The sequence below is a fragment of the Sprattus sprattus genome (genome assembly GCF_963457725.1).
Source record: "Sprattus sprattus genome assembly, chromosome: 2".
Classification (NCBI taxonomy): domain Eukaryota; kingdom Metazoa; phylum Chordata; class Actinopteri; order Clupeiformes; family Clupeidae; genus Sprattus; species Sprattus sprattus.
In genome coordinates this window covers 60,098,704-60,242,882 of record NC_137921.1, presented here as the reverse complement: position 1 = coordinate 60,242,882, position 144,179 = coordinate 60,098,704, and the positions used below count along the sequence as shown (strand labels likewise).

Sequence of the window (144,179 nt, the reverse complement as noted above, 5' to 3'; positions counted from 1 at the left end):
GTGGGTGTTGAACCCTCTCACCGGGAAAAGTGTGGGTGTTAAAACACCCACATCCCCCACGGGTGCGACGCGCCTGTAGACTGCTGACAGTCAATATGCTAATAAGAGCATTTCACACCTCTGTCAGCGGGAGGTGAGAATGCTAAACACATCGGCCCCCCTCCCCTCGCAGGTTCCTTCCCGGGAAATTCCGTTCGTATGCGGCAGACGGATATTTCGGGGGAATGTCCGCGATCAGCCAGGAATGGTGATCATTCACGGCTGTATCACAGCGTATACGGGCCCGATAATCTTGCTTTTCGTGCAGTGTGCATTTCTCATGGTCTGTCATTTGTAAATCTACAATTTGCGTGTGAAGTGTTGAATCTGCATTTGTGGATCGCCCAATACACATGTGCAATCCTTCTTCCTATGACGTAATTTTGAGACATTCTTTTTCGGTCTTTTGCGATCCACACACAAATGGCTTTCTAATCCTCAAATACAAGCCTCCCCCCCTCCTTTTCGACAGTGCCAACCTATCCGGTAGCCTTGATGGTTGTACGCCAGCGCGTTCAAGGATTTTGCTGCCTTTAGGCCGCTATCAGATTCTTAAAGCTATGGCTGGACAAGGATCGCCTCCTGATGGTGTGCCTTCGACAGTAAGTAAAAATCGCTTGAAAATTCTTTACTCGCTTAACAATGAGATAGTAAGCCAGCTAGCTAGCTAATAAAATGTGTAACTTTGCTAAGAGAAGTGATTGCAATTGCTGTATTTGTGATTGTGAGTGATTGTAATTACATTACCTTACTACTTTGGTTCTTGTTAATTAGCTAGCTACTGTTAGCTGTACCAAACATTAACAATGGAGCTAGCTAACTAACTAGCCTTCAACAGTGAAATGATAGGCCGCAGTGTTGTTCGCTATAAAATAATAATTCCATATCTCTTCGTAACAACATTTTGAATGGGAATTTGTACCATATTTTAAATAACAGAACATGGTGGAGAACATGGCTCAGGCTTTGTTGACTGCTCTGACTAGGGCAGCCAATACTTCTTATAGCCTTCCTCCATCTCTACAACCCGGCATCCTCCCAAACTCTACAACTAACGTTGTCTGTCAGACCCCCACCATGACTTCAAGCGTAAACCAGTCATTAAAGAGGTAAGACTGAAGATGGCAAACTTTAAGACAATATGGCTATCCAGTGGGAAACAATTACATTTCTGTTATGAATAAAAATGAGAGTTCCATTATTCTTGTAAATGCTATCTTGTTTGTCTCCTATTGTGGGCATGTTTTTGTCTAAAACAGAGAAGAGAGGAAAAGGACGGTTTTCAAGCTCTGCCCGGTCTGTTCCTGCCAAAAACATTGACCTCTTAATAAATGTTATGGCAGGACCCACCAATCGGACCCCCACGGGTTCTAAGGAGCTCGAGCTAGCCCAGACAGGGCTAGGTAAACGAATGGTGTCAGTGCCAGAGGACAGCAAACATGAAGAGGTGACAAGACAGTATGAAGAAGTTAGAAGGCAGCAGTCTGACTTAAGAGGAGAAAATGGCGGTGTGAGTAGAAAACGCTACTGGCCTCACAATGGGTGAACCAATTACTCTCCAAAATATATCTGATATGATGCAGCAAATGAAGCTTGACATGATTTCACCCATTGACTCTAAAATGGATTCACTTTGAACCTGTCTGAAGAAAATAGATGACTCCCTTAATATGCTAGGAGATCAGGTCAATGAGATTCAACAGAGAGTAAGTGCAAACGAAGATAACATAATTGGTGAAACGTGTAAAGGTGTTGGAAAAGGAAAACACCGACCTTAAGACATGGACTGAAGACGCTGAGAACCGAAGCAGACGCACCAATCTACAATTCGTCGGCATACCTGAGAAGGCTGAGGCCAAAGACATCCACGGCTTCATGAGTCGTCTGATCCCAGAGCTTCTAGATGAAGCAAATTTCTCAGTTCCCCCTATGATTGAACGCTGCCATCGTACTGGGATTTTGAGCAATGTTAAATCCAAGGGTCCCAGGCCAATCTTGGTTTCAGTACTTTCAAGACAAGCTGAAGATAATGAAACTAGCCAGGGATAAGAAGGACCCCCTTATGCAGGGTTGCCAGGTCTGTGTGACAAAACCAGCCCAATGGCCAATACAACCAGCCCAAAAACCAGCCCAATATTAGAACTCAATAGGGATGCACCGATACCGATACCAGTATTGGGTCGATTCTTCGTTGATATACTCATACTCGTTTTGAATTACCGATACCCAAGTGTTGCGTCTGAACGCGTGTGCTTTCTTCTCCTCTACTGTCTATTCCTGGCAGGTGTGAGAGCGCCGAAGTTGCATAGAGGCAGAGAGCGGTATTGCAGACAGATAGAGATTTTAGAAAATATAGCTGGCAACATATTGAAAAAAAGAACTGAACTAGTTTTTTTTTTTGTAGCTGTGAACTAAGTTAAACATTTTGAATTATGAACTTTGAACTGAACTAGTTCATTTAAAAAATTGTGAACTATGAACTGAACTAGTTCATGTAGAAAGTGAACTTTCCCAACAATGCTGATAACACTTAACAGTATTTCACTACATCAAACTGGTCGCGCTATGCGGACACAAAATGTGATTTGTTGTCCTACCTGACCTACCACTCTCTGCCCTACGAGTAAGTAGCTTATTTGCCGTCTTGTTTTGTCGTGTGTTGCACTTGCTTGATGTTTGACTGTGTTAGGAAAGTTTGACATAGTGTGAAAGTAGGTATATGTCAACAGATTTTGCTAAATGTAGCCGTTAGCATCTCGTTACTATTAGCAATTGCGTTGTGCTGCTTTAACGGCGATTTGGGCAAAAATGATGACGACAGGAGTAAGGCACAGTGTAAGATCTGCACTGCTTCGGTGTTAAGCACACAAAGTTCACTCATGCCAGTGGCGCAAGAGACCAAAGCAACCAATCTTTACTGACAACCTTCAAAAGAAAAAAACGCGCACGCACACAGACAGAGAGAGAGAAGGGGAGGAAGAGAGACAGACTTATAGTGCCACATAGGTGATTGTTTGTGTACTTGAGCCGGAGACTCTTTGATCCTTTTGTAACTGAACTGTGCTCATGTGCTTATCCAGGAATAGTTCTGTTCACTTTTTGTTAAGCAGACTGTGTTGTTAACTATGCAGCAAATTGAATTGCTTTTATCTGGTTATATTTACATTTTGTCTAATGTGATGATATTGACTCTTTTTCAGAAAACTCTGTTCATTTTTGGCTTGGGATAGCCTTCTGTTAATGTTGTACTATAGGCTTGACATAATCTGCAGAACCAAATCTAGGACGTACCGGTATCGGTACTCTGTATCGGCAAGTACACCAATAAAAATACTCGTATCGGTTAGTAAAAAAGTGGTATCGGTGCATCCGTGGAGAGACCACACAGAGTTAAGGTTAATATCAAAATGTAGTTTATTTAAGTAAGAAAATCTAAAACTTGCAAAGGTCAGTCAATGGGAGGCAAGAAAAAGTAAAGATCTATGTGGTGCAGATCAGCATAGTGTATGTGTAGTGGTAAAATGGATAGAAGAGGGGGCTGAGGAAAAGGTGTGTCAGCCAACCCCAATAGCTGCAGGCCCTGAGCAAGCAGAGAAGACCAGAGGGACCGAACATCAGGAACTCTTTTTAAATGTCCCCGCCAATCAGCTGCCATCTAGAGACGTTGGCCAGATCAGATGGCTTTATCTTGGCTTTCTCCCTACCTGGACGACATGAATGTACTGTTTTTACTTCATATGCATGTACTGTAATTAATGCAATACCTTATTTCAACTGAAACACCTTATCATGTTGTTTCACTATATTGTAATCATTAGGGGTGGGGGATCGATTATTCGATTTTTCTCGATTCTCTCTAAAACGATTCTCTCTCGATTCAGACAAGTTCATAATCGATTTTGTAATTAAAAAAAATAATAATTACACATCCATTTGCAACAATCGATGCAGCTTGCATTTCAACATAAAATGGATGTGTTCAAAAATTATAATAATAATAATTACAAAATCGATTTAAAATCGAATCGTTGACCTCTGAATCGGAATCGAATCGAATCGTGAGGTGCCAAGAGATTCCCACCCCTAGTAATCATATACTTATAGTTCATACTAGGGATGGGCATAATTAATCAACGATCGATTAGCCTAATTGATCATTAAGAATTTTGTTCAAAGACATTCTTTTTTCATCGATAAAACTAATGGATGTTCTGTTGCGGTTTGTGAGACATGCAAGGAATGCAATGAATTTCGCTATGTTGCAGCAATTTAACAATCAGGCCTACTCTGTTACCTGGGGTTTCGTGTATTTCAGAAGTTCAGACAGACAGCGAGACGGTGAGGCAGCGACGAGTTGTGCCTCAGATCAGATTGCACAATCACTCACAAACTGGGTTAAGGGTGCACATGTGTAGAACTGATTTAGTCTTGTTGATCTGAGATACTAACATTCTGGTATAGTAAGGAAGGAAGGACAGTTTGAAGTTCGAGTTTGAGATCGCAATGAGGAAACACGGTGTGCATTTTAATATAGCCAATAAATAGTGAATTGTAATAAAAAATTATTAATGATTAATCAAAAATGGATCGTTAATTCTCCAGACGATCGATTAAGACAATATAATGGAATGCCCATCCCTAGTTCATACATGTGTAAATAGGCTATGTATTTCCTGAATTTAAATAATTTCAGCTTACCTGTTTGACTTGTAGAAGGTGCCTTACAGTAAACAAATAAATACAAAAAAAGAGAAACTCCTTGAAATGGAACTATTTACAACGTCCAATGTTTAGACGCTTTGAGATCCCTGGCCCTCTTGGTCCTTGTCAAAGATGTCTGAATTGAACAATGCCAGCATCTCTCTGGTTGGCTCGAACTGGTGGCAGCAGATTCTATGCCTCTGCATGAAGGCCCGAATGCGAAGAATGTTCTCCAGAAGGCTGTCTTTCATCCGATTACGCAATTTGGTCTTGATCAAATTCATTTCTGAAAAATGTGTGTTCCACAGCTGCGTTACTGAACGGCAATGTCAGAAGTGAGAGGGCAAATGATCCAAGCTCAGCAAAGTCCTTGTCACCGGCAGCATCCATGTGATTTTTCACCTCAATCCAAAACTGTTCGGTTTTGCAGTCTTCTGTGTTCTCCCACTGAAGCGGGTCCAGCACTCTCCACTGTTGATCAAGCTTGTCGAGGTTTCCTGTGTACAGGTGGAGAAATGACAGAGATGCAAGCTGGGGTTTTTTCACAACACTGAGCACCGTAGATGGACTCAAAGCCCATAGAGACTGGAGTTGCTGCATGTTGTTAGACAGACGTTGTTTCATTTGCCTCGCAAATTCAAGCAGGTATTCTTTGTAACGTAGTTTGAGGTTCTCTACTGCTGGTGCTTGTAAATTTGCTTTCTCCAGCTCCATCTGGAAACAAATTCCATAATCAACAGTGGAAAGAGGCAGCTGGTTGGTTTCAATGGCCCCTCCAAAGGCCGCGATCTCTGTCCACCTTGAGCTGTCCAGGACCACGGTGCTGATTGTTGTGACTCTTCGTAGCAGGCTCAGATAGAACGTGATGAGTTTGTGGAAAAGCCTGCTTGGATTTGTGTTTTCCATCTGAAACATCTTTTTCACTCGGTTTGCCTCCTGGACGATGGGCTGAAGGAACAGTAAGTACAGTTTGTTGACTGGATCTGAGTACATCTGAAACACAATCTCCGCACTGTAGCATCGGTCCTTGTGTTTTGCCAACTGGAAGTGCATTCTGAGCTCTTCGTATTGGTCGAGCACCCGATTCAGGCATGCACTGACAGCTAGCCACCTTGTGTCTGAAAGTTGGAGGATTTTTAGTGGAGCTTCTCCAACGTTAGTAGTTTCGTAGAGTCGCTGGTAGTTTTGCTGGCGGAGAGTGCTGTGTGAAAACCAGGCATAAGTTTGCGAAATCTGATACTCCACATTTCTCGGCAACACACGCATTGCATATGAGAGCAAAGTTGGATTGAGTGTCAAACACATTTCACAAACACAACGTTGGGGTTGTGCTCTCGAAATTAAGTGAGCAGCGAATGGTTCTTGACACACATAGTGTTGCATCCGTCGGTTGCGAGCCCGATGCATCGTTTTGGACACAGCTTGCATTCTTGCAAGAAATTCAGCAATGCTTCTGTTATTGCATTGGCATCTCCGCCGTCTACATTTTTGATGCCAACAAAAGTAGACACAATGCGCTGCTGTGCTTGGCTGTAATACCTTATTACAATAGCAAGCTGTTTTTGCATGCCCACGTCGGTACTTTCATCGATAATTAAAGAATAAAGTTCTTCCCCTATATCCTTTAGAAGCTGGTGCTGCATGTCTGGGCCGATTACATGTTTTTCTAGTGTAGAGCATTTTGTCCTGTGCAATTTAATGTCCTTTTGTGCAATTTGACCAACAAGCTCTCCCAGGTGATCCACGGTCAAAATGCTTGAATGGCAAGCAATGTGCGCTGCCATTCTAAGCTTGGCTAACTTTACAGAGTGGCCAACTTTCACTGTGGTTATGCCACTGTCAAATAATGTGCGAACTCGATTATTACAGAACGGAGCAGCATTTCTTGCGTGTTTCTCAGTTTTGCTGTGGTTTTCGAGATCACTGTGATGAGCACGAATCTCGCTTCTGCAGTAGCGACAAAATGCTTTGGAATCATCCCCAGCCACACGTTCTATCCATGCCTTTATTCCTTTTTCACTTTCCTATTCTTTTGTATACTTCTTCCCGTATTTAGCCCACTTACCAGGTGGCATGTTTCTACCAGGGGTTGCTAGCTAGCTACACTCACTACCAGACAGACCAGAGTTGAGATCGAGCCGCTGGTGTGGGACTCGTCACTCGTGGGAGACTGAGAGCATGGTGCTTGTGTGTATGTGGGCGTGTACCATGTCGTGTCGCCACCAGGTCTGTGTGACAAAACCAGCCCAATGGCCAGTCAAGTCAAACAGCATTGCCAAATGTATTGTAATATCTACAAAGTAACACCAAATGTTTAGAATGCCAGCATTAAAAGCATTTTCCCCTAAACAGTTATTTCACCTAGGTCCTAAATGGCCTTGTGTACTTAGATACAGAATATTATTGTTAAGTCCACATGGCTCAAAGATAACATCATTGAGAGACCACACAGAATTAAGGTTAATATCAAAATGAACTTTATTTGAGTAACAAAATGAAATGAAACAACGTTTCAAAAGGCAAATGAAACAAGTCTGCCTAACAACATGCAACAACTCCAGTCTCTTAGGGCATTGAGTCCATCTACGATGCTCAGTGTTCAGAAAAAACCCCAGCTTGCATCTCTGTCATTTCTCCACCTGTACACAAGAAACCTCGACAAGCTTGATCAACAGTGGAGAGTGCTGGACACGCTTCAGTGGGAGAATACAGAAGACTGCAAAACCGAACAGTTCTGGATTGAAGTGAAGTATCACATGGATGCTGCCGGTGACAAGGACTTTGCTGAGCTTGGATCGTTTGCCCTCTCACTTCTGGCATTGCCATTCAGTAACGCAGCTGTGGAACGCACATTCTCTCTGTGTCCAAAACGATGCATCGGGCTAGCAAGTGAACCGACGGATGCAAAACTATGTGCGGCAAGAACCATTCGCTGCTCACTAAATTTCGAGGGCACAACCCCAACGTCGTGTTTGTGAAATGTCTGTCTGTGTCACTCGATCCAGCTGTGCTCCTTATATCCAATGCGTGTGTTGCCGAGAAATGTGGAGTATCGGATTTCTCAAACTTATGCTTGGTTTTCACACAGCACTCTCCGCCAGCAAAACTACTTCATTCAGATCCACTCAACAAACTGTATTTACTGTTCCTTCAGCCCATTGTCCAGGAGGCAAACCGAGTGAACAAGATGTGGGAAACACATATCCAAGTAGGCTTTTCCACGAACTCATCACGTTGTATCTGAGCCTGCCCTGCTACGAAGAGTCACAATAATCAGCACCGTGGTCTTCCTGTCTTCATTAGCTTTCACGTAATCGAGCAGTGAGTCTCGTGGCACAGACTGACAGCTCATCCACATTGTTGCGTTGGAATGCGTTGATTCAACGGAAGGCGGTGGAGGAGTGTGGCGCGTAGGGTTCTGTTGATACCGGAGACGTTATAGTGAGATTGACAGGTCAACAAACCAATAACGTCACTAGCAAGCTGTGAGTAATAGCATGCTATCATTAGATAGGGTGCTCAGACACCTCGCAAATCCTATGATAAGTATTTTTCAGTTACAATAAAGTTTTTTTTTACATTGTACAGTGTCTATTTCTCGGTAACTTTAAAAAAAATCGAACCCAAAAAAAGTCAAACAACCAACTTGTAGGTACAAATACGACCATCTACGGAGTTTTGCAGCCATCTTTTTTTTTGGAGTTTGCCACTCTGTAGACGTGAGCATATACGGGATATGATTGGCCAGCGCCTGTGCTGTCAGTTATGCATGAAAGGCAATATGATTGGCTGACGCACACATTGCCTCTTGAAAAGTTCAACATGATTCAACTCTTGCCGCAAGCAAAGAATGAAACGCAACGCATGCGAACCAAACAGAGCCACAATTCAGTTCGGCAAAGGATGACGTCACCCCTTTCAAAGTGAATGGGGATGCGTTAACCCTGACGCATCAACGCAAACCAGCGGACAACCAATTTAACCCGCGGGGACACTTCAAAAGTAGCCCAATTCCGCGGTTGAACCACGGACCTGGCAACACTGCCCTTATATACAATGCTAGGGCTGGGAACCAGGAGGGCTCCTTGTAGGCCGCAAGGTGAAGCACGAAAAGTCCTGTCGAAAATGAATCCCGCTCCACTCACTGGCATCTACACAAGACAGACAGAGTACACATCCAAAGTGAGCTAGTGTCTTATAACAACAGGATAGCAGTATTTCCAGTTCCATCAGAGTAATAGCCCTACATCCTGTAGGGGCTCCCTCTTCGCTAGAAGCAAAGTTCCTTTTCCCTTGAGCAACGAAGTCATAAAATACAAAAATAAAATAAAATAAATGTCTTAAATTTAGAAAGGAAAAAAACTCCTTCTCGCGTGGACAGTTGAAATACCATATCAAAATAACCTACCACAGAAAGGTTGTGTGAGTCAATCAGTCACGTTAGGGTAGTGCTTACTGCCGTTGGAATTCACTGAGCTTCCCCCGGACTCGTTCGGCAAGGTCTCCTTCTCTATTCCAGTGCACGCCCGTGTGAGATTCTGTTCTCACTCCACAACATTCGTCTGTGGCAGGTCCACTGAGTAGCCCCTCTTGATCATGTCCTTCGCTGCTTTCGTTGCATTGTTGTAGAGACAGGCTCCGTTATCCCAGTAAATCTTCATTTTAGCAGGGTATGGTGTCTGGAAGTGAATTTGTTTCTCTTTGAGGATTTTCCTGATGTCTTTGTATTCTTTCAGTCTGTTGTTTACCTCGGCAGGGAAGTCGTGTGCGAACATCACCATTTTACCGTCATAAGTAATTTTCTTTGACCAGGCAGTTTTAAGTATCTTGTCCTAAATATCAAATCTCTGGAAGTTAACCAGAATGGACCTGGAGACGGCATCATCTTTCGGCTTAGGGCTTATTTTTTTATATCCTTTCTGAATTCATTCTTAAAATCCAGTAAATCCTGTTTAAGTTCACATTTCAACTCTTGTAGGTTCTTACTCAGGTTTTGAATAGCTTTCGCAGTGGTAAGCTCTTCTTCAATAGGATCCACTCTCTCCATTGTAGCATTGTTTTCCGTCGTATTTTTCCTCTCTCTAGTATCTTTGTCGGTTTTAGATTTCCCCTAAACTTTCTTGCCTTTATTCCCACTCATACTTAATTATTATATTGTCTTACATGTATAATAGTATCGTCTTTAAGTGGGTTTTTCTTTCACATTATCAGGAGAGATATTCGGTCTATGGCGCCATCTTTAACGTTCGCCCGGAAGTCCTTCGCTTTATTGTGTGTTTGGATTGCCTCAGTACACTCCTTGGTCCACCATGGTACAATCTTCCTCCTACCTCTCCCTTGGGATCTTGGTACTGCAGCTGACATCAGATTAACTCCTTGCCATGTCATTGACCTTTCCTATGATCTACCTGGCCCACCCTGGTTTCACAAACTTCATTAAACAATTCCCAGTCTGCCTCTTTCCAATGCCACTTCCCTGGACACCAATTCTCCTCTTTATTTTGCAAATTAAAGGGAAGTGATCACTTTCTATAGCGTAATTCTCCAATATGTCCCACTCACTTAACCCAGCTAATGTCCTGGATACACACGTGAGATCCAGAGCTGATAGTGCTCCTGTTCTAACATTCACTCTGGTGCCTCGCCCATCATTTAGGCATATAAGTGTCTCATTGTCCATGAACTCCTCTACAACTTCACCATTCCTATTTGTGGCATCACAACCGCACAGTCAGAGAGTTACAGTATGTGCATTGAAATCCCCACACCACTCTTTTACCCTCTCTTTACAACTCTTTCCAGATACTCCACTGTTAGGTCATTACAGGGATTGTAGAAATTAACTATTATGACACTATCCCCTCTTGTCAACGGAACCGGAACTAAAAACTGTAAGTGAGGGACTTACCATGTCTCCTGTATACATACAATGTCAGGTAAAACAGGTAGGTCATATACAAATGTCTTAAATTCCTGCCCATTCACCACTAGGCTTCTAGCATTCCACTGTAATATGGTTAATGGGGTTCCTGTCATCCTTCAGACTGTGATGGTTCAACATTTACTTTGGATAGCTTTTTCATCACCTCTTTCACAGGCACACTAGCCATGTCCAAATGTGTCTTTGCAGCTTGCATTATTATCTTGATGCGATCTGTCCGTGTAGTTGCTTGGGCAGAGCCGTTAATAATCTTAATTATAAAAACTAGAAAACCTATCTTATCTACTTGCATTGTATCCTACAGTGGGGCAAAAAAGTAATTAGTCAACCACCAATTGTGCAAGGCCTGTAATTTCCATCATAGGTATACCTCAACTATGAGAGACAAAATGAGAAAAAAAAAAAATCCAGAAAATCACATTGTCTGACTGCTTTCTTGGTTACAAGCTATACCTGTGTTTTTGGATTTTTGCCTGCTGTTCGGACTGTTTCCCATTAAATGATGTCCCTGCCTAGGTCCTGAGAGTAGCAGCCTGTGGACGTCAGTCCAGCTCCCGTGCTGCACAGTACTAGCACAAGCTGCCAGTACATTTTTGGATGCTAGTTTTAAGCACTTTGGATTTCAACTGCGCAAGGGGCGTTTCTGCGTAAAATCCGAGTATAAAACATCCTTTAGGGAACCATAAACCAAAACGAGTCCCTCTATGCAACTGCACGGCCAGCCGCAGCTGCAGTAGTAAGAGTATATATTGGCCTTTACTTTAAGTGACGACATCAAAGTATAATTAGCATTCTGGCCTCTCAACAGCATAGCTCCTGTCAGAGATATTTTTCGTGTGTACGAAAACTTAGGCCTGCCTTTGTATCCTGCAGGGTTGACTTTTGCAATGCTCTCCTCACTGGCCTACCAAAAAGGTCTATAACACAGCGACAGCTTATTCAGAAACTGCAGCTTACTAACAGCTTATTCAAAAACTAAGAAAAGAGAGCACAATACTCCAACTCTCAGGTCTTTGCACTATTAGCACAATTAGATAAATAATTTAATTCAAAGTATTACTTATTGTCTATAAGTCACTAAAAGGTCAAGGCCCCTAAATATATCTCTGAACAGTTTGCTGAATTTAAACCCGGTAGGTTTCTTAGATCTGCAGCTGGTCATCTAGTGGTGCCCAGAGGTGAAACTAACTATGGTGAGATGGCATGTAGCCGTTATGCTTCCCACTGCTGGAGCCAGCTCCCCATGGAGGTCTCCCCATATTGTAATCTGTTTTGAAAAGAAGCTTGAAACAGCCTTATTTTCCACTGCCTTTAATTAATCAGTTTACTGTGGAGTGAGTTTATAAAGTTATTGCTTTATAGCATTAGGATTTTTTTTTTTTTTTTAATTTTTACAACACTTGCACTTTGGTTTTTACACTTTGGTAGTTGTCTTTGTAATGCTGTTTATTTTATATTTCCTATTTCCAAAGTTTAAATTCTCTTCAGCTTTAATAGTAAAGCATATTGTGCTATATAAAAAAACTTTGACTTGAACTATAAAGTGCCCAATTACTGATGATGAAAACCCATCACTCTTATTTCACTCTTATGTTTACTGCATTAAATCTGGGGGAAGTGGACATCTGCTTTAGGCCAGGCCTTGAGAGAAGAAGGGACGAGACGGAGAATGTGAGGTAGAAAACCAAGAGAGAGATATTTACATTAGCTGTATTTACATTGGCTATGGATAAGGAGAATTATGTGGGAATGGGAGTTTATTTCTATTCTCCTTTAGATGCATGCATAATTACAGTCAGCTTCAGAATCATAACAGCCCACAGAGATATCTCTTTCATGTGGTGTATATGACCTTATTACTGCCAAAGAGATGTAACCCAGGGTGCCAATAAATATTTATGCGCCTGCAGGAGGCAAAAATGGCTAGATTCATTATTTTATTTACAAATGGACAACAGTTTTAGAGCCTGTAGTGTGAACCATAATAGATGTACATGGCCTAGAGTCACAACCCTCATTTTCTCACTCTTTAAGTCAAATTAGGATGTTTACCATTTTGACTGTTTAAAAATACTGTTTACTTGAAGTTCTCTCACAAAGTTTTTCTAATCTTCACTGAATTTGAGTTACATCTCAGGACAAGATGACAATTTAATTTTTGATATTCAAAAGCATCAGTCCTAACACAGATGATTATTTTGATGACCAAAGGAATGAAATGGTATCAGACTAAACATCACATTTAACAGAGGCTCCATGAATGCAGCTAGTCATGCCTAATGCCACTTTTGTCATGTGCAGTCATGAGTATCATATTTCATATCAAATGTCACTCCTCAATGCCTCAGTGTCTGTGCTGCTCTACACAATGTGATTTAAACCACCAATGGATGCTAAATATATATATAAATTAATACCTCCCCCTGTTACCATGTCTTAATAGGCAGGTGAGACTGTATGTTGTGGCTAATGAACAGAGGATGCAGGGAGATTAATCAATCAGCCAAAGGATGAGGAGCACCAATCCTCAGTCTGCGATGGAACATTGTGGGAAACATTGGGCAAGGCTTATATCTGAGCCCTCTCCTCTCCTCTTCTGTCCTCTCCTATTGCTGAGTTCCCTCAGCTCTAAATCCAGCAATAAAAATATCATTTTTCCATCATTTTATACACAGTATGTAATTTTTGATGTGTATAAAACATCAACAACCATGTTTAATCTCTCCTAAAGGTCTACGCAACCCCCTGTGGATAGATAGATAGATAGATTTATAGATGGATACTTTATTAATCCAGAGGGAAATTTAGGTAATCCAGTAGCGTATACACTTATGCAATTGTGAAACGCACAGACATATACATAAATCACTAACACATAGGGAGAACATGTTCACAAGGAGTGGGGTGTTTACAGATACAGGAATGGATCTGACTCTATGTTATAGTGTGCATTGATTGTGACAGTGCTGATGTCCATGAGGAAAGTGTTCTTGTGCTGCAAGTGTGGATAGTGCAAAGAGAAAGTGTTCATGTGCTTGTGTGGATAGTGCAAAGATAGAGTTCTTGTGCTTGTTGTGTGTGGATAGTGCAAAGAGATATAAATAGTAAAGTCTGTGCAAGGGGCTAGTATAGCCAGTAAAAGGATGGACAGTGGGGTGGAATATAATGAGATGAGAAGAGAAGGGGAGTTCAGACTGAGGTAGACTCATGCAGAGAAGTCCACCCCCCCCCCCCCCCCCCCCCCCCCCCTTCTGCGTGGATAGTCAGCAACCTACTTCTCTCCGCCACTGTTGTGAGGCAGTCCAGTTCGGTGCCAACAACAGCTCCTGCCCTTCTCACCAGCCTGTCTAGTCGCATTCCCGCATCCCTCTTCTTTATGCTGGCTCTCCAGCACACCACAGCATAAAAGAGGACGCTGGCAACGACAGACTGGTAAATCATGTGCAGGAGTTTGTGGCAGACATTGATGGACCTGAAACTCCCCATGTAAATGAGCTTTCCAGTGATATACTAAGATATGTATTATTATAACGTCCACTTTCATTTATAGTAGGATATAAAGCACATCTCTGCATATCCATGGTTTTGACTTATTAAAGACTTTTTAAATGAATTTAAGTAACTATAGTACTAAAATGTATTTTTCCTGTTTCTAAGATTAAGTGGTGTTTGAGTTATTTTGTTTGGCAAATGCGCCCATGCACGTTGTTATGTTATGTGTGATAATAATAATTATAATGATTATTATCATTCCCTGTGCTATTTTGGAAGGCTTTGGGCTTAGGGGTATAGGAAGGCTGTCTCTTTATCTGCACAGTGAGTCACAGATCTATATTGATTTATTAAGAGGACATAAATAGATAGCCTTCCAGAGCTCTTGCTGTATTTTAAGAAGCTTTCTTTGTAATCCTTTTTAATAATTTCAAACCATTTAGTACTTCAGAATATACATTTTGCAATTTATTAGATCTCTAAGCAGTTATAGAGCTGGCAAAAAGGGGAGGAGGTTTTTTCTGATTGTAAAATGCATTACTAGACTAATTGTACTAGTACAGTCATTGGCAAAGCTACAAATGATTTGGATTGAAAATGACGCTGATTTGCCACTGGGTTAAATGGATGAATTATATTTCAACCACAGTCACATATCTTTGTACATTTCTTCACAAATGTTTACTTATTGCCAGCCTTATTTCAAATCCCTCTTCAAATATATCTGTCATTGACTGACTGAGAGATAACAGATCATCTTTTTTTCAGTTAGTTATTCCAACATTTATGAGTTTGGACAACGCATGTCATTTAATTTGTGCAGTCAAGTATAACTAACTCAGAGGAGATATTTTTGTCATGATGAGAACGTACTGAAGCACAACAATAATGCCCTTTGATAGGAGGAGTATATAGGAGAGCGAGACATGTAACTCTGCTGCATGAATGGCTCAGAATAATCTCATGAATTTTCCCCTATAAAATGATTATCTTAAGCAAGCAGACATCCTATCCATTTGTCTTTCAAGTCATAATATGAATATTGTACAATTAAGAATGGGGCATGAACATTCAGCACCACCCTCTGATCCAAATTAATTAATTTGGCAACTCTGGCTTGCAAGAAGTAGTTGGGTTTAGTCAGCTCCAAGGCACACTCATGATGGGGTTGGCTCAACATGCACCATCACTTTGTAACGTTGTAATAGTTCTAGGCTGCCGAAGATGTCCCTCATTTCATGCTGTGTAACATTGCTTCTTATTCCTCTTCCTCTACCTCATCTCTCTGATACGTATATGACTGGCACATAGGAGAAGGTGAGGATGGGTGTTATCTTGTCTTATAAAAGTCTGCCTACTTCCTTTTCAAGAGATTTTTTAGATTTTCTTGTCCCAGCTCACTTTCAAAAGACACAGTGCTTATATGCATGAGTTATGTTTAGTTATGGTTGGCTGACATGGTTCAAGCAGATTTTAGTTAGGATAGCAAGGGTGGCAGGGCCCAACTGGCTGGTGACAGCCACAACACACGTCACATGCTGTACATGGGACCCGTAAAAGCCCTCCTTCACAGAACAACATGCACTGTCTGTAGCCCAGTCCTGCTTTACACAACAACATGGCCAGCAAGAAGAGGTGAAGAATGTTGTGACAGGTGACAGGTTTTTGAGACAATTATTCATGACTATGGGATGCACTAAAGAGGAATGTCTTTAGTATCGATTTGAATATGGAAAGGGTGTTTTGTATGCGAATCAAGTAGGAGGTCTTGGTTGATAATTACACCAAGGTTTTTGATACTAGTTTTGGATGTTATTGAGATGCCATCAAGTGTGGGTAGATGGCTAGACAGTGTCATTCTCAATTGTTTAGGGCCTACAAGCAAAACCTCAGTGTTCTGAGTTAAGGAGCAGGAAGTTGTTTGCCATCCAAGATATTACATCTTGTAGGCAGGCTTCTATCTTATCATCTTGTCGTCAGTATACCAATGGAAGGTAATGCCATATTTCCTTATGACAGCACCTAAGGCATTGCGCCGTATTGTGGAGAACAGCAGAAGCCCTAGTAATCTAGTAAGCACATTTCACACTCATGTCTGCGGTCATGCAGGAGGTTGTCCCTTGTAAACTAAATGAAATGGTATCCAAGCACATTGTAAGACATTCACATATGACCTGCAAATTAACTTTAAATTAAAAAACATATGCCTATCAGCTGTTACATAGCTTTTCTTACTTAAAGCAACATTATGTAACAATTTGACCTGATAACAACAGCTTCAACATAATTTTGGTGGTATACTGATTTGTAATGCTGATTAGATTATTAGATATACATTAGACATCATTATTGTCAGCAGTCTACTTCGGTTAGGTAATGTGGTCTGTGTGATATCTCATATCGTCAGTAATATCTACACATGGTCACCGCTAGCCTCGTGTTACACAAATTAATACCTTTATGTCCAATCTCTCCCAGTGATCTAATGCTCAGCTAAACAGGCTTTTTTTATGGGGTGCCAAGTGCAACAAACCTGTGGTTTTGGGAAGAGAGCTCATCTTCACAGACTTAACACTGGGTCAGTCTCAGCAACACTTATAAATCTGGCTGAGCAGTCGGGAGAGACATTTTCAGTCAGGAATGGCATTCTAAAAAAAAAACTTCCAGAAGGTGTCGCAACCACTGTCTGCACATCGGTACGCTGAGTTCTTACCAAGTTTGTTCATAATGTAAGAGGGCCAGTGTGAAGTGAACCAAACCGTGTGAGTTAAAGTGAGAGGGCTACTGTGAAGTTTGCAGAACTGTGTGTAAAAGTGTCCTGCAATGAAATTAAGATGGAATCTTTTGAATCAGGCCTACAAAAACACATAGCTTTATCAAACATAATAAAAACAGTATAAATCAAAGACTTCCTAAACACAATCATGGGTCAACTTGGCTACATATTGGATGGATATAAAATTGTCCTTAACTTCACAAGAGTCTTCATGACTTAACAAGCGTCTCCTTGACTTAACAATAGTCTCCTTAACTTCACAAGAGTCTCCTTAACTTAACAAGAGTCTCCTTAACTTAACAAGAGTCTCCTTAACTTCACAAGAGTCTCCTTGACTTAACAATAGTCTCCTTAACTTCACAAGAGTCTCCTTAACTTCACAAGAGTCTCCTTAACTTCACAAGAGTCTTGCTCAGATTTGCTCTTGTTTGCACCCACTCAGATCTAAGTTTGAGGCAGCTCCGGTCAATCTTGTGTGCTTACATGGTGTAGTGCGAAAGTAACCAAAAGCCTACCATTAAGTGACAAAGCATTGCAAATTTAGATTTGGGGAAAGAGAATGTGTAAAAGGATTTAAACAATGAACTGTAGGTGGGCATTTTTAACCTTAAGTAACTGTAAGTGGGCATTTTAGGTATATATTCTAATACCAGCTTATTTGACGATGGCTCACAAAAGAGTTCTCGAATGCAGAATGGGAACTCAACTCCTACACACCGGGAATATTCAATTATAAAGTCCCAATGAAAACAAACAGTAAGTAGCTTCTGCTAAATGTGTTTTTAAAGAAGATAACTGAACAGGATATTATGATAATTGGACAGTTATTTCCAACAGTCGCTTTTGAGTGCAAAATAGGACCCTTAGACTTAAGAGTAACAGCAAGTTCCATTTCACTATATTGACTCATGTTGTGACAGACTGTATGTAATGCAAGTAGCAAGTCTTGTACAGTGGATAACTACACAATTTAATAACAAATATAATTCTAGGGGCCATGTCACACCGACAAATTAGATTATACTTGAGATAAAATTATACAGCTGGCACCAATGCCTCAGTAAATCTAGACATCAGTAATGTTGGTTAAGTATAATGCTACTTGTGCTACTTTTGGGAAATTGACTTGCTGATATTGTTGACAATACCAATAAAATAATGTTGAAATTTGGTGGTTTTCCTCAATTGTGTCATGTTGTGTTTCTAAACTGAGCTAAACTGAAAATAAAGATGACAATGGGGAAAAATCTTGGAGACGTTTATTGATTAACATAAAATGATGTGAACTAAAAAATATGCTAAGTAGACTAATTATGTGCTCTGTGCTCACGTCTAAATGTTTTCATATGAAGCCTATATACAACCACTACATTCTTTAAGAACAAAATAGATAAAGGCTTTTTTCTCTTTACAACACTTAATCGACAACTAACAGGATTTAGAAGCCTGAAGGTATCCACTCCTCTAGATGGAATTTAGAGGGGGAGCGACAATAACAGGGGATGCTTATTCAGCAATTCTATGAGATATTTCCTCTTGGGTGCTGTGGAGCACTGAGAAGCAGCAGGGTTGACTGATATAGGTTGTAGCCTGCCAAAATGTCTCACCATAATCAGTCAGAAGAACAAGACACATTAAACGTAATAATTATTTTAAATAATCGGTACTACCTTAAAATACAAGCAGTGTGACTAGGGTTATTAATAAGCCCACTCAAAGATCCAGTTGCTAGATTAAGATTAGAGTAATTTGATAAAGCTGGCTTTACAAAATTCTCATGCATGAAAATACTCTATACAGCGAATCTAACTAGTAAAAAATAGAGGAGGGTTAACAATGGACAGGCAAAAAAAACAAGAGGATAAAAGCAGGTCAAGCAAAGAAACAAATATTAATATACCAAGTAGTATAATTTGATTATATTATAGAAAATCAAATGCCATTGCACATCTCTGTTCATTTTCAAACTGAGGTGTGTGCACTCTACTAAACAGCATATGTCTAAGCAGCACAGAGAAGGCTCTGAGATGTCAGGGTGTGGAGTGGTTTGTCGCGGTGCTCCTCTGGGCTAACACAACGTAACCTTTCTAAGGGTGAGTGGTTGACCTTTGCTTGAGCTATCCAGTGTACCAGGGAGTTGATATTGCAGTCACACATCCAAGGGTTATCATGGAGATAAACTTCCTTCAGACCTGATAAAAAACCAGAATGCAGTTAGTGTTGAATTTGTTTACTCATTGCTGCAATATACTGTCAACAGAATTTCTGCTTTGAAGACGTGCACTTACCCTGCAGATTGGCCAGCAGGTTACCATCAATAGTATGCATCTTATTCCCACTCAGAGCCACCTGCACAAGCTTAGGTGTGTGTCTGAACACATCCGCCGGCAGCATCTCTATCTCATTGTTCCTCAGGTAGAACTCCTGCAGGTTGTGCAGGCCTTCAAATGTGGAGGACGTGAGCGTTGTGAGCCGATTGTTATCCAGAACTAGCATCTCCAGCCCGATTAAGGGCTTGAAAGCTCCGGCAGGAATGTTCTTCAGACTGTTATTGTCTAGGTTAAGGAAAAGTAACTCTTGGAGGCCAACAAAAGCTTTGCGAGAAATTTTCTGAATCTTATTTAAAGCCAAGTCCAGAACCTTGAGGGCAATTAATGGCTTGAACCCATTGGGGGGGAGAGTCGTTAGAGAGTTAAGAGGAAGGTCCAGATCTGATAGGTTTCTCATCCCAGTGAACATGTCTGCTTTGATGGTGGTTATCTGATTCTGTCCCAAAAGAAGGAAGCGTAAACTGAGGAGGTCTTTGAAACCTTTTGATGGTAATTTGCTGATCTGGTTTCCATACAAGTTGAGAAGCATCAATTTCCTCCCACCAGTAAAAGCTTGAGGATGTATCGATTTGATCACGTTGCGTTCAAGGTTTACACTTTCAATTTTTGGAATCGCACTAATAATGTTTGGATGAATTTCTTCCAATAAATTTTCCCCTTTGGAATAAATAAAACAAAACCTGACATTTAACTTGCACCAAATCTATGTGAATAAAATATTGTATTAAGGCAAATAATGGGCTACAATAAAGACTATTAGCCCAATGAATGGATGTGATTTAATTTATGGATATAGTCAATGTTCAATGCTGTATAAGACCCATATCTTACCCATTTTCAAAATCCATGTGTCCGTAGGGAGATTGGAGGGGACAGAAGTAAATCCTCTCTTGTGGCAGTTGACTTCAGTCCTTTCAGCGCTAGCCTTCTGAGTGCACTTACAGTTATCAGGACAGCTTTGGGATGTACTCACTCCCAAGAGAACCAAAACTGACAGCCATCTGAAGAGATCCATTTCCCCTAGGGAAGAAATACAATCCAGAACAGGGAGATGTGATATTAATCGAACTGAACAATCATTGGTGGCTTTGAAATGTAACCAGACAGAAATTAACATTAGAATTAGAGAACAATTTTGACATTTATTTCTAGCTAAGGAATAAATGCTATTTGATAGGATCTCTTTTCTTGCTCTGACCCTAGTGTTTCAGACCTTTGATTTCCCTCTCTGGGTCTGATCTGTTGACTGTTCTCTCCTCTTGGAACTATCATCCTCCTGACGCTGGGTATTTTATCCAAAAACTCTATCAAGCAACACGCACCTGTAATGTCACAGTGTCTAGAGAGAAATAGCAGAGATCCATGAAACTGGAGTTTGTCTGCCAAAAAGGAGAAGAAATGACAGCATAGTGTGAGAGAGAGTGACCTACGAAAGAGACAGCTGATTAAGGATGTTAATATTATGGAGACTGTTTGTTGACTTAGTCTCCACCTTTAACACCCTGTCCTTGTAGAGACACAATTACTATCAGTCTGTTAATGCTGGTTACTCACACTGGCAATTTTGTATGGATACATGTGCCAGACAGACAAAAGTGAGCTACCAAATCAATGGAAAAACACCAGGATGTAAGGCTTAAGCGTGTCTGAACTTTATGGGACAGAAGATTGCATTGGAGTGGGAAATATTGTGAAAAATTAAAAGATGAATCTGACACCATGAAGTTATTAAATGACCTCCAATATGACCAAGTAGTATATAAACTAGTATAGTGGCACAGTAATGGCATGGCACACAAGGAGTTAAATGGATAGGTCATCAGTTTATTAGTACAGTAAAGGGTAAGCTTTAATGTTACAAGTATCAACCAATGTTAAGTGTAAACCAAATGGATAAGTACTAGGGATAATAATTTAATGAACAGGTTGAATGCCAATTAAACCAAATAAACTTCAACGACCAAAGGACCCTCAATAAACCATGAATGCATAAAATGTTAGGAAATAAATCCCAACCTCAATGAGTGATAAGAAAAAGAGATGAGATGGGGAAAGATAAAGGTGAAATAAAGAGAGAGGGAACGAAAGAGAGTATGCGTTTCAGAGCAAAAGAGTTATCGAGAAAGAGTTAGAGAGCGAGAGAGCCATTAAAATCACACACCTCCCTTCATTGCTCCTGAAGCACAGTGGCTGGGATTGTTTCTGGCTCAGTGTGCGGCACTTTATTTATTTCCCATTTACAGAGCCAGGACTGCTAGAGGACTGAGGAGCAATTAGCTAAATTTGACAAAAAGTGTATGGGTTTCAACTCACGAATTTCGACTTTCAATTAGCCAACATATAGGCTATGTTCAGACTGCAGGCAAATCTGATGTGTTTCTTAAATCAGACCTTTTGAGAGACTGTCAACACTGTTATTTGCAAGTAATCAGATTGGATTTGTGTGTCCTTACATCACCAACCTATCCGCATGGGTTGCTGTGGTCATGATGTAGGCTTTAGAAAATACGATAGATTCCTTCCAGCTTTGCCTGTACGGAAGACTCCCAAAAAGTGCTAGCAGTCTATTGATTTCGGCATCTGTGCACAGACTTTCAGTTTCTATGTTGTCTAGGGATAGGAATTCCTAAGATTTTAGCGATTCCGATTCCATTTTCGATTCTGTTTATCGTTTCAAATCTTTATCGATTCTCTTATCAATTATCATTGGGCCAGGAAAAAAAAAAAGAATACAAATGGGTTTATTAACATATATTTTCTTTAATATATTATTCTCTGAATAGATGATGCACAGCATACACATGTATGTATGTATAAATTTACATATTTTAAATAACCAAACCTCAAAGAGGAAATGGAGATTATTCATGAAGTGAAAGCTGGTTTACACAATGAAACAATGGTACTAACCCAAGGGTCTTGAGGAGTTTACTTTTGATATTCACAGATAAATTGCTAACGTTGATGTTGCTTGGTCGAGATTCATTTACGTTATCATCACTCCGTAGGGCATTGAAAACGTGACATTCCTGCAGTTATTGCATGCTGTGTGAACAAATGTTTCTGCATATTAGAATTTGACGATTTGCAAGCATTACAAGTGGCCCTGTGATCATCTTTTCAATTGTGCTCTCAGAAATGATAGAAGTAATGAATCAATCAATGTCAATTATTTGGCGCTTTTTTTCAATCAATGTAGGTTCTGTGGCACAATGCTCATAGCAGCATGAATTCCGGAACTCCAGTCACTCTAGATTTAACATTGTTGTGTGTTGCACTGCCAGTAACACAAAACACACTTGAAATCCAATTTGTGCAGCCAGAGTGTCAAGACTGAGATGCATCTGTGGAAATTACAACCAGCTCCACACCTGCACAAATGATTTTATGTTTTTATTGCTGTCTGCAAAAAAGACATCATGTCAATTGTTTTTTTGCACAATCTGGATATGACAAAAATTGGATTTGGGCTGGCATTCTGAAGAAGCCATAATAGGCAGGAACGTGATTAAATATTTCAACCAGTACCTCAGGCAAACAATGTGACATGGGTTTTCACCAGGGGCACCTGCAGGATTCTCGTTAATGGTAGGCCAAGAAAGAGAAATCATCGGTTTACATAAAAAAGAGGGACAGTATAGGACAGTGTGGCAAAGACTGCAAAGACTGAAATCTGTTCAATGGAATATTATCTTATTATATTACCTATACTTTTTGGTAGTTTAATGGGCTGCTCCTGCCGAAATATGATTTGGCTCTCATTTTGTTGTAGTTTTGAGATAATAAACTAAATTGTAATTCTTTTTCATTTAGATCAGGGGTTTTCAACTGGTTTTGTCCCATGAGTAGAAAGTAATGTGTGGCCCACTGATGTGCCTGCACGTGTGTGCATGTTTGTAACCGCCGCCGCCTCGCCCCCTCCTCCCACTTAAATATGTAAAATGATCAGGGTACGTCGCTAGCCGCTGCCACGCCCCCTCCCCCTGCACAGATATTATATGTGAAACTATCAGGATACATCGCTAGCCATCACCACGCCCCCTCCCCCAAAGCGAATTTATAAAAATAAAAAAAATTCAATGGTGAACTTATCAACATGTCGCGGACCCCCTGCAATGCCGTTGTGGACCACAAGGGGGACACGAACACCTGGTTGAAAACCCTTGATTTAGATCACTCAGATAACAGGTAGCTAACTTGCTTGCACTGACCCAGTAATGGAGGGCTAGACACATGGATTTAAACACATTTTTAAAGAAAAACATAAACATTGATCAGATAAATAGGCTTGCTGAAACAAATATGTTTCTTGGTCACTAGTTAATTATGCGCGGCTATTTGGTTTAACATGCTCTCGTTAATATAATAAAACTCAGCCTAACTAAGAATGAGAGACTGACTCTTCGGGCTGCGTCAAACTCCCTTCAAAAATCTGCACATCTATTTCACAGTGGGTTCCTCAGGTATGTCTTTAACTGTAAGCACCTTAGATTTAAGTCTCATAAATTACCTTTCCGACTAAGCACTCGAGACAGGCATCATCATATATTCAGCTGTTTTGTAAACAACTTTTTTAATCTATTTATCAGTCTTTTGGTGGAGGTTCACATTAGTCAAACTTTGAAAGTTGCAGATGGGAATGTGTGCTGAAGTCAAACGAAGTAATTAATGCATTACTGTTTTTGCAGCATTATTTAATAATTGTGGCTGAATTAATCCTTTTCCCCCAGTATAGTACAACCTTAGACCTTTGTGAACCCAACAAATCGCACAGTCAAAAGTCATTAGCCAGTGGGATTGGATGGGACAGTTGTCCATTTGTTGTCCAAATATCTTAATGTTTCCATATCTGTGTGTGTGTGTGTGTGTGTGTGTGTGTGTGTGTGTGTGTGTGTGTGTGTGTGTGTGTGTGTGTGTGTGTAAACATACTACAGAACAGCCATACTGCCTCTCAGAGGGCCAGACAGGAGCAGGAAGAGAAGCGACCAATGTCTTGGTAACCTTTCACCTTTCCTCTTTTAGCCATAGACATCTATAGATGTCTATGTTTGTCTTCATGTTCTGATGCATGACCACCAGTAAGATATTTTTCTGAACCCTTCTGACAGTGTGTAGTTTGTAGTGGCATCTAGTGGTGTGGTTGTTGAATTGCAACCAGCTAAATAAATACCTTTCTCTTTACAAGAGTGTGTGAGTATCTGTGAGGGCCATCAAATGCAACCCAATAAGCGATCTTGAGCCAGTGCATTTGGTTTGTCCGTTGCTACTGTAGAAACATGGCAGTGCAATTATAAATAAACATTGCCTGTGTATGCTAGAAAACTGATTCCTATTTTACACTACGTAATAGGCCTAGTATTAAAAATCACTACACATCTGGTGTAGGAGAGGGACTCTGTCCTCAACCATTTACCCAGCTGCTTGGTAACAGAAAAACAACCTTGAATTAGCTCAAAAAATCCAAGAAAAAATGATCAACAGACTCAACCAGCCTTTGGGTTTAAAAAACAATCCACCATTATTTAGAGTGCACATTTGGGTTTCCAGCCTGAATATTAATTTCCCTGCTAACGTGAGCACAATAATTTGCTCATTCTATTAATAATATTAACTTTATGAGTATAAATCCTCTATATTTTGTTAGAACATTATATTTGTATGCAGGATTACTCTTACTTTAATATCCCACTCTCTGCACCCTGCAACCTGGATGTATGCCTGATGTTCACCCGCCCCATGTATGTTAGTATAATGTGTGTTTGAAGTACTTGCTTGATTCTGTATTGAATGATCTGCCTTCCTCTTATTTTTCTTTTATGCTTAATATAATAATGAGATTGCAAATACAGACATGCTACAGGTGATCCGCACTTAAAAAAAAAAAAAAAACTTTAGGCAGACAAAAATGTACTTTTTAAGTTAAGACACTGGTTATTATAATGAAATCTTCAACTTTTTAAGTTAAACTAAAATTAGAATCTACAATAAATTCGTCTGTCAGACATGCAAATTATGTTCGACTGATCAACTGGTATATTTTAAAAGCTCATTACAAGCGTCTTGCAGCCATATCAACCAGCGAAATCGAAAGAATTTACTCCGGACTATTATGGTTCATTTGACATGCTTTCAACAGTTCTTTGGGCTCAAATCCTGGTCGAGACTGATATGAGGCCCCGGTCTGTTTCGCCTCTTGAATGAATCATCCTAATTGCTAAAATTGCTGTGCTTTGTGAATCATATTTGTATTGCATTGTTTCGTGTATGATCTAATATGTTTTCTTCGTCAGACCTGGTCTATTTTAAAAGTAAAAGTTTTAAAGTATCTCTGTAATGATTGCATTGAATAAATAGAACGAATGTCGGACCTCTATCCACCGCCATCATCTCCTTAATCTAGACGTAGCCATCGACTTCATCTTGATTCTAGGCATAAATGGAGCCCTATCTAAAATATTTGTTTTTACTGTATTTGGGTCTAAGCTGTGGATGAGACAAGGCCTCGAATAATGTGACGTCCAATCGCTGCTTCGTTCAAATCCTCCCTTGACCAATCAGGAAAAAATATGAATTCAAAATGAGCATTCTCCTAGCCAATCAATGAGCTTCGCGCCATCACAGAACCTGGTATGTCGTTCACAAGGAGGAACGTTAGTTGTGTTTCAGAGTAACTTATTTAACTTAAATCTGTCTTGTAACGTACGTTTTGTCCCCTGCTTAAGGAATCAATTTAATATTGTACATCAGGTAAGCATGCTACAGTTGTTTTGTTTAGCGAAAAGATGTAATTGTCCAAACTGTAAATATCGCTCTTGGAAAAGTTGAAGTAACGGTAGCCTAACAGATATCCTGCAGTGTTGGGCGCCAAGCTAACATTTATGATTTAACCACGAGCAGCACATACATGTTGGGTATGATTCATTCGTTCCAGTAAAGGAGTTGGACTTATCTGCAATTTTGTGTTTGCTGTGTTAAGTTAGTTAGGATACCGAAGTTGGTAACATGACAACATAACGGAGTCAGTGTTCTGTAGAGTTATTCTAAGTTCATACCAGGCAACTGCAACGTTAACGGCGTGATGTTTTGACTAATTAAGGTTGCACCGAAGAATATGTGATTTTAAGCAGTGTGGATAACTGTATAGGGTAATGTTTACTATTGTCAACGATTTGTTTGGCTTTGAATATTTTCCTTGCAGGGTTTTGTGTCAGCTTTTTTGCTGTGTATGAGATGGTGACGTTACGTTTACGATACCATCAGTTCGCTATCGCTAGCTAAGCTTAATGCCGTGCGTCATTTGTCTTGTCTCAGCCAAATTGCTTGCTAACTGGCTAACGTTAGCATCCTGGGGAGCTAAAGCTAACATACTGTTGTGTCCTCATTGTTCAATTAACTTGCCAGTTTGTAAGGGTGAACACACAACTTAACGTTAACTAGCTATTAAACTTCAACTCTAGGTAAACGTTAAGGTTACATATCATGGGTAACAATCAAATCGCTAATATTAGCCAACGTACGTAGCTAGAAACCGTTTGGTTGTTTGAGTAACGTTAATATTACTAGCATATTAACGTTATTGTACAAATCGTATGTGCTCCTCTGCTTGCCAATTGTGTAAACGTTAGAACAGAGCCCAGTGTAGGTATCTAGATAACGTCCTTGTTAATTATTGAGGTTCTACATTTGAATATATGACGTTTTCCCTCCATTTCCTTTTTGACGCTGTTAAAGGAGAAATATCGAAACTACAACAATGTTAACAGCTGTAAAGCTAACCATCTAACGTTAGGTATACAGTATGCTAGATACATTGTTTTGGATAGCGAAGGGATGTTCCCATGATTTGTATAAGGGTAACTTTAGCTAGCAAGGCAACGATAACGTTGGTTTGACATTTGTCAAGTTAGCACTGAACTCACTAAATTGTCCTTAAACGACCCCGTGTCTAGCCTCAGGGCTTTAGTGTAGGCCAAAACGTGTGCGTCCGCGCAACACCGCTGCATATGCCCACTCTTGTTTCCAAAGTACCTGTATATAAGTTCTGCTGTTGTGGACCTCTGTTTTGGCAAACGCTTAACCACAGGGTTTTAAATAATTAATTAAATTAATTTTGACTTCGTGTGAATCTGCAGCAAAGACAATTTTTTTTGTTTATTTGTTTTTTTATTTTATTGTTCTGTAGATTACATTTAACTCCTATCTAAATAGTGATAGCTATCTACCTGAAAATATGTTGCCGTTAATCTAATCAGCTATGATTTGCTAAGGCATGAAATAAATAAAAGACTACTTTTATCACAGGTCTCCAGGAGTGTTATTCCCAGGGAGCAAACATACTAATGAAAATGTCCATTGTTACTGTCTATCTGCTAAATGGATAAAAAAAACATACATTCGGTTTGAACTAGGTTTAGGGCCAGTGCTTTAAAACTGGCATGCCCACGGGCAGTCAATGCACCCAAGTCCAGACAGTGGTTAGTGGACAGTCCGCTTGGACCATCCTGGTGATGAAATTTGCGTAATGCGCCATGCATGGACATAAATGTCTGTGTTCTTGGGAGCATACTTTCCCCTTTAGTGCAATTAAGTATTTATCTAATTAAGCAGTACCAGTTCATAATCGGTCAGAACCAAAGTAATGATAAGCTCCTGGACAAACAGTGCTGCTCATCAGTATTCATATAATGTTTATTCATTCGAACATAGCTGGCATTTTGACGGTTGGTGCTAGATCGATCAACGAGAGGGATGCTGTGGTTCATGTGACGAAAGCATTCCCATTCTATCGTGTTTATTAATGTTATTTTGTCTGAGCAGTGCTTGTCTCTAAAATATAACTAGCTTAATAGATTGAACACCTATTCTGATATGGCCAGTAGCCAAACTTAAGTCTTCTAGTTAAACTTTGGCGTCCATATAAAATAAGGTAGGCTGTCTACCATATCTGTGTAATATTTTTAAATAGCTATAATAATATTTTATAACCATAAAATGACATAAATGTGCATTAGTGTCTTCTATCCCACGTTGTCCACAGCATCATGCTTAGCTAGATAGAATGTTTCAAATGCCTCAGTCACCAGCTTCTTTTGTTTGCTGCTTTGATTGTATTGTTTTGACTGTTCTAATGCATTGGTCAATGATACCTTTCAGGACCTCGTGAGATATAGATAAGTGTGTGGTTGTAGTGCCAACCTCATTGGTTCACAGGTTACTTCAAAGCAATCAAACCTTCAAAGCACTTTGAGTTGTATTACAGCTGATTCAAAAATTGGTACATTGGTGGAAACTTTCCAGATGTATGAATTTATCTTCTTGTCCACAACACCACTCACTCTCGGCAAGCAGTGTGTTTTTTTTAACTGCATTATAATAACCAGTGTCAGCAGATGAGGCTGTCCACTTATTGTCCTAATTTAACCAAATGAGACTAGGTTACTCCATTGCATGAACATCAGTAGTCTGTATGGGAATAGGCTAATGCCTCTCATAATTATGCACAAACTATGTACAATCACAAGCCTATGCACGAACAAATTAAATGTGCAGGCACAATTGGATTAAAGAACAGATGGGAGTCAAGTCATTTTCTCTAGGGGTAGGGGTTTTTCTCTTGAGGGCCCAATTCCCATTTCCTAAATAACCATATTGGCATTATGAGAGAATAGGAGCCAATGTGTGAGTTAAGACATCATAAACTACTACGATATGAGAGGAACTGTATGAGTACATTTAAAGATTTCTATCACATGAGGACATTTGCGTGTTGTAGACAATAATTTTGTTAGCGTAGGGTACGATTTTAGCCTAACATACTTAGTGGCGTAATGATGAGTAGTAATGTATCACATGTTCACAAAATCTTGCATTTCAGTGTGCATAAGATAGGGTTTCATGGCCAGTTAGGAGTATTTTTTTATTTTTTTTGCTGTGTGAATGTTTTAGCCCTTGTTAACTGTATGCCTACTAATACAAAAGCTCTATGATGCCTTTGGATGGTTATGGAGTGTTGTCAAAAGTTATGTAATGTGTAGGGCCAATAGTTTTCCGCGAAAACGGAAAACGGACGGAATACGCGGAATGGACCATCTGAAACGGAATGGACCACTGAAAACGGAATTGCAACTTTTCAAACGGAAACATAATTTTGTGCATCAAAATCGCCCAAAACCCCCTGTATTTTACCCTGTAAGACTGAATTTCTTTCAAATAAACACAACAAAGATCGCAACAATGAACAAACATTAATTAAAGAACAAAAGCAGTCAGAAAATGTCACGTCTGCGCTGAACTCTGCTCCGGCCACGCCCCCCTTTTCAACGGTAGTCACGCACTCACGTTCATTTGCTCAGCTTCCCAATCGCATTTAAAACTAAAAATGTTAAGTCTTCTGTTGTGTTGATGGCTGTCAAACAACAATCTAAGAAGGGCACGTATTATTCACTGAGTTACCAAGCAGTCTAATTTATGGGGACTAATTAGCACTGCACTGAATTACATTACCATAATAACAATAACACAACTAATATTACTAGATACATATAATAGTGGACATTACACTAGGCAACATGGATCTCATTCATATCTCATCCAGTCGAAATCTTAACAGGATTGAACCCATCTTTATTACAGCGTATCAACATAAGAACAGAACATAGCTAAATCTCCGCTTAGCATCATGCTAATCACTACTAATAGCACGAGCAGGTAGCCCAAAATGTGGTATTTAATACACGATATATCACAGAAGCAACTTCATGAAAACCCTTACTTTCATTAAGTATGCACATAATGCCTCACATACAGGTCGAACAATGATGATTTACGCATTGGAAATGTATAAGGCACAGTATGGTCAACTACTTAGCGACAAACTGAACTTGAGGGTGCTGCACACGCACGCTAACAGCGTTGCTAGGCAACATCACTATCAACAGAGTTTTTCATACGGTTAACGTGCGGAAAGGCATTATACGGCTGTTTTTTTTTTTTTGACGCGGAATCACGGAATTACCAAAAACGTGACACGGAATTTGCTTTTTTTTGACGCGGAAAACTATTGGCCCTAAATGTGTAGATGCAAATGGTATAGAGATTTCTGTAAAGTAGTGTGCTGTTCTCCTGAAGACATTCCCTTGGCTTAGACTTTTGTCTTGGCTTTGTGTTGATGGGTGCTTGGGAGTAGTGATGCACCGTGTACCATTACTAGAAAGGTAACGCTGTACCCTTACGTTAAAAACGATACTATTTTTAGGTACATTAAAATAGCACGCAATCAGAGCCCACTCACTGTTCTGCTCCCTGTCAGGCTGCCTGCATGCATTTACTGCAAGGGTGGGGCTGCCCAGCTCTCACACATGCAACAGGCAGCCCTCACTCACAGCGAGTGATCACATGGCCTCATTCGATGAGCTCTTGCCGACTGTCCTCGGCTGATTGAAAAAAAAAAAAAAAAGATGCCAGATGTGAGATCTTGAAGTACTTTGGATACGAAGCAGACTGGGAAGAAAAGCCTATCGACACACAGAGACCCGTCTGTAAAACATGCTTTAAAGTCACTCAGGCAAAGGGAGGCAACACTTCAAATATGGCTTAGTACTAGGGTTGGGTACCGAGAACCGGTTCCAATATGGCACCGGTTCCTATACAACCGGTACCTACCCGGACCGAAATGTCACGCAGATTTCGGTGCTGCATTGGCCTGTAAATAGTTTTTAATAAAATATGAGCACTTAATGCACAAAGGAACAATGTGGCACTGTTCTGGTAGCACTTGACAGAATATTAATAAGCACGCTAAAGTTGATAAAGGCACCGGAGGACGAAGTCATGTTACTGTAGGTTTATTTCAGCGTGGAGACCCCTTCTCAGCTGCTGCTTCGAGAAAGGCCTATCTGATAGCAGAATGTGTTGGCATTTAAACATTTCAGTCAGGTAGAATACAAAGAAGAGGGGAGGGCCACACCCTTTAGGTGACAGGAAGGGGGGAGACAGTGAGGGGTTCACCTATGGGGGCAGGGGGGGGGGTGATACCAAGTTACAGTTTTAGAGGGGGGAGGGGGGTCACATGTCATTTGCTTAGGGAGAGACAGACAGAGTACACATCCAAAGTGAGTTGCAGATACAAAATAAGGAGTTAGTGTCTTACTACAACAGAATAGCAATGTTTCCAGTTCCATCACACTCATGAAAGTGAAGTTTGGGATAGAGATGCACCGATTGCAAAATTCTTGGCCGATACCGATTTCAGGTTTTTAAGGAGGTCTGACCTGCCAAAACCGGTTTTTCCGATAGCGATTTTCTAAGAAATAATTATAATCATATAATAGACACCATATTTGTTTGGCTTGAGTACCCTTCTCCCAGACAACATTTTGCTTATATAACTGCAATTAAAACCACAACTAGTGGTAGGCTATATGCTATCATACCTCCCCTTTTCAAGAATAAAACATCACAAATAAGAAATAGAGTGAGAGTTTCAACATTGTCTCCTGAGCAGATTTATTTTGAACACTGACATTCAGTCCAGTTTACAGGTCAATAACTAGGATAAAACTAAAATAAATACAAACAAAAGATAAACTGCACTATTATGTACTGAAAATAAACTGGTTCTCAAAGTAAATTGCACATTTTAGGCCTTTGACCTCTCTAAATAAAAAAGTGCATCATAATATGGGATAAAAAAAAAAAAAAATCAATACAAACAGGTAGTTTAAGGTTGTGATCAAAGTACTCCATTCCACTCCCAATGCAATCACTTAACCATCAACGGCAGGTTCTTCTTCACAAACAGAAGCATCTCTGCCTTCTCACCAGAAAGCCTGTTTCTTTTCTCATCTATGACATTACTAGCCAAGCTAAACAAGCGCTCACTATCGACGCTTGTACATGGAGCAGAGAGGTAGGCTTGGGCAAGCGGGGCAAGTGCAGGGTAGTGTGTTTTGTTTTCATGGCAGCGTTTTTTACATCCTAACGTTAACGTTACTCGGCTACTCTCAGCAGCTAGACAGACGTTCATTGTGAAAATAGCGATCTTTTTCTAACAATCATATTCTACTCAACTGTAAGGAATATTATTCTGCATAATGATCGGCTAAATATCCCGATGTGTTTCACATTTTTTAATCGTTATTTGTAAAGATATCCATAGATTTGTAAACTTCTTTTTCTGCACTGGCAGCCATACATACATGTGTAGCATTCCATATGGGACTAGTGGCAACGGGATTTCTGTTAGGGGAGTTGCCATGGTAATGGGTTGACTTGTGGTTGTTCTGAGCACGAGTGAAATACGCTTTTATTAAACGGAGAGCTTCTTATCCTAAGAGATATTTTCTCAGTGTGAGTTCTTTCTTCTGCTATGTTTTGGTTGGGGGGAGTGCAGTGTAATGCCATTTTGCTTAGTTTATATTAATTTACGTAACGTGGACGTTCCTTTTTGATGGGGGGGACGAATGTAGCATTCCACGAGTGAAACACGCTTTTATTAAACGGGGAGCTACTTATCCAAAGAGATATTTTCTCAGTGTGAGTTTTTGAGAGAGCCCTAACACGGACGCTACACATGTCTTAGGCGTTGATCCTCCACGGCTTATTTGTGACTTGCAAGCATTACAAACAGCGTGTTTTGGGTCGTCCTGGCACACAGTGAAATAAGTCCAAATCAGCGACATGTTTTCTTCCCGAGTCTTGCTAGTTTTGAGCTGTTTTGCTCTGGGCGCCTTGAGCTGCTACGCACCGCGCATGCGGGTCAGTTTGAACGGCCGAAAACCGAAAATTACGACAGTGACCGGCAGGTCACCGATTGTGGCCGATTGGATATAAAACCGGCTTTTTTAATCGGCGGCCGATTGATCGGTGCATCTCTAGTTTGGGAACTGATTTGATGACCCTAGTAACACCACTTGCTTGATCCAAACTGTGTTGTTTATCTAATGTTCAGAAGAGTTTGCTTTTAAGTGTAGTGTGGCTGACAGATTCATGATGGTGTGTAACATTACATGATGGTATGTAAACAAGACTTTACATTTTTTGAAGATTGGTTCTTTTTCTGACTAGGACAGAAACAAGCTTAAAAGTGAGGTTTGCAGTTTACATCCCAATGCCTTCCAAAGCCAATCAGATTACACCCCTCCCCGCCGTGCTTCTAAAGCAACATTTTGATTCGCTTAAATTGTTTATGGCTTGTCTGAGCCACTGTGTACACAGTCCTGACGTGGTCAATGGGGAAACAAACACCATTTTTTTCGTTTGTTGTTTTGGGTGCACACACCGAATTAACAGCTGGAAGACTGTGACGAGAATTTAGCTGTCTTTGACAAAAAGTGTATTAGAGTCATGGTGGACTAGAATCGTGGACTGCACTTTAAATGTCTCACTGCAGTCGTTGCAGTGAAAATTGTTCTCTAAAATAACATTCAAAGTCTCTCTGCAGAGCCATCAATTGACCTCACTGGAGTCCCTTGTGCATAATATTGTTTAAACAGACAAAAGTGTAGAGGGGACCCACTGATAGAGCACAGCTCGTTAGGTCTGTCAGCACTTTGGTCAGGAGCCTAGCTCATCACAGTTTCGCTGACATCACAGACTCTTTGTGTCCAATGGGTCCAAGGCCATTGTCACTACTTTTAGACCAATAAACCTAGAAACCTAGTACCTCTAATTTCTGTTATGTACTTGGGCGTGAAGTTAGACCTATCTGCTCAGTCACTCTAATGCATTTCTACAGGAGTAGATAATTGCTGGCTTGACTGTGCCTTTTATAAGCTTGTATTTTTTTTTCATATTCTAATGGTACAGGACATATTTCTCTTGCCAACAGTTTGAGGATGCCAAGCAAGATCCAGAGTGGGGACACTGTGATGGGCCGTTGGCCTGGCAGTACTCTCTACTATGAGGTGAAAGTGCTGAGCTATGACGCAGATACCGAGCTGTACACCGTCATTTACAAGGATGGCACAGAGTTGGAGCTGAAGGACAGTGATATCAAGGTATAATGGACACTTTTTGTCAGGTCATGATCTACTGTGAGGATCAAGAAAAGATGTGTATTGATTTTCTCTATCCTGTTCTGTGCAGAACCACACCGCATTCCGCCAGGTATCAGGGCGTTCTCGTTCTCGCTCTCGCTCACCCTCACGCCGTCGTAGCCGTTCCCGCTCGCCGGCTAGAACTTCACGCCGCTCCTCATCTCGCACCTCTTCTCGCATCAGTGAAGGAAGAAAGGACAAATTGAAGGAGGTGTTGGAAGTCCGGCTCACCCCTGTGGTAAGATCTGCAAGGCATTGAGGCATGAATAATGGCACACAGGGCCATGTTTACATATTGTGTGCTTTTATTCTAAGTTGCATAGATGAGATCTTCAAACCCTGCTTCAACATTTAGTAATCACTTTGATATGAATAGGGAAACCAAATGAATCTGCCCAAGCAACTACTATGTAGCCACACAGGTTGGAATTCTAAGGTTGATGCAATTCTTATGTCAGTTCTGCAAGGCCAGGTCTCTTTCTTTTCCCATCATTACTAGTGTTTTCATTATTATTACCACTGTGAGGCTGTTGGTTTGGTTGACTCCCACATGATAAATTATGGTTACTACAGTGCCATACAAGTTTTTGTGCGCATTCTTGTTGTTTCACATCATGGTGGAAATGCAAGTAGATGATTCAGAAATGGTTCTTATGGGCAAATCATGAGAATTGTGGATCACCCATTGATCCTACATTGCCAGCTGAAACACTACCTGGCCTTTCACAAGTCTTTTTAGTGATTTTTACTTTTATGTTTACTTGAATTTTAAAGGTTCTTCATATGCCTTTAAAGAATACAGATCATATTTGCTTTTATTAGCCTGGTAGTACCTTGAGATTCTTCATCATGAATGCATTTGTCTTTCAAAAGAGCTCAAGGTATTTGGAATGTGCTTTCATTAACAAACAATGATGATGCTGACACAGTTTCCCAGACCATAACATGCTTGTGTAGTCCAGGCAAAGTACATATTCAATAAGTGTGGAGCTCATGTGCATATTCAAATTATTTCAAAAGAAACTTGTAATACAAAAAAAGTTATTGTCATGTATACTTTTACCATGTAAAGTTTTATTGTGGTAGGAGCAAAGAAAAAATTAAGCCTATTTGGGTGTATTTTGGGCATATTCGATTAGTGTATAGCTAATTTGCATATTACAATTCATTTTAAAAGAAACTTGTAATACAAAATGTTTGGACTATGTGGCCTTATAGTCAAAGTTATGGAACAATTGTGGCCGTATTTTCCCCCATATGTTTTCTGACCAGCTCATCATTTGCTCAGTGTTGCTTTCGAAGTTGAAGATGCCTAGTTTTAAACCTGTTGTATATACTGTGGCTGTTATATTGACATTACGAAAATACTAAATATCTGGCTACCTCCAGTTTATTACTACCTAGAAAAATTACGATTTTATTTTGAATGAATGATTTCCCTTATCTTCATAACCTTTTATTTCATAATTTTTACTTCCCTTCACCTTGTGTCCATATGCAATCCTTTCAGGTGCTTTCACCAACTGAAAATAACAGCAACAACAAGCATGAACAGAAACAGGAAACCATTGAGGTGAGCTTACAGGTTTGGCAGAAACAGTGCTATATACAGAGCCTTGCAAAATTGAACTATTTACTAATAAACAAACATACAATAATTAAACAAATATATATTTACTGCTTGCATAAGTTATCCACCCCCTTTAGTTTTTTATGTTCTAAATTTAGACGGATGATAAACAATTCACAAATGATTCAGAGATGTCACTAATGTGTCCATCATTGGATGAATATAGGGCTGTAACGATACACCTACCTCACGATTCGATTCGTATCACGATTCTTGACCCACGGTTCGATACACCCCACGATATTATAATTATTATTATTATTTTTTATTTTATTTCACATTAGAATAAGTATGAGCTATAAAAAAATGAAGAAACAATTTATAACCAAATATTGAGGTTTTTATTACTCAAAGCAATGCTGTTGAAAAACATTCAACAAACTTCTGAAAAAGTAGGCTTGAACATAGCCTAAAAATATGAGGGAAACAACACATAAATAACCAAATAACTTAAACTATGATGGCAGTGTATGGCCAAATGTGACAGACCCTAACTGCCACGTATTTTATGAACAGGGCCCAGGCTTATCAAATGAATGAATATCGAGGAGGCAAGAGTTTAGCAAAATAAAACGTTTTATTTCTGTAGTTTAATAAATATCTGGTCACTGGTATTTAATGACATGACAAAAACAGTTCTCACACACGCACACCCTCATACACTGCCATCAGTTACTCACGATTACCCGTGATATACAGGCTACTGGCAACAGTAACACACCCACCAAAAAGAGCTATAAGATCTGGAATAACCCATCTCACGCACACGAACCAGAGCAATCAAACGTGTTACAATGTTTCAGAACACTACACACATTAGTGAATAGCCGCCACACTACTAAACCACGTATTATGGTATGCACTTCCACTCAATGCGCACACTTGGGAACCACTACAAACTGAACGTTAGGGTTACACAGTAACCCCGTACATCACAAGATGGCCGTTAAGTAACGAAAGCACACACACACATTCATACAAACAAAATACAGAAAGATCCAAAGAAAGTAACATAAAGTACTGGTGGCTCTCTCACAGCCTATTAACTCAAAACTATTTAAGTACGGGAAAACAGTGGTCAAAACACGACGCAGTCGCAGTGTACGTCTTTCTTCTGAGGGAGCGTTAGACTACCCGCAACCAAAACTCCGGAGAGGGAGAGACAGCAACGGAGCAATTAACGCACACACTTCTATTCTCCGTGCAGAGCAGTCCTCCAGCGACAAACAATCCGGCAACCACGCGCCAACAATTCAAATGGCCGATTCAAATGTCATCTGAGGTAGCCATTGCGCACAGCACACGTGTAGGCTTACTAGCGAACCAAACTTTTTGTATCACGTGACCGCTGAGGGCATGTCTCGGTTCTGCCTCCTCGCATCGCGATGCAGGTTCGTGGCCCAGAGTGTCGCGATTTCTCGGTTCGATCCAATATCGTTACAGCCCTAGATGAATAGCAATTCTAATTCTCTTATCTGCAATTTAATTTATGGCTCCAATAAAGAGATATTCTTACCTGAACTAATTAAACTCTTGCTACCAGTAGTTTTTGAAAATAATATAAAAGATACCCACACCAACAATGCCACTCATTTCGTATGTAATGTGTGGTTTGAGAGGGAGTGAGACAGCTCGTATAGCCTTGGACCACATGTGTTTACTTGGCTTCAAGTGCTTAAAGATGGACATTAGTAGTATAATAATAACTCCATTCCACAGTAAATAAAAAATGGCTTTGCATGGGGACTTATTGGGAAGTGATCAAAACATAGATGCTCATATTTTATTTCAGAAATGATTCACCAAGTTGTCAGTACTGTTTGTAATGGAAGCTATATGCAGGCTATAATTGTATTGATTCCTTAATAAAGATTAACAAATTGGAGCAGGATCAGCACAGATTCATTCATATTTTCTGCAAACTCTCCCAGGCTTAACAGTGTAATGCCAGCTTCCTAGATTAGTAGCATTAGTTACTGTTATGACTTAAATCACTTAGAACAGTAAGATCTGTATACATTTGGTCAAGAATTGGGAAAAATCACTGCAGAACAATGGGCAAAACAGGTACATATTTACCACAATAGTATTGCAGTGAAATGATTTCCTACAATATATTTATTTAAAGGACTACATTTATGCAAGCAGTTAATTTAGTTTTTTGCTTTTTAATCATGTTTATTAATACATGTATACAAATTACTTGTTTTTTTGCATTTGGAAATGTACTAGAGCATAGATATTTACAATAAAAAGAAAAGGTGAGTCGATCATTAAATTGAGACATCGTGAGTGCATGTTGTTTTTTCCATTTTTGATGGTGCCTCTTTGTACAAAGACTAAGCTGACGGGGACAAAGCCAGCAGGCCCTCCCGTGATCATGTGTCTCAATGCGTGTTGTGTGGTCCACTCTAGAAAGCTGACCTTCCAAAACACCCAAAAATGTAGTATGTGTTCGCATGTGTTATCGTCAAAGATAAACCTGCTCCATTCCTCCACATTCACTCATCTCAGACACTACCCTCAGTCCTTAAATGTGTTCAGTATCCCATCATTTTGTAAACTTTTAGTTATTAAAGTTGTTCCTACTGTCCGTCTCTCAAAAGCCAAAGGTGGAGCCGGAGCAGCGGAGCCGTTACAATCTGCGTCGACGGAAGGATGGTGAACCCAAACCAGCTGAAGAGGTGAAGGAGGAGAAGGAACCTACATCATCGCCATGTCCAACGTTAAAGACCACTGAGCTGGAGTTTGGTGGCAGGATTGGTAGGATTGTGTGAATGCAAGCCTACACATAGGAAGCAAATGCTTCAAATATGCATTTGATTTATTTTAAATCCTTATTTCCTCAACTTTATTAATAATTATGTTATAAACTTTAAGAGTTATAAAGTAGTATAGTTTCACATGTCTTGTTAAGTGTAAAGTCTTAATATACTTTCTTTTTTTTTATACTTTCTTTTTAAAGAAACAAAGATACAATGAGACATACATATATACATACAAACATTTAATATACTTTCTATTACAATCAAAACATTTTAAATATTTTTTTTTCTTTCCTTTCCCATTCTGTTGTTCCTTGAAGGCACGTTCATCATGCTGCTGTTCCTGCCATCTGTTGTGCTGCATCTCCTCCTCCAAGTGTCCCAGGAAGATGGCAGCCTCCTGACACTCCCTGCCAGCCTGCCTACTGCTGAGGCTCTTTGGGACTGGCAAGTGTTTGGCCTGGTCCTACTCTGGCTGTGTTTTCAGGCTTTGCTGTGTATGCTGCCATTGGGAAAGGTAATATAGACACACATGACTAACTGCATGGCTGCAAAGGATTCTCTTTCTCAGATGAAGTAAATGTCTTGTATTCAGAAATGTTGAGGGCTGTAATATAGTGCCCCCCATGCAAAATATCCTGTCTGCTTAATCCCAACAGATTTATTGAAATCAGGCATCACCCTTTAACTCTTACAACTTTAATAACAAACTTTTTTTTTTTTTAAGTCCTGCTTTCACTTTTGACTAAAAATAGCCACAGCTATGTGGTCTGCCATCTAATTCCCTTTTTGTCAAATTCAGTGAGTTGTTCCCTGGATTGTGGACTTTACCTTAGTTAAATTCTTGAGAGTAAACACACTCTTGTGTTCAAATTATCCACCATTCTGTGCAATGATGGTTTAAAGCATATGTTCAGTGTAGCGTCCATGTTAACTTATCACAAAAATAATAGTTTGTCGTGACTAGAGTATGTTCCCTCTTTTCCAACTTGCATGCATGGGTAAAACATGTAACCAAATGATGTACCTACAGGTTGTGGATGGAATGCCCTTGAAGACTGGAAAGAAATTGAAATATAGGATTAATGGTATGCTTCTAACGTGTTTTCTATTAAAGAGAGTGGCGTTTGAAGTGTATTTCAATCTGCTCATTGAGTTGCTGCTGATATCTTTTGTGCATCTACTCGCAGGCTTCCTTGCACTGCTCATCAGTGCGGTGGCTGTCGGCGTGGCACTGCACCAGGAGGTGGACCTCACTTACATCCATACTCATTTCCTGCAGTTCTTTTCATCAGCAGTGGTGCTATCTGTTCTACTGAGTGTGTACCTCTACACTCGCTCATACCACCTCTCCGAGGAAGAGCAGGCTCCCAGTGGGAACTCGGGTGAGTGCAATTCAGAAATAGAAATTCATTTTTTTCTGTATTGATCAATGAAAGGATTTGCATGTAATGTAGGGATGCAAATTATCGATTAATTCATTAATCATTAGTTGATAATCTTATCGATCGACTTTCGATTAATTGATAAGCGGCGTTTTTCACCTGAGTTTCAGTGTTTCAATAGGGCCTTTACAAATATCAGCTAAATAGTTGAGTTATTATATTACATTACATTCTGATAATTCTATTCTATTCTATTCTATTATACATTCCTCAAGTAATTATGCATTAGGATAAGAAAGCAGAAAAGTTTTTTTTATGGTATAACAAAATACATTCTTTAATTTAAAACAAAGAAATAAATTATGGACTGGCTCAGTTCTTGCATTTGAAACAGACATAAAAAAAAAGAATAGAAGAAATTAAATAGAGAGCCAAACAGAATATTATTGAGCCTATAGATTATGAAGAAACTGCATCTAGGCTATTACAAGCTAAATAGCCGACACAACTCTCTGAAGTTTAACTCGCGCTCACGGTAGTGAGGGATAGAGTAGTTACATTCTTAATGGCAAGCCATCAGGCAAAGGTAAGCTAGCCCGCTAACGAGCTAGGTATATAATATCATTAAGCCTGAGTGAGCTAGTCCGCTATCAAGCTAAATAGCCAACTCAACTCTTACTTACTTACTCTCATGAGCCAAACTCGCGGGCACACGTTAGCACGGGAGTAGACAGAGATATTCATAGCAAGGTGAGCTAGCCCGCTAACGAGCTAGGTAGCTAACTCTATGAAGTCTCAGTGAGCTAGCCCGCTAACAAACTAATAGCTAACCTCGCGGCAGTAAGCGAGAGAAGGTATAATACAGTGTAGCTGTGATTTTAGGTTGATCAGGTGAACTGGTGGTGCCATGCAGGACAGAAGCATGCACGGTGTTCAAATGATAACTGAGTGAGCTAGTGGAACTATTGTATTTCAATACCGCATTAAACAGAGAACATTTGACTTCTTTGCCTGAATTAACAATGTTGAAGTGGTCCCACACCGCACTTCTTTTCGCTCGCTTCATTTTGTTTTCAACCGGTCTCTCGCGCTAGCGCCCTCTAGCGATTAATCGTGATTAATACATTTTGATCGAGCAACCTCTAAATCGACAATTAATCTAAAGTCGATTAATCATTTGCATCCCTAATGTAATGGTAGCCTTCCAAAACCTCAAGCTGTAGTAGCGGTGGCTGTCTGCTAATTCAAAAGTCAATTAGACGTACAGGTGCCTAGTTTGCCTTTACTATGTTATTTTAACATACAAACAACAACCTGTAATGGATGGATCGCCTGACATCTTCTCATCGTTGAGGAGTAAATAAGATAATTTCTGCACATTTTTTTATGGTTTCACTATACATTTCACTACCTACGGTTCATTCATGGCCAACACTAAAAAAGGCACTTGGGTCAACAATTGTATGCACTTGAAATATTATTATTATTCATTTTGATTTAATTTGAGAGCAACACAACCATAACAACTCATTAAAAAGCCTACTTTTTTCTGCTACTTGCAGTGTGCAACTGGGTATGAAGGAATGTAATAAACAGCCAAGAAATTACGTGCACAAATAAATGACATAAACATAAAACAGGGATGGAGTGGATAAAGATTCAAATATATAATCTTAAAGATAAAAAATTAGAATACATAAAATTCATAACAAGATAAAATAAAACTGCAGAGATATAGTTTATCTATCCCCCTAATATCATGATGAAAATCCAAGTAAAATAAATTGACAAAAATGCGGCACCAAGGTCGTAGCTAGTTAAAGGCTAAGGTGGATAGATATGTTTTTAGCTTTCTTTGAAAAAATAAATGTGTTGCGAGCTGGCTTCTCTGATATTTACAGGCAGCGTGTTCCATAGCTTTGAGGCGTAATTGACAGGCTGCGTCCCCGATTTTCTTACGGCAGTTGCTGGGAACCTACAATAAACCAGCATTACATAATCACAGTGTTCTTGAAGGCAAGCATTGACAAGATAGTTTGCGATGTAACTTGGTCCTAGCCCATTAAGGGCTTTGTATATATTGCAAAGGACCTATAAAATCAATTCTAAATGTCACCGGAAGCCAGTGCAGAGCAGCTAAAACTGGACTATTGTGCTCTCCTCTTGGTCCTGGTTAATAGCCGAGCTGCAAGGTTCAGCTGCAAAATGGTCTTTAAAAATAAATAAAAAAGACTGTGTAATAACACTAGCAACTTCAACCAGGCTAATCTTAAACTAGTTATCTACTAGTTCATCATGACTAGCATACCTTATAACCATAACTGAAATAACTGGACTATGCAATAAGTGGTTGATAAACTCTCTTACCTGACCTCTACGTTATATGGTCCACTGAAAGTTCTCGTCATTAAGATTTACTGTGTTTGGTTGGTCACTGATGAAGTGTGCATAGCAAGCTTGTTTCAGCTACGTTTTTTGAACACAGCAGTTGGGTTCTGTTATTTGTAGGCTGATATGTCTATGGATAATACCAAAAACATTAGTCATAAAGTAACTTGTGTTATACTTATTGAGCTGAGTGGAGAGCAGCAAGCTGCATTTTTAAAGTCATCACGCTACAAAGCCAGTGATTAGAGTACAGTAGATACTGGGACTGTGAGGTGTTGCTTATTTTGAAGTTTGAAGTTTCTGCGATTGGTCCCTTAGGATATCTAATTCATGACTTCTTCATGGGCCGGGAGCTGAACCCACGCATCAGAAGCTTCGATGTGAAATTCTTCTGTGAAATGCGTCCAGGTTTAATTGGTTGGGTGAGTGTGTCTTTAGGTCTGTTATTTTGATTTGAATGGCTCCCTCAAAGCTAGACCCTTGTTTCTTAGTTTTTACACTGCATTTGAAAAGTGTCTTTAAAATGCAATCAGACTTAATGGGAATAACACTTTTTTTCACCAGCTTCTTATCAATTTCTCCATGCTGCTTGCTGAGATGAAAGTCCAGAAGCTGGACAACCCCTCCCCTGCCATGTTGCTGGTGACCATCTTCCAATTCCTCTGGGTGGCAGATGGACTTTGGCATGAGGTGAAGTAGTTTTCTTTTAAGGTTTAAACAAGATTTGAACACAATGTTGTACACACTGGTATTTACATTAATCTAAAAAAAAAAAAAAGGGAAAAAAAGCAGTGTTGAGTACAGCTCAAAATCATGTAGGTGAATGGTGTACAAAGGTGTCGGAATCAAATCAATTAATGCCTGCTACAGTTGATTTTGAAGATTACCCATGAAAGGCTGCCATCTAACGGTTAATTTGAACTATAACCAAGCGGTATCAGCAACTCATTTTCTACATGCAAACTGTTTTTTATCTCTGGCTCTCTTAATAGTCATTCCCCTTTTACAAATTTACCTTAGCTTACACATACAAGTAGACTCAATTTTCTTTTTTTGCACAACAAATAATCAGCTTTCACTACAGAAGGCCTATGATATAGTCAAAACTGCTAAATACAGCTAACGTTAATGATAGTCAGCTCTATTGGATCAAAGCAGCTCATAACCATGAAAAGTGATTACTGGCATTATCCGTAATGGAGGTTTGCTCAAAAAGTAAACCGGGGCAAATCTGGCATATTGTGCTTCCAATGAAGGTAACATATTGTATATTTATCTGCTTAATAGATAAATTGTGACTGAGCAGTGATGTTTTGTGATGAGCATATGGATATTTTCCTTGTCTGAGAATATCTCGCCATGCCTATTTCCCAAATCCACAAGTTGTATTTGTCGCTGGAGTTCATGACCCTGTCCAGGTGGAATATGCAGTTTCTTCTGTGATTCAGCACACAGGGTCCTTTAGTGGATGGAGACTTTAGTTACCTTTAGTAAAAAACTGAATTAAGTATGATGAGCATCACTGAGCCATAAACCAAACAGGTGCCAGGTCATTGAAGTATTCAGGTTATGATCAAACACATCAGATCAGATGCTAATGCTAGGTCTGAAGCAGGAGGGATTCACACTTAGACTAGCTATTACGTGTTGCTGTGTAGTGATGACAGCTAGGATCACAAGTGGGCCCTAGTTGTTATCTGGTTAAGGTTTGAAGCTGTAACAGACTTTCATTTACCTTTTGATTTACCTCTTGAATTTCAGGAAAAACTTCTGACTACTATGGATATAGTTCATGATGGCTTTGGGTTCATGCTGGCTTTTGGAGACCTGGTGTGGGTCCCTTTCACTTTTACCTGCCAAGCACACTATTTGGTCAATCACCCAAGCGAGCTCTCTACATTGTTAATTGCAGTCATTATCACTATCAAAGGTGAGTAAAGACAAAAATACTTAGTTTCAGAGTAACTGGCAGGTTTGCATTAAGTAACTAACTTTTTAATAGTATGTTATAGTATGTAAACTAATTGTTTTTCATTACAATTTGTTCTGACCCAAAGGAATTGGATACTTTGTATTTCGCAAAGCGAACTCCCAGAAAAATAACTTCAGAAAAAACCCATCTGATCCATCACATTCCCGTAAGTGAAGCAATTTGAAATATTTTTGTACATGTGTATGGTGTAATTGAATATGTCTAAGATATTTTTTTTCTTCTGCAGATCTGAAGACCATCTCCACTGCCACTGGAAAGAGCCTCATTGTGTCTGGATTGTGGGGCTTTGTCCGCCATCCCAACTACTTGGGTGACCTACTCATGGGCCTTGCTTGGTCTCTCCCGTGTGGTAAGTGACATGCCACGTTAAATCACCTAGAGCCGTACAGGTCATGTAGTGGATTTAAATTAAATCTCTGCTTTGAAAACTCCCCATCGAAAAGTGTCTGCATTCAAAATGTTAATCAGTCCTATTAATTATATTGTCCTTCCATACAAATCACAAAATCCAAAGTGACGCATTTTGACCCTATATTTTCTCAAAGGGATTAATGGTCTTGGTTTCAAACAAAGTACCAGTAACTTATATACACATATTTAAATGTAAAGAAGAATGTGCTCTTATGTCGTGTTTGGCAAATCATTTTCGGATGAAAATGGGCAATTCACAAAGGTCCTGAATCACCTTTCGTGCTGAATTGATTTGGGCATTGTATCTAATGTTACTTTGTGTGTAGATGGTGACTATGTAGAATGAGTCTGAAACTGTGGTTGGGATTGGGTTCTGCTTTTTAACCTGGTTCTGAATGCAGTTAAGCTCTGTCTGATTTTGACTGAATCTCAAGATTAATTTGAGGGTCCTTCATGTTATCGATAAAAGTTAAACAAAGAAAAAAGTTACCTTTAGTTATGGTAGTTTGTTTTGCTGTTTGGTGTTGACTTTTAATGTTTTTTTGTAGGGTTTGTGCATGTTGCGCCACACTTCTATCTTATTTATCTGGTCCTCCTGCTGATACACCGCGACTCCCGAGATGAACATCAGTGCAGGAAGAAGTATGGCTCTGCGTGGGATGAGTACTGCAAAGCAGTACCTTACCGCTTCTTCCCCCGGATCTACTGAGCCCCACTGCCTCACTCCATCCACGGAATTGGAACAAGAATCTTTCATGTTGAGACTGTTTTAAATGGGATCAAATATTTTAGTTTGTTTTTCAAATAAGTACAATTAAGGTTGGCATTTTAATGCTAAAGTAAACTGGATTGTGATACTTTTTACTTTTTGTTTATTTAGAAAAAGATCCGTTTTGTGGTGTACATTCCTGTACATAGATCTGTTTTCAAGTTTGCATGATAACCAGCAACATTGCTTGTCTTACAAAGTTATTCATTTGTGTTACCTTAAGTATTAAATCATCAGTCTCAGCTTGATATTTAACATTTTATTTTGAAAGGTATATTTTGGTATCAATGTGTATCTTGTATTAAGAGATATGAATCCTCTTATGTACAGTAAAACAGATGTTTTCTCTCAGGACTTCAACGTTGAAAGAAAAAAATATCTTCATGGTTGTGTATATTTTTATAATAGATTTGTTGTGTAGTTTGGATTTGTAGTATATTTTTATCCAAATGTTGTATTTTGTAATTTGGCTACTCAAATGAATTGTAATTTTCTTAAATGTGAATGCTTTTTTTTCCTGAATAAAATGTAAATATAGATTATCATGGTGAGATAGATTTTGAGATTTTTTTTTCATAATGTCTGTTGTAGTTGTAGATTGAAGGTGTTTTTTAGGGTTTGTTTTGAACAGAATAGAAGTTATTTCCACAGATCGTTTCATTGATCGCAGTTAAATTTTGGCACCTGTGTTTTTTGTATTTATTTAATTTTTTTTGCATTGGTCTTTCAGATATGTTGATGTTTTCACAGTTTAAATTTGAGAAGAATAAATATAAATAAGGATGTCTGTTTTTCTATTTTCATTTAGTAATATAGTACGTATAGAAATCTTCTAACATTTGGACATTTTGCATACAAACTGTCGTAAAAGTTCAACACCAGATGTCGTGCAGATTTATTAGCAAATGAGAGGCGGTCATTATTTTGAAAGTAACTTGACTTTAAAGATTCTTCTGCAGCAGCTTAGTATATGCTGAAGCAAAATTTGCAGCAAAACTTCAGTCACCGATTTATGACTTAAAATAGGGCCATCAACCTGTTTGGTACATTTTAGATCTTTCCAGGGGTCTGCGTACCAATGTAGTCACATCCTTAACCTTATAGTTAGACGTGCAACATAGTAGGAACTCAATGCAACCAGCTGCCATTCAATTTTAATTAGTGTTGTTGACGATTCACAGTGACGAGACATGTGCCTGTTCCACGGCAACTAGGCGGGGTGAAAATTGGCTTATAGGTCTATTGTATGCAATACTGAGCAACGAAGAAATGTATCATGTATTTACCATCTTATGTTTCTATGTATTGTGTACATATACCACATGTATGCTAGCATGCTTTACATCACCTAAAATGAACAACATGACCAATACATATATCTGAACTTTGGCATGGATATAAGCGTATGGACGTTATATGAAATCTGTACATATGAAAATGTCATAAATGGGGCCCTTATCTTAAGATTTGCACTGCGTAAAAGACCAAAGTTGAAGAAATGTCTTTATGAATGTGATGAATTGCATCTTTTCCCTTTTTGGTAATGGCTGTGAGAGTCATTTTCCTCATTAAATAAAAGCCAGAAACAGAAAAATGCCAAATTGATTCACAGCTATGACAGATTTAGTATGCATTGCCAATTGATGGATGATATTTACTGATAAGGCGATTTATGAAAATTCTAGCATGCAAGATGTACATCCAGTTACTACACTGAGAACACAGTGAACTTTACAGTCCTTCACAAAGTATTTTTAAAGATAAGGTAGGACACATAATAACCAAAAGAACAATAAGCTGTTGCAAGGCATTTTCCTTTTGATGGAGTATTGCGATTTTTATTTCATTTATCCAAACAATTCTAGCATGTATGAAAATACTAATTAACACAAGACCACTATGGAACAAGGCAAATAAGAGAAAAGAATAAAGAGCAAGGAAACTGATAAATGCTTTTCAGGAACATTCAACAGAATTTCTTCAGTTTGATCAAAATTGTCCACTTCATATAGCCTCTGCATATAGTAGATAGTATGATCTACAAATGAACAATTTACAGACTGTATGTTAACTACATTGTCCAAATAATTCTTACTGCATTGTGAGAGACTTAAATACCACAAACCTCGACATATCCAAATCACTCTGGAACATTATGCATTGAATAAGGAAGACAGAAAGTATGAAAAATCATTTCAAACAAGCAACCACATTTTTTTTTTAAATAAGTAAAACAAACACATCAATCTGTCCTGTGTGTGTGTGACTGGGTAGATGAGCTTATGTAAGGACCAAGAATCATAAGCCATTTTAAAATAAAAGTTTTGACATTAAATTCAACTTAAGAACAAGGCACAAACCATGAAATTCACAGGTTCATTCATGTGGGAACTTACCTTGATGAAACTATTTTCAAAACAAAAAGACTATATACTTATTTTTCTCTTGATTGTGATTAAAGATGGCTTAGATGGGAAATACATTCGTGGCTGAAAATATTGGCACACTTGCATACTTTCAAATATCACATTATTTCTTTCAGATTATTATGAAATCAAAATATCTTTAGGTATCCACATATATAACAAACCCATACAAGCCAAAGTCCTAAGGACCAATGAGACACACCGAAAAAGCCTTAAGAGAAAATAAAAGTCTTGCCAACAGTCCAATATGGAGCACATCCCACTGATACTTTGGGATGGCTTGGCTGCTTCTGTAATTGTGAATCTGTGTTTGATCATGACATCGGAAGGTTCCCTAGAGTTAGTTTGGAGTTCTTTTCCGAGCCCGAGGTTTCTCCTAGTGTCACCAAGCTGACTCAGCTGTCAAAGGTTATGGGTCTTCTCACAGGACAATGACCCAAAACATTAAAAAGCACCAAGAAATGGTTCAAATGAAAACACTGCACTGATCTAAAGTGGCCAGCATTGAGTCAAGATCTAAATCTCATGGAACCCATTGTGAAACTCTAAAAACAGTAGTTGGAAGAAAGCACCATTTCAATCTGAGAGAACTGGAGCAGTATGCAAAAGAGGAGTGGCTCAAGCTGTCACTGACAGCTATGGAGGACTCTCACTGAAGCTTAGAGGAAGGGCTTGCCAGCTGTTATTTTCTCAAAAGTTTGTGCAACCAAGTAATGCATTTAAGGTGTCATTTATGATTTATGATCATTAAGGATGTCTGTTTTATGATTTTAAATGACGTGTTATGTTTGTAAATGTTGACTATTAACAGTAAAAAATAAATAAATTACATGCTTTTGTCTATTAAAATGTATTTTTTGTGAGTTCTTTTAATGTCCAAGTATGCCAATATTTTTGTCAAAGACTGAATGAGTTGAGGAACTCCAGCAGAAACTTTGGTGAGATAGCCACTGAGGGTTATGGTTTTGATATACTTACAGTACCACACTGCATTTCTACTCTTCTTAAAGTGCAATCGATGCTGTAAACACTCTTTGTACAACTTGCTGGCTCTGTCATACAGATACATGGTCAGGAACTGAGACTGATTATATTTGTTGAACCTCAATAAAGAGAAACTGCCAAATCAAAGGTAACAATTTGTATTACAGGGAGGATACGACCCAGTTCCAATGTTTGCCAACAGGTGATATGTTCATATGCCATGTGACCTTGAGTGAGAACAATCAGAACTGTTTTTTTATTACTGATCATGATTCATGTAAATATTACATGTGCATTTTTTTTTTTGCCTTCTTATCTGATTTTCTTTTCCTTCTTATCTGAGCAAAGCCAAAGATCCAAATGAAAAACACGAGGGTACATGTGTGCCTGGTTAAGCCACTGTATAAAGGTCAAAACAAACAAAAACAAAGATAGATGCATAATCAATATTGACAACTGAAAACACTACAAATGGCACCAAATAAAAACATGCAGCCTGCAACTCTGACTGTGACCTTGCATTACACTGAGGGGGTACTCAACAGAGAGAATTATTGGATAACATTAATGAATGTAGATTGTACAGAGCAATATGGTTTGCCATTTTAAAATCATTATGGTTAAAAATTGGTGGTCTTCGTAAGAAAAACAATAGAGGGGATACAGATGTTTGTTGATAAAGGTGAGTTGGTTTCAGACAATGAGCAAACAAAACAAAAAATAAATGCCACACTTATTGCTTTTAAACTGACAACATTAATTTTATGGCAGACATTGCTTCTTCACAATACAAAATATGACATGCACTAAGTCTGACAGAAGTTAAAAAAAGATTTTCAGATAAAAAAGTTAGCTCTTCAGAGCACTATCTACAGATGTGGTCTTGTTGATATTGGTGCAACCCATTACTGTGATTTTGGTTAAAGAGCTACAATGATTTACAGTAGAAAGGCATCGTCCCTCGTAAGTATCCCATCGCTCATCCAGAAAACCAAACAAAAGAGGAAAAGAGCTACAATGTCAGATTCATGAAATCAGCTGTGGAGCATTCATAAATATCTTGTAAAGACACGGCATCCTTTAATGATAGGATTCAGCTACCTGATGTGGCCATGATGTACTTTATGACATACATGACATGAAAACCCTTCTCATGTTTGAGCAATGTTTAGATCCAAGTCAAAATAGCATCTCAGGAAGACAAGCTACACAGTCCAGCAGCAGTCGACTAAAACCAGTCGTCTTTCATCAAGATTGCAAGGCTTTACTAAAACCAAAAACAAACTTGGTCCAACAATCTTTTCCTTTTATCTCCTGCGGGGATCTCTCTGAATTGCAGCTGTCAGCATTATGCCTAAGCCTTTAGTCTTAAGCCTTATGTTTGAATAACAGCATAACCTGACTCATTCATAGGGTTTGATGTTCAGATAGAGATCTATCCCCATCATCTACAGATTGAGATCCATCTTCACATGATAACTCCTTATTGTAAAGACTGGGTCTAGTCCTTGCCACCGGCCAAACAGAGGTGTATGTAGGCATCTATCAGTCAATCCTCCAATCAATTTGCCTGCTCCAACTGTTCGTTTCTACTTGCCCTCAAATGTATCTTCATTAGTATGATAACTGTTAATATCCAACTTTTAAATCTGTGTTTGTTTCACTTCTTTTATAACTCTCAAATTACACCGTAGTATATCTTAAGCATCTGGTAATTAAAATGTAAAATTATGCTTGAGGGACTTCTATGCAGAGTTTGACTTGCCAAGCTCCTCTCTGATTGCTGTGAACACACAAAAACACAACAGAACATAGTAACATAACCTTTTTTATATAAATTATGTATTGATAATGTGTTATTGACCTTACATTTTCTTCACTCAATATATATTGTATTTATGTATTGATATTAAACACAACAACTACAACAATAATAACAGTTACATACTCAGCCTGACACTCATGCAAAGACATCATAAAGGAGAGTAGCATACTCAGACTTACCATCAATTAACTCTTCCTTCAGTCTGGCAAGTTCCTTTCTCATCTCCTCCAAAATGTCCTGTAGTAATTAAAAAAAGCAAACAGAAGATTTTTGTTTTTGACCTAGTACTAAATTATGGCCCTGGGTCAGTCTATTATAATTCATCAAATATCATAAAATGATAAGGCGTAACTCTCTCATTGTGTTTTATAGGACAATATAGCATATGCAAACTATACAACACATTACTCCACTCTGTCTTTTCACCAGTGTTAATATTTGGCCATAATACAATTAAATGCAATGTTACAATGTGTCAATATGTGTGGGCTAACAAGGACAAATGGGGTGTATTAATTTTATTCGTTCCTACGTTCAATCCTTTGTTCCTCAAAATAGTCACCTAGCTCAGACAACGGCAATAGTACTTTTGTGATCTTAAAAATCGTAATACCTGTTTCAATCTGTCGTAGTCAAGTCCTTCTGTTAGAACTCCATTGGTGCTTAAGGATCCTGGGGTGGAGGGTATTGATTTGGATCTGAGGAGAGCATCACATGGTTAGGTTGATGTTAAAGTAACTCCAGGGATCCTCCTGATACTTATCTGCCTGTCTAGCAGTAATAGAAAAGCCCATTATACCACCATACTTAAATGGCACAAACCCTGTTCCACCCCCTCTGTGGACACCATGATGAATAAACCTCACTTAAAAGACAGAAGCATCCAACGAGAGAGAGAAGATCTATGGAGTGGAGCATGGTATTTCTGGTTGTGCCTGCTATGGTTACGTTTCAGCCAAAATAAAATAATCATGATCTAGATTTAATATATTTTCCATCCAATTCATAGTCAAATATATTTCAGTGTTTCCCTTAAGTGCATTTTAGAGTGGTGCACAGCTGCAACTGAATTACAAGCAGCGCTGCTAACAATTCACAAGAATTATTATTCATGGAGAAATTCATGACATTAAGCTATGTGCAAGCTAAAGTTCTTATAGTTATATGCTATAGACCTCATCTAGGAGGGAAATAACTGAGTTGTACTGTCTTGATTCCATGTACAAACCTCCCTCCAACTGTCATTGCATAATTCACACTGTTCATATGAATGGAGTGACACTGTTTGTTTGAAAGTTAGTGCCCTAATAAAAAAATGTGTAGAACTTAAATGTCTTAAATCACCAATATGTAGTCAACACATGTGTCTTCAATGTTAGGAGCTTGAGGGTCTCGGCCAGAAATGTTCAGTATGTTTTTTATTTATTATTTTTTTTAATTTACAATATCTCTGGATCTTAGAAAATAGTGTGTTAACATATGATATTACAATTCCTGCTGTTATAGTCACAACATTAACAATGACAACACGTCACGATGATTATTTTGTAAACCTAATTGAAAAGAAAAAAAAAAAAGAAAAAAGATTTTCCTCCCAAATTGTGAATGTTTAGTGAATGTATGGGGTGTAACTGTAGGCAGTCCCCAGGGATTTCCCCTGCCATTGACACAGCTTAAACAGCCCTGCCAATACTCTTCGTATCTGTTATGGTGGCATTGACGTCCTCCCACTTATAACAAAAACCCATGATAAGACAGAGCTCAACCATGGTTAAACAAGCAATGATGAAGAAAATTATGAATATCATCTAATTGTGTGTCGATCGTCAGGTAAAAGCAATAATACACTCAATGCCCCTGGTATATAGAACACTCAAGACGATATAAACTTTGGATTATTATCTCAACACGCTACCTTGCCAGGTGTTGTATTCTTAACGTAACGATTTCACTGGAAAGGCTGAAAACAAAATGCAAACAAAATGTTTATAATAAAAGTACGTGCTTCTGATTACCTTCCGATGACTGGTGATTTGCTACCGTTCATAGTGTTTGTCCTCTCCCAAATTTTTCGTGGCATGTCTGAAAAGGAGATAGTGAGATTTCTTCAGAAGTGACATCACCAGTGAGCTAGTGTGTGCTCCTAGAGTAAGTATAGTAAAACAGTGTTACTAAATGTAGCAGACACTATGAGGAACTGCTATATGGTTCATCTAGTTCCATTCCACTTACCTGGAGTGCTACATGGAGTGAATTTTGAAGTTGCAGTCTCAGGTTCATCCTGTTGTAAACATGAAGGATTAGTTCAAAAACCATTTTCATGGCGTTAATGTGTGCTCTTGCCTTTCTAAAAGCTGACATAGGAGAGGGCTAGATTGATGTTCAGACACATGATGAAATGGATGAAAAAATGATGTTTAAGCAATATGACAAGCGAGAGTGGGGCTGACAAAGGATATCAAAATATAACATTGAAAATTGTGGTAAACTCAGAAAAAAAGGGAAGGTTGACTTAAACGAGTGCTAGGCCACATCAACTGGACAAGACAAAGGAAAAATAAATAGTATGTACACCTTGACTTTTTCCTTTTATTCCCAATAAACATACACAAACACATGCGCGCTCACACACGCGCTCAGGCACACACACACACACACACACACACACACACACACACACACACACACACACACACACACACTAGGAATAGTGGGCATTTGTACATGATAATTTGTACATTACCCTGGAAAGTGCACCTGGTGAAATGTGACAGCTGCTCATGGGTGGTGGGCACAGTTGAGTACATAATTGATCTGTTTTTCTGGGTGTCTAGTAATGCCAAAAATAGTGCCTGACTTTCTGCTCTCTCTTGCTTTTTAAGAATGAATGGGAGGATTTAAAGCAGGGAAATCCCCACTCATAGAATGCCTCTTTTCTAGCCAGAAATGAATACATTGCTCAAGTGGAGCTGTTGTATAATTACATTAATATTATGTCTAGTTTCTTCAGATCAAAGCAAGCACCACGCTGCTGAACTTTAATTTCACAAGATGCAAAATGCTGCAGTTAATGTTAACTGATGGGCTTGTTCCTAACCACTACAGCATAGCCAAACTTGCATACTTGTTTTCACTGTTGAAGCTTGCTTTACTATACTCAAGTCTTGGTCTTCAGTAAAAAATATATATTGTATTGATATTTTTAGTTCATTTATGAATATTCCTGCCTTCTTAATGCGTTTTAGACCATCAGTTGCGTACAGCTGAGGTAGTAACAGCAAAGCCGAATTTCACTATAATAATATTTATAATTTATTATATATTATAACTAAGTAAGGATATACAACAGTCCATCATAAGATTCAATTTGAAGCTCAGTCAATATGAAAAATAAACTTTGTCTGTAAACCCCCCAAATGCTATGACGAAACTGGCCCTCAAAAAGACCATCCCAGGAAAAGAAGACCAAGACTTTATAACCTACATCAATGCTCCCCTGAATTCAAGTTGCAGACACATCTCAATAGAAGACTGAATCAGATCTTTATGGTTGGATAGCTTCTAACTAAGAATTGATTGGGTCAAGAAATAGGGGATGGACATTACACTAGGCTTGCATCGAAACACCTTGTGAATTTCGCAAAACATTTTTCGCTCTAGGGGTATGGTTGCGAATACAGCAAGCAAATCATCTCTACGGAACACACAACACAACACGCGTTGAACTGACTGTTTGTCATATGGTTCTCATTTGCATAAAGTGGGGAATTTGCCATCTTAATTTTGCTTGCTTCGCCTCAATCACAGTTAATTTTGCCCACATACATTCTGAAGGAGAGCGAAGTGAAATTGTCTGTCTGATAAGTCTAAATCTGTTCATAGATTGGCAGACGCAGATGAAGCATAGTTGAGGAGGTGGAATAGTGTGGGGGTGCTCTGCTGGTGACACTGTTGGTGATTCAGTCAGAATTCAAGGCACACTTAAAGGCAGAGTCTGCAATTCTAGTGAAAGGTTGTTCATGTTGATAGCCAAAAATATTCCAAATAAAGCAAGGTGTTGATTGGCTAGAATTGTTTTAAGGCTCAGTCCGCGCCACTGTTCGTTTCCCATTTAAAGAGACAGGACTGTGAACAGCTTATGTAGTCCACACACTTCAAATGGACTAGCCATGACTTTTACAACACAAGCAGATATGTTTGTTTTGAACTTTCCAATGTCCATTGTGACATTCTGTCAGGCAACGTGTGATGTTTTTTTTTATTTGAAATGGTAGTCTGTGGTGTAGTCCAGGAGTGTATGCTAGTGAAAACGTGTTTATTTAAATGATAACCCCTTTTGGTAGGTCAAAGTGTTGGCATCTTGGTATCTTGCATAGGCTACATGATGACACGGCAGAAATGAATCACTAGTTACTTACTGCTCTCTGCTCTGGCTCAGGCGACGACCCCTTTTCTGCAATTCTTCTTCTGTGTAGGACAAAAAACAGATTGGCTGGTCAGTTATACTGACACCTTTCAAATTATAGGAAAAAAAAACACCCAAAAAGTCCCGGTTTTACCTCCGAGCTAAGAGAGCGCTCATCTCCTCCATCAGACCTCCTCCCGCAGACAGTGGTCCATTGCCTCGTGCAGCCTCCGCTTTAGCACCACCGACACCTGCTACAGCTGCTCCAACACCTGCGCCTGAGGCGTCATCACTCTGGAAACACAAACTCATATTACACCACATTGTAAAATGATATAGATACACTTAATGGCTAATTGCATTACACCATTACGCTTAATGACTAAGTTATGGTTAGAATACAGCAAACAAAAAAACTTTCTAAAACACCAAACAATGCCACAGCTTGGACTGTAAATAAATCTTCAAGTTTGCACATCAACACATGTGTATGTAATGTATGTTTGAACCACCTTCAGGCTGCTGAATGAATTCTAGGCTGGGCATGGGATTTCAGGATGAAATAAAGGACTTGTACCAACAGTAATCTATAACAATGGCCTATTTCCACTGCAAATCATGCATACACGTACGTATGCCTATGGTGTTAAAGTAGGCAGGATCGGGTGACAGAGGTAGGGGTACTACTGCATTGTTTCCTCACCCTTGGCACTTTCCGCAGTTTCGCTCCAGCAATGGCAGCTGCCAGGCCAGACAGGGGCTGGTTATCTTCCAAAGTGCGTGAGATTGTGAAGAGACCACTTGGCAGGGGTGGAGGTGGGGGAGGAGTGGGAGGAGGTGGAATGGGTGCGTGTCCAGAGGCAGGCTGAAGAGTGAGTGAAGGAGGGAGGGGAGGGGGGGGAGGTGGAGGAGGCGGCGGTGGTCCAGGTATGGCAGAGGTTACGCTGGAGCCTGGAGGAAGGGGTGGAGGTGGAGGGGGCGTGGGTACACCAAGGCCCTGCACTGCATCTACAAGGAGGTGAAGATTACACCATCAGAAGATCATACATGGGCTAGTGCATTCAGTGGCACATACAACTGAACTTGAGATTACTCAGCCCCCTTAGTTCTGACAGACTTTCTGGTGGTTTGCAGACAGTTGAAAATCTAAACTAACACCTTTATACTTTAGCCAACATAAAGTTGTGTTTACAAATACTTGAAATTAGAAATCGAATGCTTAGTGTTTTTCTGAAAGTCTGCATTGAAGCTTTTGTTTCCATTTCATCGGGAAATCCTAGAAGTAAAGAAAGACATACAAAGTAAAAATTATTGAAAAGGGGTTGAATAATTTGGTTTAATGATGTTTTGTGACTCAAACCTTTTGACAGTTTACTTTTTGATGAGTCTTAATAGATGTATTTTCACTAAATTGTCCACAAATCACAAGAATGACTTGAGGGTTGAGAGGGTTGAATGATATCAAGTTCAGCTGTATCAAGGGCACTCTGTCACGGTGGATGCCAAGACAACATTAATAATGTATCAGCTTAAAGAATCCTTCATACTTATTGGGCGTTGAGATGCAAAGAATTTAAATTACACCAAGATATACTTTTTGCCATCTGAATGAGTCAACAAATGAGTCCAATTCAAAAAGAGGAGACTGATGAACTGAACCCCTGGGCCAAGTGCAGTAGATGGAGAAACTAAACATTATGGAACGCCATGCCAGGAAGGGGAGATAGACCTGGTGTGGATTACAACCATTCATAGAAAGTGAGGTAGATATGCATTGGCAAGAATGACACAAAGCAAAAAAGGTAAAAGTAAATTATACACGGCCATTTTCCACCCCTAAAAAGAAAGGGGAAAAAGTTAATGTGCATACGTTTCTTCTACTGTTTTTAATAGAGACCATTCTAAAAAAAATACTTCCTTTGATGATCATATAAAAATGAATACATTAATACACAGCATGCGATTACAACATATAAAAGAACAAAATTAAGGACAAACTTTTATAAGCATGACTTGGGTTAGTAAGATTTTAATTCAGAGTTTAATATTAGGCACTGTCGGATGGTCATAAGGTGAGTAATCTCATGCCAAAAGGGTCATAGGCAGCTTAAAAAAAAAACCTGCAAAAAACAGCCCATCAAAAAGCAAAACTAAAGCTATACTTTGAAACCAATGACACTACCAAGCTCTGGGATAACCCAAGGAGACAGTCCCATGGCTTGCCACAGAGCAACACGTAGCTAGGTCTAGCTCTAGGCCTCATGGATCTCAGCACAGAGAAGCTAGGCAAGTGAAAAGTCCACTGCTCCCAGCACTGTTAGTGGATTAGTGGAGGCAGAGAGAGTCAGACAGAAGAGGCCCTTACCCGGCTGACAGGGGACATCAGCAGGTGGACAGGCTGGCAGACCTGGAGGTGTGGAGCAGGAGTCTCCAAGCACAGAGTATACAGAGAGTTCAGCAGAGGCAGGGGAGGCTGCGGAAGGAGAGGGGACAACAGCAGGCAGGGGTGAGGGAGAGGACACATGAGGTGAGGTGGGCATGGGGGGGGATGGATGGCACGGAGAGAAGGGAAGAGGGGGTGGGAGAGGGGGTGTGGGTGTGGACACTGATGGTGGAGGCTGGGCTAATATCGGTGAGGGTGCATGGAGTTTAGGTGATGCTGGCTGGCCATTGGGTGGTGTGGGTGATGGGGGCTTCTGCATAAGAGGGCTAGGGGATGGAATGGCAATGACTGGCCGTGGACCTGTGGCTTTAGCTGGAGGACTACTGATCATGACTGGAGGAGATGGGGGAAGGGGACTGAAGTTAGACGCTGACCAGATTGAAGACTTGTGTGCAGCTGGAGGGATAGGGACAGGAGCCGGGGGAGAGTGTGAGGTCGGGGAAGACGGCAGGGTTGGCTGCTTGCGGGGAACCGTGGCATAATGTGGCAGGACTGGGTGGAAAGCAGAACCCAGTGAGGTGGCAAACCGGGAGGCAGAATGGCGCAGTGGAGGGGTAGGAGGCGTTGAACAAGAAGGTAAGGATGTGGGGGAAGGGTGGCTAGGAGTGGAAGGAGAGACAGCGCGGGAGGAAGAAGTAGTCCTGGAGTAATCAGGGGTTGGAGGACGGTAGAGGGTGCTTTCAAATGCTGAACACAGCAGATGACATGACGGGGGAATAAGCAGCCACCGTGCAGAAGAAGAGAAACAGACCAGACAGAGAAAGAGAGAAAAAGAGAGAAGAGAGAAAGGGGCAATGAAGCAAGACAACTAGCACATCAGGCTACATCACCTTTTTGTGGTTTTGGATTTGTCTTTCACAAAACACTACAATTAGTACTAAGGGTTAGCTTTTGGGACAAACCACAGACGCACTGTAAAAATGCTTCAGCCTATAACTAGAACAGATGTGGCTTCACTGACTCATAGTAAAACTTATGGTGCGTTTGGTCTAGGAAATATTAGCTCTGGAATGCAACTGATATAGTATATATTGTGTGCATCCAAAATCACACACAGAAGGGAAAGACAATACGTTAGATGTTAAAATTACATCTAATAATGAGGCCTATGCCTCAACTGCACCTGTCTTCAAATAGAAATAATGAATGTGAAACTTTGGTGAGTTTAAGTCTTGTAGTACCAGTGGCATTCCAATATGAAAGCTCAAAGCTAGTCTGTCCAGCATTCAGTTATTTAAAGCAACAGTATACAGGAATGTACCGCATTTGAGGTATGTTTTATAGGCAACCAGTTTTTGTAATATCTTTAAATTCATTAAGGCTTATGGTCATGTGACAGATAAACACACATTTCATTCCCAATATGCTTATCTCCCTCTTGTGCACGCCTGTGTGTTCAACAGCGCTTGTTTGTGTAAGTGAGTGCATTTTAATTAAGGCAGGCTATTCATACAAATTTACATAAATGTGGCAGTTGTATAAACTGTTGAGACATTGACTTCGTGGGGCTCGGGTTGGGGTCGGACAAATTATTTGAATGGAGGTCAGGCTTGTGCTGGGCTGGGGCACTACTCTGTCGGACAAGGGCCGGGATCGGAGAGAAAAATTCGGCCCAACCACACTCTTTAACAGAATAGGAACAGATAGGGAATGAAACAGGAAATTAAGATTCTGGAAATTATGTCGTTCGGAAATTATGGGGTATCTGAAGGCTATCAGATAGTCAGAAAAATCAGGAGGTGCTCATTGGGCTCTCCGAGGTGCTCAGAGAGTGCGCTCCACGTCAGAGAAGGCGTTCCCTGTGTCTGTCTCCGTGAAAACGAAGTAGCATATTTCGGGCTTAAGACCCAAGCTGATGAAGAAGGCTGGCTCTGTGCCAGGGACTTGTCTGGAGCCTTAGGCCGAATCTCGATTCTTCTCCTTGCCCCTTTTGCTTAGTCTTGTCTTAGTCTTAACCCTAGCACTTGCAAGTGTAAGGGCCAAGGGCTGAGATCTTTCCCCTATGAAATGAGACGCCACTCGATTTCGGGTACGTCATGCGTGACTGTATGAGCTATGAAACTAGCGATTTAAAAAAAGTCTAATGAAGAACATGGTTGCAAATATATATGTATACAACTGTGTAGAGCACGAAACAAGACTGTCGTCATTTTTAAATTAATTATAAGCCAAAAATACTTACATGTAGTGTATGTAGCATGATAGCTGGCAAGCTACCATATAAGCCAATGGAGTGGTGGTATACGCGCTAAATGTATCCTAAAACTACCGTTTGAAAGCTTCAGTTAAGGCCGACAATACTATACATCGTTCGAGTAGCACATTTCAGATCAAACCGAGTCATTATAAACATATAAAAAGTTGTGTAGATAGCTTTATTCATGTAAAATATTCCTCGCTTCAAGCAGCCATGTTTTTTTGAAAATTCCCGAGCTGGTTTCGCGGTGTGCTCTGGGATAGCCCTTGGAGTTAAGGTAGCCCTCCGATCATCTCAAAAACGAGGGCCATACACCCCTTAACCTTACCCCTTAATCTTGATCAAGTTGGGTATTGAGACACCACTAGCTCTCACATGAACGCGCAATTTCAAGGGTAAGGGGTAAGATAAGGGGTAAGGGGAAGTATTGAGATTGGGCCTTAGTGTTGGTAATGGAGAGAGGGATGTTGCATACCATTATGTCGCTTTACATAATTGACAACACTTCACATCCCCTTAATGGTCTACTGATCAGACAGCAAGAATAATTGTATTCTTCAGCTCTACTGTGATATGGAGAGTTACAGGAAGTCATTCCTACTCTCTGTGGTCACCCAGTATAGCAACTTCTCTCTGCGCCGGTAGGGGAGACACCTGCATGATAATGAATCAAATTTGCACAGTAATAGCTCTCTGTCTTAAAGTTAAAAACCTTGGGATTTTTAGTTTACTGCAATCTCAGTTTTAACAGCCATGTGAAAGCAATAGGTAAATCGGCTTTTCATCATCTCAAAAACATAACCAAACTTAGAAACCTTATGTCAAAACATGATTTAGAAAAAAACTCATCAATGCTTTTATTTCCAGAAGGGTTGACAATGGGCTTGTACTCCAAAACTTAAGACTAAAATATCTCGCCGACAGATTTCAGCAGTACACACCTACTAGATAGCTAAGATCCCTGGAGAGTTCTGTTAGTAATACTAACTGTCAGAACTAAACATGGTGAATCAGATTTTAGCTGCTATGTTGCTCAGCTCTAGAACCAACTTCCTGATGACATAAAAGGTGATCCAACTGTAGCCAGTTTCAAATCTCAAAGACTCAGCAGTTCTTATAAGCTTTTCGTTAAATTATCGAATGCAGTCTAGGGTTTAAAAAAAAAAAAAAAACTTACGCCAAGGAGTCTATGTTTTTATTGGCATTTGATGGTTTGTTTGTCTATCTGACAGGAGGATTATGCAAAATCTACCAGACCATTTTCATGAAATGTGGTTGAGGGGTCGGAGGGGAATGGGCTGAAGAAGAACCCATTATATTTCGGAGTGGATGAGGATCAAGGGGCGGATCCACGATTTATTTTTTCACTTTCTGTAAAATTTCTATTTTGTAATAGGCAGGGCATATTTAGTCAAGAGTGGATTATTAGCCCCGCTCTCAGAGATCCATTTTTAGTTATTCATACATTCTGTTCTTTAAACTGATTTAATGCACTACTCTTTTTTAATCTTTTATTTTTCTCTGTTCTTTTAACTGTTTTAATGCATTTTACCTTTTTAAATCGTATTTTCCAGTTTATCACTACGGTTCTGTATATGTTTTGGCAAATATACCGGCACATTAAGTAAAGCTACTTTTTAAACGGCTATTGGCTGAACTTTTGTGAAGAAGACTTTTTCCATAGCACTGTAGGGCTTGGGGATATGGAAGGGATAATGATGCACAACGAGGGGTCTTGTTTCGTCCTGATACATTAAACCGCTCATTATTTGTTACTTGCAAAAACGATAAAAAGACATTCCTCCAAAATATTAGTATTAAAGTGATTTTGTTGCCATTTCGTGAGAAAAAGTATTTCTCACAGGGAAAAGGTGACATATGATATGATATGATGAAAGGCATAATAGTAAATTATAAGTATTTATTTGTAATATCAAAAAAAGGTCTCAAAAAATATAAAAAGCTGTAAATAATTGTGTTCAATTGAAATAAAAAATAAAAACAAATTGCACACACTATGACTTCAGAGCTGCCAAACACTGTCAACATAGGTTTGGGCGTTTCCATTATAAAAGCACACGGGGATATACTTTGGGGTTTTTGGCAACTGAATTCAACATGAATAGATCATGTCCAAAACCTACCTGTATGCCAATAATGTAGGCTACACTTTCAACTTCATAACTAAATCATGCTTGAAACACAATAATTATTCTAATTGTATCTGCCAGATGACTTAATGAAAATACTCTGGACATTCTAAACCCTTTCAAATAAAGCTTTTCAGTTCTTGGCTACTATTTCCCTAAAGCATCTTAAGGCTTTTAGTAGCTCTGAACTTGCTGATATATATTTAATTGTCTATTTATCCATCACACTTTGCGGTAGGCTATGATGCGCATGCCTACTCTCTGTCACAGGTCAGTCACTCATCAACCAATCACAAGGTCATGTAAGCAAGCTCTCCTGCATGAGACTTCACGTCATCCATAGCAACAGGGTTTCTCTAAGCTTAGAAGTTGCAGCTTAAAAATCGGTCTCAACAACTTTATGAATAGGATATAGGAGAAAACTTTTGGTTGGAAACTCTGAGTACTCTACTAGAGTAGTCTACTTTAAGTGGGATAAATGAGTAGCTCAGTGTAGAAATATACTGAAAACTGTAAAACACTGCAAGACAGGAAGCCGACAAAATCATAAAACATGCATTTACATGAAACATGCGTTTAACTGAATGAAATAAAGAAAGAAAGATGAGGAGATACAATTCACTGCAGTCATACATGCAAAGGATAGGGGCCCTTCTGATGATATAAAATCACTAAGGAATCCTGAGGTGTCATGAATTAAAACAACACATACACAGAGTACGACAGAGTAAATCATAATATGCCATGACATTCAGACTGATGTTATTTCAACAGAGAGATGTTCAGCAATAGAGGGATGTTCACATTTTTGCCATTTGTTTTTAGTACAGCTATTTATGTGCATCACTAACACTAGACATCTTTTAATTAGTACAGGATGATTTCAATAATAAAAACTTGGATCCACCCATACCAAAGACTACCACATCATCAAAGGAAAACCTTAAGGGCCCTTTAAACTGTGTTTGCTCATTATTAAATACTGTTGGAGCAGGCCCTGATAATACATCTTATTTGACTGATTATACATTAAAACACATTCTGAAATCCACCTACATTTGAGAACCTTCCCAATGGCTATCTCAGAATTGGATTTGTTTGTATCAATTTAAGTGCCTACACATGTATAATGAATACATGCAATGACATGAATGAGAACACTGGCATCCTTTACAGTCTTTGGATGCTGAATCGCAAGGTATTTATTAAATAAATAATGTATTTCTCCAGGTAACTGACTTTCTGGAAATAAGAAATACTAGTCACCTGGGAAGGCACCTTTGAGTTATTGCAGTGACGATATTTGATATGGCAGCAAAATCAAAGTCTAGGAAGGCCTCATGGGGACAAGAACTACATAAACCTTATGTTCGAGGAGCAGATCAATCTGACTAATGGAATGTGGTTTAGCATGGGATTCACACACACAGGTAAGCAACTTGTGTTCCAAAGTAGCTCAGTTTCTCTCAACCCCTGCCTTTCAGAGGAGAGGACTGTACTGGCAGACAGCCATTTCTGGCAGCTGCCTGCTTTGGCATTGAGTATTGGGGCTAGGAGTTCAAGTCACCCATCCTAAGCATCACCCACACAATACTAAAAACAGTGGATGGGTGAGAGCAAGTAAGGTACCATGACGTAGCACCAGGCAAAGTCACATGCATTAAGCTCACAAGTTATTTTTCAGATAGTGGTTAGAAGTCTAGAGTTAAAATGTTGGGAACATAAGAAATCACTGCATAAAATAAAGGCACTACGAATGCTAAGGGATAAGGGGAAACTTTGCACTAGTCAATAAATGAAGGAAATATCTAAACTTGTAATGTGTTGCTGTTCAATTAGGTTGCAGAATTTACAGTGTGGGATATAGATGAAGCAATAAATACCAACAGAGACTCACCAGCATTGGAGATGCGCCTGCCTCTTTCCCAGTCCACCTGTTCTCTGTCCAGCTGCTCCTGCTCCCTGTCCTGCTTCTCCCTTCCCAACCTCTCTCGCTCCGTCAGTTCTCTCTCCAGCCGCTCACGCTCAAGCTGCTCTTGTTCCTGACGCTCTTGCTCTTGCCGCTCCTGTTCTTGACGCTGACGTTCTGCGCGCTCACGCTCCGACTGCTCTTTTTCCAGCTTCTCCTGCTCCAAGCGTTCTCGTTCTTGCCGTTTGTGCTCCTGTCGTTCCCGCTCCTGCATATCCTGCTCTTGTCGTTCCCGCTCCTGGTCCTTCTCTCGCTGAAGGTCTTGCAGCTGCCTGAGGACATCAAAAGAGAAAAAAACACAGAATGGAAGAGAGGTGTATATATGGAGGGGAGGGAAGAACTGAAAAGTAACAATTTCAGTGACCGGTAACAGTTCACATCTTATTTTTAACTGCAAAACTTTGAAAACTTGAAAACACAAAATCAGTCATTAATGGGTTTAATTTAGTCATAAGCATGAATGAGCAGTAATACATGAGGGCAACATTCTTGCCCCTTTAAGCAGACTAAGTTGCTACATATCCCATAGACAAACTGACAAAGTAAGCTGTACAAACAGTAGCCTTTACTTTATGGGGCTGGACTCCATCAGTTTACTTTATGGGGCCACTTTCACCAGTTAACATCTTCCTTGTACTTGGTTTGGGAGACGACGTGACTATTTCTCTCAATCACCAGCCTACTTCCTTCTTATGGATCTAATAGTGCTCAATTGGACATCAAAACACTTGGAGTATTTTCCTCGCATTTTAATCACTTTTTTAACTCTTCATTTCCTCTGTTATTTCACAACCTTTATATCCACAGGGAGATCTCTACTTTTACCCATAACAGTTGATCATTACTTAGCTCTCATACTTAAAATGTAGCTTTTATTATGTTTTTAGTATTCATTTTGTGTTATTCTGTCTTTAATTATTTCCACGTTTGTTCCTTTATTTGTTTATTTAATTTGATTTCCATTAATTCATGTTTAATTTTATTATTAATGTGTTTCCCTCAACTGGAAAGCACTTATATAGGTAAAACTGCTGTTGTTTAAATGTGCTACAAAAATAAAGTGACTGCGAAGTGACTTTGACACTATTCGAATGTATTAGAGCACGACAACCACAAGAATTGCCTGACAGGTACTCCATAGGGTTAAAACATGTAGAGATAATCTGTGAGTATAAACATATGATTCTCAGTGTGTGAGTAATTATTTTATGATATAAACAGCCGTATGAAAACCTCGGTCAGGTAATTCACCTTCTCTGCATCTCCAGGTCCTCTGGTGAAGGGCCATTCTGAACCTGAGGGCTTTGTCGAGGCAACGTTGAACCTGTTGAAACAGACATACCCAACTGTAGACTCCAAATACGCATCCAAAAGTGTTTACACTATATTACAGGCACGCGCACACACACACACACACACACACACACACACACACACACACACACACACACACACACACACACACACACACACACACACACACACACACACACACACACACACACACACACACACACGTCCATGGTCACTTGACCATTCTATATTGCTGAATAAAAGGATATCGTAATGTGACAAAAGGTTACATCATTTCTGGTTTCATTGAGAGTTACGTTTATATTGAGTCTCCAGTGTCAGGGTGTGTCAATAGATTCTTCTAGTTATTAATTGCTGTTAAATCTGTCTTACTCTTCACCGTGACAATGACTTATTGCCCCTCATCATGTCCTCACCCCTTTCTGAAGCCAACATCCCTGTCAAACCAATGGCCCTACTTGTCTACTGTCATAACCACTGCAGCAAATGAAAGAAGCATAGGCTTTTAGTCTGCATATACAAGTGTGCTCCTGCTTTCATTAATTTCATTGGCTTCCAAAACAAAGTTTGTTTTGACAGTTTGTCCTAGCTAGAGTCCAATGCAAAACAAATCTCAACCTTCTGATTATTTGGTTGGTCCTTCATCTGTAATTACATGTCCTTAGTGACAGATACATGAGAGATTCAAGGCTAACATCAGGGTTGGAGCTTGCCTATTCTGCAGATGGGTGCAAAAGATCCGAATCAGTGGAACAGTGACCGTTCTTTTGACGCACACAACTTCTTGTCCCTGATGGCCACCAAGGACAACATTAATATAAGGGAAGGGTATTCAGCTGATTGCAATTCAGCAACCTCATCACCAGGTGGCACTAAAAACTACACACTGTACCTCACCTTTTAAACAACAGGGCTGAAGATATTTGGCAATGAATACTCACACTGATTGCACTATTATCTTCACCAGGGAGGTAATGTTTTCCGTGCGGTGTGTTTGTTAGTTTTTTCTATCCGTAAGCAGGTTTATGCAAAACTACTGGCACAACAAAAACAATGGTGCTGCAACTTAGCAGTTCTTTATTATTATTATTATTATTATTAATAATAATAATAATAATAATTCATTTTATTTGTAACACATTCTTCATTCAGGAGAATCTCAGAATGCCAAGTCTCAAGCAGTTCTCTTTGCTTTTCCATATGGAACATAATATCTTCATCCTCAACAAAATTCTGGCTTCTAAGCTATTGTATGGGTGAATACAAAAAAATCTTATCTTTTTAAATCAAACAGAAATAGTTTGGGCTTCTTAGCCATTGTTTTTATGGATGGTTGAAAATGTTTCTCTTTTTTGTCAAACGACCATTAACCACACCATGGCACAATCTAATGCCTCTAAAGGCCCTCTTAGCTAGTCTTCCTTTCGCCAGCTGGTGAGGAAAACTAACTTGTTCACATTCACTGACAGTAAAGCTGCCGCTTCTTTTGCACATTGTGTCCTGCGGCTGACAACAGTCTTTCACACGGCACCGTGGATGAAGAAGTGGCTAGATATTTGCGAGCCCTTGCAGCTAGCTATCTAGCGAACTATGCTAACTAATCAATCTAGTTGAGAGAACATCCCCAAACAGTTATGGTTCATGTCGACTATTATTATTACCACTACTAGTACATAACTAGTCTCTCCAACAAATGTGTTAATGTTAAAATCAAAATGTTAATGTTACCGTTTGTATAATTGCACCCTGAGCTATCCTAGCTAGCGATAGTTAGTATCTAGTTGATGGGTTTACATATTCCAATTAACTGCAACTTGCCCTTCATGTGTCCAAATTATTTATTATTATCTTGTAAAGCATTTGTCTTTTGTTCTTGTTTATGCTATTTTGTTGTTATGTTATGTGTTATGCACCAACCACACCAAGTTCATTTCCTGTATGTGCAAATATACTTTGCCATTAAAATAATTCTGATTCTGATAGCATACGCCAACAAGTTGCCAGGAGCTTATTTTAATCTATGTATCCATAAACACACCTATTAACGCCCCAGCTATTAAAAAAGTGACAAAAAGTTATTAACCTTAATAGATAGAAAAATCTTAAATCAATCAATCTAACATATTTCAGTAGCGGTGGGTGTCTAGATTACGACTGGTAACTTGTTTGGATTTCAACTGAAACGTGTTTTCGGTTTTATCCTGTTGTGTAGAGCAACACGCAAAATTAGCCGATACACAAGGTTTTGTCTATTAAAACCCTTTTGTGATTAACCTGTGATACGTGTGGTGTAAGGAGATCAGCCAAAAATAAGCAAAACATTACCGATATGATCGAGTATGATCTTTATCAGAATCCGTAATCTCACGTGAACATCTCCTAACTCGGTCGTCAGCTGTCGCCGCTGCGATAAGCGGGTAAACCTCGATTTAATGAGGGAGAGAGGTATCGATGTCTGACCCCTCACAAGTTCTCGTTGCGAAATCAAATTTGTTCAGCTTGTTCCATGACAGTTTGTACACACAGAAATAAATGGCTGTCTAGTACACTTAATTACGCTGTACAACTGTAATGTTTTGCACACAAACTATTTAAATACCCCTTTTGGGCAGGAGCGTATGTTGTTTAAAATTCGTTATCCTGGTTGACACCGAAATCAATATTAAGTAACGTGTACCCTCGTGAGGGTGTTAAAGCCCCATTATGCAACAATTATACTTCAGGATTAGGCTTAGGAGAAGCAGTTTAACCTTAAAATAACAGCTTAAAAAAAATTGCCGAACTAGTAAGTAGCTTATTTTGCCGTCTTGCTTTGTCTTGTGTTGCACTTGCTTGATGTTTGACTGTGTAAGGACATTCGTTGAGTAACTAGTTTGTCATAATGTCAAAGTCAGCACATTTTCAAGAGATTTCGTTAGTTTTAGCTGCTAGCATACCGTTAGCGAATAGCTATTGATCCGTCTTGATGCTTTAATAGGTCGGTTTACAATAGCATTTTGTGAATGGGCAACCTACTCCCGAGTATCCCAAGGTATGCATAAGGCACAACCTGAGAGCAATAACCTGGCGATTTGATACACAGCCATAGCATTACATAAGGATCATCATTTTAGACGCAACTTATGACTACAGTGACTGTGAAATACTTTCAGCAACAAGCACGCACATCCCTTAAACAATAACATTACTAGCAGCTATCTTGCTCCACACTGCTTCGTTAGTGTACTGTACTCTAGCTTGGTACCATCCTAGCTAGCTAGCTAGATAGATACCTCTCCAGAGACGGAATAATGGATAAGAATAAAGAATATTTGTAGGTTATTAGCCATCTTGAAATACTATATACAGATTTACCCAGCAGTGAAAGAAAAGACTAGTCTACAAGGTTGTGCTGGTTGCATTTAATGAAGAGGTCGTGGGGTTTTTCATTTTTTGATTGAGACCTGTATGCTTTTGCTTTGATTATTGTAGTGACCCTTCGTTGTTGATCTTAATGTTTTGGATATATCCTTCTTCTGCATATTGCAGCCGCGTTTGCCTTGATCCAGACGATATCACGGAGATATTACTCCAAAAAGAATCACTGACACTGACAGATGTAGCTCTTGCCCCTGTCCTCGCCATGCTTTTGGGTTGAGTCCTGGGAGTTTTGTCGACGTAGCAACAGTAACTAAGGGGGCGGGGCTTTTGCAGTCGGTCAGTTGTGGGTATATTTTAAACTCATCCTGCACATGCTTTAAATGTGTTAAAAAAATTAACAAATTAATCCTGAAATGTAATCATAACATATTTTTCACAGCTCAAGTTTAAAGTAATTAAATGTTATGTCAATGTAAATGATATGCAGGTAATCCCTAACGCTAATGTTAGCTAGCTTTGTAAAAGGGGAGACAGTATGCTAGCGTCTTGACCTATACCCATAGATATATACAGTAGATGCTATATTTAGGCATATGAGATGCAAAACCTGAACCTGCAGTAAATCAAATGAGACTATTTGTGTTCATAGAAGGGATGCACCAGACATATTCATCATCTGTGGCTCCGGCCAAGAAGTCAGGACATACCAGTGAGGTTGTGCTTCACATAGCTAAGACAGCTTATTACTTGACCATAAGTCTTTTTTGTTTTTTTTGATCATATTTGTTTTTCTCTTTTATGTTTGTGTCAGACTGCAGATGACCTCAACACCGTTCTTCAGGCGAGACCACTGTTCAGCCCTGTCGTGACTGACTGCACTATCAACCGCATATACTGGCATACTCTATGAAAGTGTGATGTGACTCATGGCCTGTTATTACACCTTTCACCTTACATGGCCTAAGAGCTCTGTGTCCTCTCAGACACCGGAGTTGTCTACGGTCCAGTTGTCAAGTGGAAATAGTTCATGACTGACCAGGGTTGCACGATACACTTGTGTTTCTTTTCTGATCAAGAACTGTATCGGCCTATCAGAGAAGCGACCCATTTGAATTACCTTGAATTAATAGGCAGGTCTTTTGATGTTTATTATAAGGTTTAGAGCACTGTTACGTTTGTTATCTTGCCATAGGTCTTACATTTTCATTTTCACCTTGACCACCAAAAGCCTTTATGTGGTTTTTGTATCATTTGTTCTGCCAATTCACAGCAAATTATCAGTTCTTTGGTTTATTAATGTTGACAACTCTGTAAGCCACAGAAGGAAAACATTTTAAGGGGGATGTTCAAAACCAGTTAAAAGCTAGTAGGCAAGAAATAACCACAAGAGTTACTGTATCTTTCCTGGGTCCTTGTTAATAAAAATGTGTTGTCATGTTTCCTTATTTAAAGAGTATGTGCTCTTATTTAGCCCCCCTATAAATAAGACTGTTATTTTAAGTAATTTGCTGCCAAAACATACCATAGTTTTGAGTGATAATAGGCTTATTTTGAATTAACTAGGCTTATTTAGGGTTAGGGTTTGTCAATATTGCATGTGCTATAGTGCCGGTCGGACAGCCTGGTTTATTTCAATACATCGAGTGGAATGCACCTACTGCACTGGCAGTCAAATGTGCTTGTTTTAAGCACAAGTATGCTTCTATCTGCAGAGTTTCTCTTTACTATCTGACTTCCTCACTTGATGACTGTCATTATTACCATCACAGTATCACTACGACTATCTGCCTGTTTCTTTATGTCTTTCTCTCTATCTTAACGGTTAATATTCAATCTGTTTAATCTCTTTCACTCACTTACTGCCTCTATTCCTCTATCTATTTCCTATTTCTTTACTTCTCTATCCCTATATAAATTAATGCATTGGCCAATCTGCATACCTTTAATCGAATGCACTTAGTTAATAAAACATTTTCTGTACGTATTACAGTGCTTGAGTGCTTTTAAATCATAAATACTTCGTTATTTTTGTAGTCTGAGGCCATCAATCAGTCAGGCAATCTACAATGTATTTATATTGTATTATGTGAGTAATTATGCTAGTAATGTGCTCGCTACGTATACAGTACATGCCATTTGTATTTATTTATTTTTTGCTTTGAAAATACTTGTTTTTCCTCCAGGAAATGCAAATCTAGTTGATTTGAGTACTTAAAATTGTGGTCAGATGTAAAATCCTTTATTCACATTAATTAATACACAAACTTCATTTTGAACAGGAAGTTGAAGGTGACCTTTTTTCCCAGTGGAAATGGGGATGAAGGCATGGTCCTGAGTGATTCAGTCATGAGATCATCAACAGGTGTTGGATTGCATGTGGTATGGTGTGTCAGCTTAAGGCCCCCAACCCCCAGTACTTTGACCACTTATGGCAGGACTGTCTCTAAGCAGGGGTGCTTTTATTAGACAATGTGTTTAAAAATAAGGACAGGAAAAATTCCTCACCCTCTTAAGTCTGCTACTTACTAGGAGTACTATAGATATCTACCCTTCCCTCAAGCCAGAACCAGGGTCTGGTGTTGCTATTTCATGTCCACCAAATAATGGGGAAGCCTTTTTAGTTGTAGCACTGAATCTGTCAGCTGAATTATGCGCACCAGACTCTGTGTCTCCCTTGGCTGGCCATGACAAATAGCACAGTAAATGAACCAGCATCACCTGAATGTATCGCCAATTTATTTCAAGAAAAATGCTCTTTAGACGATGGGTTTAGGATATGCAATAAAATCAGCCATAATTAAAAAATAGTAGGTAAAATACCGTGTACACTATATGTTACAAAATGCTTTGGCGAGAGGGACACCTATATAAAGCAGAACCAAATGGCAAATTCCTTTTTTGTCTTTTGTCACAGTGCTATTTGTATAATGCTTACTTTGTTTTTGTTGGTGTTCTTGGGTTTTTACCATTAGAATGATAACGTGGAATGTTAAAGGGTTAAAAGGCTAAGTTGTGAGTTTTTCTTACAAGCTTGCAAAATACTATTTTTACACAAAACTCAGTTGTGTTAAATGACCACACGAGACTATATTAACTTCCGGTCAGACAAGTTTTCCATTCAAATTGTATTGTTTTATGAGTCCATTACACTGCAAACAGCCTTATATTAACCCTGGGACTACTTGGCCATTCTAATTTACATTGATGTGGGGGGAGGGGCGTGTGTGGTCTTGCAGAATTAGAACTCAAAAGCAGGGGTGGAACTAATCCTGTTGATTTGAAAATTGATACCAATTGATACCAATTAAAAATTACAATAAAAATGTAACCATTTAACAAAAAAAAAAATTAAGAAGATATACATTTAGAAACAGAACAGATTGTCCACCAAAGAGTGGTCACACTACCTGGGCACATGCCTGAGCTTGAATCTTTGGTATCTGAATTATGTTTTATTGCTGACTACAATTGTAATTTCATATAAAATTAAACGACACATGTTACTATTGTGGCTTATGCATTTATTTATTGCCATTTCACGATATATGCTAATGTTAAATTGGTAGTCTGAAAGTCTGTTTTTCAAACTGCCATAGCTTGAAGAGAAAACTAATTATAATCTTTCTTATATTTAGCATATTAAGTCATAAGACAACTTTGCGCAATGGTCAGTTATGTGTGCTGAATACACGCTTGAGTCTTGTCGCTTTAATAGAAATTGAAGCTACTACCAAAGTCAGAGAACCAATAGACAATAATGAGAGAAGGAGTTGCATTGTTCTCTTGGAAGGTTCAAAAAAATGCGTAAATCGTAAAATATACTTTGGCAGCCGTTACCAGACTTGGGCAGTCTATTTGTGGGAAACACTGTACAATGAAACATACATTGCACTGACCCCAGAAATGTTCTTCAGCTGAGATAATGATCGCTGCAAAATCAATTTGGCCTACCTGTCGAGGAGCAGGATATTTAAACTAATAAATACTGGTCTTCAAATCGTAACAGTTTTTTTTCCCCTGGACGCATGTTGAGTCATCTTTTGGAGCAATCATTTCAGTATGTATAAACTTCTAATGCCCTCAGCAAAAAGCAAAGGTCCATCACAAGATAGCGTTGTTGTGTGAACCTTGAAGAATTTGTAAAAAGAGTTTATCGCTCTCAACTCGGCGATATAGCTGAAAACATTATCATAATAATTGTTTTCATATCTGTTGACATAATTAATTCATAGATTATTTTGAAAACCGATAATTATTGATGATTTTTAAAGATTTATTTTAAAGGTAAAGTTCGCGATTCTAATCCAGTTTGCGATTCTAATCTAATAATAATCGAACCAATCCATGAAACTGAATTGAAAGATTGCAATGAAACCATGATCAGAATGCTGCCCACATTGGATCAGTTCAAGACCAAATGGCTTATTGTATATGGCTCTGGTCTATCAACTCAGGGCATTTACTGAAGGTTAGGATGAATCTGATGTTTACTGAGAGATCAAATCACATTTACTTTTTAGAATCACTCAAACACAAATTACACAAGTGCCTGCATCTTCAATGAGATGAGTGACAAAGCAGGTCTTGAGCTAGCTGTGGAGCTGGTGGCAGAGGTGTCCAGGTCTCCATCCTGAGGACTTAAAGTCAAGAAGGACAAGACAACCAACATCTCTGTTAAGAAACAGTTAGGCATTGTGGTCGTGTTTGTTAACTGTGACCTCAACAGTGATGCCCATTCTGGAGACCACAAAAGTGATGCCCATTCTGGAGACCTCAACAGTGATGCCCCTTCTGGAGACCATAACACTGATGCCCATTCTGGAGACCACAACAGGGAGGCCCATTCTGGAGACCACAACAGTGATGCCAATTCTGGAGACCACAACAGTGATGCCCCTTCTGGAGACCACAACAGGGATGCACATGGACAAATTCATCAAACTCATGACTTGCCCTAGCACTGTGCTGACAATACAAACATGTCAAATAAATGTAACATGCATGCTTATTTATGTATATTTTTAAAACAAAATCAGGGCGCAAACCAGACACAATGGGACAGCAAATTAGCCTCTTTTGTCCTGGGGAGGATCGTGCTTGCTTTCCTTGCATCAACACAAGCATGATCAGAGCCAACGGTGAAGGGGCTGTACAGGGGTTATTTCACTAACCCTCTACCTGATTCAAGCTGTACACATTAAACAGCACAAGGAGTATCAAGTGTTTCAAAATTGTGCTGAACTTCAAATCCCCAAAAAAGTCCTTGAAAATCAAGGACCACAGGGCTTTGAGTAACTTGATCTCCTGAACACCAAATCTGCGGTTGCAGAATTGAGTTTACGGTTGTTCATCTTTACATAATTTCATCAAATCTCTTACCTGAATCCTGAGAGTTCAGCACCTCCAGGGCATGCATCATGGCACTGGCGAACACATTAGCGTCCTCTTTGCTACCAAAGTTAAGGCCGTACACCTGCCGGGCGTCCCGCCACTGGTGGAAGGTTTGTGTGGCCTGGTTGTATTTGAGCCCCTTAGGAATGGCACAGTTTATCACCACCTGTAATGCAACCAGATATTTCCTTTAATTCAACCATGATTACTCTTTTGCAAAAAAGATTGATGGCACCCATATAAAAACAATATAAAAAAAAAATTCAAATGGTTAATATTCTGACAATTTATTTCAAGGTGATGGAACTGAATATTGCAGTTTCCCTGTCGTGTCATGAACTATGTGCGTTGTATGTTATTTTGTATTATCTCACTCTGTAACCCATGATCCTTTTCATGTATTCAGTGTCAGCATTCAAATGGCTCTTGTGATGATTCAGGGTCTTCTGTTTGCATTTTAACTACTTTCCCCCAGATACCTGCTATGAACCACCTCCTCCCACCTGTCATCACACCCCCCTCAGAGGACCAGCTCCCCCAATAGGTGAAATCCCCCATTGTCTCCCAAGACCACACCTTATAATGCTTTATCACTCTCCTGTATTCTCTCACCTGACTGAATGGTAGAAATGCCTTCTTACGGTCAACAAAGCCATTCTCTTAGTAACATGCTTCAGAGGGTTTCTCAAAAAAACTCCAAGATCCTGACTACGCCTTCCGGCCCATTCTTCAAGTTTGGCGTTCTCATTAGATTAGATGAGATTAGATTAGGGAAACTTGAATATGGTTTTCAGATGCTTACATAAGGTGTGGGCTATATTATTTTAATGTTTATGCAAACAAAAAGGGCATAGTGCTGCTAATTTTGTGGTTTTCAATATAAAACTTTGTGTATCTGTACTTTTTGAACATTTTCAGCACATTTTAACAATTCCGTGATGATAATGAGGAGATGATCAAATGGAACATAACGCACACTGAAGTAATATACACATATCTGCATATCAAGTTTATATAATCTGGCTTATAGATAGGCTATATGAGCTGATAAGTCCCATTGATCCTATCAGTCTCTATTCATCTCCCACTCACCTGATGGTCCTGGATTTTGCGGCCCACCACACGGAAGGCATTATTTCCTGTGTGGTGGTAGATGTGAACTCTGCTGAAGCCTGTGGAACCACCAGCAGGAACCCACTTCTTATTGGCATCGTCATATACCATGACAGCGGCTCTTGCCTGACAGATACTCTGCTCGCTGTGAAGGAATATGGGGAGAATCATCATGAGCGGGTACAACATAAAACATAACACATTCATTATACAACAATTTGAACAGTGTTTTCACCAAAGGTTTTGGAGATTACCTCTGGTTTTAGCTAGAAAACCGGAAGAACCTCATTGGCAGAAGCATATGGCAAGATATAAATATACATGGTACTAAAGAAATGCCTGTGTTTCCTTCATTGCTAGCTCCTGATTGGAACAAGATTCGTTTAATCTTTGCAGAACAGAGCAAGCTCTCATGTTATTCACTCTAAATAGGAAGTTACAAACAGTAAAAAACAAACGTGATGCTTCCTTGTAAAACACTAAATTCAGAAAAAGACAAATTGATTAAATCCAAAGGTTATCATTAGCAAAATCCACAAAACTTGTTTTGGGTGCAACATAACCATTTTTGACTACATATGAAACAGCTGCATAATTATCACTGGATTCATAATTTTCCATAGGTTTTTCTTTCAGCATTGTTCGATCCCATACAGCTATGGTAGGCAAAGAAGTATGCTGCAGGTGTTTTTGTGAGGGGTTACATTTTCACATTGATTTTCATATGGATGGGAAAGAGATAAAATCTCACAAAAAGTCAGTTCTTGAGTGTTTCTTAGAGTGTTTGTTCAATAATAATACAACTACTACTAATAATAATAATAATAATAATAATGTGGTACACACTTTCGTGAGGTATCTTCAGTTTTGAACCCACAAAAACTGTTTCTGAACAGTTGTATTATGTTATCCTAATCGTAAAGAATGGGATGGTATTTGGGATGATTCAACTCCACTAAGTCCTCAAGACAGACATGCTTGTGATTTGCTGAAAGTTCAATGAAAATCGACGAATAACTTAATTCAACTGTGGAAAGAGTGAAAAGTTAAGCAAAAGTTCAAATGAGAAAGCTAGTTTGGTGACCTAAATCATCAACCCAAAACAGGACCAACCTGTAAACTCGATAGCCACCAATGCATGTTTTTCTTACATCTCTCAACAAAGAAAAAACATATTAAAATTAAATCAATTAACAAAAACATCTGAGAACAGTTGGGTTTAGATGGAAAGATGTTTAGTATGGAAGCATCTAGATAATTCTTTTTGGAAAGGTGATTTACAGCTGTTTTCAGCAGTCTCTGTGCCATGGGGGCCTAGCAGGCTCTTGCAGTCACTTGCTCCACCTCCCAGCAATTACCATTAGTGTTCTGTATAGGCTACATAAGTCCTGAATCAAAATAGAAGTGTGTTTGGTCTGATATTTAACAATCATTTTAAGAGGATTTGATCTGGTTGTGTACTAAGTCTTACAGTAGGCTTTATGTAAATAGCTGTGCTGAGCTACGCCAAAATAACAGAATGACATATATCAAGACATTTAGTAGCCTAAACGTTGTTTATATTTTCAGCATTGCTACACTGCTAGCCATTTTAAGTCATCAAAGTTATGCTAGCCACTATTAATAGCAAGGCAATATAATGAATCAAGTCAACATTAAAAGTTCAATTTAGTACTTTGCCAAAAAGGTTGGCTGTAGATTAAAGTCCGGAAAGCAATCAGTTTCTCTGCTTGGAAATGTAACTTTGGATGTGTTATTACAGTTGCAGACCACAGTGATTATATACTGCTTGATAACTCTGTTTATTTGTGCATTTGAGAGCCGTGTGCCGTGTGCCGTGTTTGGATTCATTGAGCATGGTACAAACTTTAGTTCCTCCCCAGCTCGGTTCCATGCTATTTGGTCTGAAATATCCTCTTCTATTCCAGAATAGGTTGAAAATGTCGATTCATCCCACTTGAAAAACACGCTTTTGCGAGCCAGGTGAGCTGCTGGGAGAACACAAAACATCCCTGTGCTTGGAGTAGACCACTGATCGAGCTTCAATTTCTAGCTCATTTAGGGCACAAAGAAGTTCCTTAAAATATAGTGGCGAGCTAGCCCAGCAGAATGGATAGGCTATAAGCATGGGTCACTCCACTGATATGTACAAAGAAATGGCCATTTAACGATTAAGACACAGTCATTGTGCTATCAAAAAGGTAACACTGGGAGGGCTAACAGCCTATAACACCCCTTGCTATCCGAACACAAAGCCTTTCACAAGTGATCATCTTTTCAAGATGAACTGAAGACTATCATTTTACAGACTCTCCGCAGCATACACTAGAAATACACTATACTCACACATGCAGTTGTACATTTTGGCACATATTAACCCCATGACTGTTTAAACCAGCATACTGCATGAACTGCTTCAGGCCTCATTCTAGCACACACAGCAAAAAATTTAGAGAACACAGGCCTACTCCCAGCCATCTCTTCTCAGGTTACGGGTGAGAGGACAAAGGTATCATTACAGGTCATTCCATATCTACTCCCACATGGCTGCTTTGCCTCAGAATAAGGGAACTATGCTCTGACCTGGGTTGCATTTAGTTTATTGTGGACTTAAAATCTTAAAACCAAAGGTAATGATTAAGACTTTAGCATGTGAATAGAATGACTAATGAAAAGTCTGTTTTTAAGCAATTTGGTATGGATTTATTGGTAACATTTTAACAACAAAGGTTTGTTGTTATCATGTTGGTATGATAATGTGATGATGGAGAAAACTGATCTCTTCAGCAATGATGCTGACATCTTTAACAGGTTAACACCACAAAAGATTGTCAAACGCCCTCATAGGTAGGACGCATCATTTGGCTTCTTAAAAACTTAAGTTAGAGAGCATACATTAGGCAAACTCAAGCCCAGGCGACATCTGGCAACAACAGATGAGCACACTGGCCTTTCAATAACTTGGTTATACGACTGATTAAGTACTGACAAAGTCCCTGGTATAGATCATAAAAATTGGCCACAATGTGATTTGGCACAAGAGAGATGACTCTGGGCTAACAAGGCTTTCTACCTTAGTTGTTTCATTAGCAGATGGCTACATGTAAGGCTACATGTACTCAGGTACTACACTGCCACATTGACATGATGTATGTCCAGATAGAGGATCTCAAATAAGTCATAGAGCAGTGTCTAAATAAAGATAAAATAGCCATGGGCCTAGGACTAGAATGGACATGCATCATGACTTTTTTTACTGACTTTTTGGAACAGGAATATTTTGCATAGATTTCATCAGTCTTTCAAATCCACCTGAAAGTTTGAACAAATACAACTGTGTGCCATAGTGGCCACACCATCAGTGTTCAACATCAAGTTAGGTTGATAGCGAATCAGTGTTAAAGTCTAAGAGTCTTTGACATGTAATGACTTTAATCCACATACATAATAAAAGATTCAGATCCGGAATCCAGGAAAGACCAATGGAAAATACAGAATCTAATTAATTTGGAGAAAAATTCAATCAATTTAATAAGGCAAACCATAAGTCTCCTGGTTCAGAATGCTTGCTTTTGAAGTGACTGAGAAAAGCATGTAGTATGTAGCAGGCTAACCAGTACACACTATCCCCTCCCCACAGCTGAAGGAGATGTAGGTGCATGAAGCACCTTGGTTTTTCATATGGCTTTACAATAAAGCTTTACAATGGACTCTCATTAATAGTGATACTCTCTATAGACTATCGCATTGATTATTCTCTATTGTCCGTTATGTTATGTTTATGTACACAGCATGTCCATTCATCACTGGGTACCAATAAACAGCCCCTTTAGGAACAAATAGTACTTTTCAAACTGAACATATCATTTTCATGAATAATGACTGCTACCATGTATGAGGACATATGCTAAAATATATCCCCACACTTATGCACATGCAACTCCAACAGGCTAAGCATAAAGAGAAAAATTTAACCACATCAGATCGAGAATGAGATAATCTGTTTTATTTTCAACTAGGCTTTAAATATCTTAAATGCATAATATACTGCTATAGTACTTGCTTTTACACAACAGTATTGTGGTTAAGCTCAGGTATCTTTTTTTAAATAATACATTATTCAATCTTTTAGGTTCTTCTTTAAGGCTGTATCAGTTCCATGCTCAGCATTTGTCTGTTCTCTTTAGAAAAACTGTTTAAATATGCAAAATTTAAATCATCATAGAATCTTTAGTAAATTCAGAGAATCTATAGTATTTGTACACTTTCTTGTTCAATGGCCTCACTTCTATCTGACATAACATTTGCTATGGAACTGTAATGTCAAAATGCCAAACGTTGTAGATGCCTGGCCTTCATATGAATTGTCTCAGGCTTGTCTGTCTTTCCAATGGACCTATTTCATATTTCACTGACTGTGTGCAAAACCTTAATGTTGTACTTAATTCTCATAGAGAGAAAAAGAAAAAAAAAGAGAGAAAGATTATCATCAGTGTTTGTTCAGCTGTCATCTTAATTTACCTTTTGAAGCAGTACGGTGGTTTGAAGGTATAAAGTCAGTGGAACCTGTTTCTCTTGCAGGCCACTCTATCCTACCACTCAACACTGACCATTCATTTGCATGGCATACTCAAACACACAAACTCTAATCACACGGTTTCTAACTCAAACACACAAACTCCAATCACACGGTTTCTAACACATACATTTTCTAACAAAGCATTTTATGACCATGCGTCACTTTCAACACATAGCGTGGAAGTACTGCTAAAGCGGTCATTGCTGTCAGCCAAAACAATGTCCATGTTGTTAAAGCATTCCCTAAAAGGGAATGTGAAAGATTCTCTCTCCACTACAGTCCTTATGAAAGCCCTCATTAATAATGACAGGTTACAGTGGAAAAACAAGAGAATGAACAGAAACAGAACAATCCCCATGCTAGAAAAGAATGGAGTGCATGGTGCAACACAGAGTTATCCTGAGGTATACATTGCACACGTGTTAGCCTATCGCTTGAGATCCAACTATAAATTATTCATGACACAACAGCACCGCTACACAATCCACTGCTGAATTGTAACTGTAAGGGACAATTCATGATATAAAGACGCTAATTCTGTACACAAAAAATACCTTTTCCCTCATCACTGTGCTCTTCTGCAATCATCCTAAGGAAAGACTCTAAATAACACAAACCTCTAAAGACATGCACAGTTGCAGTTTGAAGGAAGTTCGCATGAAAACATGTGCAGGAATTCAATAAATATCACATCAGCTTGTGTTGCACATAAATACACTATTTCCTCTCCATAGACCCACAGCTTTGATGCTACACATGACTCACAAATCATGCAACAGTTGCTTTGATAAGGGCACACTATCCCTTCTGTACAACAGCCTCACCAGCCCTGCAGCAGCAGCAGACCAGTCCCAGCATTCATACATACCGGTGGATTTCCATCTTGGATGCCAAGGTGCATCTCTCACTCAGAATGAAAGCCGAAACCTTGCAGTTGGAGGCGGACTGAAGCTGCATGGCTCCTTTGACGGTGAAATAGCACTCCAGTGCTGGTGTAGTATGGCTTAAGCCTTACTATCTGCGGCTAGCAGTCCGCCCCACAGAATTATGTTTGTCGATTCATTCTCTTAGCTCTGTGAGAGAACACATCACTGCTTCATTATTTAAAGAGTGCCGCAGATCAATGGTGCTGCTCCGAGCTGGTAGAGTGCTGAAACCCCCACAACATCCCCCTCCAACGCTCACAGTGATGAAGGGTAACCTGGCAACAAGCACTGAAGCAGACACTAGCAGCTGTTGGGTGGAGAATCATCCTTAAGGAAGATAGATTCACTGCACAGTATTATTACTGTTCACCAGAGCATCTTTCTTCCACTCTCTATTCCACCTCTCAGCTGTGTTCTTGTACTCTCCTTCCTAGATCTAGTTCAAGTCTCTGCTAGTGACCTACTGTAAACATTTTTATACCAACACGTTTACAACAGTAACATTTAGTGAGGACAATAATATTTCTGTCAAGATAAGCTGATAAATAAACTGATGAAAAAATAAGTTTACTAAGGCCAGTTGGACGACTGCATAGCTTTTAAAAGCACATGATTCAATGGTACTTATCATTTGATACAAGCTCTTTCCACTCACAAGCACATATTCTCCAAAGAAGCACACACTCACTGAATGAACTTACTCCAGCATCCTTACAAGCACCGATTGCACACAAACAAACCATTTCCCTTACAGTTGTTCTACAAGCCCACCACACCTTACTATTCAAACAAGCAACTTATTCGACTCTTGTCTATCATAGCTTGCTTTCTTGCAACTATAAATCAATTACACTACAAACTTAAAGTTTATATAGTTACCTCAAGTTAGCTAACTACCTAACTTCCAGATTGCAGACAACAAAAGATCCAAAGTGTGTGTAGTCTACAATCATCCTGTGGTTTATTCAGCCCTTGTCCCAGGGCATTGTTAAATTACACATTATTATACATATGTTGATAGTATACTGTAAGGTAAGAGTAGAAAATGCACTGATGTAGTTATCATTATTATGCACTAATACTCTTCAATAAGTCATGTAAATGAGCACTACTGTAAATGAGCACATTTTCTTAGAGAGCTATAAAGTTGTTTCAGATGAACACTATTGTTACTAAATTAAACAGGACAGATATACATTTAAAAGTGTGGCTTTGTATGTACTCTATGCTACTGTATAGCGTACATTTAAGCTACTAAAATGAATTAAATCAGCATAGGCTTCATCATGACCAATGTTCACATATTTAACATGTGGTTGTTGTAGCGAGCCATTGTTTTTGAAAGTTTTTTGTTGTTGTCAATCATTGCTTTTCAAAGGCGGAGAACTGCGGTGTACTGCCATCTTTCTTGCCAGCTAATCCACATTAAGTCTGCCAGTTTCTAAGTGCGATGATGCAAAGTCTTTGAGGGGAGGAGCTGCAGCCGGGTCCACTCTCATAATTCCCACAAAACTGACACTAAATAACAAATCTGGCTAATTGTACACAACTGACACTCAATAACAAGTCTGGCTAATTGTACACAACTGACACTTAATAACAAGTCTGGATTATTGTTTCAAACTGAATTGTACAGACAAACTGAAAATGCAGCCAGTTTAGGATAGAATCACTTCATGTGTTTTCAGCATTTCAAATTTTCATTCAGCTTGGATTCTCTGCAAAATCCATTTTTATGGTCAGTCAACTTAGAAGCTCTGCAAAAACGCTTAGGCCTGCTATGGCAGGGAAAACCCTAAAATCAGTTGTATTAAAAAAATGCAGAAAACTGAAAGTACAGCCATTTTCAATTCAATTAATTAAAACCCTAATTTCTCCACACCATCATGGCATATAGTTGTTTAAACAAAATTGAACCATTCAACAATATTATATGTGCACCACCTCCAGAACGTGTGAGGGTATTTTGATTCATTTAAACGTTTTAAAATGAGGCAATACAATTTAAGGGCAAGGCAAATGTGCGTGTGTGTGCGCTGAGTGTGAGGATGCCTACAGCAAGGTATTGGCAGTACACATGGTGCGAAGGAGGGAACCTCACCTCTTCTCTCCACACAAATGAAGAAACTAGCAGCTCAGATTAGAGAGCCACTCCACTTTGCCTGCCACACATGAACAGTTTTTCTTTATACGTGATATTGCAGAGTGGAATTGATGTGGTCTATGTCTAAATAAAGCTCACTGGGTATGTGGAGAACAGAGGTGGGTAAAGCAAACAAAAGCTATACTCAAGTGAAACTATTGTTACTTTATATTCAAATGTAGGGTTATGCCCAAAATGTTTTTTTTTTACAATGCAATGTCTTGTAAACATATGCACATTCAAGTACTTAATCACAAACCACTGAATAAACAATTTAACAAATTGTTGATTGGCCTATATAACCAAATCTTGTAGACCTGAAGGCTAGCCTCGCCAAAAGTGACACAAGCGACAACACCAATGATGAATTAACTTTTAAGCCTAATGTATGGTCTGCCTTTACGCAGACACGCATAGCCCCTTGCGTTTTTGCAAACCTCCTCCAAGCACCTCTCCATGGCGTGACGTGCACCTCCCAAATTGTATAACTATCCGTCAATGTCAATACATCGCTGTTTACCTTGTAGGTAGTTGCATGCTAACCTTAGATAGCTGGCTCAGAAACCTAGCAAATCCCCTCAGACGTATTTTTCATTTACAATAACTGGGTTTTTACATTGCATATCTATTTCTCTGTAACTTGTAAAAAAAAATCTAAGGCAAAAAAGGTCAAACAAACAACTTGTATGTACAAAAACGACCATCGAAGGAGTTTGGTCCACCATCTTCTTTTTTAAACTGTCTCGATTTGTTTGTGTGGTCATTGGATCGTCGAACAACTGTGTAACGCAGTCGTAGAAGCATATTTTGGCCTTTACACTACAAGGTCACGCTATCTAAAGTTATAGTAACTAATATTTAGGTAAATCCAATATTATATAGGCTATGATATTAATTTACAAGTACCTTTAATACATTTGGCCCTACTGAGAAACCGACTAACTTTAACAACATTACAATGTTACCATTCAATTACATTGAATCAGCAGACTATGGCTAACTTTAATGCTTTAACATTAGCACTTAACTTGGCCACTTCCTAAATTCCAGTCCTCTGGAATCATTCAAACTTTGCTCATTTGGGGCGCTATGAGTGTCCTGCTTACTGCAATATTTACATGATTTACTATTAACTACCGATTGCAACAATTATTATTATTACTATTATCAGCTATATGATATAGCAGAAAATAATTCCGTTCAAGGTGTAACCACCTCCCAATGTGATCCCAATGTGGGATATTGAGGTCAAAGAAAGTAAAGCAGTTCAAATTGGTTATATTATAGTTTACATAGACTCCAGCTCAGGAAACCTAGATGTGATCTCATTTTGTTTTTAACAATGTATCAATTTAATCAATTACATACTGTATATCTCTCCTAAGGAAGAAATCCCAGATAATTCTCCCTCAGGAGAAACAGTTTGAGATAGAAATGAGATGACTTTATTGTAACAATCTACCATAATTGACAAAAAAGATCTCCTTGCTAATCGCGAACGAGATGCTAGCGTCTTAACCTAGGTAAACCTCTTGAAATGTGCTTACTTTGACACTATAACAAACTACTGAGTCAACAACTTTCCTAACACAGTCAAACATCAAGCAAGTGCAACACAAGACGGCAAATAAGCTTCTTACTAATTTGGCAGACAGAAGCAACAGGGCGGCTTCAGGCAAACATACATAACGCAGTAATATGCCTATGACTCCTGGTATGGCAATGGCACGGAGGAGATTCTCCATATTAAACCTCATTGTAGCGCCCCAATTTTTTAAAAGATGTTATTTTAAGGTAAAACTGCTAATCCTAAGCGAACCCTGAAGAACAATTCCTACATAATGCCACTTTAAATGCAGTTTATTGTGAAAATGTGTGCCTCATTACGAAACACCAAGGTTGTCCTGAGAGAGCATCAGAGTCGTTAATATTGAGATGTCTAGGGAGCCTAATAGAAAAGGAATGGAAAATGTTGTTGTCTAGTTTTCATTGAATAATTGGGCTAATCCTGTCGAGTACAGTAGGCATGTCATGAGTGGGAACCCTGCTATCTCTACTCAAAACAGTCATGCTTTTCTACAGAAATATCACAAGTCTTGATATTTATTTTTGCCAAATCAATACTGTATCTGAATAACCTGTATTGCATAATTAATGGCCGTTTTGAACCCGGCCCGACATAAAAAGGATAGCCTCTCTTTTTAAGGCGGCCCTCTTGTGGACATGCATGCATAGGGCACCTTTCACAAAGCCAACTACAACAAACCACACAAAGAATGGCAAATAGAATGGAATGGAACACATATAATGGTAAATAAAAAACATACGTATATGTAACAGTACATTTCTATGTATGTGACAATAGTCTTTTTGGAACATGGTCCCCTCACTGCCTAAGTCAGCTAAATGGCTGATGGACCATAAGGGACGGTGAAAACCTCACGGAGAACACCATGGGGAACTTATTGTGATTTCAAACAGCAGGATAGTGCATGCCTTTAAAAATATATAGACAAAGACATGCTTATCTTTTAAACTTGGCATGACTTCAATGTCTCTACTGCCTGAACTGGCACTTGTATTCAAAATAGAGTGCCGGATTACTTCTACTTTGCTGATGTCATGGACCTAAATGTTTAGATAGAGCTGTTATGATGGATGATGAAACAACATGAAACATCACACCAAGGATGTCAACAGCCTGACCTCGAGGACAGCACAAAGCTTTATTGACCCTCACTGACAGAACACTGAAGGAATGTGTGTCATCATCTACTATTGTTGGGTTCTAGGTATGTGTTGGGTGGATTAACAGGGTCTTGGAACAAACCCGTACTTTTCAGAGGGTAGATACTTTCAATGTAGAGCTGTTTATGGTAAATGTAATGTCTCTGGAGGCCATTCAATATTTCATTCATAGAAGTCAGAATTAATAGATGTGAGTTAAAAGCAGCAATCCCAAGTTTCAAATTACAAATTGTAGTTAAGTGCATAATGTTTCTTTTACAATGAGGAGCAAAAGGTGTTCGTCATGGGGATAGCCCACATTTTACACACTTGTCATCAGTTACAACTTAAAAACAGGTGACCATAGAAAACATGGTGATTAAAGGAAACAGGTGGCCTCAGACTCTCTGTCTCAGCACAAACTATGACCCTCCATACTGAGAATGGAATGAAAATAGTATCCCAGCATAGAACCAGACATTCCAAAAGTCACCTGAAGTTAACCGATACCAAGTACTGACCAGACTCTGACTTAAAGTAGTGATGAATGTTGAGTGAAATGGATTCCGTATCTTTTTTAATCCATCTGTTTGCTATCCTGTGGTTTTTAAGAGCTTAGACCACATTTATTAGCCAACGTTCTAGGAGTATCTGTGTCTGCCAGTTTTAATATAGAGCAAAGCACATCAAGACAATTACTTAATCCATTTCATTTTTCTCAGAATTATGCCAGAGACTGAAAAAAAAAAGCAAACTAACTGGCAGTCCAGGCACACGGACACAAGTTTCAGAAAAAAGCAGAAAAGGTCAACATAAGGCTTACTCTGAAAGTAGTAAAAGTATGCTGTTCGTTCATATACTCAGATCGAGCACATCCTGCCTGGCAGAGAAGGAATCTGGCACGAATGGGTGTACTGATTTGATTGGGACATAGAGAAACATAATCTCTGAACATTACAGTTCACATTGCTGTTTGAGGCAGCCAACAGATGCCGATATATTGAAAAAATGACAAGAAACAACAAACATGATGATCTTAACTCAACAAACATGATGATTTAAACGCCTTCAAAATAAAGGGTTGTATTTGCCTTTCCATGTAAATCATTCAAATGAATGAGACCCGGGACACACTTTGTATGACCAAAACCTCTAGGCTGGTATTTTCTTCTGAACATAAAACACAGATTTGGTCAGATTTTGGATAAGCTCCCAGATACAAAATAAACAGATCAAATTTAAGTTAGTTGATGGTCACATACACAAGCAGACTTACACATCAAGTGTCATCTTGGCAGTATATCCAAAAACTCCACCCGCAAGGAGTCAGACTGCCCTAAAAAAAAAATTCCCCAATAGATTCTCCTTGTGTCCCAGGTTTCCAAGGTGTCCTCTGAGCTGCCTGATGAAAGTGGAAGGGTCCTGTTAGTGCTCTGACCACCCTGCTGATGAATCCCCTCCCTCCTTGCTAAAAGAGGCAACTGGGCAGCCCTACAAGAATGTCTCCTAACCCCAGAATAAACCTGCTGACTGAAAGGCTTCATGAGCTCAGATGCAGGGGGGTGGGAGAGAGGGAGTCTCCAACTCTTAGGTTACTGGACGTCTGTCACTATGTAACAGTAAGTAAATCAGAATCACAGATGGCAAAGGGTACATAACAGACAACAGCAACAGGTGTGAACAAAAACTAAAATAAAACAGACTTTTAGCATGGTTGACCTGCATCGCTATACTACTACCTTCAAATCTCTGGTGCAGAAAAAAAACTATGGTGGAATCCAAAGTTATCTCCATGTGAGTCAGAACATGGTAACACATCATACACATAAAAGCAATTCAGTATCTCTAGAGCTTCTCCAGACTTAACTTGCTTAAAGTAAAGTCACCTCAGTTTTCAAACCTTCTAGGTTGCAGGAGAGCATGAAGGCTATTTTAAGAATGAAGTAACTTCATCAGTAAGGACTGTGGTTATGCAACACTAAGAGAGAGAAAAAAAACATGCATGTGCTTGACACAGGGGGCTTATAGAGGCAAGCAAGGCAGGGTAAATGCTTCCTCAAAAATCAAACATTTGAAAATGTTTGATTTCAATTTAAGAATAATAGTTTTGGTGATTACAGTGATCTCAAGCTGCTGTCCATTGAACACAGCATTATAGAGTTTTTGTCAGAAAATAGTGAGCTAACTACCTTAAAAGCATGCAAAAACATTGCAAACATCACCAATAGCTCGGAGGGAACTGGAGAAATGTTTTCTAACATGCTAACTGGCGTGTTTTGGTGATACTATTACTGATGTCGTGCTGTGAAGGCTTTTGTAACATTTTCACTGGGTCCCGGACCACAGAACTACACAGAGCCTACGCTGAACAGCTAGTGGGAATGCCGGGTGTGTTTATCTGTCTTTCACAAGACCATATACCACCAACATGAATTTGAAGATAATACAAAAAGTAATTGCTTATAAAACCATACCTCAAAAAGAGACATAAGTTAGCACTTCAACTCTATGGTTAAAAAAAAATCCCTATTGTCTTATCTAAAGATGTTGCTACAAACATGCGTACGAAACGTACGTGTCAAGCAGCATGTGGAACTTCACCCATGGTTCAAGAATTCCATGGTTACCACTACGGGTGGGAATCTCTTGGCACCTCACTATTCGATTCCGATTCAGGTCAACGATTCGATTCTAAATCAATTATCGATTTCAATATAAAATGGATGTGTAAAATTACAACTCTTAACTCCCTGCAGCATCTTATGAAACACAACTTAACAGCTCTAGCACCATAAAATATCTGTCTAGTTTGGTAATTGATGTGATTACTTAAATACAACCTCTTATGCTCATTTTAAAAGGCACCCATGCAACTTTATAGGCTTGAGACTCGAAAAATAAACATTCAATTTCACGTAGTAAGTTTTTATAACTCCATACCATTACATATCGACATTCAAGGAGCAAAGATGAGACGTCGTTGTGTGGTGAGAACTGATAGAAAATCGTACACAACAACAATCGCCGGTGGGGAGAGGCCATTTTTCCATTGACTGGAATCCTGCTTTATTTATTGGTGGCACCATTAAATAAAGATTTGGGGGGAAAATGGCGGCGATTGTTGTTGTTTACGATTTTCTATCAGTTCTCACCACACAACGACGTCTCATCTTTGCCCCTTGAATGTTGATATGTAATGGTATGGAGTTATTGAAACTTACTACTTGTAAAAAAATATTTTTTTTAAGCCTCGAAAGTTGCACTGGGTGCCTTTAAATGTTGATAATTTAATTTTGGGTGTCTACTTGAATAGATCTGCATGCTTCACTGATTCAAACCTCATTACTTTTCTCATACTGAACATTTCTATTCACCCTTTTTCTGAAACGCTTGTGAGAGCTACTGTCTTTGAGACCCCTGCTCCCAATCAGCACAGTATGTTCTGACATCGTCATTGGGCAATAAGGGCTGTGTTGCGAGATTGCGTCATCATGTAACAGAGGAAAAGTTTGTCTGTCAAACACTGCAAAGGTAAAGTCTAAGATGCCTTCAAGAGCGGACCCATGAACAATTTGCATAGAATACGGAATACGCCTTGTCCAAAATATTCCCACACAGCAGGTTTAAAAGACTGCGGTGCCTCTCCAAATTTGCTTCTCACTGTCTAGCTAGTGTTCGCCATTGTCAAGTTGGAGCTGAAATAACTTTGTTTTTAGTTCCCCCAGCTTTTATGATAACAGACTCCAGGAAAATTCTGACAGGCTCAAGAGATGTTCTGTGGATCTGAATGTACAAGCGCAGACTGGAAATTAAAGGAAAATTACAGCCTTGACGGTTCGACATAATACCATGTACCGTTGCCTACCTAGAGTGCTCCATCTTCGTGTATCTCCGTGGTCAGTGTGAACAACCCAGCATGTGCTTTTGTTTATAGTAACATTGAGTGTTTGATCTATTAGGGATACCTCCCAGAATCCAAAGTTGAGAGATAATTTGATGCAAAAATGGTGGATAGCAACAATATCGGCTAATAATATCGGCCTTCTGATTGGTCAGATTGCCTATTAATCAAACTCCCAGGTCAATTGACGTGAATGGGTGTTGATGGTACACCTGGAATTCGCCCATTGGGTAAGGAACTTGGAACTTAATCCAAACCTACATATACAGTCAACCTCTCCTCCTCCGGAGGTAACACAATGCGCCTCACAGAAGTAAAGAAAAAAAGTGTGTGTGTGTGTGTGTGTGTGTGTGTGTGGGGGTTACAAACACTTGTAAAAAAAACACAGATTTTCCAGAGATAAGTAAACAAGCAATGACGTACTAACCACACTCAGGGGCGATTCTAGGGAGTGTGGGGGCCCTAGGCAGAAATTCTAAGGGGCCCTACCGACCAGTGTTCATCACCCTTATGTTAGGCAAAAAAATCTGATGCAGACGCAAAATGTATGAAATAAAAGCTTTTTTTTATTCAAAATATTAGAACATGTTCCAAACAAAACATTCCATTTGTAGCGGGTGTACTCGCTCATGCGTTGTTTTAACAAACAGCGTTGAATCTCGTTGGCTACCACAGACGTTTATTCTGATGAATAGAACAAGGGTGTCTCACAGCCAGTCAGTAGATATACAGTAGCTCCAGTTAGCACACACGTAACAGGCTACTGCAGACTGGTGATAGTTGGAAAAATGGGTTAAGTGTGTTGTTGTTTTGCAATTGCTTAATGTTTGACTGGGTTATGAAAGTTGTTCACTAACTAGTTTGTCATATTGTCAAAGTAAGCTAATTTCAACAGGTTTTGCTAGTCGTTAGCATCACTAGCGATTAGCTAATTTTTAAAAGGTGGAGATATTTTCTTACGTTAAACTTCTGAAGTCCGTAAAACACATTTAAGTGAATTTTTTTTTTTGGAAAAATAGTCACCATAAGTCTGAAGACAGATTGCGAGTAGGAGTATAAAATCAGTCAGTGCTTCTTCATGATTTCATTTCTTAGAGAAAACTAGACTTGCGTTGTATTCAACGGCTTATCAAAATTGTATTTATAACTCATTTGCTCCACACACAGCCAGGCAGGTGTGCATGCTGTGAGGATGTAATCGTGCGCGCCTATCGCATGATTTAGACAATTTCGGTTGAATATGTGGGGATTTTTTCGGTCGCAATTGGTTTGCACATTTTTAAAAGTGGTGGGGACAAAATTCAAATTATGAATAGTGGTGGGGACATGTCCCCCCTGTAATCTACGCCTATGCCTGCCGGGCTTCCAACTTGCCCAGGGAATTCTCTGCAGCTGTTTACGTTCCACCCCAAGCTGACACCTTCGGTCACATCCCACGCCTTCGCCTGCTTAGTGTTTGTCATGTCATGAGACTCCTGGCTATCCCTAGTGCCAACGCAAGTGGCAGCTTTTTCATGTAGCTCTGGTGTTTTGTATTCATGTATGTATTGTTTGTGAGTTATATGTGCTGAGGTGTGCGTTGTTTTTTTTTTTTTTTTTTTTTACTGTTCCCACACTGTACTCCTCTAGGAGCATAGTCTGGGTGTTGTCTTTTCTCTCCTACCCTCCCCAATGTTATGCTGTAATTCTTCCCTATCTTTAGCCAGTTTCACTCTGGCAGGGGGACTGCCAATGAAAACTAGCCTTTTGGCTACAATTGGGTGCATTAACATGTAATGTTTATTAATGCACACTGTCCCTCTTCATCAAATAAACAAATCAATCAATCAGCATAGGTTTGCTTTAACGCTAGCTGCTATTCAAGTTATTAGTTGGACAAAGTAGCCTAGCCACATTTTTCAATAACAGCAGTCGTCTGTTAATGTTATGCTTAGCCTAAATCATCCACTCCACTTACCGCTGTCTTTCTTTTTCTTTTCTTTATCTTCTTTTTTCTTCTTCCTCTTCTCACTACCACTACTATCTTTCAGTGTCAGCCTGAGCGAGAACCGGTTGCACCTTAACAATGTTTCTTAAAGTAGCATTCCGGATCAATTGCTAATCGCTTACGATATGCTAGCGGCTAAAACTAACGAAATCTCTTGAAATGTGCCGACTTTGACATTATGACAAACTAGTTAGTCAACAACTGTCCTAACACAGTCAAACATCAAGCAAGTGCAACACAAGACAAAGCAAGACGGCATATAAGCTACTTACTAGTTCGGCAGAGAGTAAAAAGCTGGGCGGCTTCAGGCAATCCTACATTTAGCAGTAATATGCCTATGGACCCTGGTATGGCAATGGCACGGTGGCGATTCTCCATATTAAGTCATTGTAGCGCCCCAATACCAAATACACTTTTTACAAACGTTACAAGTGGCGCAGATGTCATTTTGTCGTGTGAAATACAGCCATTCTTTAGAACTCTTCTGCCTAGTTGCCATGTTTGCTGCAGTCTGAAAAACTATAAAAGGTTGCCCATGCGCAATGGCACAGAGTTAAAGAATCTGGCAGACTATTCCAAAGAATCGGTTCACTGGTTTGTGTACTGCAGGTAGAGGATTTTGGAACCACATCATAGCACTCCTGTACCAGGCAGCCCACTAGAGCGGCATGGGCCAGCTATCATTTATTTGCTCCCTGTGGCTTGGCTCCAGCCACACACTCAGGTAAACATTACTGTTTCAGATAGCAGGTTACATTTGAATAAACAGACAGGAAAAGCTCATGTAAAAATAAAGACGTTTAATGTACAAGGAGATTGGAGCTGGTGGCAGAAGTGCTCCTACAGTTTACAAACATATGCCAAGTAAACCCCTGTGGCTTAACTATGCACTCTGAAGTCCAGGTGACCTGATCGTAGACCCTAGAGATCTACCCTTTGGGCTGGTGGAGGTTAAGAGTCCAAAGTGTCCCAACATTAACACCGCAATCACAGAGGCATCCCACATGAAGCTCACTGTGGGGAAAAGAAAAAAACACACCCAGGTGCATGCAGATGTGTGTGTGTGGAGCTAGGTGAATTCACGCAATATTTTGTTGTAATTTCATTCCATTTATAGTGTGTGTGTGTGTGTGTGTGTGTGTGTGTGTGTGTGGAAAAGGGAGATACACAGTTGGATTGTTCTGTATGTGTTGGAGGGTCAGGGGACAAATGCATTTACAATTTACAATTACTTTGTTGTAATCACAAACACAACTATCACATCTGACAGCAACTCTACCTGACTGTATGTGAGAGTGTGTGTGTACTGAAGATTAGGACAATTAAATTACTCACTTGCTATCACTAGCCACGGCCGTGTGCCACAGTGGTGAATCACAACTATTATTCCTGAAACACAATGTGTATGAAAAAAGGCAGAGATCACAAAACCTGTTAAAGGGTAATAATACCTAAGTAACCTGACTTGAAAGCCCACTCACCAATCTACTGAGCTGGAGCTGCTGGATGACTGTCAGTCTTCTGACCCATGGTTCTCCACTAGAGCTGTATCCGGTGCACCTGATGTGAGCACACAAGACAAGTGTAAGCATACAAAGAGTACAGGCAGAATAGAAGAGAATTGTTTCGATTTTGCTATGTACCACTGATGTGAAAACAATGCACAGCACACCATCAAATTAATCTGTATTTCAGTATTTGGAAATGCAGTAACAACACAATCATAAAAAAATTCCTGGGTTGGTGTATGGATTTATTGACTTCTTTAGGAATTGGACCAACTTACTTCCAATATATTCAATAGATTACACGAAAGTACAAGAGTAACTTTACCAGAAATGTTTTAAGAAGCACTTTGGAAGTACTGTGTAAGATAGAGTACAGTTATCGATAACATGCTAAATCCTGCAAGCTGGATAGCTAGCTAGCAAGCAAGCCATCTGGTTGATTCAACTCTGCTAAAAGGTTTTTATTGGCTATAAAGGTCTAATGAACATTTCCAAACATAAAGCACAATCGTTTCAAGAATAGCTTTGCAAGTACTGTGTAGGCCAGTGTTTCTCAACTGGTGTATCGCTGAATCATTCTAAATGAGTCGCACAGTGTGTGTGTTCCTTCAGAACTTTAATTACTTCTGTATTCTTATATATGAACAATAGCTTACATTTTTAAATGGAAGAAGCTGAGACCTCTCGATTCTCATGCTTCAATCACAATGGGAAAAGGGAGCTCTCGGAACAAGCCAGAGGAAGTTCTGTGTGAGCGACAGATGCATAGCCTGCTGTATGAGAGTGCCAGCTTCAGTAGCACTTGAACATGAGTGAGGAGAGCTTCAACTTACTAGCTTTCTACAGGGATACCAGGGGGGAGTTAGTTGAATCTTTCTTTTAGAATAAATATTTCTGTTACAAACGTGAAACGTTTAACTAACTACCGTACCTAACTAATATATTGTTGGGTAAGGTATTGTATTGTCATGTCATTTGAGCTAAGCATGTTGTACAGTGGGGAAAATAACTATTTGACCCCCCTGCCGATTTCACAAGTTTGTCCACTTGCAAAGAAATGCGTGATCTATAATTTTAATGGTAGGTCTATTTTAACAGTAAATAAAAACAGAATATCAACAAAAACATCCAGAAAACTGCATTTTATTACAGTTTTGAATTAAAAAATAAGTATTTGAACCCCTAACAAACAGTAAGAATTCTGGCTCCCACAGACCAGTTATGTGCCCACGAGGCACACAGATCAGTCCTCATTAGGCCTAACAAGGTACACCTGATCTCAACTTGTGGTGTGTATAAAAGAAACCGGTCAAAAGGATCATACTACACACCTTCAACCTCACCACCATGGGCAAGACAAAAGAGTTGTTCAAGGCTGGAATGGGCTACAAAACCATCAGCAAGCAGCTGGGTTAGAAGCAGACAACTGTTGGAGCACTTATTAGCAAATGGAAGCAACACCAAACAACTGTCAATTGCCCTCATTCTGGGGCTCTATGCAAGATCATCCGAAACGTGCTAGATAACCCCAGAACTACACGGGGGGAGCTTGTGAATGATCTCAAGGCAGCTGGGACCCCAGTCACCAAGAAAACCATTGGCAACACACTACGCCGTAATGGTTTGAAGTCCTGCAGTGCTCGCAAGGACCCCCTGCTCAAGGAAGCACATGTACAGGGCCGTCTGAAGTTTGCAAATGAACACTTGAATGATTCTAAAGAGGATTGGTAGACAGGATGTGGTCAGATAAGACCAAAATCAAGCTCTTTGGCATCAACTCGACTTGCCGCGTTTGGAGGGGGAAGAATGCTGAATATGCCCCCAAGAACACCATCCCCACCGTCAAGCATGGAGGTGGAAACATTATGCTTTGGGGCTGTTTCTCTGCCGAGGGTACAGGACGACTCCACCGCATCGAGGGGACTATGGATAGGGCCATGTACCGTGATATATTGGGCGTGAACCTCATTCCCTCATATTGAAAACGCAACCTTAAGGATTTGGAGAGGATCTGCAAAGAGGAGTGGACCAAAACACATCCTGAGATGTATGTAAACCTGTCGACCAACTAGAAAAACAGTCTGGCATCTGTGCTTGCCAACAAGGGTTTCTCCACCAAGTACTTGTCATGTTTTGCTAAGGGGTTTAAATACTTATTTGCCGCAACAAATGCAAATCAATTCATAACTGTTATAAAATGCAGTTTTCTGAATGTTTTTGTTGATTTTCTGCCCCTCACTGTTAAAATAGACCTACCATTAGATCACACATTTCTTTGCAAGTAGGCAAACTTGTGAAACGGAAGGGGTTCAAATACTTATTTTCCCCACTGTTTATGCAATTTTGTTTGGGGGAAAGAAATCGATGAACATAACGTATTGTTTGAATCATTCAGTCGGGTGAAAGTCCCTAGGAAACCACACACAGGGTGGTTTTAAAATAAATCATTAAATAAATAAAAACCTCCTAAAATGTGATGTCAGATGTATGGACTCTTCGGAATCTTATGGATGGAGATGAATGTGCTATGAATGTAGGGAGAAAACTTGGCCCTATGTTTATTTTAGTTTGAATTCTATCAAATCTGGTAACATAATGACCATGGGAAATTGTGGGCCCAAGGCTAAACCAGTTGAGAACCACTGGTGTAGGCTACAGTACACCTACAGTCCAGCTGTCAATAACATGCCGAGTCCTGCATGCTAGATACCTAGCTATCTGGCAAGCAAGCCATCTGAATTGAAAACTTTTTTCATTAGCTAGCTAGGTCTAGGCTGATAAAAACATCCAAACATGAAGCATGCATTAAAACACAAATGTACATCTAGGTAATTATACTTGAATAACCATCTATTCAAGGGTGCAAGATCAGATCCTACCTGGTAATCCGTGCATGGTTGGGTCTCCAGCAACGCTAGCGACATCGTTTTATCTATCACAGTAAGGCTCCTCCAAAGGTACCATTCGATGAACATCAAACGTGAACCACGAACCATTGTTTTTTTCAGCGGAACTAATCGAATGCCGACGTCCATGCCTGTCAAAGGCACCAGCTTGTGGACAGCCGGAGGACCCTGCATCCTGCACGTCAGTCACTGGCACCGCCATCTGTCAATCCCACCTAACCCGATAAATACGACATGTGATAGAACTGTTCTTCAGCAGAGAGCAACCAATAAGTTACAGGTAAATGCCCCTGAATTCAGTTTTCAAGCTTTTTTCCCCACAGAGTTTAAAATCAGAGTTGACAACAGTGCCAAACATCACGACTCGCAAGCTTGTAATTGTGTGGGCAAATCTCTGAAAAGTGGGTGTTGTAAATTCGCAGACTGCAACGGGACTGCAAATGCAAAATATTCACCCTTTCGAAACTAAAGTTCCAACGATTCAGAACATTTTGCCGCTATTATGATCTGGCATTGAACTGCAAGGTCTCTTCAGTAGCTCAAGCGGATAATGAACAGAGCGGGAAAGATCATACGTTTTTTTTTTATACCTGGAAAGCATGCAGCATTGTGTAGGATTTTACCAATCCCTCCCAAAGTTACTTTTGTCATAGATCATCTTGATCCTCTGTTTGTTTTGTTTGAGCTATTACATTGTTAGCTTGAGGAGTCAGACCATCAGACTGCCAGTTAGTCCACTTAATAAACAAAGGGGGATAAACTGTAGTTGTCACTTTAATATGGTCAGTAATGATACATCAAAAATTGCATACATGCATTGTTTACAAATATCCATCTTTGCCTGACAGTGTATTTCTGCACATAAGATAGGAATGGTTTACTGAACATGGCTCAATATTGCACTAAGGGATGTTGTTTTGGGGTTTGTTGAAAGATTTACATTGTTTAGTATTTGCGCATTTTTTTTGCTGTTGTTTGTTCTAATGGCAATTTCCTATTTATTGCTGGAATGGATGACTTGTTTCGAACGATCTAGCAGTCCATGAACCATGTGAACTTTCAGCAAATTTGATTACTGTTGATGCAACTCTCTATACGGCTCAGATTTGTCAATTTTAGCCACTTCCATCCATTTGAGCATGCAACTTGTCATCAGTCACGTCCTGCCTCTGCTAAATGTCAAGAAACAGCCCACAATCTACAATGGAGAGGTACTGTTGGTAGGTTTTTCTAATACCAACTATATTAGAGGAAGGTTTCACATTAACCTGTGTCTGATTAGACATAGAAACAGTCCAAGTTTAAGTATTCTAAACAGAAGAATGGATGTCAACCAATAGCCCTACATGAATATGTATCGGGCAGCTTCTCTAACATGGGACCTGCCACAAGGATCCAGCCGTGAGCAAATATTTCAAAGGCCTGTATCATGGGGGTGGGGGATACAAGTGGGGAATACAATGCCAGTCTGATATGACCTGAGAAGAGGTTGAAAGACACATCACATCACATCACATCACACCTCCTTCTATCCTTAGGACACAGTATTCTAAATGGAAGGACATTTAAAGACCCTTACATTCTAACTTAAGTCTAATTAAGAGGCAAAATAAAAATGAAAAAGAGATGAATTGGATTCACTACAAATTCTGATCTTTAATCCTGATTTGCAACTCCTTCAGTACTTAGTTGCACCATCATATGATAAAATACCCCCAATTTTTATTTTTTTTTGTATATTAGTAGTTAAATTCTTCTTTTCCCACCCACTCGTATTTAAAAATATATAGCCTTTAAGATGCAGTCGCAATTCTGGTGAAAGATTGTGGTTATTCAAGCTCAACGGCCTACCAAATTATAGCCCTAACTTCTGTGCTGAGGTAACGTGCTGATTGGCTGGACCTTTTGGACAGGTTTTCCATTTCCAGAGCCAGGACTGGGTACGAACACCAGCGTTTTTATGAAGGCGCACACACGGACAGCTAGAGGATCCTGATGTGTAATAAGCTGACTTTAAAAAAGTGTAACATACATTTCCCTCGGGATTAATGAAGTATCCATCTATCTATCTATTCGGTTTGAATCACCGAAAACTAACCCATCAGAAAAATGTGTAAAACTAAATATACAGATTTTTTTTAATTAAGAATGTAGGTCAGCCATGTTTGTCTGGTAGTAAGGGGGTACAGTATTATAGAATTTCCTGGAAGTTAGAGTTACTAGAGTAACTTCATAGCAACACTTCATTTTGCATTACTCTTGTGTGTTATTTGGAATGGGGGTAATGGCCTATAAAACGTTACCATCAACTCATCACATTAGCATCCAAGGTCATACCCACATGAACATTAGGCTTGCTTCTTATCAACTTGGTTAGCTTTTTGTTAAGTACGATGAATTAAATATAGTCTGTATTTAATAAGTTGGATCAAAAGCACAGTCCTTTGATGGGGGTGGGGTTTCACTCATGAAGATATGACTTATTTCACACACACACACACACACACACACACACACACACACACAAGTATAAACAACGGGACTGAAAGAAAGTAGTGTCCATTAAAACAAAAATGTATCATCAATATAATGAAGAGAAAAAGTTATATCAAAAGTTAAAATAAATTGTCAAAGAGCGAAGTAACTGATCTGTCTAGTCATTTGTGTAATCTGCGTTGCATAACTGTACCGTGTTTTTTTTATATGGAATATCAACCACATGTTTTGTTTTGCCTAGTAAACTCTCCTTTCGTCTTCGTGTTTCTGATGAAGACCTTAACGTTGGTAACAGCATTAGCGCTGAGTGGGCATATATTTAAATCCTAGTCATTCTGGGCATCAATTAATCTATCTAAATATTAAACAATGCTTTTAGTAATTACATGAAATAAACTGAGGCTGTTGAAATTTTACATGGATTTCACTGGTTGCGTCAGCAATTATAACAGCTGCATTGCAAAAACTGACTAGCCAGTGTTAATTGTAGCAATGCCTTTATGATGACCACGCACAAGACACAAACACATATTATGTAATATATCGACACTATTAATGTACTGAAATCAACCACTATTAGTGATCTCACGTAATACCGTTTTTTAGTGCGAGTAAGTAGCAACACTGTGACACAAAGCTAACGTTGACGCTGGAACTTGCTACTGATTCATAACGTTGCATCTTGCATTAGAAAGCAAATCGGAATTATTTGCCGTCTCAAAATCTCCACTACCCTTTAGCTCAAACACAAAACAACAAAACGACAACAAAAACAAAAACGTGATTCAAAACGGGGGTTTGAACAGGGTTTTGCTGCACAACGTGATGGGAATTTAAAACTCCATATTCCTTACCTCATTGTGGTTAGCCAAAAGTCTTCAGAGATAGAACCAAGTAAGTCTAATTGGGTGATGCCTCGTCAGGAATACCAAGCCTCTGATGTTTCGCAGCAAGTTATGTTAGCATGCTAGCAATAGCTATTTTTTTGGGAAAGTTCACACTTTTGTTATCCAAAACAGACTAACGTTGCTCAAGAATAAGGACTGAAACGTTAAATCCATTTAACAACCAAAGGATAAAATAAATTGAAATAAAATTATAAACAGAACAATCACTGTAAATTACTTAACACATCGCAGCAGATATGGCTGGAAACTAGAAACCTCTAGCGTTAATCCTGAAACAGAATTTACAAAAACCTGCAGTCTCTATGTAGAGTGCCGCCAAGCACCCGTTCTATCCCCAGTCAGACGCAGAGCCTTTGCGAACAACGTGAGCCACGCAAGGGACGCACAGAGACGCCCCCTCCAAGGCTTCGTATTCTGGTGATCCTATACAGCAGGGGTACTCAAACCAAAAGGTCCACTCGCCAGATTTCCATTCAGTCCAGGGTCCGGAACAGAAGCGATTAAATTCCAAAAAACATAACTCCAACAAATACTGAACTATGCACAAAAGGTGATGTGGGCTGGCCTTGTTTGTGTGAAAGGTGACACTTTTTGTGGTTTAAACTTGGGCATAAAAGGTGTGAAGACCAGGCGGAGATATTTTTGTTCGAAGTGCATGCTTTGTTTCATAGTGACATTTCACGTTACCACTTCCAGTGCCGCTGCTCCCATAACGCGCAGTACGCGCGAGTCCTGAGGGGGCACCAAACAATAGGCAACTGAAAATCAGCATAGTTATAATAATTATAATGCCGATATTTTTTCAGTATATTAGGCACCTTTTAGGCATGTATATCAGAAAACAGGCAGAACAACAGATATATTGAATTGCTCCAAAAAAGTTACGATGGCAATCTGACATGTCAAATCTTTCCAGTAGCCTACCTTTGGTACTTTTTCTGACTAATTTTTACAAATCCATCATTCTGACCAAATTCAATTCCTAGGAAATGTTTTAGTTTTCCAAGATCCTTCTTAAATTTCACAGCAAGTGTCTTCTTCACAGTAGGGTGGGCGAAATGAGCTAAAATTCACATCACGATATTTTCCACTGTTCAGACGATATCGATATGATATCACGATATATGAGGGTAAAAAAATCTGAATCACACTTTAAGCTAATAATGGCTATTAAAATAACAGTATGCAACAATTATACTTCAGGCTTAGAGTTAGGATAAGCAGTTTTACCTTAAAATAACAGCTTGAAAAAAATTGGGGCGCCTCCGTGCCATTGCCATACCAGGGTCCATAGGCATATAGCTGCTAAATGTAGGATTGCCTGACACAGCCCGGCTTTCTACTGTCTGCCTAGCTTATTTGCCGTCTTGCTTTGTCTTGTGTTGCACTTGCTTGATGTTTTGAACCTGTGTGAAGTTGCCCCCCCCCCACCCATTCAAAATATTAAAATAACACTCCTGTTCGTTTGTGCTAGGTTTGTGGCGTAAAAATTATCGTTTATGCTGGTAAGGATTTTGAGTAATTCAAAATTGCATTTTCTGCCATGTTACGTCACTCAGCCCCCCGTTCACGTCCAAATCTCATCAAAATAGTCCCAATCGTTAGTGCTACGTTTTAGCCTGACGATGTCATACTCATAATTCTAGTCAGAATATGAGTCTGAGACCGGACCACTGGGCTGTGATTATGGGGCGTGTTTCAACGAACCAGGAAAGAAAATTCCTCTTCGCTGAATTGGATACCTAGAACCAATCAGAGCAACGTAGTAGGCTATTATTACGATAGATTAAACTTTTACCTGATCCCGTAGGAAGGACGGCAAAAACATCTTTTCAATCGACAAATGCCTTGATCGCGTTTCTCTGTTCCTCTTTCAAAATTAATGCGCTGTCAATATCTGTTGAGATATGCCTGCTCACGTTACTTAATTAGCACTCAAGGCTAGAAGCTACCATTGGTTTCAAATTTTTTTTTTGTCTACGCTGTTAGCATAACCTTTCAATAATGGTCTAGAGTGCTTAAGTTAAAACCTACAATCCTAGGCAACATTGGTGTTGCGTATACACAACTAACCGAGTCAATGTAGACATAAAAAAAATCGTGTAGATAGCTTAAATCATATCAAATATGTCCCACTAAGCTCCCGAGACGGCGCCATCTTTGTTCGATGTATACCGGTATTCTATCTATCATCAGGTCATCTGTCCATCAACGTATAAAGCCCGCCCTTACAATTTGATTGGTTTAGATTGCTTTCTCAACATTTTTGAAACGTTTAAACCCTCCCAACTAGCTCGATTCCAGACTGAATCTCCCAGACCAAAAATTTTGTGGGCGGAGTTCATGCTGGTATCCAGGCTAGCTACGTTTGTGCAGTCAAAATAAATGTTTTTGATACTTTACTTTTTAAGTAATTAATAAAACTTTATTTTGCCCTTTTGTTATGCAACAACCATGTCTGTATGGACATTGCAATAGGTCCATGAGGGGGGTGGTGACTGTTTTCAGGTGATTGAGTATGATGCGCTCGAATGATTTCATGACTGCCGATGTCAAGGCAAAGGGTCTGTAGTCATTAGTAACACAGACACTAAAATGACAGACAGGAACACTGCTTGTACTGTGGCAAGACTCACGGCTGCCATTTACATCTGTTTTCAAAATTCTGCTATTGCAATAGTGTGCCATTACTTTGACTGTAGTATTTACCTCTTATTTTGTTATTCCAGTGCCAGTATGCTGCTCCGAATCATCATCGACAAAGATGACATCAGGAAGATCCAAATGAATAGTCTGCCAGATACACTTGATGAGTTCTTCTCATTACTCAAATGCAAACTTGGCTTGGATGGTGAGCTGGTAGTCCAGTACGAAGATAGTGAGTTGTGCAACTTGACAAGCTTGTCTGATCTTCCGGAGGGAAGGGCGACATTGAAGGTCACCGCCAAGAACACTACTGAGTCATACACCTCAGATTCAACTCTGGATACGGCAAGTTTATCGCCATCCACATCATCTTCTCACGAGGACATTGATACCAGACTGAAACCTTGGCCTGAGGTATTTGAGATACCAAGATTTTCATATGATGTTGAGTTGCAGCTCAAAAGGGGCAACGAAGCCTACCAGAAAGATGGAACTGTGCTGAATATTAGGAAAGATACTAAAAGTGAAATTCTTGACAAGCTGGCCGACACAATGTACACATACACTGCCTACCCATCACAAGAGGAATATGACATAGCTGCACAAAGTCTTATCAAAAAACATCCTTGCCTTAGAGAGCCTCGCTCTGCTAAGGGTTGGTACTGTTGGAAATTCAGCTTAAAATTTAAAATGGGGATCTACAGGACCAAACTTTGTATGGCTGGATGCTCTGAACTTCAAGTTAATAGCTGCTCCCTAGGACCAAAACAGAAACTCAAGAGAGCTGAAAAAGCTGAGGCCAACTTTCTTCCAGATTTTCCTGAAGGGAAAACTGAAGATTTACTGGAAGAAGAGAGATTGCAGATTATTGAAGAGATGAAAAAGAAGAAAGCAGATATGGAGAAAATTGAAGAAAAGATGGTCAGTACCTTCTCCTTGCGCAGGAACCAAATTGTGGAAGAAGAGCCACCTGTGGCAGATCTGAAGACCAAGTGGCCAGCTTTATTCACAGAGCAACAGGTAAGTGTCTTTAATCAGGCTTACAGACAAGAAATATTTGCAGATCTAGCTCTCGATTAAGGACGTTTGTATTTCTGTGCAAAAACAATGTCTTGTTGTCACCTCCCTGATCCTTAATGGTTTGGATGTCTGTACTTTTAAAAGAAAAGGAAGCTCCCACACACTGTCGTCGTTTGCGGTTGGATTTTTTAATATGCAACGTTTTGGTCAGATGCCCTTCATCAGGCGATTACCTGATGATGGCAAGCGAAAACCGGGTGCAGGAGCTACCTTTTCTTTTGATGTTGGTGACCCTGTGGGTCTTCTCTAACTCATCATCGACCTGCTTTACCTCTGTGAAACATGGCAACAGCCCCTGGACTTCTACGCTCTCAACCAAGCCACTCCATCCAACTACAGTTACACTGCCAAACCCCGCCTCTCCGGGCGTGGGGGAGGTCTTGCTGTCATACACAAAAAATCTACATCCATCACTGAACTGAACCTCAACCTTCCATCCATCTCATCATTTGAATACCTCGCTCTCTCCCTCCCCAATTCTATCACCGCCATTCTAATCTATCGTCCCCCAAAGCCCCACCCCTCTTTTCTCACTGACATGTCTGACCTCCTCACTAGGGATGGGAACCGAGAACCGGGTCTTGTTTAGAACCGGTTCCCAATGAGCCGAATCTTTGGAATCGTTAGCCAAATTCATAACCGGGTCTGTTAACGGGTCTATGTGCCGTTTGCGCATGCGCGAACTCTTAATAATAATCAGACCGCAGCAGAAATAGCAACTCGACAGAAGCGATCTAAAGTGTGGCTTTATTTCACCCGAATGGATGCAAACACGGTCACTTGTAACCTCTGTAAAAAATGTATTTCCTCAAAGGGAGGAAGTACATCTACCATGAATAAGCACTTGAGCACACATGGTATAAAATTACAAGAATGTCATGTTTTCGATGCCAGCAGCAGCTCAACTAACGTCGGCGCTTCATCCCTAACTTGCCAAGGTAAACTCCTCAAAATGTTTTATCATAAGTCATAACGGTGTTACTCGTGTGTTATCAGCAAACGTTTGCGTTTTCGTGTTAACCATAACTAAACTTAGCATTGAATTGCTTAACAGAATGGGCGATGTTGGACATTGTCATATATTATATATAACTTACATAACTAGGCTAGCTTAACTGTAGAATCTTCTATTTTCAGCCGTTGGCTAGAGGCAGTGCTTGCCTCCCCTCTGTTGGTTCTAGGGGAGGGTTAGGCTGTACAAAAGACTCCGTTAATAATAACGCGTGCAGCTCCCTCAGTTTGACAGTTCGATATTGATAAGTTTCTCAGCCAATTCAGTGGCAGCTATAGCTAAGTGTTAAATATACTGAGTGCCTAGTTTGTACATGATACAAGTAAGTATGTTTCAGTACGTTATTGTGTTTGTAGTGGACTCTACATTGCTATTAGAAGCGTTAAGCATAATAGTTCGCTATTAGCAATACAACCAAGCAACCTACAAGAAAATATACAGTCAAGCTGGAGACACAATTAGCCCTGAGCGATCGCGTATCCTCCCAGAGAAGGCAGACATGCACATTTTTCTGCACAAAAATTGTAAATAGCTAGTCTTTGCCACTGCTAGTTAAATTTTTTTGGCAGCTCAGTTAATAATATACCCTTTTACAAAAGGAAGGAGCATTGTTATTTTTATGAACGTTTATATTAAACAGAACACATTTTATTTAAGTTATGTAAGTTTTATTTAAATGTGTATGTAAACATTCTAGAAATTTATATAAAACAACATTAATGTAAAAAACCCGTTTGTGCTCTTTTTTCACCCCTTACCCAATTATAAGAATCGTTAAGAGAATCGATAAGGAATCGGTTCGATAAGCAGGAATCGATAAGGAACCGGAATCGTTAAAATCTTATCGGTTCTCATCCCTACTCCTCACCATCGCATCCTCTCTCTCTTCCCGCCTCCTACTCACTGGTGACTTCAACATCCACATTGACTGCCCTAACGCCCCACTGACGTCTGACTTCCTCTCTCTCCTGGACTGCTTCCACCTTACCCAATACATCGACTTCCCCACCCATACCAAAGGCCACACTCTGGACTTAGTTTGTTCCTCTCTCCTACCCATATCCAACCCCCACCTCCTCCACTTCTCACTCTCTGATCATCTCTGCATCCTTTTCTCCGCCCCCCTACCCTCGCCCCACAACCCCATAAAATGCACCATTACCTACCGCAACATCAAGTCAGTCAACCCCCCTCATGCTCTCCCAGCTCATATCCTCTGCTTTCCCCCCTGACTCCGCCCCCTCTTCCCCCGATGACTATGCTGCCATGCTAAACACCACCCTCTCTGACTCCCTCGATTCTCTTGCCCCCTGGAAAACTTCCTCTGTCTCATACACCAACCCTGCCCCCTGGTACACCCCTGAACTCCGCACCATGAAGCAGACAGGCCGCCAACTGGAACGACTCCTCAAAAAAACCCGCCTCACTGTCCACGCCGAAGCCTACAAGCAACACATCTCCTCCTACCGTGATGCTCTCCAAGCCGCCAAATCTGCCCACCTCTCCACCCTCATCAAAAGCTCTCACCGGAACCCCCGCACCCTGTTCGCCACCGTCAACAAGCTGCTCCAGCCACTGGATACCACTCCACCCTCCTCCCCTGACCTCTGCAACTCTTTCCTTCTTGCCTTCAATGACAAAATCTCCAAAATCAACAGCTCCCTGACTGCCGTCGCCATCAACTCTATCACGACGACCCTAACCAAGGCTTGCCTCCCTGCTCTCATCCCCCATCTCACCACCCTCTTCAATCAGTCTCTATCCCTTGGCCATGTTCCTTCCATTTACAAACTGGCCTCCATCACCCCCATCCTCAAAAAACCCACCCTCGACCCCGCCAACCTCTCCAATTACCGCCCCATCTCCAACCTGCCGTTCCTCTCCAAAACACTTGAACGCATCGTCGCCGCCCAACTCCACACCCACCTCCAGTCAAACAACCTCTACGAACCCCTCCAATCTGGTTTCCGTCCACTTCACAGCACTGAAACAGCCCTGGTCAAAGTACTCAATGATCTCCTCACCTCTGCAGACTCCGGTGCCCTCAACATCCTGTTACTACTAGACCTCAGCGCAGCCTTTGACACTATAAACCATTCCATCCTCCTACAAAGACTGCGCCAACTGGGTGTTGAGGGCTCTGCACTTGACTAGCTCACATCATACCTCAAAAACAGGCAACAGTTCATCTCCCTCTCCGGTCACTCATCCACCCTCTCCACAGTTACCAGGGGGTCCCCCAGGGATCAGTCCTCGGCCCCCTCCTCTTCATCTGCTACCTCTTCCCCCTTGGTCACATCCTCCGCCAACTCACCCTGGACTTCCACTGCTACGCCGATGACACCCAGATATACGTCACCACCAAATCCCCCCAAAATCCTCCCCTCACCCACATCGAAACTTGCATCTCCACAATAAAAACTTGGCTAACTCACAACTTCCTCAAACTGAACAGTGCAAAACTGAGCTCCTCCTCATTGGCACCAAATCCACTCTCAATAAAACTGGTCCCATTTCACTCACCATTGACTCCTCAACCATCACCCCCTCCACCCTGGTACGCAATCTCGGTGTCATCATGGACCCCACCCTTACCTTCACTCCCCATGTCAGCCACATCGTCAAGACCTCATATTTTCACCTCCGCCGCATCGCCAAAATCAGACACTGCCCCTCCCCCACTGAATCCCTCATCCATGCCTTCATCTCCTCTCGCCTCGACTACTGCAACTCCCTCCTTACTGGCATCTCCTCCCATTCCCTCCATAGACTCCAAATGGTCCAAAACTCTGCTGGCCGCCTCCTCACCCACACCCGGTCCCGTGAACACATCACTCCCGTTCTCCACTCTCTCCATTGGCTCCCCATCAAGCAGCGCATCAACTTCAAAATACTCCTCCTCACCTTCAAAGCTCTTCACCACCTAGCCCCCCCCTACCTGTCTGACCTCCTCCTCCCCCACCGCCCCTCCCGAGCCACCCGTTCCTCCTTCACTCTCACCCTGACTACACCAACATCCCGATTAAAAACTTTTGGCAACAGAGCATTCTCACGCACAGCACCCCGACTCTGGAATTCCCTCCCCCAATCTGTTCGCCTCTCTCCCTCACTCACAACATTCAAGTCCCGCCTCAAAACATACCTCTTCACCCAAGCCTATGATCTTCCCTATCCCTAGCCACCATTACCCAACTGCCTACACTTCTACCCTACCCCGTTACATCTCAATAACTCTGTTTTTTCTGCCTGTGCTGTGTATGCTTGTAATGTCCCCCCTGCCTGTAAATACCCCCCCCTTTGCCTGTAAATGTAAATGTGTCCTGCTTGTAATACACCCCCCCCCCCCCCCCCCTATGACTTTGTAATTTGCAACTTTGGGTACTTGAAAAGCGCACTATAAAATAAAGGTATTATTATTATTATTATTATTATTATTAGTCAAAAGAAGGTGTGCAAAAGCAGCCTACTCTATGTCTACTGTTGTCTGTCAAAATTCCATTGCTTTCTGTTGATGTACAAGCACAATGGTCTTCTGTTTTGCTTCTCTCGTTTCTGATCATCTGACTTGACAGGATCCCTCTTTGCTGGGCTGGACCAACATTTGCCTCGGTTATTGAGTCTCTATCGGGCCAAAACAGACAGATCTCCAGAGCTTAAACATCTTCTAATGAAGGTCGAGGATGATGTAAGTTCTCAGGATTAACTTGTTTGTTAATGAACAATGATTTAAGTGGCTAATGGTTATGTTGTTTAATTGTTGCTCTCTTTTTAAAGAATTCCAACAGAATGAAAAGGGCTGTTATTTTGAGAGGACTGCCATATTTCCTCAGTGAAGACCCCTCAAGGTTTCTCAGGACTTCAGAAGTAAGCCTGATTATATAATGTATTGCACACTTGAGATTAACCATACACACAAACTTGAGAAGGAGCATTAGTGTGTGCACACACCAGCCCAGTTTTGAGAACTGACCACAGTACTGACTGACAGCTGCCGGTGCCTATAGATCTGTTTGTCTATCTGCCTATTTTGGCAGAGCTGCACTTACGACTCAAATTTTGGCCACATACACTCATTGATGGACATGACACTTTCAGACATCCGACTGTTGGCCCGGTGTGTATTCAAGATTTGTTTGTCATGCATAGTTGTGTAATGGGCACCATGCATCCCAAAAGTGTTCATTGTAGGATTGAAATTGCATTCATTCAACAAGCCAGAGCTTGGTGTGTGTCTGTGTGTCTGTCTGGGGTGGGAGGGTTTGATGCACTATGACCCTCACAGGCCTGCAGCCTAATAGTGTGTGACCCTCACTGGCCTGCAGCCTAATAATAATAGTATTATTTTTTCTTTTTGGAAGGCCACAGACCCTGAAGAGAGCATGGCAAGAGAGATGAATGTCGACATCCTTCTGATACAAGATGGTGAGGACTTCCTTGACATGTCGTTGGTGCTAGAGGAACAAATCATTCTGCATGACATCAAGAACTACGAATAGAGACCAAAATGAAAAGTCTTTCTACTTGATTTGCCTTGTGAATCAAGTAGAATTGCTTTACATTTTGGTCTCTATTATTTAGGGAAAGCCAATTAAACCATTCAAACCATATATTTTCTGAAATCTTCCCATCTGTCCTGTAGATGTGATTAAACATGCAAAGACAGATGTCACACTTTCCCCTAGGTCATGGAGAGTCATGTTCCTGTAATGCATTTTCAATGCATTTCCAATGTATTCTAATATATTGAAACACATTGACTACCTGAAACAGGGAGTGCAACCCAAAATTGTCAATGTTTACATTCTAATTCATGTTCAGCATGGTCAGACCTTTCAAAAAAAGTTGGTTTCGTTGGATTGTGTGGGGGGTGCACGGTAAGGCCCCCTAGCTCGCGGCCTAAATGGCTTAGAGTGATCTGTTTCAACACCAAAAATCCCTGTCACACACACCATTACTAACTTTGTTGAAGAACTGTATTTTGAAGTCTCATTTTTCTATTACAAAGGTCTGTGAGACTGGCCTAATCAAAGGTATTACCTTGTTGTTCTGTGATTGAACAGATTTTTTTTTTAACCATCTAGAAGTGGCAGTAAGGATCTTGATCTACCTGTTGTGTATTGTTTTACTCTGACAATTATTCAGTTGTACACATTTTAGTATGTCGAATGGTTCAGAGTGCTCTGCATCAGCACCAAAAGTCGCACATACCCTGATTACTGTATGTTGAAGTCGTCTCATTTGTCAATTGCAAAGTCCTATAAAGTGTTGTATTGGTGCATGAATGTAGGTTTTGAGCTTATAAGGCAAACATTGTAGACACAAAAAAATTTGAACTTAATGCAAATTAATCAGAGGTTATTTGTGTTACCTGCCATTCTATCATTGACAAATAATAATAAAAAATGGGGTGTGACACTTAAAAGCCTGATCTTATTGAGATTGAATTGAATACAGAATCTTGAGGTTTTTTTTAAGCCATTCTGATGCTTTCTCCTCTGTCGCGGGGCGCTCCTCTGTTGAGCGACTCGTGATTGAAGGCTTTTTTAAACATTATATAGCGACTTTTTTTCAAGTTTTGTCTGGCCCTGACAACGCGCTGGCAGCAGAGCGCATTTTTGTTTCTGATGGGAGATTTCAACACCTGTGACGTCACCACACTTCTCCCAGTTAGAACAGTGTGTAACAACGTCAACACAGCTGAATAGAACGCTAGATTTATGTTTTGGAAACATCCCGGGTGCATATGTATCCAAGCCCTGCCCTGCCGTCCTCAGATCATAATGTAATACTACTACTGCCTAAGTACAGACAAAAATTGAAGACCCAAAAAGTACAGGCCCAAACCATCATGGCATGGGAGGTAGACTCCATTCAAAGACTGAAAGTATGTTTTGAGCTTACAGATTGGGAAGAATTCTTCAGGGAATGCAATGGTGACCTTAACCTGTTGTACGATACCATATGCTCTTACGTCACATTCTGTGCTGATAGTGTTATTCCCACCAAACAAATTAAGATCTTTGCAAACAATAAGCCATGGATAACCAAAGACCTTAAGAACTGTCTCAATTTTAAAAAGTTTGCATTCATCCAGGGTGACCAGCAGAGAGTTAAAGAGCTGAAAAAGGAGCTAAAGCAGAAGAACAAGCTGGCCAAGCTCAACTACAAAAACAAAATGGAGAAGTTCATCAGTGGAGATATAAGGCATGCATGGAGGAGCCTAAACACCATGATGGGCAGGAATAAGAACACTGCTGCAGTACAATGCCCAGACCCTGCTGCCTTTGCTGGAGAACTCAACACCTTCTATGCCAGATTCAACAACACTGACTCTATGGAGGAAATGGTCACTGTCCTATACCCCCCAGAATCTATCTGCATAGAAGAGAAGCAGGTTATATCCATCTTTTCCCATATCCATTCCTCCAAAGCTCCTGGACCAGATGGGCTGAAGGGCAGAATACTGAAGGAGTGTGCAAGTCAGCTGGGCGGTGTAATGACGAAAATGTTTCAGCTCTTCCTAGATGCCAGTTTTGTTCCCAGGGCGTGGAAGGAGACCACCATCATCCCTGTTTCCAAAAAGCCCTGGGCTAAAGCTCTGAAAGACTTCAGACCAGTGGCACTCACCTCTATTCTATGCAAATGCATGGAGAGAGTTGTTACAGGAGAGCTCACCACCACCATCGGTGAGAATCTGGATCCACTGCAGTTTGCCTACAAGCCAAGACGAGGTGTGGAGGACGCTACATTACATCTACTGGATACCATCACAAAGCACCTGGACTCCCAGAACTCCTTGGTCAGGATCTTATTCATGGACTTCTCGTCTAATACAGTTAACATCAACACACTCCTGCATCGCCTTCAGCAGCTTCAGGTCAACCCAGCACTGACACTTTGGATCAAGGAGTTTTTAAAGGACAGACCCCAGCATGTAAAGGTCCAGGGTGTAACATCGTCCAACATCATCCTCAACACTGGAGTCCCACAGGGTTGTGTCTTGTCTCCCATCTTGTTCTCAATATACACCAATGAGATCACATGCAACATCAGTGGATTCAAGCTATTTAAATATGCAGATGATCTGGCCTTGGTGGCCAAACTGACAGATCAAAGCACCCTGTCCAAGTACACCCAATATATCACTGAAATGGCCCTGTGGTTCAAAGAAAGCTCACTGCAGTTGAACATCAGCAAAACCAAAGAACTGTGTTGCTATAGGAGGAGGGCATCTAACACCCCACATCCACTTTCCTCACCTTTGACCCTGGAAGGACAAGTAGTTGAACAGGTGGTGAAGTTCAAATACCTTGGCACAGAGATCGACCAACGTCTGTCCTTTAGCCAGCATGCAGATGGGGTTTACAAGAAGGGACAACAACGTATGTATCTCCTGAGGAAACTAGACACCTTCAATGACAGTAAAGACATTTTGCAAACGCAAGCAAAAGCAGACTTAATAGATTAACTAAGCAAGCAAGCAAGCTTATAGGAATACACCAGAAAGCGCTGGAGGATCTGTATATCCAGGCAGTGGGAAGGAAGACCAACTCCATCCTCTTTTTGATCTACTTCCTTCTGGCAGAAGATTCAGAATGCCTTTGGCCAGGAAAGCTATCTACAAAAAAATCATTCATCCCCATAGCTATACACACCAGGGATGCACCGATACCACTTTTTTACAAACCGATACGAGTACGAGTATTTTTATTTGTGTACTTGCCGATACCGATACTTCCAAGGTTTGGTTTCCATGAAAGATTTTATTTTATCCTCTGCAGGTTATGTCAAGCCTATAGTACAACATTAACAGAAGGCTATCCCAAGCCAAAAATAAACAGAGATTTCTGGTTTAAACAAAAAAAAAGAGTCAATATCATCACATTAGACAAAATGTAAATATAGACAGATGGCAATTTAATTTGCTGCATAGTTAACAATACAGTCTGCTTAACAAAAAGTGAACAGAACTATCCTGAATAAGAACATGAGCCCAGTTCTGTTACAAAAGGATCAACAACTCTCTTCCTCCCCTTCTCTCTCTCTCTCTCTGTCTGTCTGCGTGCGCGTTTTTTTCTTTTGAAAGACGTCAGTAAAGATTGGTTGCTTTGGTCTCTTGCGCCACTGGCATGAGTGAACTTTATGTGCATAGCACTATGGTGCGTCTTCAGATGTTTAATCAAATTGCTTGTGTCAAACAAAGTACTTTCCTTTCCGCCCCTCGACACTGTAACAGTGCAGATCTTACACTGTGCCTTACTCCTGTCATAATTGATCTTAAAATAAGTCCAAATCGCCGTTAAGGCAGCACAACGGTATAGCGATTTCTTACTAGAGTTTAATGTTGACAATGAACTGGGCTACGTTCTTGCAGCCAAATTGACACTTTGACTGTGTTAGGGAAGTTGTTTGCAACCTAGCCAACATAGCTATCACAATAACATTGCAAATAAGTTAACGCAAGAGTACTTAATATTAGCATCAGGCGGAAAAACGAAAAGAAAAAAAAAACGTAATACTAGCATCAATGTCCAAGAGTTAAAACAACCTTGCTAACATCGCTAACGGGATCTCTTGCTAGCGGGTGTTTATGACAAACTAGCAAGTCAACAAGATTCCTGAAACACAAGACAAGGCAGACGTCCTCTTTTACCCTCACATGTCCTTCTTTCGAGACCTAAATGCGTCCGGGTAAAAGAGGAGAAAACAAATACATTCCCGTCCCCGTCAATCAATGGCAATCATATGTTTTAGGCGCAGCGTCGCTAAAGACAGTAGGCTAGCCCCTACACTTTGCCTATGTAACAGCAGTTCTAAGTTAACTGCAAAACATAAAATAGCCGAAGATAGCATTTACCTTTACTGGAGGTCGTACGTGTTAAGTTTCAAATCTCTAGCGAAACCGTTAGCTTACGCAAGCCACCTCCACACATCGTATCCAAGCTGTTATTGAATTGATTTAAACTGCAAGTTCAACCTCAACTTATCTGTCTGCAATACCGCTCTCGGCCTCTATGCAACTCGGCTCTCTCACACCTGGCAGGCATAGACAGTAGAGGAGAAGAAAACACACGCGTTAAGACGCAACACTGGGTATCGGTTTTTGGTATCGGTAATTTAAAACGAGTACGAGTATTTTAACGAAGTATCGACCCGATACTGGTATCGGTGCATTACACACACAGAACACTCATTCTCACACAAATAACACACACACACACACACACACACAGACACACCTCCAAGCCTTCAGTCAAAAGACAATTTTCTAGTATGGCAACATACTAGACAATAAAGCTTTTTGAATCTTGAATCTTTGAGTCTTGAGAAGTGACAGTCAGATGGCCACGTCCATAAGAATGACGTACAACCAAAACATTGTTTCAATGATAGTGTACATGTAACAGAATAAGAAAATAAGCAATGGGAACAGCCTAGGCCTACTGTTGCATCTGAATTGCATACCATGCAATGTCACACTCAGCCATTCGACTGGGATATGACGTTCTTCCAAGGAATTTATTATAGGATCTTAAACTAGACCTTTACCCTGTTTGGTTGACCACACCAGAAAATTAAACCTGACCTCCCATCTGACCCCAATCAAATCAGAAGGGTTAAACTGTGATTAATACCCACCCATTTTCCCCTTGGATCAACTGGGGTCACACCCTCTTATTTGAAATCTCAACCGTTACCTTGTAAACTATGTGTGAATCTACCCCACATTTAAACCTTAAACTAATTCAATGGGTTATCGGGTAAATCCCTTTTCTACTCATATACAAATATTGACCTATGTAAAAGTCTTGTTGATATCATAAAAAAAATTATGCAAGTCTCTGACGGTGTTAACTGACCGTTTTAACAAACTGGTTCAATTCCATCAATCACTAACCAACTATTGATATGAGGTTAGCTGCCAATACACATACTCCGTGGTACACAGAAGTAGGATAGAGGAAAAATGGTAAGGTCAATACTTCCACGAACGCCAGATGGCGCTGGTACTGCAGGGGGAAAGGGGCCAGTAAAGATTCAAGTTTGGGTTAGGTCAACTTAGTTGAGCCACACAATGTATAGAATAAACAAGTTTCCAGTGTACGCATAGAAACACTAGCTACAATATACATACAGAAGTGCGAGACTGGTATTCATGAATTGGAATCTAGCGCGGTGTGCTGCAGTGTTCTTCACCTAGAGGTCTCAAACCTTTTTCCCATCTGTAAGATTAATGTTTTGGACATTTTGAACATTGTAGTTTTGTCTGATTGACAAATTAATCCACTCTTTATTTCACACTCTGCAGAAGTGGCCAATTCACAAACTTGGTACAAGTAAGTATTTCTAACACTCCGAGAAATGATACCAACAACAGCCCACTACGTCCTAGAGCACCGTTTCTCACATCGACTAGTAGTCTGATCTATCCGTGTGCATCACCGTTCTCTCTCTCTCGCTCTACCATCCCCACCCTGTAGCCTACAGGACATTATAGGAGCCGCACCATATAACACTGTATTAAACATTATATGGGGGAACATCGGGAAGAAAAAGTGACCTGAAACCATAATGCAAACATTTGTCAGCCTATTAATTGCAGCGGGACAATGACAAAAAACGTTAATTCCCCATTGAAAGTGTAGTGGGCGATATAGTGGGCTAATATTGACGTTATGGATACATCTGTGACACAAAATACAAAGGTCGGCGATTCAGTACCAGTGGCGAAAAAGGCAGCTGATCCACCAAAAATAAAATTTAAAATTTCAATACATTTGACAATTTGACATTACATTACATTTAGTAATTTAGCAGACGCTTTTATCCAAAAGCTTAGCCTACCATTGATAACACAATTGCATAGTTGGCACCTTTTCTTTATGTTTGGAACTCAGCAATGATTGACACCATTAAACTCTTATTTTTCTCCATTTCTGAATTGATGTTATTTGTTATTGATTAAGATTTAGAACTTAATGTTATTTCATTAAATTTGACAGTTTTAAGCATGGCCAACCATTTTATTGGAGCGATGTGGGACAGGTGGGGCTTGAAAAAGCCCCCTTGTTCAAAGTGGGGAATGACAGAAAAAGTTTGAGAACCACTGATGTAGACAAAGTTATCTCCATGTATGCAATGAAATGAGATGCATCTAAAGTGAAGCCCATGACTGTGAAGCATTAACATTACTAGAAATAGTAGACAAATAGTAGACAAAGCTATCTCCATGTATGCAATGAAAGGAGATGCATCTAAAGTGAAGCCCATGACTGTGAAGCATTAACATTACTAGAAATAGTCTTTTCTGATAGGCTGGCAGGTATATATATAAACTCCTCAAAAAAAGTTTGGAAATTTTCTTTCGGTAGATTATTCCTCCCCTTTAATAATACCAATTGGTATTGTATTGTATATCGTTGGAAAGCCTGATTAGTCACCTTTACAACGAGGTACAACTTGTAAGGATCACACATTCGTGGAATGAGCAACACGGCTAACTGTGTGGGTAGCGGCCAAAATAAATGTGCCAAATTCCCTGCAATATTCTTCTGTTGGTATTCACTCTTGTTTTGAGTTGCTTGGTGGTTTGGATGATTCTCCCACAGTATTTAGGAAAAAACAATACATATCGGCCATTTTTACACTTTATTCATTTTACACTGTCAGGGCCCTCAGTAGCGTGTGGAAGATCCATACACAGCCACAACAGCTTGGCAACGCCTCCTCATGCTGGTCATCAGCCTGGTCACAGTCACACACTGCTGTGGGATGGCATCCCATTCCTGAACCAGTATTTGTCGCAAGTCAGCCAACATGGTTGCGTTGGTCACTCTGGCACATACAGCACGCCCAAGCTGATCCCACAAGTATTCAATTGGGTTGAGGTCTGGACTCACGGCAGGCCATTCCATCCTCTCCACTCCCAAATTCTGGAGGTACTCTGTGATGATCCTCTCTGTGGGGGCGAGCGTTGTCATCCTAGAGGATGGAGTAAGGTCCCAGAATCTGGAGATATGGGATCACCACTGGCTCCAGAATCTCATTCGGATACCTCACTGAATTCCAACAGAAGAAAATTGCAGGGGATTTTGGCAAAAAATGTTGGGCCGCTACCCACACGGTTAGCCGTGTTGCTCATTCCACGAATCCAAGAATCCTTACAAGTTGTACCTCGTTGTAAAGGGGACTAATCAGGCTGTCAAACGATGTACAATACCAATTGGTATTATTTGAGGGGAGGAATAATAGACAGAAAAAAAAACTTTTCTGAACTTTTTTTGAGGGGTTTATAACGAGACAGCTATGAAGTAGGGACAGCTGCCCTTCAATAGATGCTTTTGAGAGTGAGTGTGCTCTCAGCCAAGCTGATCAATGAAAAAAGCATATTCCAATGGATTAAAGTTTACCGTTGCTATGACGGATTTCCGTCAACTCGAGATCGATGCAGATCCGAAGAGAAAAAAAATAGGGAGGGGGGGTGTGTAACACTGATATGATTTGCAATCAGCGTCGGAAATACACGAGGGCAAAACTGCCCCTAAGAAATATTTTTTTTTGCCCCTAAATTACTAGGAGAGGGCAAAAAATGCCCCCATAATTTTCTGTAATAATAATTTAATGTTCGTGTCAAAAACATGGTAGAATATATGACCCGGTCAGTTGCCATTTAATGTTTTGATTTTCGCCTCGCCTTCTCTCACACTGGCACTTTGACTCCTTTCTCAATCTGTCCCCCTTTCTATTTTTTTTTAGCTCTCACTTTCTTATTAATTTACCTAACAAACGGATGCTTTCATTCACCCATTCATGCACGACATTGAACATTACCTTTCCATACCCCTATTTTGATTTATTATTGATTTTGGTACTATTAAATTATTATTATTATTAAATGTCAGCATTATTAATTGGGCCCCAAATAATAAGGTAGGGATGCTAGGGATGGGGAAAAAAAATTGATTCTGTTACAAATCGCGATTCTTGTGAATGACGATTTTGAAATCGCCACGCTGCCTCCTAAATCGATATTTTGTCTGTAGCCTACTTTAATTTTTTTTTATTCAATGCGGGAAAAAAAAACGTTGCCGCCTAGAATCCTACAGATAGCGCAATGCAATCTATTTGTTCATGATTTCCTTCCGGCTAGAAGCGCACTTCCACAGGTAGGCTCGTAAAATTACAAAGGCTAACCTGTTGGACGTCAAAGATGTCAGACGTGAGGCCCGAGATTCATGCTGCGCCTAAACATTTCAAATCACACGTCTGGAAGTATTTGGGATTTGATAATATACAGGGAAAGAATGAATTAGACATGAGCCATGCTGTCTGCAAGGTATGCCATTGAAAGGTGAAGTATTGTGGTAATACCACAAACATACGTGACCATATAACTCGACACCATCCAGGATTAACTGCCAAAACGGCGGACGAACAAAAACCTGCTAGCAGCACACAAAAAACACTGGATACGTTAGTCAGCAAGCTCCCCAGCAGTTCTAAAAAGGCCAATCGAATCACACAGTCCTTATAGTGTTGTCGCAAATACAGGTTTTCGTAACATGATTTACACGTTACGTAATATGATTTACACGTTAGCCGAGGTACACAATACCATCACAACGTTTCTTTTCGGATACAGCCCTGCCCAAGATCTACAATGAGGTCAAGATTGAAGTTAAGCTATCGTTGAGTAAAGCAGAACGAGTTGCTCTGACTTGTGATGCGTGGACGTCGAGGGCCACTCAGTCACAGTTACAGTAACAGTCCATCACATTACTGATGAGTGGTGTATGCACTGGTCAAGTTGTAAAAAAAAAAAAAAGCCAGGGGGGATGGTGTATCCTGCTAGGGAGGTCCGGGGGCATGACCCCCCGGAGATTAAAACAAAAATCCTAAAATGGTGACTTATATTTTGATATTGTTTGTATTGCACAAGATAATTATTATATTCTATTACTGTAAAACAACATGCATGCTATGGATATATTACTTGTCAGATACTCCTGTCATTGATCTTGACCAAGGCACCTCAGAATTAGAGTTGGTTCCATGGCTACCACTGCTCCTACATTGTTAGGGTAAATGCAGAGGACACATTTTCCCACTGGGTGCAAGTGCAACTTCATGCTCATGATACCTATAAATCTACTAGGAATTCATCCAATAAATGTGGAAACAAAACCTCACAAAACATTGTAAATGAACATGAATCCTCTCAAGTCAGGTCCATTTTAATTCAAGTGCAAGAACATGGATTAAACAAATATACCATTCACAAAATCTGAAAATACTACATACAATATGATATAATACATTCAAATAAACTGACCAGTTTTGTTCAATGGCTACCTACCACATTCTCCCCTACAGTATCTCATAGAAGCTTCCAGAGAGTTTCGTAATCATGTTTTTTAATGCAAACTTTCCGGGCTCTTGCTTTCAGATCATTAGCCAAGCAATGACTTTGAAGCCGAGACTTGACATTAACATCTGGTTTGAACATTTGTAGTGGAGGGCCAACACACTTGATGAAAAGCAAGGCTGACATACTTTTCACCTCTAGCGTGCTTCTAGTTGTGGTTAAAATGTTCATCTGACTGAACCCACGCTCACACTCAGCTGTGGAGATGACCAGTGTGTTCACTGCTTGAAGGAGGGGTTTTAGCTCTTCCGGTGCTTGTGGTGTCATTTCACCAACAGATTTGAGTTTCACCTTATCAATATATTCCCTCATTCCTCTCTGGATTTGTCTGCCATTATCAAGCTTGAAAAAGGAGCAGAGTTCCTGTATTTCCTTTTCGGCATAACGAACACCACACACATCTGGCCAGTTTGATGGCTGCAGCACTTTGACATTGTTAAGAAAGCTCTGGTACTCTTCTTTGCTTCTTCTTGTCAGTGGCACCCCTTTGAATAGCTTCAAACCCATTGCAGTCTGAGCCACTTCTGCCGCTGGTCCAGGCTGCTCTGCCATGGACTTCAACACACGGACCTGCCGACTGAGAGTTGCTACAGCCTTGGGGAGCGTCATGTTTCTGTCTTGAAGAGAGAGAGAGAATTCAGACAACTCTTCTAAAGCATCATACATGATTCCAAGATTGTACACAAAGGTGGCATTAGAAAGGCGATCTATTAAACCACTGAACATGCATCTCTCTGTTGAACTTCTTTTAGGATCAACTGAGGCATTGGAAAAGTGCTTGTGGATTGCAGGGGACTGCTGCCATACAGCTTTAATGGTCCTGTAACTGGATGCCACCCATCTAGTGCTGAGAATTCTCCCTATGTTCAGACACTGTAAAGAAAGTTCCTCACAACATTCAGTGAGCTCACGACGGTTTTTGGCCGATGCATGATAGAGACTGTACACTTTGTCAAAGAAAAACGGGAAGTCATTCATCCCCACAGTTTCTTCAACAGCATCTCCAACACTCAACTCAAGACGGTGGTTCATGCAGTGCCACACCATTACGTTTGGAAACTTTTCTACAATTTTGGTTGCAACACCTGCTTTACTTCCAAGCATTACAGAAGCTCCATCTGATGCAAAGCAAACAATGCGTTCACTCAGAATAGATTCAGAGAAGCCATGATGTGACAGGTTATTCATTAGAGCTTGATACATTTCACCTGCATTGGTAGCAGAAAGCTCAACTAGATCCAAGAAGAATGTTAGGGGCTCTTCACTCATCCCTAGGCTCGCTCTAATATAAATTATCAATACTGATTTTTTTTTACTGTCAGTTGTAGCTTCATCTATCATAACAGAAAGTTTTGCTCCACTTTGAAGGACCTTTCCAACTACTCTCTTTCACATTTAATTTGCTATGTGTTGCACAGGAATAGTCTGAATGTAAAGTTCTTCCCATGTCTAGTCCATTCAAGACTTGCAGATCAATATCGGACGGTATATCTGTGAAAGGCCTTCAAGATTTCACAATCTTGTAAACTGTATGAAATACCCTATCAGTAGTTAAGAAGTGATCCCTTTGCATTTCAGAAGTCAATGTTTCCAATGTCTTTTCTTTTGCTTTTTCTATGGTTTCCTCAGCTGCTTGGTGATAGTCTGACATTCTATGCTTGTGTATTTTCTTACAAAGACACTGCAGCTGTGCTGCTCGGTTTGCACCATAGGCTGTTACTTTAACGTTGGACCACTCATCAGCAATATGCAACTGGCTGCTCCCACCTGTACTTGGCCCAACTACTTTCATTTTCTGGCAGGTTAGGCAGTCAAGTTTTTTGCTTTGACATATTAGCCATGGATAATACTTTTTTTTCTCCCTGAACTTGGTAGATGTCCAGCATTCAGGGATATCTTGCTCATCATCTTCCTGGTTATTTTGGTCAGAATCATCGACACTATCTTGCCCTGCTTCTGCCTCCTCCTCTCTTCTTTGTTCTACCACAAAAACATCAAATCTGTGTTAAACCCCCACATATTATTATTATTATTATTATTATTATAGGATTAGCTACATTTCCCCCTCTTCGAAAAAGAAAAGTGTCTATTTAGAATGATCAAACCTGTTCCTTCTCTAGCTCTAGGCTCCTCTGCTTCTGCCTCCTCCTCCCTTTTTTTTTTCTACCACAAAAACATAAAATCTATATTACCCCCCCCCCCCCCCTTGGTAGGATTAGCTACATTTCTCCCTCTCCGAAAAAGAAAAGTGTCTATTGTGAATTATCAAACCTGTTCCTTTCTTCAGCTCTAGGCTCCTCTGCTCTCCTTCCTGCTTCCTCGCCATGATTATCTTCTATATGAAGAAAACAACGGCATTATGGTTTTGTTAGAATGAGCAGACAGTGAAGTAGGCCTACTGTCAAGTTATGTTTTTTTTTTTTCATATAAAATAAGAGCGATGACATTCAATCAGGATGCTCCTGAGGCACACACGCACAGTCTCTAGGTCCCTCTCCCTCTCTGTTGTCCGCCCTACACAGATACGAACGCAGTTTGAAGCACCTCGGTCTCATGTGCGCGGTCTTGCTCGCTCATAGATTCCGGGAGATTTTAAGTAATTTGCGGGCATCAGGGAGTCGGTATCAATATTAACATCAATATATCAAGACTCAGGGAACTTCCGGGAGATTTGGGATGTCTGCATTTAAAGATTTTAAAAACTGATTCCCATTCTTCTTTACACAAATGGGTTCGGCAGAGAAAAGGGAGACTGGCGTCGTTTACGGCCAGGTTGAAATGAAAGGGAGAAAACAGGACAGAGTAACAAGGCGGATATCGCTCATTAAAAACAAATGAAATTACATGAACATGTCTAGGTTAGTTAAGTGTGTTGCTTATGCGGTCGCCTAAGCTGTAAAGTGCTGTGGGAAACCCTGCGAGATATTCTATCTGAAGAAGAAATCAAATCTGACATTAACTTTGTGAATGTATGAAAAGTCTAACCTGACGTTGGCTACTAGCAGCTAGCTGCCTGGCGTAAGGCTAGTTAACCAGAAAAAAACGTAAGCTCCAAACTATAACATCCTTAACTGTGTTGTTATCGCCTCTGTCCAAAGATTACACCTTTGGTGACATATAAAAAGTATTCTTGACTTACCTTCGGTGGTACTTTTTTCTTCTTAAAGCCGAAGTAGTCCCTCAGATCAAGCTGTCCTTGTCGCTTATTGGCCATGTTGCTGAAATCACCTGCACAGGCTGCGCTGCTATCACTGACGCTGACTGACGTGACTTAAGTGCACAAGTCCCTCGTCCACAGTATTTTAGCGGTTAAAATACTGTGGATGAGGGGCACGTCACGTGACATATAAAATGTAGAATGTTGAAAATTGAATAGTGGCAATATTTCAACATTAATTGATCAAATAACAGGGCATGGCCGTTTCATAAGGGGGATGGTTTTGACCATTTTAATACCTAAGGGGGATGCCATCCCCCCTCAACTCGACTACTGTATGTCCTATTGAACAACGTAGCTGAGGAATGGTAGCCTGACTGTAGCGAAGGGAGAACGTGGTCACCCCACCCGGACTCGAACCCGGGTCAACGGGGTGCCAAACATGCGCTCTGACCGCCACACCAAAGAGCCCGGCTCAATGGCGTGGCAGCCAGAGAGCATATTCACCTGTAGGGACGATCACATCGTCACACTACCCTCACCTTCGGGAAGCGCAACCACACTTCACACACACAGGCATTCATCATGCATACACCAATCATGCTTCTCCCATCCAGAGCACCCCACACACAAGTGCTTCACCCAACCATGGGGTCCTTCACACACACAGGCATTCATCATGCATACACCAATCATGCTTCTCCCATCCAGAGCACCCCACACACAAGTGCTTCACCCAACCATGGGGTCCTTCACACAGGGTCAACATTCCTGGGGGTTCCTCACACAATGGTACTGGTTGCGCTTCCGATGACCTCACAGCAGGGCATCCCACCGCTGCTACCAAATGTTAAGGGTAGACGTGGTTGAGTGGTCGAGCAAGGTGGAAAAGACTCTCAGGAGGCGTTGCGGTGGAAGTTGGGAGTTTTTATTTTGTCCCAAAATAAGGCCGTGAAGGCAAAAATATGATTCAGAATAATAATAAACAAACAAACAAACAAAATAAGAATAAAGAAAAAACTTTGCAAAATAGAAAATAAACTGGACTTAATAGTCACAAAACAAATAAGCAAATATGCTAGCAACTTACTTCGAAATTTGGAACAAGGTAGCTGTTCACCAATAGAGCAATCTTGGACGCATGTCCGTTTATCCTCAGCTCTCCCGATAGACTGAAGAATCTCGTTTAAGTAAGGCCTACCCGTGCCCTCAATTGGTTCATACTATTTACTTTACACAATACAGGGGTGTCACGACAGACCAAACACCTTGGACTAAAACAGCCACCAAAACAATTCCACATAACTGGAAAAATACATCAATAAATATACAAAAGATCCCCTGCTGGAAGGCATAGCCAACATATTAATTATTCAGCATAAAAATACGTTATACAAAAACTGGTTCCCTTCCGGTTATCCAGGAAGTCATTGACCTTTTAAAAATACCCGGTACGAGGGCGGCCATTCATTTATGCACAAACAAACACAAGACGCGACACCGACGGTAAGACAAATACAACTGCCATATGAAATTGATGTATGGTTTTAAACTAAATAAACAGAACATTAACGAGACAAGACCTTGTATGTGTGATTATTGTAACGTAAGAGAGTATGGATAAGTATGTATTTAGACTGTAGAGGTGTAATGGTGGCTGGATACGATCGTTAAAGACCTGGTTGTGTATGATGTTAAAACGCGTGAATACAGCAACGGGACTAAAAGAAATTGGAGGGTGAATGGCTGGGTTAACAAACATTTAGAAACTGTAAGTGTATAATGACATGGACAACGGACATGAACACATAGCAAACACATGCACATGGTGAATGTTCATTGAGGCAGAGTATCGCTGCCGTGACGGTAGCGCAGCGCTCCGTCACACTGACGATGTCATACTCATAATTCTAGTCAGAATATGAGTCTGACACTGACCCATTGGGCTGTGATTATGGGGTGTGTTTCAACGAACCAGGGAAAAAAATGCCTCTTCGCTCAATTGGATACCTACAACCAATCAGAGCCACATAGTATGACCATATGATACATTAAAACTTTTACCAGATCCCGTAGGAAGGACCACAAAAACATATTTTCGATCGACAAATGCCTTGATCGCGTTTCTCTGTTCCTATTTTAAAATGAATGCGCTGTCAATATCTGTGAGATATGCCTGCTCACGTACTTATTAGCAGCAAGGCTAGCTAGCTACTATGCGTTTCAATGGATTTTTTGTCTAAGCGTTAGCAATAACCTATCAATAATGGTGTAGAGCGCTTCAGTTAAGACCTACAATCCTCGGCAACATTCATGTTGCACATACACAACTAACCGAGTCAATGTAGACATAAAAGAGTTGTGTAGATAGCTTAAATCACATAAAATGTGTCCCACTAAGCTCCCGAGACGCCGCCATCTTGGTACGATTTCTAATCTATCTATCTAATCAACTCAAGCGTTGGTTGGTCATCTGTCCATCATCATATAAAGCCCGCCCTGACAATTTGATTGGTACGACAGAATCCTGACTTCTGATACTCTCTCCCCAACTGCACAAAGCCAGACCGAACTTCCCAGACCAAAAATGTTGTGGGCGGGGTTCGGGCTGGTATCCAGGCTAGAGAAATGGGGCATTACCGGGAAAGAGCCAGCTTTAGTCACAGACAATGCATCTAACATGATTGTCGCCGCAGAGTTGACCGGCTTTCTCCATGTCAAGTGCTATGCACACACCTTGAACCTGGCCACACAGCGTGCACTGAAGCTGCCAGCTGTTGCACGGCTACTCGGACGAGTCAGACGCGTAACTGCGTATTTCCACAAAAGCACCATAGGCCTCCATGCTTTGAAAAAAAAAAAAAAAAGCTATTGGAACTTCCCGACTAAAAACTGATAACCGACGGATCAACGAGGTGGAATAGCGCTTATGCCATGGTTGAACGTTTCCTCGAGCAGCAGCCTGCGATCACCGCCGCACTGCTCTCCCCCGAGGTCAGAAAGAGCGAAACGGAGATAAACACCTTCACAGAGTCGGTGTAGGAATTATTTAATGAGTAAGAAGTAAATTAGGATAATTATTTTCAGGGGTTAGTCACACACACACACACACACACACACACACAATACGATGTCAAAAAGGGGGTACCTAGAAAATGGGTGTGGTATTAGGTTCAGGACATCTTTTGATTCGGTTGGGGTCAGATGAGGTCATGTTAATTGGCTGGTTGGGTCAGCCAATTGAAGCAAAGATGGGTGGTGCTTAATGTTGGTTTAAATTGTCTTGGCGGGATGTTTAAGGGCAGATGTAATATCCGGTATGCATCTCTTTACTGTAGGCCTAACTTACTTACAGTAAATCCATTTTGAACAATGCGTCCTTTGTCTGACTTCTGAGTGTGAATTAGTTTATAATACTTAATATTGGCCGCAACATCGGACATCTCTCATGCAGAATAATTGGTCCAAACACTGAAGCCAGTGAAGGTAGCGACCTGTGTTGTGTCGGATGAGAGCAATCCGACACTCTCTGTGATAGCCCCTCTTAATGCACGGCTTCTGCAAGCCACCCAGGGGAGCATTGGTGATACTCAATTTGTTAAAGATATCAAGGAAGTCATTCAGCAAGACCTCAAGAAAAGGTATGCAGGCGACTTGAAGCAGACCAAACTAAGATTGGCGTCAGCACTTGATGCAAGATTTAAAACTCTGCCGTTCATGTCGGAGGATGACAAAAGAGAAACGTACAGAAGAGTGGCCGATGAAGCTGTTGCAATAGCGGAGCACCAGCATCCTCAGGTAATTCAATATTTCAATTAGCCTACACTTTCTTTCATAATGCATATAACAGCTGTGTGTGTATCAGAAATATCTCCATACAGTAGATTTCCCGTATAGTAGCGTTTTAAACTCTCCTATGACAGTTTCTTTTTAACTTCCTCCATGCTAGTTTGCCACCTGTAATTGCGTTGTCAGAGCTACGATATATGGGTCATTCTACGAGACGGGTGCCTTTTCCACTTTGTTATTATCATTTTTTTTTTTTCAAGGAAAAACTGTTTTTTAGACACTCACATTATGAAAGACAAAGTAGACCTTCAAAAAAACATGTTTGCCCACCTCAGGTATTAAATCCCTACAAATTATATCTATTTTATTACGACCCGGCAGTTGTTTTTTTACCACCCCGTAACGGACAAGATACACACCATTTAAAACATAAATCATGAAACAATTTTCAAAAATTTCATATTTTCCTATCAGAATAATGTCCTTTTTTTGATACTGAAAGATAAAGGCTTGTTGTCTTACTGTAGTTTTTCATGATTTAGGTTATTTCCCTTGAGATATGAATTTCGCCAATCAATGGCTTACATTTTTGAACAATATATGCTATTTTACTTCCCATAGTCAAATAAAAGTAGCATGTATCAATTGATCCACATAAAGACATCACTATCCCACATTTATTTATAAGGCATTTCATTGCCTTTCAATGTTTTTTTTAAATAAAAAGACACCGTTATGGGGTGGTAAGTCATGTTACGGGGTGGTTGACTTTGACTATTCCTATGTAATTTATTGTGTTTTGAGTATACATGTGAACATGGGATGACTTAATAATGCAATATCCAAGTTATATATAAAGGTATTTATTAAAACAACACATAAAAGTGCAAATATGCTAGTCAACAGGACTGGAGGGATATATACATCAACAGTTGATGACCAAACTGGAACATTAATTAAAATAATCAAGTGATAAAGTAAACATTTAATAACTCAGAACTCATCTTTTCTCAATAGAAGTCATCAGAAGTAAATTAAAGAGAAACTTACATACAAATTTGGTCCGATCCATCAGTTAATTAGAAAACAGTATTTCTCAATCAATTTAATTACCACAAAATTATCACAAAATGTATTATCAAAAAATGTATCATTGCACGAGAATCTCGTTAAGTGCATTGGATCACTGCAGTGTTGCGGAGAGCCGCTTCCATACCTCCTTCTCGATTCCAACATGACGGGATGTCACAGGCTGTGGTGGTTGAATCAGTTCCTGTACATCATCAAACAAGTACCACAGGATATCATCAATTAAAGGCGAGAAGAATTTGTTATTTCCTCCTTTGTGCAGGCATTTCACCTGTGCATGCGTCTCATCAGTATTTAAGATGATGCCTGGATACAGGTCACTGTCATACTTGATCACGCACCAGCTCCCAATGACATTTTCACTCTCCCAATCAATGCCTTCTCTCTCCACTGGCACAATTGGGGCATTTGGGGCTTTTGGGGCAGGCTTGTGAAAACTGAAATGCAAGGTGTTAAAGCACTGACAGTTTAGCTGCTTCTTGGTGGAGCACATGCAGCTCACCTCTCGATAGAGGACTTCACCTGGAATATATGTCACAACTTGGTGACACTTCATTATAGATGGCACTGGGGGAATCTGATTTTGCATCTGCTGCACTGCATGATCCACAGCTTCCGCCGGAATAAAGAACAACTTAATGCTTGTGGTTGTGTTTGAGAGGGCCAAGAATAATGTGTGTGCATCAGGGATGTCACTGCCAGTGTTGACCAACTGGTCTGCCGTTCTTTTCAAGGCTCCTCCCACGCCATCAGGAGCCCCCTTCCCATGACTGGCTTCAAAAAAGTTCCACGTACCACCTTTCAGCCCTCTTCTTGCAAGCTCAGTACTGAAAAGGTACAGATTCCTTTTCTGTTTATATTGAGTGCATGGCCCATCACTAAGAAAGTGAAGGACAGACACCAGAGGGTAATTCGTTTGCACATGATCCAGCACTGGAGCCATGTGCTCCCATATAGCCGGAGGACCCTTTTGTTTCGAGGGTGACACAGAGCAAAAGGGCACGACCTCTTTGTCTCCACCTAGATAGAGCACACCAGTGTGTAGCGTGGCCTGATTTTGCGAGGCGCCAAAGCGAACAGACTGGATCTCTGAGCTGTATTTGCAAGAGTAATTCTCAGAAAAGTCAATATGAATTATTGCCTCTTCTTTTGTCAGGTTTTCTTTCAACTTTCTGCAGTAAGAGTACTGCTGAATTATGTTAAAAGTGTGCCTCTTGAATTTGTGTAGAAAGGCATGGAACAAATCCACCAGATTTCCTTGGGAATCTTCCATCAGCTTCTTCAATGTGTACCTAACAGTGGTTCCATCCTTCATGTCCTCTCTTTCTTTCTGAGCTGTGGCCCACTGGGGGAAGGTAACTGTCTTCACAGCATCAAACTGAGGGAGCTGGATAATTTTGTTTTTGCATTCGACACACTCATCGTACATGCAGCACTTGTTAGAGAAATCACATGTAATCATCTTGGTTAGACTCTCAAGATTGGTTGTCTCAATTAGTTTCAAGTGATACATCTTCATGACCACAAATTCAAGATTCTCATGAATCTTGCACAAACAGGTTTCACGATCTGACAGAGTGGGATGTACAACCCAAAATGGACGCAGTCTACAGAAAAGGGAGTAGGAAATGAAGTGCTCCTGTTCTGCAACGAATTTTCTGTGCAGGTTCTTCATTGTATCCATTAGAAACCTCTTTTGTTTTTTCACCTTTCCTCGGGTGATGGTTTGCTTGCGTCCTGTAGTTATCCGGCTGACATCGTCTCTTCTGTAAAAAGAATGCACCTCTGCTTTCAAGCCAGGACGAAGTCTACTAGTGGGTTTTCTTGTGGTGCTGCTGATGGTTTCACCTTGGAGAAAGCGGCGCTTTTTTGAAAATCCTAGTAGCTTTTCTGCAAATGTTTGGAGTCGGTATCTCTTCACAATCCCTCCAACAGTTACCTTTGCGATAAGCTGTTTTTCGCGTTCTTTTCTTGCTGTCTTGTACTTGTTTTTGATATCTTCTATTAAAGCTTCATGGTAGAGGAGTTTTTTCCTGATTGTTGGTGTTAATGTTCCACTTTTTGTCAATTGTTGCACTTTTGAGCGTGGAGACTCACTTTTATTTGATCGTTTGTATTTTTTTCTGTATTTATCTGAACGCTTCCTCTCCTTCTCCAGCAATTTTGTTAATTTCTCTACTTGTTTTTTGAGGCGATCTTTATTCTTCTTCCACAGCCGCTTCCCTGCTTCATGTTGCCTAAAAAATAGCAAATTCAGTATGTCAGTCAATATACATGGTGGCTTTTTATCTAGGCTACTCTCCACTTATATTCCCTATAACTGAATACTACCTTGAAGGTCCTGCCTGCTGCCTGTCTGCAGATCCTGGCTGTACATTCTCTGGGCTTTCAGGAGGGGTATGGAAAGCCCCCAACATTGCCTTTTTCTGCTTTCTCCTTTCATTCTGTTCCCTCCACTTCTTTCTTAGCTGTCTCTGGTCTCTTTCATTTAAGTTTTTAACTAACTTCTTCTGCCCTCCTTCTACATCTCGTCTCCATCTCTGCTGCTCACTCTCTAGGTACATCTGCCTCCTCTCTTGATCTGCGTCCCGGCGGGCACGGAATCGTCTTTGTCTTTCTGCATTACTTAGTGGAGCCATGATAATCTGCAAATTATGGAATGTTATTATTCTTTATAATATATTATTATAATATATAATATGATATAAATGATATAAACAATGAATTTTCATATTTAAATGGCAAAAAGAACCCCTCTACAACTCCCTTTACCACCCCGTAACAATATACAGTGTATTACTTAGTGGAGCCATGATAATCTGCAAATTATGGAATGTTATTATTCTTTATAATATATTATTATAATATATAATATGATATAAATGATATAAATGTGGTGGGCCGACTGCACGGTGCTGAGGCCGCTCTCACCAGCCTGCTCTACACACTGGTGCAGCCCCACCTATAGCCAACTATGGCTTAACTAGTCAGATATAAACAGGCCAGTCAACCAAATGACAGACAGAGATGTGATTCCACAAAAGCACAGTTTTATTTGAGCACAGGTTAAAAAGACAAAGGGACAACAGATACACATGTACTGATACGGATAAGAGGGCTTTGATGTGCAGACCGTCCCGGAGTTAAGCATTCATGGCCTACTGAGCTTTACCTAACAAAAGAACAGACAAAAACACGCAAGCACAGCAAATTATATGATTCACCCCAAATTCAAATGATAAAGAAATAAAGAATAAAGAAATAGGAATATATCAGTGCTGCAAAATCAAAATCACCAAACACAATCCGTGGGTGTAAAACCAAACATCAAAATTATAATACTAATGGCAGAAAAACTCAGCAAGGCCCTAGTACACTTAGCACTCTGGGATAACACAACAGCAATAAATACACTAAAATTACTCCGACAGTGTGGGAAATAAACCAGTACAGTGAATCATATACTTATAACAAGAAATATCGGTCGAAATAGCACACGCACTTCACACCGCAAGCATACAATACACACCAGACACGCAACAACTACACCATACAGCCTGCCTGGAGCACGTCACACGTTTAGTTAGGATGGTAGCTCCGTTTAGTATAACAGACAGTGGCAGCCAAGCAGTGAACACCAAGCAGTGAAGCCAAGCGGTGTAAGCAAAAGTAGCCCACAATGAAGCAGCGTCGCGAAGTGAGAACACAGCACAGGAAAGCAGTCAAACGCAGCAAAGCAGTCAAACGCAGCAAAGCAGTCAAACGCAGCAAAGCAGCAGCCAACAAGCCTCTGTAACAAAACGGTTAGACTTTAAATCATGCGGAGATTTTACATGACTATGTACCCACCCGTTGCAGCAACATACCTGTAACGCTGTATTTTAGTTTAGATTGCCAGGAGACCGTAGCAGTCCATACACCTCCACCTACACTGCACCAGAGAACAGGCAACCATTACCCCACGCTTATTATCCACAATACTAAATAGCGCTCACCAACGGCACTCACCGGTCCCAAGTAAGAGCTGGTTATGGAACGAGATGAATCCAAAATCCAACTCCACGTCTCTTAACGAGTTCCAAGAACCACAAGCTAGAAGCACGCCACACCAGCAAGCCTTTCCCACGAGCTCAAACAGCAGACAACGTTTCAACACTACTCTGGGCTGCAGACGATGTAACTGCAAACACCTGCGTGTTTAAATAGGCCCAGGCTAGTTGAGAAACGGGAATGGTATGGGTGGAGCTACTAATTAGCGGGGAACACCCTACCACATAAACAATGAATTTTCATATTTAAATGGCAAAAAGAACCCCTCTACAACTCCCTTTACCACCCCGTAACAATATACAGTGTATTACTTAGTGGAGCCATGATAATCTGCAAATTATGGAATGTTATTATTCTTTATAATATATTATTATAATATATAATATGATATAAATGATATAAACAATTCTTTTTCATATTTAAATGGCAAAAATAACCCCTCTACAACTCCCTTTACCACCCCGTAACATTATACAGTGTTACGGGGTGGTATGTTACGGGGTGGTAAATTTCACCTTAAAATGGCTGCCACCAGGGACGTGCAGTGAGGTTCGGAGCTGGTGAGGCACAGAAACCGTCATTTTGAGCTCTAGTTTAAACTATATATATATAATGTATATATACATGTATATATGTCTATGGTTTTAAAATTGTCATCTGATCAGAACTGAAAAAACGTTGTTTTATTGTCTAATACCATTATTTTCAAACGATTGTTTTTTTTATTGTATTATGATGAGTTATTAATAAGATATTAATAGTTGCAAGCTAGTGTATGTAGCCCTCCCACCAATGATATGGCTCATTTCATTTTGTCTGGAGAAAATATAACTACGGTGGTGGGATGCTAATTTAAATGACCATTTAACCAACTCGGACAGCTTCGAAAAAACAATTCCATATTTATTTACACAACATATTAACATGTAAACAGTTAAACACCGCATACATAGCACACAATACCAAAATGTTCTACTGGCCAGTATTTTAAAGTTGGTGCACTTTCGTTGGAGCTCATAACCGTCAGTTTGAGGTGAAACAAAATTAATCCACTCACGATTATCAGTATAGATCAGTGGAAATTCGTTGTCCTCTTCTTGAGTGAATGCAGTCAGTGGCTAGTTTAGCTCAGGATTAGCACCTACCTAGTCTGCTCACAACTTCAAGGCAACTTTCCTGCATCAACAGCCTTTAGCTTCTTTAGGTTCGTGTTGCGCATGAATATGTAGTCCCGTTGGGAAACGTGAAATACTCCAATGCAAATGTGTAATACTACTGTGTTAACTTAAAATACTTAAACGTTCTTAGTTAATTCAACATGCCTCCAGTCTTGTTTGGACTGAAAGTTCAGTTTTGAGAACTGCTTCAGGTTAGCAATGCAATCTTCCATTTTCGCTGTCAAACTCAAGTAGAGAAATGAAGAAGAAAATCCAACGTCAGATTATATACCCAACAAGTGCCCTCTCGCTCGCCACCCTTCTTGAATCCGTGGTAGTGCGTGCCTCCCTTGCAATATTTTTCAATGCGTTTTCAGCTCAACTCAAAAGGTTCTACGCTTGCGCACGCATGCGTAAAACCCAGTTTGGAGTGATTTCGCAATCCTAGGGGAGGCACTGCCTACCCTGCCCATAGACTGCAATGCATCTGCCTCCCTTGACCGCACGTCCAATGTTCATTGGCTGATCACTGGGAACCGGAAATGCTCAAATTCAGCGATTTTGTTAATAAAAATGCTCGAAATGATCGGAATCATGCAGAAATGACACTCGTAACACAGATAACTAGAGAAATATGAATATTTATTTTATAATACATAAATATATATGATTATTATTATACAAAAAAAAATATATATTTTTTTAATATTTTTTTTTTTTACTTTTCAAAATGACAGGTGAGGCTCTGCCTCCCCTGCCTCCTATGACTGCACGTCCCTGGCTGCCACTTACCATGTGGTCAACTAGCTGAGCTAGCAACTACACTAATCAGACTTAAATATAATTTTCTAAACATTACAACTGGATTTAAAAAAAAATTAAAACAGTTTCCCTATCTATTATGCGTTACGGGGCTGTAAGACTAAGCTTGACGGACCCTGTCTAACACACAAAAACAGCAAATAAACAATTTAAAATAATGTGGGAACTTGCCTGCTCTTGAGCTTGACTCCTGCAAGGGTTCGAATGATGTCACTTCCTCTCTCTGATATCATTTAAAGCAACAGTGCATTCTTAATAGGCAGAAACTGTAAGCGTTACGGGGTTGTAAGACAAAATGGGGGACATGCGCAAATAATGACTTTTTTTGCATATAATAATGTTTTATTTTGAATAAATGTATTGTATAGTGTCAGGGGCATAACTGTAATCCTTAGTATAATAAAGGTTTTGTTTAGAAATAATGTTTTTTAGTTAAAAGGGTTAATGCAAATTCCATGTTGGTCATTGCGGACATGGCAAAACCAGCCATATCCTTACTAATAATGTCTAAAAAGTGTTTGTTTTAATTTTGCAATGTTATTTAAACATTAATCATGTAATTAAAAACAGTACCATTTACAACCTTGAACTTTTGGAACACATTTTGACAATGTTTTACATCCTTTGATGAAGATCATGAAATGCTGTGGACTCAAATGGCACCCGTTTCGTAGAATGACCCATATACATATTCCCAAAGTCAGCAAGTAATGGGTTGCTTCTAAACATTTGAAAATGTAAAGTTCTATTTGTGTCAGAAACGGCAACAAAATCATTAAAAATAGGTATTTTGGAGGAATGTCTTCTATCGTTTTAGTAGGTAACCTTATAATAAAATAAATCTCTTCAGGGCGAAACAAGACCCATCCGCTGCTCGTCGGGGGTATCCAACCTCTACTGTGTGTGTGCACTGGATAGACATGCAGCTGAAATTGATATTGGTTTCTATCAAAACCATTCTATTTCAAACTAACATTTGTCAACACCAATTTCTGATGATGAGGATGTTGATTGAAGTGATTTGTTATTATGAAATGTCTCCATTCAAGAAACTAATGATGAAATTGACTTACTTACCCTAAAAAAAAACATATATTTTGACCTTTTAATTGCATTTGTATCAGGTTTTAAGCCTGAGATACGGAAAAATCTCCAAATGGCGGTCATTTTGGACGCCATCTTGAATATCTCAGAGAGCACAAGGGGGATTCACGGGGTCAGCTCATTTTTCCGACGCCCCATTGGTCCGATGCGTCAATATTCCGAAAATGTCCCATTGATCCTACAGCCCTTAGTCTTAGATAGATTTTCACCGATAAATTGAAACCCTTTGTCCCGACAGTTCAATGTTCCGACCAAAAGCTGCTTTAGATCACCGTCACCTCATGATAAAATAATGCATGCCTACAGGCCTATAGTATTATTATTATTATTGTTACTATAATTATATAGACTAAATCGATAGAAAACTGTGAATCTCAAAACCAAAGCGGAATCATCTTTCCATGACAGCTCTCGAAAAGCAGCGCAAACAGGGTTCTTTCCATTAAGCTATCCTCCCGTCCTCGAACTGTGCGTGGCTGCAGTAGACCGCTGCTGTTAGCCCATCCGTAGTTGGTTTGTTTTGTTTATTTTACATTTGCAAAGACGCTGCTGGCCTAGACTTCACTAGCTCGACCAAAAATCGAAATAACTTGTCCGTGTCTGTCTCCATTGCGTCTCTGGTGTCTGGGCGCAAAGTAGAGAAGCAACAACGTGCGTCTGCAGGCGTTACAGCGGCAGTCTACTTGGCACCCGGTAAAAGAGGGGCGAGGAATATACGACCTGGGGAATTATGTTGACCGACCCCAAACAGCCATTGGTCGGAACATTGAGCTGTCGGAGCAATGGGTTTATGTTAATCATTTCGAATTAGTGGGCTGTAGGATTAATGGGAAATTTTCGGAATATTGACGGGTCGGACCAAAGGGGCGTCGGAATAATGGCATGCTACCGGATTCACGGGGACTTTTAGTATGTCATTCCTAAAGGTATTCTGAACATATCCTGAAAATTTCAGCTTGTTATAAATTTGTTCCGGGTGAAACCCTATTACTACTGGACTAAATAGTCAGTAGGGTATTAGCAATACACAAGCAAACAAGTATATGGACATCATCATCTAGTAAAGATGGCATTGGTGCTGCATTGTTGCATGTTTGACCACTGCACTTTGTACACAAGGCAGAGCAGTGTACCCCCATCTTCCTGCAGCCACATGACATCCCACAGCCATCTGCTCTGCAGCCACAAGAGATCTTGACTCAGCAAGTCACTGAGCATCTTTATGAAACGCTCCTTGTTGTGGCTATTTGCTAGAAATGCTGCCTGAGTTGTTGTGGTTGGCATGTTCTGATCAAATAAGATGTCACTGAATGTGGACTTCTTTACCCTGCGCAGTTAGAGATCATGCTGTAGCCATCAAACACAGTTACAGTACCAGCCCCATAGTGTTTCAGGATGTAGGCAATGTAGCAATGGCACACATCTACATAAGTAGATGGCTGTGGCCACACCACACAGACTGCAACAGATGGCCTCCATCTAGAACAAACTGGCAGTTCTTTGGAATGTTAGGTTGTACAGGGGCAAATGACTTGAGAAGAGTACCTAGAACACTCTTGGTTGTCTTTCGTATGACACCATTATGAAACAGGGATGGAGGTTGAGGAGCAAGCTCGTATGAAATGAACTGCTCCATGTCAGAACTTGTCTTTAGGACACAGGTGATCCTGTTGAAAAAGAGAGTGGGATTCACTACCATGTTTTGTCCCCTGACATTGATGGTGTTTTTATCCCCTATAGTCTTGACTTTGTCAGTCCAATGCAGTGTGATTTCTGAGAACTTTTTTCCTGTTATCCTGGAGGCTGCAGCCAGACCAATCTCGACTGCATTGTCACAATTGACTGATGTGCCAGCTATAGCCTAACACCAGTAGCTATAGACACTAGGTGATCAGGCTGGTAACCTGCAAATGATGGATGTATCTCCAGCCATTGCATAAAGACATCATAGTCTTTGCTGTCTTTAGCCTGAGTGGATGATCGGAGATCTTTGTGTTGTTCAGAGGTAGCACTATGCACACCGGTGAACTTCTCCAAAGCATCACACACAGGGACGCAGTAAGGCAGTGCATGCACCCATTTGGTCAAGGTGCTGTCTGTTATTCCTCTACCATGGGTCATCCCTCCACTAGTTTTCAGCATCCTCATCAGGAACTGCTCAATTGTCTGGTCAGAGAAGTTGCCAGACCAGAACTCGTTGGCTCGACGGATGGTAAAGTACCCCTTTGAAGAGAACAATGTGTACTGCTCAGGTGGCATGACTTGTTGGATGGAGTTCATCTGCTGCAAGTACAGTCTTGCAGACTTGGCATATGGCAGATGACCTGCTGCATGGAAATGTGGGATAATTTCCTGCACACAGTGAAGATGGAACTTCCAGTTGCCTGTCCTTTCGGCTCTGATGAAGTTGAGCATGAGGAACACCTGGTTGATGTACTGTACCCATAACTTTCCTGTTCTGCTCTGTGTGGCAGCTTGTTCCAGGTGATGAGCAAGAAACTGTTGAAACTCTCGTAGAGTTTCATCTTCGTTGACCTGAGTAACACCTGGTTGATGTACTGTACCCATAACTTTCCTGTTCTGCTCTGTGTGGCAGCTTGTTCCAGGTGATGAGCGAGAAACTGTTGAAACTCTCGTAGAGTTTCATCTTCGTTGACCTGAGTTGCATCTTCATATTGGTCAACTATATCTTGATACAGATTGACCAGATGTTCCTTGTCAGTCTGATTTGCCCAGTCTGACTTCTCTAGCAGTACAGAGATGAGGGCCAACAAGGTCAGAATGTGAGCACGCACTGCTTGAGAGAAGGCATGACCTGTGAGCATATGCACCACTGAACCTTTGGCATACACCCGTTCCCACAGCTCTTCCAGCCCGCTTCCTGTCATGATATGCCCAATGCTGCCTAGAAATGACATTAGCAGGTGGAACCCACCAAGTCGCACAATCACTTTGTCCAAGTCTCTAATAATATGAATCTACATACTAAGTCAGTGGCTGAAAATTATTTTGAAGCGACTTTATCTGAGCCTCCTTGAGACTGCACAGATGTAAGCGAGCCTTATTCAATATTGACAAATGTGATTGGTGCCAAATAAAAACTAACATATAATAAAGACATTGTATGATTAGACAAAATAATGAATAGCCTAGCATTAGACAGGCCCCTCTTTTTCTAAAAAATGACTAAGTTACAAATGGGCTTAAATGGGGCCTGGGTACACTATGTGAATTTTGTGTTATTGTCACATTAATGACCTTGTAATCTTGGTTAACTTTAATGTTAGCAGTGTGTCAAAGGTGAATTTGGATTCCTTGTATGAGAAAACATACATTGTAACATTTTTATTGCATTTGTATTATGTTTTAAGCCTGAGATATGGAAAAATCTTCAAATAGCGGCAATTTTGGATGCCATCTTGAATATCTCAAAAAGCACAAGGGGGATACACGGGGACTTTTAGTATGTTATTCCTAAAGGTATTCTGAACATATCCTGAAAAATTCAGCTTGTTATAAATTTGTTACGGGTTTGACTCAATTTTGAGCTAATGCTCTTGGACTAATTCTGGAGTTATATTATTCAACCTATTTTGTCCCACTGTCTTTCATTTGTTGTACCCTGCAGGAAGTAGTGCTGAGATTGGAACAGGAGGAGCTCAGGGAAGAAGTGCTCCAGGGTCCCCCACCTTTTAAGAGGACCTGTGCACTGGCTGATCTACTAGGAGACACTTTTGGGGATGTCAGGGAGGCACCAAAAAAGTAATTCCTTGACCAAGTAGAAGAGGAGGTCGAAAAAAAACAAAGAAGCTGCTCCTTTGCCACTGTCAGGAAGGTTCCATGTCAATGTTCCAAAAGGCCATTATTCCGACAGCCCGCTGTTCCGAAATTGTGAGCACAGCAACGTGAACCACTAAGGCCCACATGCACATTCCAATGAATTGAACACTCATAAAAAGTGCATTTATTTCACAAGCATGAACTTTGATTCAGATTATTATTACACACACATGGCATTTGCATCGCGATGATAAAAATACTTGTATGATAGCCAACCGCATCAGTGCTTGAAATGTCCTGCGACAATCTGCCGGTGATTTCCTTAGCACGAACGGTACCCTATATTCAAAACCAGAGTTGGCTAAATTAACAAATATTGCATAGAGAAGTGATATGCGTGATAGCCCGGTGAGCGTCTCCGTTCCGCTGCGCAAATTAAATGCTGTCCGTGTTTTGTGCCACTTAAAATATTTCTAAATTATGCCAGGGGGACTATTTTTCAGAATATTGAGATTTCGGAATATTGGGCTTTCGGAACACTGGGCCGTCCCCGTCAGGAAACCCCTTGGACTGGTGGAAAAGGCATCACTCAGAGTACCCTCTCCTGGCCAAGCGGTACTTGTGTGTACCAGGCACAAGTGTGTCTGCCGAACACGTGTTCTCTACAGCAGGGGACATCGTTACTGCCCAGAGAAGCAACCTCACCCCTGAGCATGTTGACCAGCTCTTGTTTTTGCACAAGAATCTAAACATACCAAAGCACTAGCTTTGCCGTTTGCATAGCCTACTTTAAGTTTATTGTGCAGTTTACAGGGGCTATAAAATAATAGGGTACATTTGAATTTTTTTCTCTATTGGCTGCCCGGCAGTTATTAAGTTAATGTTTATATTAAGGAATAAAAACTTTAAAGCCCCAATATGCAACAATTATACTTCAGGATTAGGGTTAGGATAAGCAGTTTAACCTTAAAATAACAGCTTGAAAAAAATTGGGGCGCTACAATTACTTTTAATATGGAGAATCGCGTCCGTGCCATTGCGATAGCAGGGTCCATAGGCATATAACGGCGTTCTGTAGTTTTGCCTGCCGCAGCCGGACGACCTGACCTGACTGAGTCGTTGAGTAACTGGTTTGTCATAATGTCAAAGTCAGCACATTTCAAGAGATTTCGTTAGTTTTAGCTGCATACCTTTACACTGCATGAAATGTGGGATTTACGACAGTTTTTGACCCTGTGTATTGCCGTAGAAGCCCACATTGGTGTGAAAGGCCCCCCACTTCCCCTTGGCCAGGCCTAGGTTTTGTTATGTTAATTGAATTGACCTGGATTGAACCCCCCCCCCCCCTTGCCCTCCCCTGGTAAAGGCAATGCTGTGAGCTATACAAATGCAAATAAGGCCAGCTTTTACCATCTTTTATCAGCTTGGTAATTAGTATGATTACAGTCAGAGAAAAAGAAGGGAACACAATAAAAAAAAATTATTTCTCATTTTTATATCTTTTGAAAATATTTACAAATTGTCATTAGCAAAGTTTACAGAACTCTGTGTCATCCTACAGGATTTAGCACTTAATATGCTACATTTCAGCCAGTGTGCATAGTGGCATGACAACAGTAACCTTTTCCCTTGTCTTGCTTAACTGCACAGTGGATGTGTGTACAACACATCTCCCAGCAATGCGTTCTATAGGGAGGAACGATGCTGGGTGGGTGGTGTCTGCTCCCTGCAAACTCCAAACTTCTACTGGCTTTCCATAAAAATGTCTGTCAGGATGGGGATTAAGCCTAGAAACTTTAGCTAGAACATGTTTGCATGTAGTACTTTTTGTCATGACATTAACAACTAAGAACTGCTTTATAACAGCTGGTCTTGATTCAGATAGAGGGTCAATGATGGGCACCTCAAAACTGTTAGTGTTGGCACACCACTTATTATACGCTGATCTCTTTGCTCTAGATCCTTCTATGGAGTAATTTACATTGAGATATGATATCCTTTTGCATGTCATGCTAAAACAGTCAACCTCAATTATACAGTTGTAAGGGTACATCTGGTGATACATTGTTCGTAAAGCACATCTGTCATGCTCATCCAAGATAATCTTATGGAATGGAGAGATTGGCAGAACGTTACAGTTTTCTAAGACACGTTACATTTTTCTGAAGACAATATTAGTTTGTTTAATCAAAAGCTACATTGAATTGAGTAAATCTTTACATTTTAATCTAGTGCAATTAACTTTAACCCAGCACCACTTTTTACAGTGTAATTGAGTGTTGGCACTTTAGAAAAGGATGACACACAAGTGATTATGTACTGTATAAATACCAATGTCTGTTTTAAAGATAGCTGCACTAATATACTCAAAATCATACATTGTATATTCTTCATGCAGCTTTGTCCCCAGCAATTTAGACCTCCATAAAAAGATTATAATTCCATATTTTTCCCAAGCTTATGTGTCAGGTACTTTAGATTTATTTGTTGACTAATAGCCATCGTCCAAACACACGCGTCGTGGGCGCACGAACTGTCTCGCGAGACAAATGAGATCACTCCCGCCAACAATTTCAACCTGAACCGCGGAATTTAAACTGCTGCCAGAATGCCAATGACCAAGACGTCAACGTCTCCAGTTCTTCACTCCAGTTCCCTCTCATAGGGAATCTCCTACCGCCGCATCACAGCTGCAGCTGTCCAGAGCCGCCCAGGAAGCGAAGGGCGCACAATCCAAAAATCGCCGTAAGTCTATTTATTTTTAGGTGATTTCTTCTTACAGATATACAAGGCATCAGACTTTGCCCGCAAGCCATGTCAATTATTCAGAGAAATCATTGTGAAACGTGCCAGACTGCACATGCCTGTTTAACTCTGAAAATGTGTATTGTACTACTACAGGAAACAGTGAGGCGCTTACACAATCGAGAGGATAACGCCATGCCATATGATCCAATGCAAGGGTGAGATTTAAACACAAATACTAGATCTGTTCAGCTAAAGTCGGTGTATCATTCTCTATCATTTAACTAAACTATTGACATTTTGTTTTTCACAGATTGAGCTCACCGCATAACAAGGCAGTCACAACGGATTTGGTGGCGGCCCTGTCCCAATGTCCGGACATGAGCGGTGTTGACCCTGGACTTATTTTAAGTAAGTGATCTTAGATATTACTTTTGTTTTCAGTTTGTTGTTATCTGTGGCATCTGAGGTAGCACAACGATGTTATCTGCTATTTAACCTTTAACTTAACTTTAATTTTGAACTTAATTATTTGTTTTCCAGCGGCTTGTAAGACGTACTACGAAACTGTACGGAGGAATTACAGATACATCCAGCCAAGCCTTGCAGCCCAGGCATCAGCCACTAAGTCTGCATCCCGTCTACGCCAGAGAAGAAAGAGGGTAAGATTGATAAGGATTAGATCAGCTGTAGGCTACAGTAATTGCAGCGCATGGTCTTATGTAATCGTGTTAATAAAAAGTGACATTTTTGTATCAGAAACGATGTCCTTTATAAGCAAATGTACATTGCAGTCGTTAAACACATTTGATGGACGAACTATATAAATATGCGTTATCGTTTTGGCAGCACAGCGGCACTAATTTGGTTTATCTTTACAGCTGTTGGTGGCGAGGATGACTGTCTTGGCGAGGGAAGAGATGGACCTATGGGAGGACGTAACTCTAGACCTGATGTCCGATGAAGAGGATGGCACAGACGAGTAGGGAACTGGCTGGATCGTGCGGCAGCCTGCTTTCAGGAGCAACGAGCTCTCTGACCTGTGTGCGACTTTGCAGGGAAGACTCGACCTGGACCCCAGATATGCGCTGACGCACCACAGAAGGCTTCGTGTCGGCACACCGTCGCCAAGACTACCACCACCGGTGTATGACTCTGAGGCTGCAAAGATACATTTCCGCCAGTATTAAAGCCGTGTAAAAAAAAAAAAAAAAAATGTCCCAGTGATGTGTCGCTGTTATTGCTGCTGCTGTTTTTTTCTTCTCGTTGGTTTTCTTCTCAGATGTAATGTCTGTTTGTCTTTGTAAATAAAGCTTTGGTTTTCAATTCCTGACTAAGGTCTTCAATGCTCGATTTGTCTAAAGCAACTGCCTTTCTATTAGGCCTACTATGATTATGATTATTTAAATGATTAATAAGAAATTCATTAATTTCATATATAACCATTATTAGTATATTATTATACATAAATTATTAATTTCGTTTTTATGAGGCAATAGCTGTGAATGGGAGGGGCTACGATTTTGTCAGTTGAAAGTGACCAATAGGGAAGAATCTCTTTCCCCAATCACAAGACAGTTTCATTTTAAATCTTGGTCATTTTCAACCAATGGCTGTATTGTGTGTGAGGCTACAGTCAATATGCTAATAAGAGTCTTGGTATGCTAATAAGAGCACCTCTGTCAGCGGGAGGTGAGAAGTACCACATCGCCCCCCCCTCCCCTCGAGGTTCCTTCCTGGGAAATTCCGATGATTTGCGGCAGACGGATATTTCGGGGGAATGTCCGTGATCAACCATGAATGCTGATCATTCGCGGGTGTACCACAGCGTTTACGGGCCCGATAATCTTGGTTTTCGTGCAGTGTTAGCGAATAGCTATTGTTCCGTTGTGCTGCTTTAAGCTCTAAGTGAATTTGACTGTGTTTTATCTGAAGGTATGATTCAACTGTATTCCATGGTCCAGTGTTTAAAAATAACCAAAAGAAATCGCAATATCGAATCACAGAATCGCAATACCCACAGAATCGCAATACATATTGAATCGCCACCTAAGTATTGTGATAGTATCGTATCGGGAGGTCCCTGCCGATTCCCGTCCCTATGGGATGCCTATTTAACCCATTTAAGCCGGGAAAGCATTGCCGCTGTTCTACCTTTAAAGCCGGGGGCGCTGTTGCGTCATTCTACCTTTTAAGGCCGGGAAAGCGTTCGTTTTCCTGTATAAGGGGGGTTTTTGCCCAACTTTTCGGCCTCTGGGCCAATGAAATGCATCAGAATAGACACATTTAGGTGTCGACTTGTTCCTCGTGAGTTTAGTTCAGAATTTTCTTCAAGCAAGCATGGCGGAATTTGGGAGTGAAGACATTTCTGACTGTAGTGATTTCAAGGAGTTTCTCGGCTTCAAAGACATAGGCTGAGTACTTCGATGACGAACAAGACCCAATTGACCGTGAATTGTGGTTAACACTCTAAGGTCCAAGGCCTTTTAGACTTTTCTAAGTTGTCTGACATGCCTTGATGTTTTTGTACATTTTGCTTAACTAAAAACATTGATGCACAAATGGAATATATGATTCTATTCCAGAAGACCTCAGCAATAATATTAGAAAAGGGTTTAATGTTTCCGTGGTTGTTCTTTTTATGTCTCTAAGACGAAAACTCAAAAATAAAAATATCCCGGACGAGGGATATAGACCTTTTAGTGTTAAGGCACATGTTTGAGAATGACGACGAGGAACAAGATGAATTAGAGGAGTTTGAGGGTTTCCAGACCAACTGGACAACTACAATCGAAATCGACGGAGTGCCTTCAATAGGACACCAGGGGTAAAGGTTGATTTGCATAATGATGCCACACCGCTACAAGCATTTCAGATTTTTTTTACAGAGGAACTTTGGATGCATCTCGTTACAGAGACGAACAAGTACAGAGACCAGGTCGAACAAACACCTACTAGAGCGAAGACGGCAAGGTGGTCTCCAGTAACTGTGCCGGAGATGAAGACCTTTATTGGTATCTGTATGGGAATGGGGCTGCTTGTGTTACCAGTGCGAAGAGATTACTGGCGACAGAGTAAAGGCCGTGTTTTACTTCTCCGATTTGGTCGTAGAGGGACACTTTGGCACACCTTGGTAACACCTTCACCCAGGTGTTGACGCCCATCCGAGCCCTCGGAGAGCTGGTCGGAGAGGAACGCTTTTTTCTAACTTTTCTTAAAGAGTCGGAGAGAGTCGGATTCCCCCTTGGCTGTGATTGGCCAGCTTACGGCATCATTTCCAAACAACATAATTTTCGAAATCACACATGTCAGGACCTCACATTTCCTGTTTCGTCCCCTATATCACAACACCGCGGTTTTCAAAACACACAACTCATTTGAAAAAAACATGGACATGCTAGACATTGAAGACCGTATAATTGACGAGGTCGAGAGGTACGAGAACTTGTACAACACCTCCTTACGAACGTACAAGGACGCTCAAATGACTAGTAACTCGTGGTCTGAGATTGGTAGTCATTTGGGTGTGGAGGTGAAAGTGTGCATCCATTTGTGGAGGAAGATTCGGGACCGCTACGTTAAGGACAAGGGGGTCGTCCAAGGCAGGAGTGGGGATGGAGGAGGACGAGTAAAGGTCTCCCGTCACTTCTGCCGCTTGTCGTTCTTGGAAATACATGTTAAGCATTGGCAGACCACATCCAATTACGGCAAAAGGGTAAATATACGTTTATGAACAGCCTCTTTGTGCTCAAGCTAGGAGTGTAATCAGAGCCGAGCCACACTGCATCTAGACATTGTCGTTGTATGCTTCAACTGTTTGTGGGCGAGCTGGCACACTAGGGGCCCTATCTTGCCGATCAGAAACGCAAGTAGGACGGCGCCAAGCGCAAGTAGCTGTGTGGGCGGCTCTATGGCCCAGTTGCTATTTTAACGGCGGAAAAAACACACTTGCGTCCAGCGCAAGTGTCAAAAGGGTTGGTCCAAAGGAGGTTACTCAGCCATAGGTGTGG

At 40.3% G+C, this 144,179-nt stretch overlaps 3 protein-coding genes across 6 annotated transcripts; 1 reads left to right on the top strand and 2 right to left on the bottom strand.

Annotated features, from left to right (window-relative positions):
- Window positions 1–18,950: 18,950 nt before the first annotated feature.
- Window positions 18,951–20,114, bottom strand: LOC308382808 (uncharacterized protein; the record flags this gene model as incomplete). Its single annotated transcript, XM_080860330.1, has 3 exons — window positions 18,951–19,141; window positions 19,238–19,936; window positions 20,111–20,114. 3 exons carry the CDS (start codon window positions 20,112–20,114, stop codon window positions 18,951–18,953), a joined length of 894 nt encoding a protein of 297 aa, XP_080716456.1.
- A 5,834-nt stretch (window positions 20,115–25,948) lies between these two features.
- On the top strand, window positions 25,949–45,963 carry lbr (lamin B receptor). Its single transcript, XM_080831956.1, has 14 exons — window positions 25,949–26,026; window positions 34,107–34,275; window positions 34,364–34,552; window positions 35,825–35,887; window positions 38,551–38,707; window positions 39,030–39,226; window positions 39,743–39,797; window positions 39,900–40,094; window positions 42,801–42,904; window positions 43,047–43,172; window positions 44,244–44,412; window positions 44,540–44,620; window positions 44,702–44,824; window positions 45,435–45,963. Exons 2-14 carry the CDS (start codon window positions 34,114–34,116, stop codon window positions 45,593–45,595), a joined length of 1,782 nt encoding a protein of 593 aa, XP_080688082.1. The 5' UTR covers window positions 25,949–26,026; window positions 34,107–34,113; the 3' UTR covers window positions 45,596–45,963.
- Window positions 45,964–47,453: 1,490 nt separating this feature from the next.
- enah (ENAH actin regulator) lies at window positions 47,454–87,031 on the bottom strand. Of its 4 annotated transcripts, none has more exons than XM_080831989.1 (14): window positions 86,884–87,031; window positions 75,212–75,377; window positions 74,108–74,285; window positions 65,306–65,378; window positions 63,983–64,326; window positions 57,661–58,425; window positions 55,999–56,303; window positions 55,450–55,589; window positions 55,309–55,357; window positions 53,123–53,171; window positions 52,906–52,972; window positions 51,504–51,588; window positions 51,070–51,127; window positions 47,454–50,848 (listed from the first exon to the last, which is right to left on the bottom strand). In XM_080831989.1, exons 1-14 carry the CDS (start codon window positions 86,895–86,897, stop codon window positions 50,811–50,813), a joined length of 2,331 nt encoding a protein of 776 aa, XP_080688115.1. In that variant the 5' UTR covers window positions 86,898–87,031; the 3' UTR covers window positions 47,454–50,810. The 4 variants fall into 4 exon arrangements, with proteins under 4 accessions (XP_080688115.1, XP_080688117.1, XP_080688116.1 ...); XM_080831991.1 differs by having other exon boundaries at window positions 57,661–57,768; XM_080831990.1 differs by having other exon boundaries at window positions 86,870–86,999.
- Between the last annotated feature and the right edge of the window lie 57,148 nt (window positions 87,032–144,179).

Bases quoted from the DNA above. Each gene is read 5' to 3' on its own strand.
- lbr (XM_080831956.1), top strand. From the start codon at position 34,114: ATGCCAAGCAAGATCCAGAGTGGGGACACTGTGATGGGCCGTTGGCCT. The intron at 38,708-39,029 runs GTAGGATTGTGT...TGTTCCTTGAAG, and splicing joins GGAGTTTGGTGGCAGGATTG to GCACGTTCATCATGCTGCTG. The intron at 40,095-42,800 runs GTGAGTGCAATT...TTGGTCCCTTAG, and splicing joins GGCTCCCAGTGGGAACTCGG to GATATCTAATTCATGACTTC.
- enah (XM_080831989.1), bottom strand. The intron at 52,973-53,122 runs GTAAGTGGAATG...TCTCCTTTTCAG, and splicing joins CACTCCATGTAGCACTCCAG to ACATGCCACGAAAAATTTGG. The intron at 51,589-52,905 runs GTAATCAGAAGC...TGCTCTCCTCAG, and splicing joins AAATCACCAGTCATCGGAAG to ATCCAAATCAATACCCTCCA.